The sequence below is a fragment of the Ruditapes philippinarum genome, unplaced genomic scaffold (genome assembly GCF_026571515.1).
Source record: "Ruditapes philippinarum isolate M1 unplaced genomic scaffold, ASM2657151v2 ctg3453_1_1_1_1, whole genome shotgun sequence".
Classification (NCBI taxonomy): Eukaryota; Metazoa; Mollusca; class Bivalvia; order Venerida; family Veneridae; genus Ruditapes; species Ruditapes philippinarum.
Genome location: NW_026860602.1, coordinates 1 through 137,744, shown reverse-complemented (window position 1 = coordinate 137,744; position 137,744 = coordinate 1). Strand labels below are relative to the sequence as shown.

The following is a 137,744-nucleotide window of genomic DNA, read 5'->3' as shown; positions in this document are numbered from 1 at the left end:
CACAAGGAGAAGGATCTAGGGAGGTAAATACGAGTGGCCATTGATTGAGATACGAATGCAGCGCGCTTCGGCTTCTTGTTTTATATACCGACAAAGAAAATCCGGATAGTGGTTCACCAATCTGGTTCATTATAACACTCTCATATCCCATCACGTCATCTTTTTTCCCACACTTGACCCCGCAACAGCTCTTATTATATGCACTTTTTCATATTCTGTCGCTAACACGTACACTTTCATATTTTTTGCGAACAGTCGTGAGCTGTCATGCATATGTGTCTGAAGGTCAAATTTACATAAAAAAATTATCGCGAATTCCACATAATTCATTTTTATTGCCAGTGAATATTATAATATGTCTGATAAGATAACATCATTTAATGATTTCTTGCAAATATCGCATCTATGTTCTTTCTCGCAAGTATAAGTTGACATTTGTGTTTTGAGTACTTTGTCGACTAATGATTTATCGTATATATTTCCACGTGGTCACATCAGTATGAATGATGATCGACTTACGAATAACTCACATTTCTCTTTCTGTAGCTTGTAACATGTGTTTGAAGGTCATTTCTTATACAAATATCGCAAATTATCATCCATATTTTATCTCTATAGTGTGTATTAACATAATGTGTGATTAAACTACTTCTTTAAAAAATAAATTGTCACTCAATTCATATTTATGCTTTTGTCACTATAAATGTGCATTTTTAATTTGTAATTATTTTGTTTGTTCGATCTAAGCACCTCGATGAGAAAAACTTAATTGCACAAATCACATTTTTGTTCTCTTTTACCAGTATTTTTGCCATACATGTATATGTGTGATGAAACTATCTCGAGTAGAAAACGTTATAAACACATTTCACAATTGTGCTATTCTCGCAAGCACATTTCGCCATGTATGTGAGATAAGATAACTGCAATGTCACAGATGTCCTTTATTCATTTGCATCGCTAGAGTGTATTTTCATATGTGTCTTCAGTGTTCTTCGTTGAGAAAATGCTTTATCACAAATTTCGCTTTTATGTTTCTTACCACCAGTGTGTATTGTCATATGCTGATTCAAAGTAATTAATTCATATAGAAAATGATTTATCACACATTCACATATATGATTCTTCTCGCAAGTGTGTATTATCATATGAGTGATCAAATTACTTCGTTGATAAAATGGTTTATCACATATTTCACATCTTTGATTCTTCTTGCCAGTGTGTATTGTCATATGCCTGTTAAAATGACTTCGTATAGAAAATGCTTTAACACAAACTTTACATTTATGATTTTCCTCGCCAGTGTGTATTTTCATACGCTGGTTCAAATCACTTCGTAGAGAAAATGCTTTATCACACATATGACATTCATGGTTCTTCACGCCAGTATGTATTTTCATATGCGTGATCAAATTTCCTCGTTGAAAAAAATGCTTTATCACACATTTTCCTACATGTATATAATTTTTCTTGCCAGTGTGTATTTTCATGTGTGATCAAATTACTTCGTAGAGAAAATGCTTAATCACACACTTCACATTTATGACTTTTCTCGCCAGTGTGTATTGTCATATATGCCTGATCAAAGTAATTCTTTGAGAAAATGATTTATCACACATTTTGCATCAATGATTCTTCTCGCCAGTATGTAATTTCAATATGCGTGAACAAATGTCCTCGCATGAAAAATGCTTTATCACATCACGGATTTATATGTAATATAAATCCGTGATCACACATACCACATATGATTTTTCTCGCCTGTGTATTTGCCATATGTATATGTTCAGAGAACTTCGTTGAATAAATGTTTTTTTTCACAAACATCCCATCTATGTGTCATTTTGCATCAGCTGAGCGTCTTATTTCTTTGAAAACTTCTTGAAAGTGTTTCTTTACTTTCCAGCTTGTGTCAGCTTGTACTTCATTGATAGAGATAAGACCCTGAATTAAAGTAATAATAGACAACATATATTTCCGTTGAACATTTCACCTATATTAATGAGTTTTAACAAATTAAAATTTTGCAGACATTCAGTGTCATAAAATTCGCACAAAATCTATATTTACAACGCCTGTAACATTATAGCAATTAACGTTTAATATATACCATTTAGTAGTTCTTTTGCGAAAGCATAAAACATGGTATTACACGACTGTCCATATAATTTGATGTGGCTTCATAGATCTTTAACATTAGTCTCTTTTGTGGTCATTGATGTTCGAATGAATTAATCTAAATATCTCGTCTTCCATTATCCGACCTAAAGTTAAAGAAAATCTAAAATAAAAGTTTTAACAAATAATACCTTAACGTTTACAATTCTTATAGTGTTGACTCTGTCATTTAAAAGGAGTATAATAACATATATAGCTGAAATTTAGCTGACGTAGTTGATATACCCATATAAAGTATTTCACGTTTTGGCATGTAAATACGAAAGCAATGTCAAGACTGTAGAAATGTTAATGATGTGTAGAAAAACATTAAAGTTACATTTTTTTAATGTAAATTTATACTTATTTATTTATTTATACTAATTGTAATTGCAACAGGCTATATTGGCGAGAAATAATTAAAAGCATATATAATGTAATATGAACATTATAATGAGTTTTCATATCATCATTTATTGATGGATTAACCAGCTGTTCCTTCTTAACTCAAGAATTACCATTTATCTTTCATAGAAAAAGATACTTTGAATTTGCACATTAACTAATAATTAGAATCAAATAAATTTAAAAAAAAATAATAAGATGAAAATGCTTCACAATATACAGTGATACAAACATGAGGCAACTTTAGCAGTGTCACTGTAAACCATGTGAACTGTATTCTTTCCAAGTAATGACATTCAAATAAAAAATTTATACCGCGCAATAATAACTATTTTTGTAGTAGTAATTTATTCTTTTATTCCATTAGCCAATATTCGCATGATGTCATTACAATAGTGTTATGATCGGCGAACAATGACACGCAAAAATGTACCTAAAATATAAATAATTGGAAAATTTCGAAAATGAATATTAGTAACATAAATACATGCAAATACACACACACACATTATGTACATACGTACATTAACATCTTACGGATGCAATGCGCATACCATATTGATATTTTCATATAACTACAGTGTATACATGTATTTGATCAATTAAATCCATCTAAGTCGACCTCCAAATTGAGGTAGACAAAAATCAAGACCAATATTATAGATATATCGTAAGAACTTCATAATTATTTCACTTATATAATTCCATTAAAGTAATATCATACTTCAGTCACATTTAATAAGAATGTAATCTTAAAATAGATCGTTAGTTAAAAGGAACAACAACATAGTTGTATCTACGCATTACCTTCCATACAACACATAATTTTGCTTTTCAAAAGCTATTAATACATAAATTCCAAATTTCCTAACAATTTTCACACCTTCTAATGTTAACAATTCAATCTTCTATGTATATATTTTCCTTAAACCAATTCAAGAATAAAATGATTTTCGTTTTCTAACATATTACATATGAATAAGGGTCAGATCGGCCCGAAAACGTACTCGGCCCTCGAGTCAGCTCGGCCCTATTCCAACTCGGCACGGGCTACTCGGCCCATAATTATATATTACTGGTAATGATTACTTTTATTACGTTTGATATGTTTTCATCATAACTTTCATGGTTTAACATTTTCACACTAACAGACCTCTACTCAAGGATATTGAAAAATTTTATTGATGAAAGTACCAATTTGTATGTGAATTTGTAGAGAAGGAAATAATTTACAATTTATACGCATGTTTTGCTACTCCAGATTTTTTGTAAAAAATATCATTAAAAAACATTGGTCGTATTAAAGAACAAACATTATTAAATACAATTACATTTATTGTCACAAAAATTCAATCTAAAAACTCTATCTATTGATCAATATTTTACATATATTGCCTTTATATCTGTACTTAACCCATTACTTCATGAGCATTTTGTGAAAAATGGCTGTTTTCATTGAAAAGTCTCCCGTTACAAGTTCAAATTGCTATAATACTATAAAAACTGCTTCAACACTAATCAAACTTGGCACAAATGTTGACTGGACCATTGCCCTTGCAACAACATGCTCAGGCTTAAATTTTCTGTTACCATGGCAACGAGGGGACATCTCAAAATTGCCAAAAATCACTATTTTGCGTTGATTTTTTCCATCATAATTGATTTCAAAGTGCTGCAACTTCTCAATGGATTGAGATAGAGTCAAATGCTTTTCAGCGTTGGTTACACGTTACCTTATGATCAATCTGGGGTCATTTATAGCCTCTCACAATCCAAAATTTTCTTGGCGATGAGGGGGACTCCGCCCCCCATTTCAAACCCCCCAAAGAGAAGGGGGCACATCCCCCTTCTGGCAACCCCCTGATGTATCTTTTGGTTGGGGGGCCGTGCCGAAAAAGTGGTCACTTTTTTAACAACATTTCTCAAACAAAAACAAGTGTTAAGGGCCTAAATAATTCATTTTTTCACCATTTGAGACCACAAAAAGGGGGGGGGGTGAAAAGGGCGTTAAAAGGCGTGTATATGAAGTAATGGGTTAACAGAAAATGATGAAAATACTTGAAATTACTCTAAATTGCGTTTTTCCATGTTTAAACATGGCCTGTCATATAAATTTGAAGAAAAATTGTTGTTTTGTAAATGTTTTTATTTTTTTCATTAACAAAGATAATTACAAACAATACGTACAGGTACACTGCCAACTTTTTTCAATTTCTGTTTGTAAGTTATCATATTTCTGAAAAAAATTATAGTAATTTTCTCCTTCAAATTTTAATTAACTAAACAATCTAAACAATCTATATCATAATATGTGTTTTTTAATAGAGAGCCGAGTTGATCTGTGTCGAGTTGACCCGTGCTGAATTGGTATAGGGCCCGAGTTGACCCTTTACCTTACAGATAGTACATTTTACTTTGAAATTCGATTTGTTTTATAAATGGCCTAGTTCATCTACCTGCTTCTATTTGCAATCTGTGAGAAGACGCTTTTAATCTTATCAATGAAAAACAGAACTTTTTACTGTAATGTGATCTAGATATTCTTGAAACTTGAAACGTATCACGCCTTCACTTGGTTTGTTTGTTTATTTTGGGACACATCGACACAGTATAGGTCATATCGCGACGTTCCAGCTTTGATGGAGGAATACCTCAGGTGCCCTTCCGTGCATCATTTCAGGCACGAACGGAACGGGCACCTGAGTAGAACCACCGACGTTCCGTTAGCTAGCTGGACAGCTTCCTCACATGAAAGAATCCAAAGTACCTGTCGGGATTGAACAGACAGCGGTGAGGGGCAAGTGCTTTGAAGTCAACGACCTTAACCACTCGGCCACGGACGCCCATAGCCTTCAGTTGGAACAAGACTTGTGTTAATCATAGCCTGAGCCATATCTATGTTTTACATTTATTCTAGTATGTTACAATGATTATGGTGTAACAGCATATAGGGTCAGGAAGTACACATTTGATACAATGAAAAAAAAATGTGATAAGGATGAAGCATTTCATTCATCACTTTTATGGGGTGACATATGTTTTTTATCGAAAAAAAAAACGTTTGGAAAGAAAATGTGGCAAACGATTTATATATACCCTGATGTATATGCTAGTACACTTATTCAGAATGTTATTTTCTACTATAAAGCAACATTTTAACAAAATCTGTCGGCTAAGTAGGAAAGAAAATCAGCATTAAAGTATCGATTTGAGTTAACGCGGATACAAATTAAGGCACGATATATAAACCCTCAAATTTAGATTACAACTGAGGAGAAAATACTTACTAAAAATAAAAATTCAAAAGGAAGTAGATTAAATATGAACTTAACTTAATCACATTGTAAATTTATTTATTTCCTTTTAATTAGTTTGTTGTAAATAAAACCTCAAAATGAAGGTCAAAGCAGTTTAATTTTTTTACAGTCCAGTTACTTTTACACCCGTGAAGAAATATGCTCCCTTAACTCATGGCCTCATGATGGCCAATTTCATGTTGGGACAAGTTTTGTATCAGACGGACAGACAGACGGACAGTGCACAACTAGACTTGGTACTGATCATTCCTCTAAAGTTTGGATAAAACTGCACCAGTAGTTTATGAGGAGTAGTCCAGACAAGCTTTCGTGTATCTGGCAACACACAGAAAAAAAACACCTTTTTATCAAAGGGCCATAACTCGGCCAAAAATCATTCAACCGGAAAAACCCGTGCAATATGCACAAGGACTTGAGCTACAGATCAATCCTGTAAAATTTCATTGAAATTGCATTAGTGGTATAAGAGAAGTAGTCCGGACAAACTTTAAAAATAAAAATTATTAAAGGGTCATAACTCTTACAAAAATCACTTAAGCGGAAAATGCTGACAATATGCACAACTAGACTTGGTACTGATCATTCCTGTAAAGTTTGGATAAAATTGCACCAGTAGTTTATGAGGAGTAGTCCGGAGAATATTTTTTGTATCTGGCAACACACAGAAAAAAACACCTTTTTATCAAAGGGCCATAACTCGGCCAAAAATCATTCAACCGGAAACCCATGCAATATGCGCAAGGAATTGAGCTACATATCAATCCTGAAAAGTTTCATTGAAATTGCATAAGTGGTATAAGAGAAGTAGTCCGGACAAACTTTAAAAATAAAAATTATTAAAGGGCCATAACTCTTACAAAAATCATTGAACCGGATAATGCTGACAATATGCACAACTAGACTTGGTACTGATCATTCCTGTAAAGTTTGGAGGAAATTGCACCATTAGTATATGAGGAGCAGTCCGGACAAGTTTTATGACAGACGGACGGACAGACAGACAGACGACGGAGAAGTGATCCCTATATGTCGCCACTACTCCGTAGAACCGACAAAAAAACTTCCTATAGGCTAGAGGTGTTCCAGCGAGGTCAAATGAGGTTTAAACTAGAATTAACTGTGTCCAAAGGACACGGATGCCCCCACTGACAACATATATATCGAGGGTTAAGCGCAAGACTGTAGTAACTACCATTTTTTCGAAAATGACTTTTTGAATTTCCATTTTATTTGGTATTTTTCATCATGTGTAATTTTTGTTTGTTTTTATTTTACTTCATTTCATAACAATTTTATAAATACTCTACTGTATTAATCAAAAGATAAAAATATTTTTCTGCAAAACTGTTGTAACTGGAGCTACTACAGTTTTGCACTTAAAATGAAATGACATTTTTCTTTCATTTCAATGCAAAACTGTAGTAACTGTGTAGTTACTACAGTCTTGCACTAAAATAATAAATAATTTGCCCTGAACTTTTCATGTAAGACTGCAGTAACTCACAAGGCAATACATTATGATATCATCAATGATCACATTTCAAGAAGTTGACACTACAGATGTACATGCATGAATCATTCTACATTTTTTGTCTGTGTATTTCAAAGATTTTGCTAAAAATGGAAAAGAATATGGAATTTTCAGTTGAAATCTTAGATGTACACTGTTTCATTGGTTTTAACAGTAAAATATGTAAACCCTTCATTTATATTTATACATTTATAAAATGAAGAAAATAAATAACTAATCTTTTTGTTTACTGTATCAGCAAGTTAGCAATACTTTACTGTTGACAAGTATTGTTTGGCAATATTGACCTGAGACTCATTAATTTTAAAGTTTCTGTAATTTATAACGATTAAGTTATTGTTTCTAATGATAGGATTAGTTGTTGATACTTTATTTAATATTGACGTCCTGATGGCCTGGTGTTAACGTTAAGTCGCAAGTTGAAACTTTCCAACTTTTTTTCAGATTTCTTTAATTATTTTTCAAATTATATGCAGCATTAATCGATGAATCATTTCTTTAATTTCTTATGTCTTTTCTTTAAAAATAATCATACCTTTGGTTTTCAGATATGTATTTCTAAAGTTTCAAAATTTCAATTTGTACAGTCATGCAGTGGTTGATTAAGCATGCACAAGAACTTAGTAGTAGTTTCTCAAAATGTAATAAGAGAAAAAAATATTTTAAAAAAGTTGTTTCATAAAGATTCAAACCTACAACCTATACTTTGAAACTAAGAGTTTTAACCCCTTTTCACCTAGGCTAGCTAAGGCAACTGTTGTGTCGGAAACTTTAAGTTATACATTCTGTAACATAAACCATGTATACTGTTGTGCCAAACTTGACAATCTGTATGATTATACTTTGAAATCCGACAATTTCCGACTAAAGGTCATTGAATATTAAAATGTCTCAGGTCAATACAGTACAAACTGCCATAGTATGTGACCCACTGTATTCAGTGAGTTCCTGACTTATACGACCCTGTTTGAATCTGCCCAAAAATTTCTGCTGTTCAGTTGCACTGTTTTAAGCGACTTGCTGTGTTATGTGACTTAGCGACAATGATTTGTACTGTTCAGAAGGTACACTTTGATTAATGCTTCCAAAGGATCACTTTGTTTCCAGATTTTTTTTATATAATAGAATATAGACTGAATGTGATAAATAACCCTAGGCACTATTCGAGGATTATATTTATGCCAGCAAGGCTATCTCACAGTGTGTAAACGAAATCACTGTATCATTTATTGCAAGTCTATATAATTCAATGTGTATGTTGTGTATATTATTAGTTATACAAGTTGCTGCCAGATAAACAGGATAATATTAAGCCTGAAAATGGGGCGTCCGTGGCCGAGTGGTTAAGGTCATTGACTTCAAACCACTTGTCCCTCACTGCTGTGGGTTTGAATCCCGACATCAACTTTGGATTCTTTCATGGGAGGAAGCTATCCAGCTAGCTTATGGAACATCGGTGGTTCTACTCAGGTGCCCGTTCGTGCCTGAAATAATGCATGAAATAGGGCACCTGAGGTCTTCCTTCACCAGTAAAGCTGGAACGTAGCCAAATGACCTATACTGTGTCGGTGAGACGTAAAACCAAAACAAACAAATATTAAGCCTGCATGAGATAAATATGACCCGATAGGTCAGTCGAGGCTAAATTATCCTATGTATACGGTCAGCAACATATATAACAAATTAATAACAATGCCAATTGTTATTGAGGACGGACAAGTTCATAAGAAAATCCAGAAATTCATGTACATTGTATATTAAAAGTCATCATAATACGGTGTATCTTTCAACTCTTTCTTTTGAAGTATTATAATGGCATTTGAATAGAGAAATATGAGATAAAAAATAATACCTAATAACAAATTTGAAGAAGTTAATTGGCTACAATTTTGAAATAGGTTGTTTTTGTTTGTGCACTTTGGTTCATCATGGTATATTTTGCATCATATTACAGTGTTAAGACCATTACAAATTTATGAAATGTATTAATTTTGCATTATTATAATCTCTCATATATTCTGTCATCAGCTTGTTTCACTTTATACTGAAGCTTGTTAGAAAAATGATGATGTAACTTAAGAGACAACTTCAAGCAAACTATGTAGACTTTCGTGCAGTACAAAAAAAATCCAGTTACTTCCATAAAATAGTTTTTTAATAACAGACTGCTTTTAGCGGATATGCATACAAACTCAGTTTAACTGGTACAAAATTAAATATATTGTTGATGTCTAAATAAAGTCTTCTTAATGTTTTCCCTAAACTGTTATACATTTTCATGTTGTACAATTTCCATAACATTGTTTGTTAAATAACATAAACATATAAATGTTTCTGTTTAAAAAAACTGATGAAGTAAGAGAATTTCAAATTTGTTTTTAAACTAGAACTGCCACTGTCATGGCGTGAATATCCCCGCATACCACTTTGTCAGAATCAAAAGTTGCCATTTAGAGCTCATGGACAACCTCCCTGCCAAATCTGAGTTACTTAGCATGTGCATTGCTAAGTTATGTATTCTACGTGCTTCAAATGTGAAAAAGTCAAAATCAATACACTGCGGACAGGTATTCATTCAACAATATGGGTCATCTTCTAGTCATAAACAACCTCAATACCAAATATGAGGACTGTTGACTAAAGCATTCTTAAGCAATTGAGAGGAATTTTTTTTAGTCAAGGTCCCTGTGACCTTTGACCCAGTGGTCTCAAAATCAATAGGGTCATATACTTATCATGACTAACCTCAATGCCAAATATTAAGACTGTGGGTCAAAGGAATCTTAAGTAATTTAACCTCAATGCCAAATATTAAGACTGTGGGTCAAAGGAATCTTAAGTAATTGGGAAGACAAGCTTTTTTAGTCAAGGCCCCTGTGACCTTGACCTTTGACCCATGCAGTGACCTCAAAATCAAAAGGGATTATTTTCTAATCATAACTAACCTCCATGCCACATATGAAGACTGGTGGTCAAAGAAATCTTAAGTTATTCGGCGGACAAGGAAAAACCGACAAACGGCCGGACAGGGAAACGTCCGGATGGACCGACAAGCTGATTCCAGTATACCCCCCCTTACACCTTCGTTCTGCAGGAATGTACAAATCATTTTTTTAGTGAGTATAAAATGGCAACAGTAATTTCTTATTTCAGAAGAAATTGGATTTTTGAAATAAAAAAATTTAAAAAAATGTTTTATTGACATCACAATTAATATTAATTATGAAAAAACATCCCCTTACAAACAAGTGGTTGGAAGATTAAAGGTAACTTTGAACACTATCATTTATCTTATTTCAAGTATTATTAATTGAGTTACTTCAGTGTTGCAATTAATATTGTAAATAGATGCCCTCATTTGTGCATGTTATACTACAGTAAGTCTAGTTACCACTGTCTTGCACTCAGAATAATTTTCAAAATATACCATTTGAGCGCAAGAGTGTAGTTACTTGGCACAAGAAAGAATATTAGATTAACATTTTTTTGTTAATTCATTTGCTTTCTTCTACAATTCCTGTTCATATTCTAAAAAATCTTAACAAATGATAGAATAACATTTAAAACAGAATGTTTTTTGCCTCTCTTGTAAAATTCACAAATATACAGTTACTACAGTCTTGGCTAAACCCTCGATATGGTATATAGTAAAAAAATCAACAAAGAGCCATAATTCTGTTAAATTTGGTCGCAGCAAAAATTCCTTCCTTTACTACCATCTACACATTAAGGTTGTTCATCCCTGGAAGTTTAAGCAAAATATGCCATACGGTATAGGAGTTGCGTTCACAATTTTTTTTATGGTATATAGTGAAAAAAGCAACAAAGGGCCATTATTCTGTTAAATTTGGTTGCAGCAAAAATTCCTTCTTTAACTACCAAATTCACATTAAGGTTGCTCATCCCTGGAAGTTTAAGCAAAATCTGCCATCCGGTTTAAGAGGAGTTGCATTCACAAAATTTCTATATGGTTTATCATAGTGAAAAAATCAACAAAGGGCCATAATTCTGTTAAATTTGGTTGCAGCAAAAATTCCTTCCTTTACTACCATCTACACATTAAGGTTGTTCATCCCTGGAAGTTTAAGCAAAATTTGCCATCAGATTTCGGGACGGACGGACGGAAGAACGGACAAGTGCAACGCTATAATGCTCCCACTTTGTGGGGCATAAAAACTAAATACGTGTAAGTTAGTTTTTATTAACTGAAAATTTTCCACATGTCTGATAAGACTAAATCAAGGAAAAAACGCTATATAACACATTTCACAATTGTGTTTCTCTCCCCCAGCACGTTTTGCCACATATATGTGAGAAAAGATCACTGCAATGAGAACATACATTATCACAAATGTCCTTAATTTCTTCATATTTGAGATAAGATAACTGCAATGAGAAAATACATCATCACAGATGTCCTTTATTTATTCATTTTCCTCGCTAGTGTGTATTTTCATCTGTGTCTTCAGTGTTCTTCGTTGAGAAAATGCTTTATCACAAATTTCACTATAACGTTTCTTACCCCCAGTGTGTATTGTCATATGCCGATTCAAAGCACTTCGTATAGAAAATGCTTTATCACACATTTCACATATATGATTCTTCTCGCCAGTGTGTATTGTCATATGTCTGATCAAACTACTTTGTAGAGAAAATGTTTTATCACACATTTTACATATATGATTCTTCTCGCCAGTGTGTATTGTCATATGCCGGTTCAAATATCTTCGTTGAGAAAATGCTTTATCACAGATTTTACATATATGATTCTTCTCACCAGTGTGTATTGTCATATGCCGGTTCAAAGCACTTCGCTGAGAAAATGCTTTATCACACACTATACATTTATGATTCTTCTCGCCAGTGTGTACTTTCATATGCGTGATCAAATTACTTCGTAGAGAAAATGCTTTATCACACATTTTACATATATGATCCTTCTCGCCAGTGTGTACTTTCATATGCGTGATCAAATTACTTCGTAGAGAAAATGCTTTATCACACACTTCACATATATGACTTTTCTCACCAGTGTGTATTTTCATGTGCCTGATCAAAGTAAATCGATGAGAAAATGCTTTATCACACTTTTTGCATTCATAATTCTTCTCGCCAGTATGTATTTCCATATGCCTGATCAAACTTCTTCGTTGAAAAAATGCTTTATCACACATTCCACATATATGAGTTTTCTCGCCAGTGTGTTTTGACATATGTGTGTTCAGAGAACTTTGTTGAATAAATGTTTTTTCACAAACATCACATCTATGTGTCATTGTGCATCAGCTTATTTCTTTGAACACGACTTTTTGATAGTTTCCCAGAAGGTGTTTCTTTAATTTCCAGCTTGTGTAACCTTGTACTTCCTTGATAGAGAACCCTGAATTAAAGTAATAATAGACAAGATATATTTCCGTCGTACAATTCACCTATATTAATGAGTTTTAACTAAATAAACAATTAAAACTTTTGCAGACAGTGTTAAATTTTTTTTCTCAAAATGCTATATTTACAACGCCTGTAACATTATAGAAATGTGTTACACATACCCTTAGTGCTTTTACGAAAGCATAAAGCATGGTATTACACCGCTGACGCTTAAAATAATAATCTTAGAATATTTATTTATTCATACTTTCTATTTGTCACTTTCCTATACATACATTTGTTATAGTCATATATACAAATATTTACATAAAACATGCATAAGACCATTTTATCTAAGACTTTCAAGACAGTGAAGAGTCTGAGACCTATTTAATAAATGAAAATCATATTCAGGACCTATTACATTTAAGGCCAAAATAAAAAATATGATTGGTTCAGGGAACCCGACCGACCCTAGTTTTTTAACGCCGACCCTAAACTTTTTTTTTGATTTTCGGTATGAAAATTTTTGGGTACGAAAACTACAATTGTAAAAATTTTGTTTTACGATGCCTGTTGAAATAGCCGATAAGTAACAATCTTAAAATAATAAAAAAATATTTAATTTTATATGATCAAAATCAACAACAAGTAGAATTGTGAATGTTCATGCAGGAAACAGACAAATTTTCAATTGTCACATATCTTCGCGATGCCGCTTTTTATGATTAAAAAATCGGAACCAAAAGGAAGATTAGTTTTATTAAAATGTGTGTAATAACACTTAAAATATAGTTTAGGAATTAAATTTACTAAAGATATTGTTTACATTAGTTGAGATGGAGCCATTACCAGTATGCGTTTGTAACATACAATGAATATTTTCCTTTTTAAGGGAGGGGGTGTAAGAAAACATAATGGTCTGATGATGTATGTTTTTGAAATAATATTTCAAATCTTTTCAATCACTTTTATGGTACAGTGTTTTCCATTTGGGGCATTTTACTATTTTCCTGAATAAGCTTTTTCTCTGTTAAAACTCTGATTCCCAACCCCTTTATAGTAACTCTGCTATACATCATATTTGTCAACTGCATATAAGTGCAGCAAATATGGCTTTACATATTCAATGTGATCTGGAACTCCTACTTTTCTGTGCTTGGGAGTCCCCAAGACTCCTTCTTTGTGTGAACCCTGCAACTGTTGGCACCAGTTGCACAAATTTATAGATCTATAGACTTGCGGCGCCCCCTGAAGACCATTTGAATAAGTTTATTTATAATATTAAAATTATATATAGCTGTGTTATGTTGGTCCCCGGAATAGTGCATATCAGCTGCTCTAACCTTATAATACAGCATTATTATAAACTTGTTACAGAGGTGACCCTTGATCTTTTAATTGTCAGTCCTGTCAGATGCAGGTTAGCATAGTACAGCGGTGATTCAAAGGGAAAGGGTACATAATAAGCAGAATAGAAAGCAGATTAGTATGAATACAGGTGCTACATGGTTAAATGACTACATACAAGAAATAAACAACACAATATCACATGCTGATAGTTTATTACAAATTGGTGTTTGCATTGATTGATTACAATCTTTGTTTAAGTATGTTAAGCAAGCAACACATCTATATACTGATAAGACATAATTTCTCCAAACCAAAAAAAAAAAATCCCTACCCTCCTAATCTTTTGGACCAATGTTTCCTGAACCAGACATATTTTTTTATTTGGCCTTAAGAGTTGAATCAAACAGTACAATTACAATGTATATAACCAGAATATTAAAAGTTTGAGAACCATCGCTAATCGAAAAATAGAAACTGCCGTAAGAAATCGAAAGTCTAACGCCAGTATTCTATTATATTTGATAAAATCAAAGCACTGAATGTACTGATGGGGAGGCTAAGACTTATAGTTTCTTTTCTTTTTGCTTAAAATGTGCTGTTAAATAAGAAGATATGCACATTGCGCCATAAATCGTTCAGCCATTCATATATATGGTTAATATGGTTGACTATTCATTTTGTTAATATTCCAGAACATTGTTTTGAGGTCTACATTCAGATTGTTAATCATGCAAATTTTGAAAAACCTAAAAATCATTTATAAATGACATACCAGCAGGTATGGCGACTGTTCATTATAAGATCATAATACCATTTTACAACTGACGGTTCCTTATCAAAATATTCTAGGACTGTTCATCATAAATACTTTATGTCATTTTAATATCATTGAATGATAATAAGAACTGCAAGTTAAGCAACATTTTAATTGAACATAAAAATTATACATATTTACAAGTACCATAATTGAGATCAATAAGACACTGTTTGTGATGAGTATTAATATTCATGCTCTACGGACAGAAAGTTGTCTTCTTCCGAAGCAAATCTCGAATAAAATCACGTTTCAGAAAATTATTCCCATTTCAATATCGTCGCTGACTTTGACGGCTTCGGATAATATTAAAGCTAAATATTTCTTGAAAAACTACATATCTGCAAAGCTTATTCAAAATTGAATCAACCTAAGTGAAAATTTATCAGGAAGTTATATCTTCTTTTTTTACCGCCAACACTCAACCAACTTATGGTAGTTAATCGATAGATTTTAAACCTCACTAGCTTGAAATATATACATGTACTGCGTAAAATCTGTTGTTAACACGGTATGCGGTTATTACGTAGTGTTTTCCTTGTCGACCATTTCCCGCAATAGATGAGAACATCGAAGCGTCAGTGTTATGAATGGTGTTATAAATAGCGTGTTTTGGAGGTTTTTGTTGAAACTTCTCCAAATCCCTCCAGAGGTATGCACGTAGCGGAGAAAGCACACGGCAGGTCAATGTCAAGTCATCTCAAGTACCAGAGGTGATTGGTTGACCTATCATAACTTACTCTGGAGGTTTGGCGCTAATGAATGCCGTTTTTATTGTCGTCAGCCAGGAAGTTGATGCCTTGACAGTAATGTCGTCTCCTTTACCACTAACAAACGAAGAATGGGCTACCAAGAAGATTCTGCTGGAAAAAGACGTCCCCGATGCTATAATCTCAGACATATGGTTATTCCGGTGCTGAGAATAAATGAACTTAAAACACACACTCTTGTTGAAAACAAAACAAATAAAAACAACAACATATTTTCTGTAGTAATTTTTCAAGTGTTGTAAAATGAAAACGAAATTCGTCATATGCCGCCAATTATTTTTAGAACACAAACATATAAGTTCTTTTTAACTTCAGTGCGCGCAAATATCGTTTTCAAATTAAAATTTCGTAAGATATGTTGATGAATTTCCGATGCTCGACTGTAAGTCATTCGTATATATATATGCGTGTTTTTGTTTCAATTTTTAAAGCTTCTTATTCTTTAATATTTTTATGTATCTCATAATCTGTATTGAAAATTTTATTACACATGGACTATCAAATTATGATTCGTTGCCCTAGAATTGAATAAACTTTCTAATTACACAATACGGGGTCATTCATTTGATTGAAGACTGATCTTTGCGTCTTTCTCTGAAATAATTATTTCTTTGTTAAAACACATTTGACCACATATTTCTGTCATTTAACTGTTCACTTTACTTCCGATTATTGTTGTACCGAAATACATGTTTCTATTTGTGTTTTCTATTTGAATCTATAATCAGTTTAATGGGATCACCACCGGGTAAACGACTACTAGGTACTTTGGTCATGTTTTTTACCCCAAATATTTGAATGTTTCTATTGGGATTAAAATGAGCGTAGATAACTAAACTACTGATTGTATAAATCCCTGACCTGTCCAATTCTAATTATGAGATTAGTGGATAATTATTAAGACTTTCACTACAAAATATTCCTAAACAAAAGAGCACATGTTTAAATTTATTCCTTTACAAATACAAGATCAGAGTAGGGATCTGTCAATTGCCAGACATATTTTTAAAAGATACTTTTATGTTAAAAGTTTAATTAATGAATTATGTAAGATGAAAATATAAGAATTGCTTTTTTTTATTTTGCTAATATTAAATGTAATCTTGTGGTGAAATTTTGTCGGAGGGTCCTTACGGATTTTGTAGTTAAATAGTGTTTTTTCGGCGATACATGGTTTAAGAATATAATTTTTTCATACTATATGTTCATCACCATTAGTGAATTTTTAGTTAAATGTATGCAAAATATTTACTAACAGCTATATGATATAGCGGTTTATGAGCGTTTTCCGCGTACAGCCTCCTAAGGTGTACTAATAAGTTAGTTTTCCTTTGTTATCACGCAAGCATGATCCATGTCTCTGATGTAATCGACAGTTTACCATTATTTGTCTTTAAAAAAATATTAAGGACTATTAATGGTTTATAACAACAAAAGAACATGCATGATATTGAGACTACGGTGTGGCAACGTTCTAGTTAATGGCCCGTCATAAACAGTTGGTCGCTGCGTAGTAATTGGAAAATTGTTATCAAAAATAATAAAGAATATTTGCCACCTATTTAAAGCATTTACCTATAAATTTTCATTTATGCTTTTTGTTTAAAAAATATTGATAAAGTTATTATATAGAAGGGTTTTCATACCAGAACTATTTATTACCAACGAACGTATTCCTAAACCTGATTACCGCGGCAGTATGACGTCACAGAGTAGTGATTTTGAAAATTAACAAATAAAAATCAAGAATTTTTCAGAGAATTATTATCTTTACAAATTGCAGATATGAAATAAAAGAATGAAAATATTTTCATATTGTAAATGTCTGTGATGAGTGACCAGTCAGCTTAGAAAAAATCAAGGTACTATTTTTTGACCTGATTACCGCGGCAGTAAGATTTGACAGATGGTATTAACATTGGGGAGGCATAGCCTCCCCAATTATCCATGTACGAAAATGCCTACCCTGTCTACACCCTGATTTGACATGGGATAAGACATTTATTCCCAGCCGGGTTTTTTTTAAGGTATTCAGTTGACTATAGAGAAGACAGAAATATATTTCTAGATTTTTTAGTATACAATAATTAGTGTTTTCAGGGTGGATTCCACGAAATATTTAAATGAGCTAGAAAAAATACCACCCTGAAATGGAAAACCAGGGCAGAATTTTCACTCACACAGATTTATTGTATCTAAAAATAGATTTACTTCTGGTTAAATTTAGAGCAATTTCAGGGTGGGATTAATTTGAAATATTTAAATCAGCCATCATTCACCCTGATTTCTGTTTAACCTTTTACCCCATGAGCATATTGTGAAAAATGGCCGTTTTCATTGAAAAGCCTCCTGTTAAAAGTTCAAACTGCTATAAAACTATGAAAAATGCCTCAATACTAATGAAACTTGACACGTATGTTAACTGAACCATAACCTCTGTAACAACATGATCAATCTTAAATTTCCTGTCACCATGGCAATGTCTCAAAATTGCGAAAAAAATCACTATTTTGCATTGTTCTTTTTTTCATCAAAACAGATTTCAAAGTGCTGCAACTCCTTAATGCAATGAGATAGAGTTAAAGGCTTTTCAGTGTTGGTTTCATTTTGATGGGGGGCTGCGCTGAAAATAATGTCACTTTTTTAACAATATTTCTCAAACGAAAAACAGTGTTTGTGGCCTACATTGTAAATAGGGCATTTTTTCACTGTTTGGGGCCTCAAAAGGAGGGGGGGAAAAGCCGCCAAAACACGCTTATATAAGAGAAAAGGTTAAAAATTCAGGCCAGACTTTTTTTCCTCCTATAAATCAATCCCGCCCCAAAATTTAGCAAATCCCACTCTGAAATTAAAACTAAAAATCAACCTACATTCCTGTTCATTTTAAAACCAGCACCTGAACATATTCTTAAAATTTCATAATATTCTGAGCATTATGTGTATTTTAGAACAATAGGTGATCACAAGTTGCCCATAACAAACAAATTAATTTGATGAGCTTAACGCTGAATTGGGCATCTTCACAAAACATTGGCGACTATTTTCTTGTAAACTTTTTATCAATAATATTTGGCAAAATGATAAGAAATTAAGAATTTTGTTTCACTTATCTGCATTTGATTTTCATACAATTAAATACATTTCAAAAGTCATTCTTGTTTGATATTTCCACTAGATAGCTGTCAGCTTTAATATATATTTCCACTCTACGTATAGTATCTCACTAAGCACTTGTTGTAGCACAGTTAATCTGCAAAATACATGAAAGCAGTGTAGGAATATGCTATAGACAACTTTCAATTTATATATTAATCTAAAAGAAAAAGTAACACCTTAAAATAGATCTCTTAAATAGTCAGGCAGAAATTTGTCCATACACTGTGTAGTTTTAAAGGTATAATATTGCATTAATTGCAATCAAAACTTCAAAAGAACATATTATTGATGAAATTATTTTACAGAAGCAACAGTATTGTAAACATAATTTACAGAATTACTGAAGCCATTAATTCTATAAAATTTGCAAGGATGAAATACTTGATTAAAATTGAACCTCATTTTGATAGAAAATGAAAAATTAAATATTAATTACCAGCTATTTCTTTCTTTGTATTATGTATAAAACCTTTTTTTCCTTTACGCAACAGAACTACAGTAACACCATTTTCTTCTTCTTCATCCGGTCACCTCAAAACATTTGGCTTCAACTTAAATTTTGGATGTAGAAAAAAACAAATATGCAATCATTTCATAAATTTTATAACATATAAGACATCACTTTTGTTTTTAAAATGGAATGATCAGAATTAGAATGTATAGTTTATTTTAATTACATTTTTATACTGAGAAATTAAGAAGGTTTTTCCCAACATATTTTAAATAAAACACTGGTTTCCTGAAAACGTATTTAATATCTTTTCAAAATATACTGAGTTTATAAAATGCATAATTATATAAAAAAAAATATTAAGAACTGTAATTAAATTATAACTTACCATTTATCTGTTACAATTGGCTACTAATTTCCCTCCATCTTTTTTTTTCAAAATGAATAACTGTTACAGAGTTTAACACATCTAATGTTCCTTGTTATATACATGTATATGTTTAAGTTTCACAATAAAATTCCCAAGAAAATTCTGTATACCTGGGGTAGTTGAATTCTTAAATTTCATTTTCTATATAATTATCAAAACTCATTTATGCATTTATATATAATTGTAAGTTGATTTATTTGAATTGAAATCACAACTTAAACCTCTTATCTTTTTCTTATTTTTTTATGTAAAATTTATTGAAAATTCAGGGTACATGTCTATATCACCCTAATTTTGCCAACTCAAAACAGGCCTGAATCGGACCTGATTTTCAAAAAAGCCATGCTAATTTTTCGTACAGGTCAGAGCATTTAAAATATATCTTTCAAAAAACTTGCAAGAGAAAATTTAAAATTGTCTCTGGGATACATTTAAAGCCTTTTTACATTACGATTTTTCCATAGTAACTATTGTTGAGTTTCGCGCATGCGCATTCTGTGTAGGGCAAGAATGCTATAACGATGACTATAATTTATATATCATATTTAATAGATTTGATTTTAAGTTAAGCACCCAGAAAAGAGTAATTTTGGGATGACTTAAAGTATTTAGTGCTTTAAATGTTCTGTCAAACAGATAGTGAAACCGGTCCCGGATTGGTTGTTTATTTCTACATGTAGCTAGTTTACAATCTCATAAAACCCGATGTACCATGACGTTGTTAATCACGTAAAATTATGAAAATAAGTAACTTTTATATCTACCACTCTCATCAATGTTTATTGATTTTTGTGATGTGACAAATAGTGTGACGTGCATTAACACGCATAATGAGGAAGCAAATGATAAAACTGTGTTGTACGTTTCACTGTCCCATCTTAATTTCTCAATATTTTGAAAAATTATGCAAATGTATTTATTTATATAACTGAAAGATTTTGTTTGGCATCAATCAAGGGGTTGTTGTTGTAGTTGTAATTGTCTGCGTAACGAAGGGCCGAAACGTCTCGTGAAGGCGGGCCGAAACGTCTCGTGAAAGCGGGCCAAAACGTCACGCAGGGATCGATTTTTGCACAGGGGTCGATTTGGTTTGTGGCCGAAACGTCCCTTTTCCGTTTGATCACTTCAATAAATAACTACAATAATTTTTGTACTCATCAACAAATAACAGCATGTTCTTATAAGTTATAGTATTGTTTTCAATGAAACATTATATATAAATAAAACCTTTTTACCTGATTTATTCTATTGAAAGAAATTGTAACACAATGATATTTTGGCAGGTTTAATGACGATCATTTATCAAAGGGGAGTAACTATGAGTATCAATTCAATATAATACAAATCTGGAACCAAGAAAAATTCAACAACGGTTTTATTCTGTATTTCAGTTTAATCTTGAGGGTAATAATGAAAAAATCTACATAGTTACGTAAGGGCCCCTAGCACCGGCTTGAGCGGTACTCACGTTTTCTTTCTTTCTTTCTTTCTTCTTTCATTCTGTCTCATTTCTATATTTCATTCATTCGTCAGCGTTTGTACGTTCAGAACCACTACCACAGCTTTCAGAGAGCGGTTCTCAATCTTTCTTACTTTATTTCATTCTCTCTTTCTTTCCATTCAATTTAATTCCATTCCATTCCTTTCTTTCTTTCTTTCTTTCTTTCTTACTTCTTTCTTTCATTCTCATTTTTTAACATTTCATTCATTCATTCATTCATTCATATGGACGTTCAAAAGTTCTAAAATTGCGATAAAAATAGTAAATTCAGATGAAGAAAGTACACGTTGAAGCGATTAATAATTTTATTTTAAACATTGGCATGCATACATGTACATGTACTGAGAAAGAAGTAGTTTTTATCTTTATATTCTTATTTTGATCTAGATATTTCTCGAAATAAAACAAAAGGATAGCTGCCCTAGCATGTTTTAATTATTTAATGCTGATTTATTGCACTTTTTAGAATTGATGCATTTAACAAAATTCAACTTTCCTTTTCCAGATGAGAATTCTTTGTTTAGGAAATAGATATCAATTCTGACTGCATTGTTGTAGAATAATGCACGGTTTGAGTTCAAATGCGTAGTAATATTATCACGAAGGCCGATAGGCCTGAGTGATTAATTACAAAGCATTTGAACGAAAAACGTGCATTATTATACAACAATGCATGAAGAATATATATCTATTTCCATTCTAACACGTCAAGAAAAAAATATAATTATTATTATAAAGTTGGACTTTATGTTTGGTGGATAAATTTGTTTTCGCCTCAGAGTTTCCAATAGAAACGTTCTTTAAAGGCTGTTCCAGTGGGTTGAAAAAACTGTCGTTAAATCTACCGTGTGTAGAAACATTTTGAGAATAACGAATTTTGAAAACGTTGATCAATCTTTGTTTGTTTATTTTATTTTACTCTATAATTTTTCAAGCGAAATACAAATTATTAAAAGTGAAATAAGTGTAAAACTTAACTCGTTTGCGACATTAAAATAGCGTTCTTGATTTGATTGTTGTGCACGTGCTGTTTGGCGCTACATTGTGACGTCACGTTCGGATTCATTTTCTTAGTTAAGCCATTTTCTTTCATTCTAGATAGCTTTCACAACAAAATTCGACAAAAAAAGTTTTTATTTATCAGATTTTTTAAACAAAATGGCGTCCTCAAAATGAAAATACACAGGGAGGTAATAAGAACGGCGAGTGCATTGTTGAAGAATAATGCACGCTTCGGGCCTTCTTTGTTTATATAGAAAAAAAATCCGATAGTGTTAGAATTGTCAATATACAATTATATCACATAGGTCATGTTTTTTCCCCTTGACGAAAGTCTTATTATATGACTTTTTATATTATGTCTTTTTCTAGGATTGCTTGTCTGGTAGAATTCCAGATTTAATAGAAAGTGAGCATGCAGATTTAACAGAAATTGGGCATGCAAATTTAATAGAAAGTGAGCATGCAGATTTAATAGAAAGTGAGCATGCATTGGTGAAAAAATGTGTGAAATGTTTCAGGTTAAGTTCAGATATACATGTAGATATTTAATTCTTATCAGTGTGAATTGTCATGGTTTTTTTTTTTACTTAAAGCGCTTAATTATATATTTCACACTTGTATTTTTCAAATCAATCTCAATTGTCATAAAATATTTATGACAACTTCGACAACACAGAGTCTTTTCAAGTATAACGTACACTTTCATATTTTTTGCGAACAGTCGTGAGTTGTCATGCATATGTGTCTGAAGGTCAAATTTACATAAAAAAATTATCGCGAATTCCACTTCATTTTTATTGCCTGTGAATATTATAATATGTCTGATAAGATAACATCATTTAATGATTTCATGCAAATATCGCATCTATGTTCCTTCCCGCAAGTATAAGTTGACATTTGTGTTTTGAGTACTTTTGTCGACTAATGATTGATCGTATATATTTTCTCGTGGTCACATCAGTATGAATGATGACTTATGAATAACGTACATTTCTCTTTCGATGGCTTGTAACATGTGTTTGAAGGTCATTTCTTATACAAATATCGCAAATTATCATCCATATTTTATCTCTATAGTGTGTATTAACATAATGTGTGATTAAACTACTTCTTTAAAAAATAAATTGTCATTCAATTCATATTTATGATTTAGCACTATAAATGTGCATTTTTAATTTGTAATTATTTTGTTTGTTCGATCTAAGCACCTCGATGAGAAAAACTTGCACAAATCCCAATTATGTTATCTTTTACCAGCATTTTTGCCATACATGTATATGTGTGATGAAACTATCTCGAGTAGAAAACGCTATATAACACATTTCACAATTGTGTTACTCTCGCTAGCACGTTTTGCCATATATGTGAGATAAGATAACTGAAATGAGAAAATACCTTATCACAGATGTCCTTTATTAATTTGCCTCACAAGTGTGTTTTCTTTTTTCATCTGTGTCTTCAGTGTTCGTTGAGAAAATGCATTATCACAAATTTCACTTTAACGTTTCTTACCACCAGTGTGTATTGTCATATGTTAACGTTGTTTCAAAGTACTTTGTAGAGAAAATGATTTATCACACATTTCACATCTATGATTCTTCTCGCCAGTGTGTATTATCATATAAGTGATCAAATGACTTCGTTGATAAAATGGTTTATCACATATTTAACGTATATGATTTTTCTTGCCAGTGTGTATTGTCATATGCCTGTTTAAATGACTTCGTACAGAAAATGTTATATCACACACTTTACATTTATGATTCTTCTTGCCAGTGTGTACTGTCATATGCGCGATCAAATGACTTCGTAGAGAAAATGCTTTATCACACACTGTGCATTCATGGTTCTTCTCGCCAGTGTGTATTGTCATATGCGAGATCAAATGACTTCGTAAAAAGAACGCTTTAATTATCACACACTTTGCATTCATGGTTCTTCTCGCCAGTTTGTATTGTCATATGCTTGTTCAAAATACTTCGTTGAGAAAATACTTTATCACATACACGGATTTTACATTTATGATTCTTCTCGCCAGTGTGAATTGTCAAGTCGCGGGCTTAGCGCAAAACGGTTGTAACTCAATTTAAGCAAATTTTACAGGAGCATGAAAAAACTTTTTAAAACTTTTGTTAATGAATAAAAATGCTTTAATTAAGGAAAATATATACATTTTAGTTAAGGAATTAGAAACAAAATAATAAAAAAGAAGCAAATTATTTTTGAAAAAAAGATATTTGAATAAGTTCAAGTTACAACCGTTTTACAAATAAAATTTTGATAATTTATTACATATTTTTTTGTGCAAAAGGGTAGTATCTCAAGTTACAACTGTTTTCTGCACAAATTTTGAGCAAATTTAATTATTTTCTTTGTGCAAAATGGAAGTATCTCAAACTCATATCTTTTTTATAGGATTTAATAATTGGATAAAATAAAACATTACTTCTAAATCACATAAAATATATGTAGCCATTATTAAATAAGATTATAAAATAAGTGCAAGTCATGCTTTGAATTATGAAAATAATGAAATTAAGAATAATCAGTGATAAGTTTGAAGAGAATGAATGTCCTCAATAGAGAATAATATAGCCTGTACCACTTTATTTAAAAATATATTAAGGGATAAGCTAAAATTATTTTTGATGGTTAATTATAAATTTATGCTATTCTATAGAATGGTATAAATGCTATCTTAGACACATGTACATGTATTTCAAAATCAAAAGTAAGGTTTAGCCACCCTTTCAGCTGCTGGGCATTTAATCCTTACCCCAATTGATATTATAAAATTATGTACTTCAATTTTAGCAAAATCATCAAAGTCTTTTAGATTTCAAAATGTTTTAAGGATAATTATGCTGGCTCTGATCTTTACTGGTTGCATGATAGAATGTGAGGCACCATTAGCAGGTTTAAAGTTTAAGCTGTAACATTTGAAAAATATTTGTTTGGAAATATGACAGAGACACCATAACAACTGTGAATACAAGGTCCTCATAATGTGTCTTGACTTAAAGCTACAGTCTCACTGACATCCCGGGAGGGCCCCAGTAGACGTCCGGGATGATCCGGGAACGACCGGGCATCCACCGGAACAACCGTATTACATCCGTAACTCTGCAGGCAACATTTGGGATGATCCAGGAACATCCGGCATTCGACCCCGGATGGAATAAAATATTTAATATCACTGGGATGATCCGGGAAGTAAAGCTTTGCATGCTTCATCCTAAGCTCTGCCAGGAACTACCTGGGTTACACCGGGGAAGCACAGTACCTCTGCCTGTACAAATTGGGGATGATCTGGGGTATGATATAGCCAGTAGAGCTACGGTAGAGCCCCGGTGAATACTGGCAAAGGCCGGTGAATGCCGGCAGAGTCCCGGAGGATGATGATGGAGCTACGGTTGATCCTGGTAGAGCCCAGTCAAAGCCCAGTTCATTTCAAAAGAATCACGACAATTTGCGATGATATCACTTGTTTGTATTAAAACTCTTCCCATTTCCCTTCTATCCAGTCTTGCATAAGGATTTTTCAGAAAATCATCATGAATTACTGTTCTGGAAGAATAGATATTATATTAAATAAAAATTATGTATCAATGTTATCATTTTTGCATGTTTTTCAATCGACCAGTCTTCTGCCTGGATTGTCCTGGGCTCTGCCGGGCTCTGCCTGGATCGACCGGGGCTCTGCCTGGGTCAACAGGGGGTCTTCCGGGAACGACCGGGGAAGCACCGGCATGAATCGTAGCTTCACCTGGGCACTGCCTTGATGGTCCGGAGCGCATCCTGGTTGGTTAGTTGGGAATTACTGTAGTGCTGCCGGGGTTAGTGTGACCGCAACAATAATTTCACCCAGGATTGTCCTGGATCATCCCGGTATCTTAACGTGTGAGACCACAGGTTAAAATTGATGGGTGCTGATAAATCAATTTCTACTTGTTATACCTTTCAATTTCAGTTATAATATCAATTACATGTACTTTATCCTTCTAGGAAGTTCATAAAATCTTAGAATACCTTTAAATTACCTCAGCCCACATTAAATTTGCAGATGTTGTACATTCTATATCCAAAAAAAAATTTCTTTTACTTCTGGGCATATTTTGGTTGGTAATATTGTCCAACAATATTGTCCTTGATCTTCATTAACTTTCATAAAGGTCATTAAATAAACACTTGTATCAAACGAATATATTGATATATTTGTTATCTTCACATGTCAGTAAGGTGAGGTATATTTGTATATATGCCGGACTACTGATCTGAAGGTCTCTGGTTTGATTCCTATAACCAACACCACGTTAGGAAGTCACACTTCTTGTGTTTTTTGTTGTTTTTTTTTATTAATTATTGCAAGAATTCAATTAATTTGAAATTGTTTTAATACATCTACTTTTAGGATAACTTTTGAGTAGTGTGGTGTTTCCTTTTGTTTTATCAAAATGTTTTCGTAAGTACTCAGACATACGACGTTGGACAATCGCAAGTTTTTCTCTAGAACGCATATTTTTCAATGGTTTCTTGGTGACATTATGCAAACATATATGCTTTAGCGCATACACGCTACAGATATAGTTAATATAAAAGTACACAGATAGTATACACAAAAAAAAAATGATTTGCACGAGTTATTAAAGAAGGGCAACTTTAAAATTATAAGAAATAAAGTAGCTGAACCAGGATTCGAATCTACGAGTTTATAATGTCTATAATGTCTTGAACCAATGTCTTACTGCTTGCGCTTAGAGGAATTCTTAATTAAGATCATTTAACAACTGGTTATATTATTAGTTTTAATGATTGTTGACAGGTTATATGGCCCTTTATAAACGGTTGTTTGTAAATATAATATTGTAATATTGCAAACAGCCATTTATATACAGCCAACGAATTTATACTACAGCAAGTATCATTTTTTAGAGAAAAACTACAGCAGCCGTGTATATAAAACTATATAAACGTCACGATAATCCAATGAAAAGTGACGTTACAAAAATTCAGTATTATAAACATTCATAAAGATTTAAAAGTAGATAAAAAGATTACGAATTTACTGGCTATAGGGTCAAATGAAGAGTGCATGGTCAATATTGTTGGAAAAAAACATACCCCTGTCTGTCTGTTAGTGAACAATTTGTTTATAAAAATAAACTGCTGAATGTCTGTAATGGATTTGCCCTGCTTTGTATTTGGAAAAGTCAATCAAATCAATCAATCAATATACCAGTACTAAAATTGAGCTGTCCACAGTACAGAACCTGAACTGAGTGCACAGGTGTTCAGGATGGCCTCGGTCTATACTTGTGGCAAGAACTGATCATTTTCTGTTCCAAAATGTCAAGGGTTAATTTAAACTTCATAGAGTGTCATAACAAACTAATTCCGGAATTAAAACCGCATGTTTATAATATTTAAACATGGTCCTCTTCAAATTTGGTCTTACCCTGAATTTGTGATATAGAGTTTAATATGGACTTCTTTTAGGCAAATTATACATTGTATGTGGAAAGAAGCTTTTAAAAGGCTTCATATTATAAATTCTTAAGCAATGTTTTTGAAATTTCCACGTTTCAAGGCAGTGTCATTCTATGATTCATTTTTAAGTACATGTATGTCATTTGCTTCAATGGTTTGTTTTGGGATTTTAACAATGGCCTTGGTTCCTGCCACTTTGTTAATTCCCTTCTCAGTTTTTGCTCATTGTATTTCAAAGTGTGTCATTTGTCTGTATAATTGGAGATTACACCCCCCACCCCCACTCCTCCCTTCAATTTGGTCCCATATCCCCTCCCGTTCTTTTATCTTTAATTATACTTTTATGATATACTATAGTTATTTTATAAGCAATTCACAATAATAATATCGTTTTAGAGAATGTAAGATGCTTGTAACATGAAGAAAATGGTGATAAATGTAATATAATTTGTCATAAAAGTAGCAAAATGTAATCAAAGCACTGGCAGTATTGACTTCCACAAAGAATACTAATTCACTGTAACTGTACTTCTTTCAAAATTGCAAAAAATGAAAAAGATTGTTCTGATCGAATAACTTTCTTGATAAGAACACTAAAATTTAGAAGCTTTTGAGAAATAAAAATAAACGCATCTCTGAAGCGGTAATGGTCTGAGCTAGGTGGCCTTGACATACCTTCCATGAACAGACTTTGTGCCTACAACAATTTCAGTTTTGCTACTTTGAGCATAAACTGAAAATATCCTGAATAAGATCTATTGCATTAATTTAGTTGGGTTTTTTACCAATATTTAAGGTTTATTTAGATATATCAAAACAAAAAATCTTTTCTACTGTCTCTATATCCTCCTTTTCATGTGATGATTCAAATAAGACAAACATAATGCTAATTTACTTCCATTGCACTATCAGAATTTTGAGTGCAAAAAGGTTGTAACTTGAGATACAACCATTTTGAGCTGAAAATTAAGAGCAATTTGAGATACAACCTTTTGACAAATATTAATCTAACTTGTTAATTTTCAGAATCCATTTAAAATACTTACTGAGGATATGCATAACCACAAAATACATTGAAAATGTCAAAAATGTTATTTTGTGGAAAAAAGTGAGTTACAACCGTTTTGCGCTAAGCCCACGAAGTGCTTGTTTAAATAACTTTGTAGAGAAAATGCTTTATCACACATAAATTATGACATTCATGCATGGTTCTTCACGCCAGAATTAATCTAAATATCTCGTCTTCCATTATCCGATCAATGTTAGAGAAAATCTCAATTAAAAGTTTTAACAAATAATACCTTAACGTTTACAATTCTTATAGTGTTGACTCTGTCATTTAAAAGGAGTATACATGTAATAACATTTAGCTGAAATTTAGCTGACGTAGTTGATATACCCATATAAAGTATTTCACGTTTTGGCATGTAAATACGAAAGCAATGTCAAGACTGTAAAAATGTTAAGGATGTGTAGACAAACATTAAAGTTACATTTGTTTAATGTAAATTTATACATTGTACTTATTTATTTATTTATACTTATTGTAATTGCAAAAGGGTTTATTGGCGAGAAATCAATAAAAGCATATACAATGTAATATGAACATTATAATGAGTTTTCATATCATCATTTATTGATGGATTAACCAGCTGTTCCTTCTTAACTCAAGAATTACCATTTATCTTTCATAGAAGAAGATATTTTGAATTTGCACATTAACTAATAATTAGAATTGTATAAATTTAAAAAAATAAATAAATAATAAGATTACATCATTCGTGATGAAAACGCTTCACGATATAAAGTGATACAAATATGAGGCAACTTTAGCCAAGTTTCCAAGTAATGACATTCAAATAAAAATTTTATACCGTGCAATAATAACTATTTATGTAGTAGTAATTTATTCTGTTATTCTATTAGCCAATATTCCCATGATGGCATCTATGTTTTTGTCGCCATTGTGTGTTGTCATATGCCTGATCAAATGGCCTCGTTGAAAAAAAATTTATCACATATTTTACGATAATGATTCTTCTTGCCATTGTGTACACAATTGTGTATTATTTCATATACCTGCTCAAAGTACTTCGTACAGAATATGTTTTAACACACATTCTACATTATTTATTTTTCTCGCCAGTGTGTATTTTCATATGCCTGGTCAAATTCCTTCGTAAAGAAAAATAGCTTTTTTACACATTTTACATATATGATTCCTCACACCAGTGTGTATTGTCATATGTTTGTCTAAATCACTTCGTTGTGAAAATGCTTTATCACAAACTCTACATTGATGATTCTTCTCGCCAGTGTGTATTTTTATATGCCTGGTCAAAGAACTTCGTTGAGAAAATGCTTTATCACATATTGTACATTTATGATTTTTCTCGTCAGAGTGTATTTTCATATGCTTGGTCAAATTACTTCGTAGGGAAAATGTTTTATCACACACTTTACATTGATGATTCTTCTCGCCAGTGTGTATTGTCATATGCGCGATCAAATGACTTCGTAGAGAAAATGCTTTATCACACACTTCACATTTATGATTCTTCTCGCCAGTGTGTATTTTCAAATGCGCGATCAAATTACTGTGGTGAGAAAATGCTTTATAACACACTTTACATTGATGATTCTTCTCGCCAGTGTGTATTGCCATATGCTTGTTCAAATTACTTTGTTGATAAAATGTTTTATAACACATTTTACATTTAACATTTTTCTCGCCTGTGTGTATTTGCATTCGTGTCTTCATAGAACTTCGTTGAATAAATGTTTTTTCACAAACATCAAAGATATTTGTCATTTTGCATCAGCTGAATGTCTTATTTCTTTGACTACGACTTCTTGATAGTTTCCCGCAAACTGTGTCTTTAGTTTCCAGCTTGTCAGCTTGTGTTTCCTTGATAAAGAAAAGACCCTGAAATAAAGTAATAATTGACAATATATTTTCCTCTTTGAAATCACCCAAATTTTTGAATTTTAACAATTTTTAACTTTTGCAGGCCTTCAGTGTCATAAAGTTTGCTCAAAATACTTTTTATACAAGCAGCTGTAACTTTATAGAAATGTTTAACACATGTCATACCTGTAATGATATTGCGATAGCATAAATAGAGGATATTGAATTAGTGTCTACAGATGTAATACTAAATTTATTGAACGAGTTGAATAACGCGGTGCGGAATTAAATAAAACCATTTAATAACAAGCAATTATCATAGTATTGCAAGCAATCCATAAGTCCCCTACCGGTAAGAGCCCAAGCAACATTCTGAAGGGCCATTGGCCATTCACTTATGTTTCTATTTTAAGTGATCACAGTGAACAGTTTTTATGTACAGACAGACAGACAAACTGAAGGACACTCTAAAGTTATTTTTTAAACATCCCTGTTATCAAAATATAACATTTTTAAAGCAAAATTTAAAAAAAAGGAGATAACGATGTCATACATGATGTGAGTGTAACAAAGAACAATTAGTAATGAAGGTATGAATATTGAATGTTTATTTTGAATTTGAAGTAAATGAAAGTTAAAAGAACGAATAGGAAAAATAAAAAGTTTAAGGAGGAGATCATTCTGGAAATATGGATGCTAGATTTATAAACCTTGTCATATTATTATGATGTGGGAGTTTGAAGAAAATCCTATCATAATTGAAGAAAATTACCAATTTCTCAAAAAAAAGTCAAGTTCAAAAGGGGCATAATTCTGGAAATAGTTTTGCTAGAGTATTGAACACTAACAAATGTTGAGTGATAATAAGAAACATTTATATGAAGTTTGAAGTAGATGCATTCAGAAAAAAAGAAGTTATTAAAAAAACAATGTTTTTTCATGAAAATTTTAAGTTCCAGGGAGGTAATTCTGATAAATTTTGTGCTAGAGTTGTAAACTTTGTCACATATGATGTGGTTGGTGACTAGCAACTTATATTTAAAGTTTGAAGAAAATACCTTAAGAAATAAAGAACTTATAGTGAAAAAACTGAAAAACTAGAATCAGAAATCTTGAAATTCAGTCTATTTGTTGCCATAGCAACCAGAATTTTCAATACAGGAAGATAAGAAAAGAATGTGCATAATTTCCATACTGCCATCTACCAATATGTCAAGTTTCATAAAAATATTTTCAGTAATTTTTGCGTTATCACTGGATCCAGGTTATGTGTAAAATTTGCCATATTTTCAGTCTATTTGTTGCCATAGCAACCAGAATTTTCAGCATAGGAAAAAAAGAAAAAGACGTGCATAATTTCCATACTGCCATCTATCCATATATCATGTTTCATAAAAATATTTTCAGTGCTTTTTGCGGTATCGCAGGATCCAGGTTATGTGTAAAATTTGCTATATTTTCAGTCTATTTGTTGCCATAGCAACCAGAATTTTCAACATATGAAGAAAAGAAAAAGACGTGCATAATCTCCACACTGCCATCTATCCATATATCAAGTTTCATTAAAATATTTTCAGTACTTTTTGCGTTATCGCGGGATCCAGTTTTGTGGACGGACGGACTGACGGACGGACAGACGGACGGACAGACAGACGGACGGAGGGTAAACCTAAAGTCCCCTCCGGTAAACCGGTAGGGGACTAAAAAGAATATTACCCAAGTGTAATAGCACTTTGAGCGCTGAACATTCACATAGCGTTATTTAAAGCGCGCTAATGCTATATAGTGACACTAGAGGCGCATCAATGAAAAATGACTCGTTTCAACTGTAAACAGTTCTCTTTCTGAATGTAATAAATAGAATATTTTATTTACTTTTACCCGTGAAGTATGGTGCAATATAAGTCAAAACTATTTCATATTTTTTAAAACTAAATATGAAATATAAATATGCAAGTGGGCGGAGTCAAAACTCATTTATTTTAAGGGTTTGTTTGAAAAACCTGATAAATACAAAACAACCTTAATTCTGTTGAATTTTTGCTTTGAAAACTATCTAGAATGATAGAAAATGGTCAAACTAATTTACTGATTCCCATGCACGGTACGGATGTTTTATGCCAAATATCAAGAGGCTGTGGTAAGTAGTTGCTGACTAAACTATTTCAAGCCTACACAATATACCTGTACAATGTTTGCACCTGTGCAACCCGACCAATAAAATATAGTACATGTTGTTTATGCAAGTGTTAATGTAACTTGAGTTCAATTAAAGCTCTGCTTTGTAATTGGAAAATAATTATTAATCTTTAACCTTAGTCTCGTTTGTGTTCATTGATGTTCGAGTAAATTAATCTAAATATCTCACCTTCAATTATCCGACCAATGTAAGCAAAAATCTGAAATAAAAGTTTTAACAAATATTACCTTCGATCACAAATCCTACAGTGTCAACTCAGTCATTTAAAAGGAGTGTTATAACCTAGCTACAGCTGAAATGACTTAATGATGTAGTTGGTATACCCATATAAAGTATTTCACGGCATGTATAAATTCGAAAGCAATGTCAATACTGTTGAAATGATAATGATGTGTACACAACATTAGTTTGTTCTTTTATACAGTTTCCTTAAATCACGGTCTTCTATTATTAGAATGAAAATGTTAATTAGGAGGTCTCATATAATTGCCTCCGCGGTTCAATTAAGTCAAGTGATAATGCGAACAATTACGGCATTCTATTGACACCAGGAAGTATACTGTTGTGTTAATATCTATGGTTAAAATATTAAATCAACTAAGATAATTGCCAGGATAATGATATTCAATTAGCTTAAAATAATAATCTTAGAATATCTATTTCTTCATGCTTTATTTTTGTTTCATTCGTGCACATACATATTTTATACTATATAAAACACGGATACGACCATTCTACAGTATTTAAGAATTTCAAGAGACATATGAGCTGCGCCATGACAAAACCAACATATAGTGGGTTTGCAACCAGCAAGGATCCAGACCAGCCTGCGCATCCAAGCAGTCTGATCAAGATCCATGCTGTTCGCTTACCAACTCTATTACAAGAAGAGAAACTAATAGCGAACAGCATGGATTCTGATCAGACTGCGCGGATGCGCAGGCTGGTCTGGATCCATGCTGGTCGCAAACGCATAACGTTGGTTTTGTCGTGACGCGGCTCATATTACATTAATGAAAAACATATTCAAAACCTCTTACATTGAGACTAAAAAAAATAGTAAAGTTACAATGTATATAAACAGAATATTAAAATTTACGTCACCATCGCTTATAAAATCAAAGTGCTGCAGCACTGAATGCGACGGACATGCAACCGGAGAGACACCAAGGCTTCTTTTAGAAAAAAAACAAAATAAAAACAAAACACAAAATATATAACAGAGAAAATTTGTTCCATACAAGTTCGAGATTTGTAGAGCAATATATTTTGTGTCCCAAATTGATATACAGTGGAGCCTTGCTAATCCGAACCCTTCTAATCCGGAATCCTTTCTTATCCGAACGAAGTGTCCGGTCCCGATTTTATTCGTTCGATTTTCAATGGTAAAAAACCTTTCGGATCCGGAACCTGTCTACTCCGAATTCCGGACGATTTGTTCAATTTTTGTTCTTATTTTACTCTAAAATTTACCTCTCAGATCCGAACAGATTTTGCCAAATGTCACACCTTCATTCAAAATAACAAATAATCGATCGCACATCTTGCATGTGTAAACATACACCAAACTGATAAGTGTTATTTCGCTTGATTAATGGGTGAAACGTACGATCTGCGAAGGTGTGAAAATTACACTTAGCTTGCCTTGATATCTTCTATAATTGCTTAATTGATTGCTTTTCGTCAGCTTCTATAAATATTTTGATATAATGCAATAGAAATATCTTTTAATCCCTTGTATTGGATTCAATGATACGTGATTAAGTAATGAAAATTAATGGAAACTGTCAGTGAGTTCGGATAGTCACTGAATCGGATAAGAGTAAACAACAATTGACAAATGCTGGTACGAATATCTAATAATGTCTCGGCCTCCTGTTTAACATCGTTGGTTAACTTACCCTTGTGGACATAATATTTTTGCTTATTTTTTATTTTTATTTCTTTATTTTTGTATTCACATGTATTAAAATGAACGATAAGAGACTGCAAAAATAAAATATTTAAATCGCAACTTTAAATGCATTCCCGTTTTCTTTCCTTAAACTTTTTTTGCAAATAAAATGAAAAAAAAACATGTAAAAACCTTCTAATTCGGAAACCTTTCTAATCCGGAAACCTTTCTAATCCGAACTTTTCTTCTGGTCCTGACGAGTTCGGATTAGACAGGTTCCACTGTAATTCAGATTTTCTACTTTCAAGCACTTAAATACAGAATGAAATTTATGCCTTAAAACTCTGGTCAAACTTGTAAATCAGTGTCCTTATCGATTTATTCTAAGAAATGATATGTAAATAGAAAAAAAAAACTATCAACGAAATATTTCTAGAATAAATCCAGGCAAATAAACTTCAAACATAATACATTGTACATTTGAGAATGCTATTTAGAATTGCTTCGTGTTATATCATAGTGGGCATACAGACAATAAAATATAAGTCATTTGTATTTTTATTTCTCTTGGATATGTCTCATTAAAAAAAATTGGTTAAAATCATCAGCAATTAATAGTGTATTTCTTAGATTTTTTTATTTACAAGGTAAAGATGTAGAGGCCAGAGCACATCGTTTTATTTTAATTTAAATGTCGCTTAAGCACTACAGTGTTTAGTTGTCCTTTTCAACTTCACACTTAATTCCATTTTCAACTTGTTTGCTTCTTACAATTGTATAGCATTTCTAAAACTATTGCATTACAATCCGCTGGTTGTACTTCCTAATCGCCTGTCCAAAAATCAGAACAGGTAAAGCAGAATCTATTTTTAGAATATCGAAGGTTAACTCATATCATGACCTAGTAAAATATGTAAACAAACCACAAGAATCGGAAGTAGAACTGATATTATAACTTCCTTACCATGATTTCAAGACTACATGGCGGTAAAGTGTCTTACATGCATTTTCAAAAATAGATATTTATACTAGCCATTGAACTGTATCTAATATATTAATAACTGCTGAATATTCAGCTAAACCCGCGGTATGAGTCACGAAAATAGTTCTTCTTTTATTAATGCGCGAGTTATCCTAGAGTCACGAAAAACTTTTGATTTGTTAATAATAATGTTTTGTATAATGTAGAAATATTTATTTCCTACTAATAATGTCTTGGAACTCAGAGGTTACACTTTATTGTAGTATAATTTGCTGTCCTACTTTTTCGACAGCGGTAAATCGTTTCAGCAGTAATTTGCATATTGCGCAATAATACTACGGGACTACAACGTTTTTATCAATAATATACGTTCATATTTTAACTTGGATAACTTAATTTGAAATTGAAAAGGCTAAATATGGAAGACATTAAGATATCCAGACAAAGTATGGGAGTTTTGAAGGATCAAATTCATGTACTATTTCTTGGGCTGTTAATTGGTTTAGGACACATTGCGCGAGTGTAGCCAACGAAATCCCATGTGTAGATGACTTAGCTCTGAACGCGCCTGAGGGCGCGTCCGTCGCAAAAATAGAAACTGCCGAAAGAAATTGATAATCTATAACGCCCGTATAAAATATTTCAAAAGATCGTTCATCACCCAAGATTATAGAGCTATATTTAAGTTCAATCTTTTTGCAAAGACTTATAAGTTACATTTTTATGTAAATTAATGTTTATTGTAATAGCAAAATGGTATATTGATGAAAAATCAATAAAAGCATGTACAGTGTAATAATTATGATCATTATAATTAAGAAATAATATTTGCCAAACAGTGATTTTTATCGCAATAACATCACGGTTTGGAGTTCGGATGCGAGGAATCATATTACGAGGGCGTAGCCCGAGTGATATTAATTGATGCGCATCCGAGCTTTTGTCCGCCTTGTCACTTTTGGACGGGAAGGCTTTTGTCCTACACTTAGTTTTGTAGTATGTCATTGTTTGAAAATCATAAGTTTATAATGGATCCTTAGAAGCATTAAATACATTTTAAATCAAAGGGCCGCAATCTCTGTGGTATTTTCTGATTTTTGAAATCTAAATCGTACTGTATATCTGTATGTATTTTCCTGTATAAGTTTATTTTCATATACTATATAATTCATCTTACAGCTAGGGCACCGAGTTGAAGCGACTGCGTTTAGATTTTTTACTATAACAGTTTGATTTTGATCAATACAAACGGATTTTTGTATGACTAGAGTTGCATAAAAATCATTTATGTTCATTTTATTATGACAGCCACACTTTATCCTTGCATAACGTGGCTTCTTCCTTAAAAAGACACTTACAAAAAAGTAGTTGCCTCGACTGTGATTTGAACCCCAGACCTTTCATACCCTAAATTAACGAGCGCATTACCCCTGCCCCACGAGAAAATCAAACGAAATATGCTGAATAAAATAATTCTATATTTAGAATTTCCATTTCGGGTTTGAAATTCTTATAAATTTCGAGGTATTTTGTTCACGATAAACCTGTTAAATAATTTAGCGAAAATCTTCTCGCCAAAACAGTACGACTGCTCGACAGTCTGATTTATTTGTGTACTACGCTCTGAAGTATTCGCTAAAAATAGCATTTTGATTGATTAAAATGATATATTCATCCGCGTAATTTGTGATTGTGCATTTATTGACAATTCTATACGGCCATTCTCAATAAAATAAAGCATTTGATGTTGAAAAATATTTAAATTTTGATGTTGTTATTAATTGTGTCATTTTTTATCGCTGAAGTAAAAGTTTAGGGACTTTGCAAGTTTACCAACAAGAAACTACAATATAATAGGATGACATTTATTTCGGTAATGATACTGTTTTTCCTCGGTAAAGTAGATTTCGGATCTAATAATGTAACATATTGGCTGTATATAGATAACAAATGATTGTAAAATATATCAAAACCTGTAAATTCCCTATCTAGAGGGACTTTTAACCCAGGAAAATCCAAGGAAGTTGGGTAACTTAATTGTGTCACAAGGTTAGAAAAATGTGCAGCCTGACCGGGACTCGAACCCGGGACCCTCGGAATACCGTACCGCGGCTCTACCGACTGAGATATCCGGCCGCTTACACATCTTCTCCCCTAAATAGTGAACAGTTCTGGACCGTAACATACTCCACTGCTATATTGAAATTCGTCCTCGAATTTCACAGAGTTACAGAGCACTGTAAATTAAACTCTGCGGTCCCCCGTTGGGCGCCAAATGTCACAGGGTTAGAAAAATGTGCAGCCTACCGACTGAGCTATCCGGCCGCTAACACATCTTCTCCCCTAAGTAGTGAACAGTTCTGAACCGTGACACTTGCTAATTTTCAGTTAATTTCTTCAAAGCTAAATATTCGTAGAAAGCAAAGAGTCAATTTTGAAAATGAATATTTTATGTCTTCATTCAAAGGATAGATATGAGAGGTCGAATGCATACACAAATGTTGTATTTAGCATTTTTTTCTTCAAAACATTCAACTTTCTGCTGGTACATCAACATATTATTAACATATCTTTCCTTTTGAAAGACACTTTTGTATCTTCTTACATCTAATACAAGGTAACCGTTACTAACAGGCATGCTAATCCTAATTTTTACCAATAATGAAGTTCATATGTACACGCAACAATGACTAATTGCACATGTTTTGTCTATTCTGCAACTTATTTTTCTGAAACACAATTTCAAAGTTGAAAATTCTAGGTGGCGACAGTAACGAATGTTACATTTTAGGGCATTAATGGTACTTGTAAAAGAAAAATAACAGATAGAAATGTAAAACTGAGAGAGTCCCATTTAGACAAAGTGGCAGCCACCTTTCAAACGACATTTTTACCTCAAGAAAAAACTTCGTATAGAAGCTACCAAGTGGACCATCAAATGCTGTGTTTTATTGAGAACGAGCTTATAATCCAACCTACTTTTAATGCGTTGTAACTTGTTGGATACTTGTAACAAAATAAAAATATTTCTTTCTTTTACATGCTGTTTTGAGAACTACTTGTTGTTAGGTTTGTCGTGAAATTCTGTGCCAGAGATTGAATGCCAGAACAGAACTCATCAGTGACAAATCTATTCCTCATCGATCTCCCCCTTTTTCTTGGAGTGGAAACAATTACACAGCTGGATTCTTAAAAAAGCAAATGACACGTATATAATTACTTGAAATGGTTTAAAACTAGGCTTTTGCATAGAATTTAAGCTACAAAATTTAAATTCCATGAAAGAAATGATTATTAATTGTTACTGATGAAAATGTTTTTTGGTTTTTTTTGTGTGCAAAACTGAGAATGAACACTTCTTTTGGGAATGTCATTTGTATAGATATCAGATATAATTGAACATGTCGTATCATTCATTGTAAACCTTTACATAGATTGCAAATTCTTTTATTTCGGAAAATCTTTAGATTTTTTTTCTTTTTTTTTTGGAAATTTATAATATACTTTACCGATTGATAGATGTTAACTAATCTTCGCATTTATTTTTACGAGATCACACGTAAAATATATACGAAATTCACTATAAAATAATTTTTGAGAATCTTGTATAAGTTTAATTCAATTTTGATTAAGAAAAAAATTAAGTAAGTTTTTTCTGTAATTACATTTTACATTTGATTTTTTTTTTTTTAATTTTCTTTGCAAATATTTTTGACTTCCAAACAACACGTACATGTTGTCATTTGTTGTACTCTTGATAAATGTGCTACTTAATTTTTTATTCTTCCATTGACTGGCAAACTAGTGCAGGGAAATATTTTTTTTTTGCATTTCTATTGTTTCTAAAGGAATTAGTAATGTTTACATTACATTTATAAGTGTTCAATGTGTTACGTTGATATATGTAATTACAATTAGAAGTACTTAAAAATAAAAAGTTTTCTTTTCTTTCTTCTGCCTTTGAATACATATTAATTTCGAGTTGACAAAAATATATGAAAATTAAAACGTGAGGCTACATGGACTAGAGATATTTTTAACTAAATAGATTCATGTAAAATAAACAGTCTTAAAACAGAGGGCATATAGATAACATTGGATCCGACAGCGATTTTTAAAAGTATTTGATGGTCACATTATACAAACCTTTGAAGTTCCTCAGTTACATATTTTAAGTCCATAGACCCTATCACTATTCACATATACAATGTATTAAGATATTCGGACAATTAACTTAAATTTATATGTCAAACAGCTGGCTTGTAAATGCTTTTCCAGTTTAATTTAAAGTTCCGTCATAAGTTCAAAACTTGAGTAAGTTTCTATAGTAATTAATCCCATCTGTTTATTGGTTCTTCACGGTCTATCCGCTGTTGACGTTCGCATTAGGTATCTATGTATTTTCCCCAACAGCATAATGTGTTACAACATCATTTTAGCTAATTATTCTCCCCAGTGTGTATCCTCATATCATGTGACTTCAGTGAACTTTGGCGCAAAAACGTTAAATATCACACACTTCACATCTAGGATTCTTATCATCAGTGTGTATTGTCATGTGTTATAAGATTACTTCGTTGAGAAAACACTTTACCACAAACTTCAAACTCATGTTCTTTTCTCGCCAGTGTGTATTGTCATATGTCTGATAAGCATAAACTTCACATTTACGTTTCTTTTTCTCGCCAGTGTGTATTGTCGTATGTCTGATAAGACTATCTCGTCTAAAAAATGCTTTGTCACAGACTTCTCACAAATGTTCCTTCTTGCCAGTGTGTATTATCATATGAGAGATCGATAGGCTTACTTCGTACAAAGATAAGACTTCCTCGTGTACTTGGGCTTTGTGACATAGTTTTTGACTGGAGAGGATCTATATTCAAACCTTACCTTAAAACTCATTTTTTTTACCAATTTTCAGGAAATCTTGACTGAAACAATAATCCTAAGTGTGTTTTCAATGTTTTTTTCATATTTGGGCTGTGTTACCTGTACATGTAGTAGTTTTTGACACCGGATGACCAATATTCAAACTTGACCTACATTGAAGAAAAGACAAAAATAGTTTTTCTTACCAACTTTCAGGATATTTCGATCAAACAGTACCAGGAGTGTTAACAATGTTTTTTCAATATTCAGTCTGTGTGACCTAGTTTTTGACCCAAGGTGACCCATATTTGTGGTAAGAAATCATAAAAATAATTCCTCTGACCAATTTTTAGAACAAGGTTTCTATTAAGCACAAACATCAATGTTCATGACCAAAATTTTGTTACAATTTATGGTGGTAAAGATTACCATACAAGAGAAAAGTATGACATAAATGATCATATCAACATTTTAACAATACATTCCAGAAGTTACAGATATAATAGCTGTTAACAAATTCATAAATACAAACTATAATATAGGACATACATTACATATGTTAATTTTTAGTGCATACACGTAGTCTTAATCTCAGTTTGTGTAGAGAATTTTGCAAAGAAAGAAAAAGAAAATCATCATAAAAAGGTTCTTTACATAATTTATATACATGAAATAGCATATAATAATATTAACGTTACTACAATTCATTTTTTAATTGTACATTTCCACATGTGCAATTAGCTAGATCGATATATATATATTTGGCAAGTATGTTTTTGTACAGCTAATTTTCAACATTTCACTTGATAAATTACTGAAATATTGTAATATTTTGGCAGATACTCCATTTTATGTTCGGCATTCGGTCACCAGTTTCCGAAGACCTTCTTCTGTATTGATCGATTATTGTCAACTATATTCCTGATACAAACGTTTATTTATTTATTCTCCCCCCCCCCCACCTCAACAATGTTGAAAATAGTTAAATATCTTTATATCATTAAAAATGTTCCCCGCAGGAAACCATTTTACTTGTGATTTCTCTTACAAGCATATTTTGCCATTATGATGTGTGATTACACTACATGTACATATGTCATGTAGAAAATGCTTTATAATTATTCAACATTTGTGTTTCTTCTCGCCAACATGTTTTGCAATATATAAGACATTATGAGGAAACAAGCAAATTCGTTGAATTTATATCCCCCGCCGAGTACTGGTTATTATTTACACAACAACTGAAGACATAAGGCTTTATTTATATATTAATCATGGCATAAACTGTAATATTCTTTGAACTTGAAGCCAAGAAGAATTTTTAAGTTTTCACTATATACATATAAGGAAAATCTATGACCCCCTGGAGTGGGGCCAATTTTGACCCAAGCGCTAAAATTTGAACAATTTTGGTAGAGGACCTATAGGTTATATCATATACCAAATATCAAAGCTCTAGGCCTTGTACTTTCAGACAAGATTTTTTAATTTTGCATTTTTTAAACTCCTTTTCTGGCCCGGTGACCTACTTATGCAACAGACCGGAACCATTTGATCAACTTTGGCAGGGGACCACCCTAGGATCATTCCTGTAAAGTTTGGTTGCTGTGCAGTCATTTGTTTCTGAGGAGATGTTGTTTAAAGAAATTGCTGACGACGCACGACGACGGACGGTGGGGGATCACAATAGCTCACATAGATGTAAAAAACATCTTAATCTCCAGACTTCATTGCCATTTTCAAGGCATCAAGAAGGGATCTCACAATTTTCAAATATTTTTAAATTGTTATTGTAACAAATCATTTTAATTCTTCTTTAATAAAAACTAGAAATCTGTCCATAGGACACGGGTGCCCCCACCGCGCCACTGTTCTGTCAATCTTATGACTCTAGGTCAAATATTTTTTGAAAACTAAAAATCTTTTTACTAAGTAAAGGGCAAGAACTTTACAAATACTGAATAAATCCCCAAGCAAACCCCAAGTTGAAAATTGCAAATTTATACTACTGTAATTCAAGGGCAATAACTCTAACAAAACTGAAAAAAATCCACATGCAAAGTCCCAGGTTCATAGCATCACAGTGAGGTGAATCATTATTCCTGTAATTTAGTGATGTTGATCATTATTCCTCTAAAGTTGGTCGATTCTAACTCAAGCACTCAAGGATCAAATAACAACATAATGAAACAGTTTTTACTAAGTCAAGGGAAATAACTCTACAAATACTGGATAAATCCACAAGCGAACCCCAGGAACAAACTAAATATGCTGAGCAACTTTCCAATAAGGTTTAATGACCCTATGTCAAATCCTTTTTGAGTTACATGCGACACATGTTGAAAATTGCAAACATTTTCTAAGTCAAGGGCAATAACTCTAAAAATACAAAATAAATCCAGACGAAAATACCCAGGTGCACAACTACACATGCTGATCAACATTCCTGTAAAGTATCATGACTCTAGGTCAAATACTTTTCGAGTTACATGCGACACAAGTTGAAAATTACAAAATTTTACTAAGTCAAGGGCAATAACTCTAAAAATGCTAAAAATATCCAGACGAAAATACCCAGGTGCACAACTACACATACTGATCAACATTCCTGTAAAGTTTCATGACTCTAGGTCAAACACTTTTTGAGTTACATGCGACACAAGTTGAAAATTACAAAATTTTACTAAGTCAAGGGCAATAACTCTTAAAATACTAAAAATATCCAGACGAAAATACCCAGGTGCACAACTTCACATGCTTATCAACATTCCCATAAAGTTTCGTTGAATTCCAACCATTAGTTGCAGAGAACTACTCCGGAAACGAAATTCGGACAAAATTTTACTGAGTCAAGGGCAGTAACTCTAAAAATACTAAAAAATATCCAGACGAAAATACCCAGGTGCACAACTTCACATGCTGATCAACATTCCCATAAAGTTTCGTTGATTCCAGCCATTAGTTGCAGAGAACTACTCCGGAAACGAAATTCGGACGGACGGATGGACGGACGGACAGAAAGACGGACGGAAAGACGGACGGACAACGCCAAAACTATATCCCACTCCCTATTCCATCGGCCGGGGATAATAAATCAACACAGACTTCATTATTTATTTCTTTTCACCAGTGTGTATGAACACATGTGCCTTCAGTGAACTTGGTTGACAAAATTGCTAAATATTTCACACTTCACATTTATGATTCTGCTCACAAGTGTGGTTTTTAATATCAAGTGTGTATTTTCATATGCTTGATCAAATTACTACTTTGGGAAAATGCTTTATCACAGACTTTACATTTATGTTTCTTCTCACCGGTGTGTATTGTAATATGTGTGATAAGAGTACTTCGTGCAGAAAACACTTTACCGCACATTTCACATTGATGTTTCTTCTGGTCAGTGTGTATTGTCATGTGTGTCATCAGTGAGTTTCGTATAGAAAATGTTTTATCACATACTTCACATCTATGATTCTTCTCACCAGTGTGTATTGTCATATGTCTGATAAGAGTACATCGTTTAGAAAATGCTTTATAACACACTTCACATTTATGATTTTTCTCACCAGTGTGTATTTTCATATGCACCTTAAGATTACCTCTTGCAGAAAATGCTTTATCACACACTTCACATTTATGTTTCTTTTCACCAGTGTGTATTGTCATATGCCTGGTAAGATCCTTTCCTTCAAAAAACGATTCATCACACACTTTACATTTCTTCTCGCCAGTGTGTATTGTAATATGTTTGATAAGAGTACTTTGTGCAGAAAACACTTTACCGCACACTTCACATTGATGTTTCTTCTCGCCAGTGTGAATTGTCATGTGTGTCATCAGTGAGTTTCGTAAAGAAAATGTTTTATCACATACTTCACATTTATGATTCTTCTCGCCAGTGTGTATTGTCATATGTCTGATAAGAGTACATCGCTTAGAAAATGCCTTCAAACACACTTCACATTTATGATTCTTCTCACCAGTGTGTATTTTCATATGCGCAGTAAGATTAAATTTTACAGAAAATGCTTTATCACACACTTCACATTGATGTTTCTTCTCGCCAGTGTGAACTGTCATGTGTGTCATCAGTGATTTTCGGTAAGAAAATGTTTTATCACATATTTCACATATATGATTCTTCTCGCCAGTATGTATTGTCATATGATTGATCAAATTACTTCGTTGAGAAAATGCTTTATCACACAGTTTACATTTATGATTCTTCTTGCCAGTGTGTATTTTCATATGCTTGTTCAAATAACTTCGTAGAGAAAATGCTTCATCACACATTTCACATCTGTGATTTTTTTCGCCATGGTGTATTTTCATATGCCTGATCAAAGTATTTCGTTGAGAAAATGCTTTATCACATATGTCACATCTATGATTCTTCTTGCCAGTGTGTATTGTCATATGTCTGATAAGAGTACATCGTTTAGAAAATGCCTTAAAACACACTTCACATTTATGATTCTTCTCACCAGTGTGTATTTTCATATGCGCAGTAAGATTACCTTTTACATCACACATGTCACATTGATGTTTCTTCTCGCCAGTGTGAACTGTCATGTGTGTCATCAGTGATTTTCGGTAAGAAAATGTTTTATCACATACTTCACATCTATGATTCTTCTCACCAGTGTGTATTGTCATATGCGTGGTAAGATTACCTCTTACAGAAAATGCTTCATCACAAACTTCACATTTATGTTTCTTCTCACCAGTGTGTATTGTCATATGCTTAGTAAGATCCTTTCCTTCGAAAAACGATTTATAACACACTACACATTTATGATTCTTCTTGCCAGTGTGTATTGTCATATGTCTGATAAGTTCACTTCCTTTAGAAAATGTTTTATCACATACTTCACATTGATGAGTCTTCTCACCGATGTGTATCCTTATGTGTGCATTCAAACAGCTACGGTGCGAATATGTTTTATCACACATGTCACATCTATGTTTCTTGTGGCCAGTGTGCATTGTCATATGCATGATCAAATAACTTGTTGAGAAATGCTTTATCACACATATATAACAATGATTCTTTTCGCTGGTATGTATTTTTATTTATATGTTTGTTCAGAGAACTTTTTTTGACAAAATGTTTTATCACAAACAGCACATCTGCTTGTCATTTTACATCGACTGAGCATCTTAATTCTTTAAACATCACTTCTATGAGATGATAATTTCTTACAAAGTGAGTCTATACTGCATTTCTTGTCCGTTCAAATTTCCTTCCTAAAATTTAAATTAATACTTCATCACATATTTCAGTACAATAATTCACCACATATTAACAAATTTTAACATTTTAAACTTTTATAGAAACTCGGGGTCTTGAAGTTTTCTTTTAATGTACAATTTACTGATATGGGAACATTTATCTGTAAACTTAAATCATAATACTGATGAAATACCGTAACAAAAAATAACATGTTTCTTGTTAAACTTTTGGTTATGTACCTTATCAGTAAAGCAGAATGATAGAGATATATAGTGTTTGCATATTAGACAGGATTTTCAAGTGTTTTTATTGACTTTTTATAGTACTTAACTAAACAATCTCATCTTATACACGTGCTTTGAAATGAAGCCAATATGACACCTTTAATTATTGAACTGCTATCATGATATATATGTAACAATTTGAAAGATGAATTACAATGAAAGCAACCTGGGTTGCCTGGTTCACACTCACAGACTGACAGTCAAACAGTCTATCTAATCATCAAACCGGATGGTTCCCCCTTTTTGGAATCAAACTTGGGTATTTAAATGCACAAACAAGTCCATTTTACATTAGGAAAACAGGTCTGACATAATCAAATAATGAGTCTACTACAGTATATATGGCCAAAAGATGTTTTGTTAGGGTGTGTGTGTTTGGTTTGTTTACCATCCCAACAACATGAACCATATGGGCGAGGATATATTTCATTTAAAACGTACTATATTTATATGGGAACCAGTGTTAATTAAACTATAGTTTTATTGGTACATGTGTTTATGTGTGTGCCATAATTCCTATCACAAGTTCGTATATGAATACGTAACACGTCACCTTAACCTACCTTAATATATACCTGACCATAATGTTCTTTTAGTTTGGTTCAAAAACATATTGTTGCACTTAAGTTATATTGGAGAGGTATGGTACAGGCAAGTTTCATAAGCGCACAGTAACAAAAATAGTGGCTAAGGTTGAGTGAGGTTGTCAATTAATATAAACAACTTTTGATTGCAAACACACTGCCAAACATCCAGTACATAAAATCTTGGAGAAAGTTTCTGGTTTCACCTACATCAGAATAAGGTGAAATTGAAAATTAAATACCAAATATGATTTAGTCAGACTAAGAAACAAAGTATAATTATGACAAGAGCTGTCGGAAGGACAGCACGCTCGACTATTCTAAGTGCTTGATAGTAAAAGAGCCTTGATAATGTTAAATTTTTTAAGTTCACAAAAGGGCTAATTTTTTTTTATAAATTCAAGTTATAGGCCTTAAAGAGAGAGTCTAATTATACAGTATTGGCTTGACTATTCGGAAGGTAATGTCACAAGGGTGTTTTATTGAGTATAATAATACTAATTACCTATGAATACATAAATTTGACAGAAAAGGTACAAAGGCTTGTTATTAAGATGTTTTATTAAGTAAATCACAGCTTTATTATTATTAATGCTTAAATTGTCCCAAAAAAGGCACAAACCCTTCAGTAGTTATTGAGATAACAGCTTACAAGCAAAACTTTACCATGAATTTCTAAGTTAAAAAAGGGGAGAAAAATCAGCCTAAATGCAAGATAGAATTATGGATCTTTGTCAGTGAACTACAATTATGACTCTAAATGCATATGTGAAGTTTTAAATAAATATCTTTAATAGTTATTGAGATATGTAAAACTTGCATGTAAACATTAACCAAGAGACTAAGTAGAAAAGGGGATATGAATCAGCCTTAATGCAAGATAGAGTTATGGAACTTGGTCAGTGACATACAATTATGACCGGCTCCAATTATGACCCTACGTGCATGTGTAAAGTTTCAAGTAAATATCTTTGAAGACCTTTAACCAAAATTTCTAAGTTCCAAAGGGGCATAATTCTGTCAATATTGTAGGCAGAGTTATCCAACTTGTCAATCTGATGTACCTTGTTACAATAAATAAGTATTGTAAGATTCAATTGAATATCTCAAGCAATAATTGAGATATTTGACTTTACAAAAAACTTAAACCAAAATTTTTAAGTTAAAAAGGGGCATAATTCTGTCAATATTGTAGGCAGAGTTATCCAACTTGTCAATCTGATGTACCTTGTTACTATAAATAAGTTTTGTAAGTTTCAATTGAATATCTCAAGCAATAATTGAGATATTTGACTTTACAAAAAACTTTAACCAAAATTTCTAAGTTAAAAAGGGGCATAATTCTGTCAATATTGTAGGCAGAGTTATCCAACTTGTCAATCTGATGTACCTTGTTACTATAAATAAGTTTTGTAAGTTTCAATTGAATATCTCAAGCAATAATTGAGATATTTGACTTTACAAAAAACTTTAACCAAAATTTCTAAGTTAAAAAGGGGCATAATTCTGTCAATATTGTAGGCAGAGTTATCCAACTTGTCAATCTGATGTACCTTGTTCCTATAAATAAGTATGGTAAGTTTCAATTGAATATCTCAAGCAATAATTGAGATATTTGACTTTACAAAAAACTTTAACCAAAATTTCTAAGTTAAAAAGGGGCATAATTCTGTCAATATTGTAGGCAGAGTTATCCAACTTGTCAATCTGATGTACCTTGTTACTATAAATAACTATTGTAAGTTTCAATTGAATATCACAAGTAATAATTGAGATATTTGACTTTACAAAAAACTTTAACCAACGCAGACGCCGACGCGGACGCGGACGCCGACGCCGGGGCGACTACAATAGCTCTCATATTCTTCGAATAGTCGAGCTAAAAATGGGCCAATTGTTTACATACTCCACCCACCACTTGTATTCTGAAAATAACAGGGCATGAACATTTTCTCCAGATTTAGATGTTCAAAGCTAAACATGATTTCAGAACAAAATCCGACATACCCTACCTATTCCCGCAGAGCAAACAATTTTTGCCACCGCTGTCATAGACAAACATGTTCTGAACACTTCAATAATGCAGTAAACTAATAGTAAAAAAAAAACAGAATCCCTAAAAGAAAGCCCAACACGGCAAGATTGAGCCTGTAAAACTACAATAAAGGTTTGTACTCATCAAGTCAAGTCAAGTAAATTTTATTTTTAAGTCAGATACATTAACAATAAACATATTTAGCTCTGATGAGCTTTTTACACCGACTACTTTAATATAATACACATGTTTAAGATATGATAAATGAGGAAAATGGTTATAATAAATAAGACAAATAGCATTGCATTAACAAATAAGAGTAGACAAGCAGCATTGTACTAGCATTCATCAGTAGCATACAAAAGTAAGAAGTAATACAAATTAAGATCTAATAAAAAATATCCATTAATAATTAAGATACATACTAAAGATACACATCACAGCCTATAAAAACACACAAACATTTAAGCAGAGAAACATCAAGCATACATATACACAATAAAATGCATAGACAAACCAACTTCTAAAAAAGAGCAAATCATATATAAATAAATAAAGCATGGTTAGGACTAAGCAATAGAATGACAAGGTTAAAATATGCATAATGAACATCAACCCTGACATTAACATACACACAAACATTCAAGTTATACATGTAAACTATACTGGGACATAAGATAACTTAGTTATCTTATGTCCCAGATGTATATAAAAGATGATACATAGCACATAAAAAAATAGAAATAAATCTATCACAATAAAAGCAACTGACATAAAGTAATTAAAACAAGCACAGTGATGAAACAAATACATAGCAAAAGTATCTAAAAACTTGAAACATCCAGCATTTCACTGCCAATTTTTTTTTTTTTTATGATGTACATGCATTATGTGATACTACATGATGTACAGGAGCAGTTATCCCCTTGCCAAGTATTTATCAATGATCTAAAATGGTTAAAAGATGAAGTTTGTCTAAAATTATCTGGAAGTTGATTCCAAAGTTTGGCAGCGGCATACCGGAAAGATTTCTTACCATATCTGTCAGTTCTTGGTAAAGGTACCTTAACAATATTCACGGTGTCAAGGGTATACGCATCATTTTTCCGCGCACCGTCGATAATTTATCATCCTGCGCGCAGCACCATATCATTTTAGACAAAACAAACACTTAAACATAACATGCATGATGGAAAACGACCTGAAAGTCACATTTTTGAAGTAAGTGTATTCATAAATGTGTGTCTACGGAATATTATGATCATTGAAGCTTATGACTTTACCTAGTTTTTATCAAAGACTTGTACGATTTCTTTGTTTTAATGAAACAGCTAGTGCGTGCTTGGGGAAAATGATCATTTGGAAAACTTTTAAAAGGAGAAAATTATGTTGTCAATCAAAATATTTATTTGATATAACTGTAAGCATCAAAGATATGTATACAAAATATATTGCATACGAATTTAAGCTGTTTAATTTCTTAAAAAAGTCATAAAAGCGTGACAACTGACCAAGTTCTTGGTAACGTATCATGGGTCCGCACCGACAACCTTAGTGCAAATTGCTGACTTATTTAATTATGCATGTAAAGAAGCAAGTTTATAGTGAAAATGTTATATATATTTAACACAAATATGCATATATAATTGTTACCATTTCATACATACATGAGATAGTGCTTACGGAGAGTTTCTAACAAAAAATTCAAGCTTCATACTCAATCCGTGCAATTTAATATTTGTCGATTATCATGTAAATGATAATGATTATAAATACAACATTGTTTGAGTAAATACATTGGTAGAGAAAGGAATCGAAGCCGATACTTCTAGACTGAAACGGCGGACTTGGAATTCTGGCATCGCATGTCGAGGTGTCATGTTTCCTTGAGCAGGAATCTTAAATTGTTGTGGTTAAAGTTATCTATAAGTTTTATAATAGACTATCAATAACTGAAACTACAAGGAGAAATACAAGCATGCCGACACAAATATATAATGGATACAGTACAAGTTTTCCTTTAAAAGTGTCTCCTTACAGACATAAGAAGACAATTTTGAAAAAAATACGAATAACTGTATCTGACTTATACGCCGTTTTATTGTAAAGAACCAATAAATTAATAAACACATTGAATTATAAATAGATCTATGTATATTCGCGTTGAAAATATAAAACTATAGAAAAAATTTGCATGGCCTTTAAGCTTTGGGCACTGAAAGGTGTAGGTAAATTGTATTTGTACGGAACTAAATTCATGCACTTAGTCAATCGGACATAATTCACTTTCATTTATGATAAACAACTTTCATTTATGATAAACAATGTTAAAATGGCTGTCATCAATTAACAGAATGTCAAATTTACTAAAATTGATTATGTCTGTCAACCTTGAAATCGTCTCTAACTTGTTTTGCGTCAATGTTGTATGGATTACATTTTGGACCCCAAATTTAGTATGTTTTCTTATTCACATGCTTACCTTAACGCAATGCGCAGCCGTTTATAACAGTTGCAGTTGATTTTTGTGTGTGTCAGGCCGGTGAGTACAGTAAATGTCATGTTAATGTTGTTTTTATAGAATGTCAGACGATACACAAAAAAAACTAAGTATTGTACCATCTTCCAACCAACAACTGTTGGTTTCGTCAATGCTAAAATCAACAGTTACTTTGGTCCTGGGAATGGCCATCCAATTTCTCGATAAACTGGATATTCTCATGAGATGCGCACTACTTTCCATCGGTTTCTATAGTGTTCTGTTTGAGGCAGTTAAAAAATCGCCAGTTAAGATTGACTTAAATCTCTTGTTTTAGCTCAACTATTCGACAAATTCGATGTTGAATGGTGCGAAAAGTATTTTGTATGAATGTAAAATCTTACTACTTTATCTATAAAAATACAGAAAGGCAGACAAAATTTTAAGAAAAAATCGAGCATGTCAATAGCAGTCCTTTAATTGTCCCAAGAAGGACACCGTATATTTTAACTGAACTAAATCCACGTGGAGAGTAAAGGTAATTTTAAAGTGTCTTCTTACTTTTGTGGCTGATTTGGGACACATTTGTGCGTCGTATTGGCGCTAGCCTAACGGCGCGCTGTAGTATTTTCGTCTTGTCCTGTCGCTAACGATGCACGCCAAACTGTGCGTTGTCTTGCGGGGTGTTGTCGCGATGTCATATTGTCGCTCGGTTTAAATCGAAGGATTGGTTTAACATAAGCCAAGGGACAGGGCGACATCGCGTCAACACGCCGCATGACAGCGCGCCGTTTGGCGTACATCGTTAGCGACAGGACAAGACGAAAATCCGACAACGCGCTGTTTGGCTAGTGCTTCGCTAGAGATAGGACGACAATACAAGGGCACGACAACGCGTTATTTGGGGTTTTGTCCTGTTGTCGCTTAAGCAACAAGAAGAAAAGGTGCTATCGACAACGCAACGCGCAATGTGCCAAATCAGCCACCATATTTACAGACGTAAGAAGACACTTTTTGAATAGCTCTGCTGGTGGGGGGTTATAGTTGTATAATAAATAATACAGGGAGGATAACTCAAGCACATTATGGTGACTGATTTGGTACGCTTTTGCGCGTGTAGTTGGCGCTAGCGACAACACGACAAAGCGCCAAACGGCACCTTGTCCTTCTTTCGTCTTATCGCTGTCGTCTTGTGGTCCTGTCTCTAGCGCGGCACGCCAAACTGTGCGTTGTCGTGCGGCGCGATGTCGCCCTGTCGCTAGCTTATAAGCCAATCCTTCAAATTGAACCGAGTGACAATGTGACATCGCGACAACACGCCGCACGACAACGCGCCATGCTAGAGACAGGACGACAAGAGAGCGCGACAACGCACCGTTTGGTGCTTTGTCGTATTGTAGCTAGCGACAAAACAAAAAGGCAATAACGAATTAGGTTGCGTCATCGCTATCAACAACGCAACGCGCAAAGTACCGAATCAGCCACCATTCATAGTTACCACCTTTCATAAAGTAACATGCGTAAGTTACGTGCCCAGTCAATTGTAACTAAAATTCAAATGTAAAAAAGAAATACTATTTAAGAAATACAATTTTTGTTTGAGCTTTGACTTGCTTGTGTGTTGTATTAACAAATTTGAGAGTAAAATTTCAATTACTGATATCTGCAAATATTATGCAATTCCCGAGTCCAAAGAAAAGTTCAAATTCACAACATTCATAAAATGCAATTGCTACGAAAGCATAGAATTTTAAGAAGAAATTATCTGTAAAAAAGAAACTTTAGAGGTCCAGACTGCTTCCAGGCCCAGGTAATCCACTGCCCCCCCCCCCAAAAAAAAACACACCAAATAAACCCAAAAAACAAACGGTTAAACACATTTTAAAGTACATGTATGCTCAAAAAGAAGCGGTGCCATGGTTCTGCATGATGCGGTACCAATTTTGTTTTATCAAAGTTTTCTTGATTTTACAACATTATTTTGCATTATTTGTATAAAATTTATATGTTATCAGCTCGGGTCAATGCTTTTTGTGATCATTTGACATATGATACTTATTCCGACAACTTTACTTTTGGAAAAGGATGAAATAATGTTCGCTGTAAGAACACAATTGTTTCACATGTATAAAACAGGGCTGCCAACAGCAAATAGCAAAATCAGAGGAAAATATGCCGGGGGTCAAGGGGGCTGTGTAAGCCCCCTTTGCAGGTCCAGGGCAGAGCCGTGGAAGGGGCCCCGGGGGCAAAGCCCCTGGAAGCTCCTGGATTCTGATGATTTGGTATACCCTAAAATCAATTTCCTGGACTCTAAATTTGACTTCCTTGGTTGCCTTTAAAGCCATTCAGAGACACTTTAGTTGGACTTCAGGTTTTCATCAGCCCTCAAAACAAATATCCGACATTTTGACGCATTTTGACAACAGAAAAGAGCGACAATGTAAACTGTAATTTGATTGGTTATTCTAAAATAGAATGCCGGAAAAGACTCAATTTGACCAATGAGAAAAGCGCTTATAGACGTACCATAGGCGGCTAGCGTAACGATTAAAGCCGAAGCGTGCCGGTTTTTGGGTACTGTATAAAATATGACGAATGAATTTAATGTCTTTGTCGAATTTACATCGATCTAAAAAATGACCCAGGAGCTCACGAAATCCACGGATTTCCGTGAATCCGCGGAAAATGGGCAGCCCTGATAAAACTGTTTTCATTAGTTTCAGGTTATGATAGACAAATATTGTTGCAAAATGTTTTGCACACATAGATGAATCATTCAAAACTTCTGTGATGTATGCAAAATCTCTATCTAAAATCAATTTAAGTAAGAAATTTTCGCTTTTTTTTAATTTACCTCTTGCACTTTTCAGAAGATTACGTAAGAATGATACGGTGTTGCGTGCAGGATGATAAATTATCGGCGTTACGCGGAAAAATGATGCGTATACCCTTGACACCGTGATATAAGTGTGTCTAAAATTATAGTTAGAATGTTTAAGATGTAGTAGATCATTTAAATAAACAGGAGACATATTATTTAGAATTTTGTATGTTTCTAAAGCAATTGCTCTTAATCTTCTAACTTTCAAAGAAATAAGGCCGGACTTCTCAAGAAGTTGATCATACTGTTTTTATCATCATAAATAAATCTTAAAGCTCTTTCCTGATTTTTTTCTATTTTCCTAGTGTTTGATTCATTTGTAAAATGCCAAGTAAAAGGACAATAATTAAAGTTTGACATAACAAAAAGAGTAGTATATTGTGAGTCTGCTAGCTTAACCTATTAAGATGTTTACCAATTCTCTTTAGTACATTCAGTTGTTTAGAGGCTTTTCTACAAATATTTGACACATGTGAATTAAAACTAAGTCTGCACCAAGCAGCTTTACTTCATCATCACATGATATTTCTATATTTTTGAATTTGAAATTAATTTTCTGTTGGTGGGTTTTCTTCCCATGTGGCGGCACGAAATACCCAAATATACCCAAATACACCCAAATATACCCAAATATAGCAATATTCATTTATTTTGTATAAAATACAGATTATATTGGGAAAATGAATTAATATTTATAACAAAGTATGACTTAGGCGGCTATAACATTCATTCATTCCGTTGAAATGGGCAGTTCAGATGTTGCAAGAAAATAATCTTGTGACATTGGCTTATTTAGGTTATGAATATACTGGCAATATATGATAAAGATATGAAAAAATTTATTGTTTACATTTTTTTGGGGGGTATAACTTTGTTCAAATTTCATACAAGTGTCCATCGTATTATATCTTTTTTTTAAATTTAATATAGCTTTAATGGAGTATACTGGTTGGGGACCACCAAAACCGGACAACCATCAAACCCGGACGGCCCCGAAAATGCTCAATATCGTATTTTCTTTGTTCATTTGTTGTCGGTCACTTTTTTATCAACAATAAATGCATGTTTCTTCTGTACTGTATTTGGGTAGATTCTATATTTTGGTGATAGCAAAGTGTATATTTGGGTATGTTTGATTTTATCTTAGTGAACGTTTATATTGAAATTCATTTTAAAAACAGCACTTTTTGTTATTAGACATTTATTTTTAGTATGTTTGGACATCATTTTTAGAATATTAGGACAATATTTGTGTTTATTTGGGCAATATTTGGGTATTTCGTGCTGCCCTTGAAGGGCTTCCCAAGCGGTACAGATGGATACCGAAAATAAGTTATTTTCGCGAAAATAAGATCGCGCCTACGAAAATAAGATTTATTTTTGAAATAGTGCATTTATCTGTTGAAATAATTATGTAAAATATATATTTATGCATTCATTGAATGATTTTACTACTACATGTACGAAAATAAGATCCAATTGATGATCTATACGAAAATAAGATCTGCAAACAATTAAAATCCGTATACATGAATTGATATTTGTATGAAAATAAGATCTAATTGAAAATCTGATCTATTCCAAATTCTTGCTATAAAATCACTGTTTGACGTTCTATATTTAGACATGTGACGTAATCATTAAACATGTGACGTAACCACTATGAAATCCGTAGCGCTATCAATAAGTAGGGAAACAAATCAGCTGCAGGCGCAATTTTGCTTAATATCAGGTCCGGCAGCACTTATTTGTTGATGTCGTGTTAGAATCGAAATAATATCCAAATCGGTGATTTTATCGCTTGATAACATCACTGTTTGTCGTTCAGATGCTCATCATTATATAACTCGGGCTATGCCCTGAGGTGATATAATTCCTCGCATCCTAACTGCAAACAGTGATGTTATTGAGCGATAAAATCACAGTTTGGGATATGTTATTTCTTAAATAAGATATATATAATCTGTATGAAAATTATGTTTTTGACTAAGATTTTTACAAATATTTTTATAAGATCTGTGAATATGAAATTTGCATGAAAATAAAATCCTTACGAAAATAAGATCTATACGAAAATAATACAACAAATGTATTAGTATGAACATAATATCTGTTTCAGAATGATACGAAAACGAGATCAAAATCTGTAAACAAAGAGATATTTATATGAAAATAAGATATCAATATGGAAATGATTTTTACCAATATAAAAGATAATTGAAAATACGTGTAGATTCTAATATGAAAATAATATCTAAGTATATTTAGTTAAAGAAAAGTATATAACTTTATTGCTTTAAGTGCTTTAATTAGATAATGCATAAACAAGATATTTCTATTTGAGAGAAGAAAAAAAATGACACAACGTATGACACGCGCACATGACTGTCGGCAGCAATCAATGCGCTAATACGATGATTGGATTTATCATTATTGGATTTTCGCACTTATAGTAATTGACACACACTTATTAAAGCCCATCATTAAAGGTGTTTATTGGCGATTTATCATAGTCACCAATCATTTTCATATAGATATCTTATTTTTTACAGATTTTTTTACAGATTTTGTTATCAAACATGAGCTGTCGGTAGGACAGCAACGCTCGACTATTCTTAGTGCTTGATAGTAAAAAAAATGCTTGATAGAGTTACCTCCTCCTGTTTACAGGTTGGGGTCATGATGGTAAACAAGTGTGCAAAGTTTCAAAGCCATATGTCAATGGACTTTGAAAATATTTGAACTATTACAAAAACTTTAACGTAAATTCTAAATCGAAAAAGGGGCATAATTCTGTCAAAATGCTTGATAGAGTTACCTCCACCTGTTTCCAGGTTGGGGTCATGATGGTGAACAAGTGTGCAAAGTTTCAAAGCCATATGTCAATGGACTTTAAAAATATTTGAACTATTATAAAAACTTTAACGTAAATTCTAAGTCGAAAAAGGGGCATAATTCTGTCAAAATGCTTGATAGAGTTACCTCCTCCTGTTTACAGGTTGGGGTCATGATGGTGAACAAGTGTGCAAAGTTTCAAAGCCATATGTCAATGGACTTTGAAAATATTTGAACTATTACAAAAACTTTAACGTAAATTCTAAGTCGAAAAAGGGGCATAATTCTGTCAAAATGCTTAATAGAGTTACCTCCTCCTGTTTACAGGTTGGGGTCATGATGGTGAACAAGTGTGCAAAGTTTCAAAGCCATATGTCAATGGACTTTGAAAATATTTGAACTATTACAAAAACTTTAACGTAAATTCTAAGTCGAAAAAGGGGCATAATTCTGTCAAAATGCTTGATAGAGTTACCTCCTCCTGTCTACAGGTTGGGGTCATGATGGTGAACAAGTGTGCAAAGTTTCAAAGCCATATGTCTATGGACTTTGAAAATATTTGAACTATTACAAAAACTTTAACATAAGTGGTTACGCCGACGCCGACGCTCGGGTGACTGCAATAGCTCTACTTATTCTTATCGAATAGTCGAGCTAAAAATATATTTTTACACAGATCTTATTTTCGTTATAAAGACATTATTTTCATATATAAACAGATTTTTTTTCCGTAAAAATCTTAGTAAAAAACAGACATTATTTCATACAGATCTTATTTTCATATAGATCTTACACTTCAGACCATCACTATCTCTTGATCATTCCACTTCTTTTTCGCATATTTTCAATAGGATCTTATTTTCGTACATATACATGTAGTATTTCCATACAGATCATATTCTCAATTACTAGTATTTTTGTACGAATATCAATTCATACAGGTTTTGACTTTTAATTTTTTACAGATCTAATTTCTTACAGTCATGTAGTACTTTCATAAATATATAATATTTTCATACAGGTATTAAATATTTACATAAAGATCTTATATTTTGGTATATACCTTTTTTCGTATGAACATTTTTTCATACAGCTTTTATTTCCTTACAGATTTTATTTTCGTAGAGTACTGTTATGATTTTATTTTCGTACGGTACATATTCTTATATAGATCAAGATCTTATTTTCGTAGTCGTTGTTTCAGGTTATTTTGGCAATAGTTCTTTTTTATTTGGATACTTTTCTCTACAAACATTTCTTGTCTTATAAGAGAACATTTCATTCTTAAAACTTATTTGCAAAATCAGTGAAGTTAATACTATTTTAATATAAGTTATGAACCATGTAAATCATATATATATTTTCTTAGATACCCTCTTGTTCATGCGTTCTTACAATACCAAATTTGAAATATTTACCATATTTGCCGCACAAACGTCTAATATTACAAAACATTTTGCTCTTTATTATTTCATTCAAACAAATCATTTAATAACAGCAAAAATAGTTTTTGATACATTATATTCAAAAATAAATTTTATTTTTGCGGACCCGATCGTATTTCCGATTTACACGGCAATTCAAGCTATTTTCATACGATAGTATTTTCGGCTCAAACTTCACATTTTTAAATATATTTTTAGTTCTGAAATTTATTATTTTATTCATACAAATCAATTATTAAGAAACAAAAAATACGTTTTTAATACATTATATCAAAAAGAAATCTTATTGTCGTAGACCCGATCTTATTTTCGCTTTACGCGGCAATTTGAGCTATTTTCATACGATAAAACTTCACTTTTTTTGATATTTTTATTTGGTTCTGAAATTTTAATTTGCAGTTAAATCATTCAATGAATGCATATATATATATTTTACATAATTATTTCAACAGATAAATGCACTATTTAAAAAATAGACCTTATTTTCGTAGCCGCGATCTTATTTTCGCGAAAATAGCTTATTTTCGGTATCCATCTATACCCCTTCCCAAGGGCTATTGCCTGAAGTGAAAGCCTTCAATGAAGGCTTCATTTGATTTTTTGAGAACCATCAAAGTTAAACTATCTTTTTCTAGTGTGTTACTCATTGACAAGTAACAAAATGTTTCTATTCAAAGTCTTACATTAAATAAAACTAAACATATAAATATTTAACATTTTACCTGATATTTTATTGAAACAATATTTGTAAAACTGAAGGGTCAATGACGATCAATTATCAAAGGGGAGCAACTATGGGGGGATACTAAATCGACGGTCTCCACAAAATCGACGGTCTCTGACGGTCTCCAAAGACAGTCGAAGACCGTCGACTGTAGGAGACCGTCGATTAGTAGGTTATTACACAAATCGACGGTCTCGCGATGAATTGATAAGAATAATTTAAAAATTATTTATAATCGGTCAATTAACATTTTCCTTTTTCGACGATACTTTATTTATGTTAATATTTAATGATATTAATGGGAATGAAATGAATAGATAAAAAGGGAAAAGAAACAAAAATAGGAAATAGGATATTGTTATGCAGAAAATTAGATAAACGAATTGACAATGAAATATATTGAAATATAAAAATGCTATTATATTTATTAATAAATATCAATGTCTAATATTTTTTATCTATATTATTATTAGTAATAAGTAGTAGTAGTATAATCTCGATGTCTTAGCTTTTTAATATATACACATAAATTTGTGAGTTTATGCTGATTTGTGTATATTCTAAAGACCGTCAATAGGGAGAGAAGACCCCAGGTGCCCCTCCGGGCATTATTTCAGGCACGAGCGGGCACCTAGGTAGAACCACCGACCTTCCGTAAGCTCAAGCTTGCAGTATTTATATTAATAAACAACATTGATCTATGATATTTCCAAAGTCTGATGCATAATCATATGAAAGTAAGATAATAAACTTTACGATCGCTTAAAAAACTTCATATTGTTCTTATGTTCTAAGGAAATTGGTGGACTTCGCAGGCATCTTAGTGTGAAACTGATAACGATCGCTGATTAGCTTATCACTATGACCCCTGCCAGCTTGATTGACAGGCGGCGAAATGTCTATTTTCTTCACATTAGCTTTGCCTTGGAGTATATTTCTTGTTTGTATATAAATGCATTTTGTATATTTCCTAAACCATTATTTTTGCCTTTTTCATTTATCAATTCAACAAGTTTGATTATTTTAAACATCGCTTTCTTTTCATTCAGGAAAAGGAAAGCCCTTATATTAATTGCTTTTTATGTTTTAATTTTTTTATTTCCAGACAGAAGTTGACGATTTTTTCCATTCTAATAAATTTCTTTAATTATATTTTTGTTACTTTTCTAACTTTTTATGTGATTGTTTTTAAAATACATTTTCTCACTTTTTTTTTCTTTTAATAAAGTTAGGTTGAGCCATGAGCTAGAGTTCCTTCCCATGGTGTGGCATGGATATTATATTTCGCAAACAGTCAAATCCGTTATTTACTTTATTCACATCTAGATCTACCCTTTTGCGAAATGTAATAACTAAACGCTCTCAACAATCTAGATGAAATTATTCGATTTTCCACGTAGAAAACAAAAACACTTTAAGTTAACGATTATTTTATTGTTAGAAAAAATGCGTATCTACCTATTTCGCAATTCCAATTACAAAGTGTATGTAATAAATCTCGTATAATAACCTATTAATCAACGGTTCTATCGTCGACGGACTTTTGTTGTAAATATCTTTACGTATATTTAGTCAAAAATGTATTTATTTCATTAAGACAATATATTGATCATTGTTCAATTACAACTGAACTAACACAACATCTAAATTCTAATAATATATTAATAATCATTAAAACAATTCATTTTTTTTTTCATTATTACTGTATTTTTTGCATTAAAAATACCCGTTAATCATTCTAAACTATTGACATTAATCACTGAAAATAAAAGTGTTATTGCCTATTTGTCATTCTGTCTTTCAAATTTAATTACGTATATTATCTGTAGACCGTCGATTTGTGTAATAAGTCTCCTACAACTGACGGTCTTCGACGGTCTTTGAAGACCAGGGACCGTCGAAGACCGGAGATCGTCCATTAGTATCCCCCGCAACTATGTGTAATCATTACAAGTACTGTATATACCGGAATACGGTATTTAGTGTGGTGCTCCATCTCAGTACACAGTTTGAACAGTTTATTGAAAATGCTGGGCCTCATAGAGGCATCAGTCACATATACAATAATATATACATATAGTATGACATATAAAGAGATATCCACGAAATATGCCTTTTTTTTTTTTTTTTTTTTTTTTTTTAACAGCAGACATTCCACTCTCAAGACGGTTCACACCATATTTTCCCAAAATGAATTTAGATACTTTTGATTAAATAAACTTTATTAATAAAAGTTAAAATGGTATTTTGATTGATAAATGACCATACATAAATTAAATTTACTTAAAATTGTACTCTAAATTCATATATCATATCTTTTAAAAGTTCAATTAAATAATTCATACTTGGTTGTGTCTGTACAATGTATTTGATATTTTTATGTTGAACACCAACCCTTTAAGTAATTTTTCTTTCCTTAAAAGGAAGTAATGCAGTTTACATTATTTTTCCTTAATAAAACTATTCTTGAATACCAATACTGACTTTCAGTAAAATAGATAAAAATGTATTTTTTTAAATGTCCCGATTTACAGTTAAAAATGAGTTTTTCTTACTTTTAAGGAAAATTGTAAATATTTGAAGGCATTTACTTAGCATCATATACTTACGTAGCAAATTGATTATTATTGAATAAACTTAAATGTATTCTATTTTGATAAAAAAAAAACTTTTCCCCATAACATGTATTAATTTTGTTACTCAGATATATATTATGCTGTATATGGTGATGCACTGAAATAAAAGTTCTGTTCTGTTTCTGTTCTGTCATAACATATATCTTGCATGCCTGTGTAGCTCTTGGCATTATAATTACAAACAAAACTTAATTGTTTGACTATTATATAATTCTATATAAACTTATTTGTTTTACCATCATATATCAGTCTATATATATAAGCTACAAAAATAGTAACCTCAGGTTTATAGAGGACCATATAGAGATGCTTAATGCAAAATACGCAATCTCTGGGCCAGAAGACTTTTAGGCATTTTTACTATTAAAGTCTAAGTTAAACAAGAAATGTCGAACGACATATATGCCCACCCCCCCCCCACCCCCTTTTGTAGCCTTTGACTCACATTATTGGTAATTTTGTTAGTGAAACTTGCCATAAATGGGTACATGAAAGTGTTCAATTTTGGAAGAGAGATAAATAATGAAGACTTTATGATAAATAATTTTTAAGATAATGAGACATTTAAGGCCCCTGTGACCTAGAGCTTTGAACTAGTGACCCAAAATCAATAGGGTCATCTAATAGTTATGACAAATCAATACTAGAAATATAAAGACATTGTGATAAATAGCTTTCAAGCTAATCAGCGGAAACCATAATTACATTCAAGAACCCTGTGACTTTGATGTAATGACCACAAAATCAATAAGGGGCACTTACTAATTATGACCAATCAGTACGCGTAATATGAAGACAATGGGATAAATAGTTTTTAAGATAATAAGCGGAAACCATTCTGAAATTTAAGGCCCCTGTGACCTTAACCTTTTATCTTTAGACTCCAAAAGCAATACAGATCATCTGTTGCTTATGACTTATCAATATGTGAAATATGAAGACTTTATGTTGATTATCTTTCAAGATAATGAGCAGAAATCCTTTACCATTCAAAGATCCTGTGACCTTGACCTTTGACCTGGTGACCCCAAAATAAATAGGGGTCATGTACTAGCTACGACCAATCAATATGTGAAAAATGAAGACTTTGTGATAAACAACCCAAGATAATAAGCGGAAATCATATTTCCATTCAATGCCCCTGTGACCTTGACCTTTGACCTAGTGACCCAAAAAAATAGGGGTCATCTGCTGGTTATGACCAATCAATATGTGAAATATGAAGACTTTGTGATGAATTGTAACCAAGATAATGAGTAGAAATCACTCTGACAATTAAGTCCCTGTGACCTTGACCTTTGACCTAGTGTACCCAAAATTTATAGGCGTCATCTACTAGTTATGACCAATCAATATGTCTAATCTGTAGACTTTATTATGAATACTTTTCATGATAATAAGCAGAAACCATTTTGACATTTACTTCCCCTGTGACCTTCACCTTTGACCTAGTGACCCCAAAATCAAGAGGGATCATCTACTTGTTATGATCAATCTTTATTTGAAATACTAGTATGACGATTTTGTGCTGAATACTCTTCAAGATAATCGGCGGAAACCATTTTGACATTTACGGCCCTGTGACCTTGTGACCCCAAAATCAATAGGGTCATCTACTAGTTATGACCAATCACTATGTGAAATATGAGAGTTTGTGATGAATAGTTTTCAAGATAATCAACGGAAACCATATGTGGTCTACCGACGGACAGACCAACAGACAGACCAACATGAGCGAAACAATATACCCCCATCTTCTTTGAAGGGGTGGGGCATAATAAGTGACCTCTTCTCCCTAGCGGGCCACTTTTTGTCTAACATGACATGACATTTATAACTTTTGTAGAGGACCTGTCCACTTCGATTTTTAAATGCATGTTGTCTTTCTTGTTTTTGTGTGTATACATTAAAAATATAGACTATGAAATACTTAGTTAAATCTTTCTCTTACATGTTTTACTTTCTCTGTGTATATACTTACATGTATGTCGATTTTATTCCGATAAAAATCATCGTTTCTTCTTTTTCAGCTTTTACTACTTGTAAATATATTTTGATATAGATAATAAAAATAATATTTTTTTTGTATTTTACAGGATTCACTTATTTGTGATATGTAATTTGTGTCAATTCTAATTCATTATTTGTTGTTTTTTTTCAGGTTTTACACTTATACATGTATATATTTTTATGATGATTTTCTTTTGTAATTATGTAATGCTGTTTATGTGAATATTACTATTATACTAAAGGAAATAATAAACAATAGGTTTACATTCTAATCAATGAAAATGTGTAATAAACCCAAGATAATTGACCTTTTTCGAAAACCTAACTACTCCGTTTTCCGGTACATTACATGTACAGAATGTACCAGAAAACGGCGTTTAGCTAGGTTTTCGAATTCTTCAATTGACGTGCCAATAGGGAACGATCTGAGATAAGCATCGTATACGTCACTGATAAGAGACCTGTTCTAAAAATAGCCACATATCGATAACTTTCGGACAAGGAAACTGGTTATCTACATGTAGATTATACAACATGTTATGGTTACGAATACTTTTATTCACATTTCTCTCAATGGAAATGATGTTCCTGGATTTAAACTTGCGTAAAGCATGATTGAGATGGTTTAAAACCATCAGGAAAATAAAGATGATATGGTGAAAAAGAAATAACTTTCGGCTGCATGTCAATTTGAGAAAAATGCCGGCGCTTGGCAATTTGTTTTTGTTTCACTGTTTATCAAATTAGAAATGGTGATATGATATGGTATGATTTTCCTATCACCACAACGTCATGTGATATGGCCCCTGTGAGAGATGCTTGTAGTATCCAGGAGGTCAATTGCAAGTTAGTTCCAGTAGAGTACAGGTCTACATGACATATGAAAAGTGATTTTACGGTATTTGTTATTCGAACTAGTTGAATTTAAGACGTTGCGTTTCTAAAAATCTAATTCTACAAAATCTAATGAAAACTTTAAAAATTATAAAAAGGGATATTTAGATTGAATTGTAAAGAGAAAAAAAATAATTTAAGACTGATATAATGACAGTTTTAACATGGCGCAGGAATTAAGGTATCCTGCAAAGACTGGGATTGGAACTCAGTTTGGAAAAAATGGAGGTGGCAGTTAATTAGGCTCCCAGACTATAACTGGAAGCGATGACTTCTTTTTCAAAGTCCACTACCACAGCTAGTGGCGATGATACCAGAGAGTCTGGCACTAGTGGTAGGCCATTAAGCCATGTACAATGAATAATTCTGACACTGCAAAAATAGCTAGAATTCTCAACAATCATGACTTTTCAAAGGCAACAGCCTGAAATGCTGAAAAACTTGGTTTCTGAATTAACATCAATGAAACAGACAATGTACCAGAATCTGGGAACATGGCGGATGATGCAAGTGAAAATGAAGAGCATGATGGAATTTCCCCAGAAAGTAACTCTGTTGACCAGCCAAAAAGTGACCCGAGTCAAGGTCAAAAGGGTGAAGAAAACAACAAGTGCTCCATTTTGATAAACTCTACATATGTGAAAACACTACACATGTGATAAGACAACCGCATTGATAATATACAATATTACATACTTCCTTCAATTATTTCTTGTCACCAGTGTGTATTCTCATACTAGAGTATGTGTCTTCTGTGAATTTTATTCTGGTCTGTATCGGCAGCCGATGTCAAGATCCTTATAACACATATAATTGATCAAATTATACATATAAAGTACACTTACAAAAAATTATAAATTTTTTAATACGTTAATTAATAACTTTAGATACAATGTCACATCGACATATTTTTGAAGAAAAAAAATATACAAAAATGTAGTGAGAACTTTTGTGTAATCGATCTGCTAAGACACAAACGCATATTTTAATTATGTTGTGCTGATTTATTTCACTTTAAGTATTTATGCAATAAACAAATCCACCTTTTCCCCTGATGAGAATTCTTGTTTTGTCAAACTTGCATTTGAAAAAAAAAAAAAAACATTTTATCACATATTTTTACCCCTCACTTTTTTTCGTAATGTTTATTTCCCATAGGCCTCTGGAAGTTATTCTTACTGTTAATGCAAGTGTACCACGTGACTAAGAATGTTATACTGTTACATAGGTAACAGTATTCTGTATATAAATAACACATGGGTTTGTGGGTAAAAGTAATAATATCCCGAGGAAAATACTGTTACCCGAGGCGTAGTATTTTTACGAGGGATGATATTTTTACTGTTACACACACCCTCGGCGTACATGCAGTATTTTCCTCGGGATGATATTTTTACTGTTACCCACAAACCCATGTGTTATTTATACACTAATAATTTATGGTTTTTTTTTAATTTTTGTTTAATGTCTCATTTTATGTCTTTTTCTAAGACCGCTTATCTGATAAAAATATGACTTATTACAAAATGAGCATGTACATAATACCCAACTGGTGGGAATATGTGTGAAATGTTTCAGGTTACTTGATGCTCTAGATCTTTCTCAACGGTGTGAATTGTCATGTGTTTTGTCTAAAACATGCTTTATTTCATATTTCGCACATATATTTTGTCTCACAAATGTGAATTTTTCCATTATATTTTAGGTACTGAAAACAAATCTTTAGCTCATCAATCTCTATATTATTGGCATATAATATGTATGACAACTGACCGACAAAACAGTGTCTTTTCACATATCACACATTTATATTATTTCACACACTAGTGAGTTGTCATATGTGAGTGAAGGTCAAATAAACATAAAAGGTATTTTATCTAAAATTCTGCTTCTAAGTTTTAAATTTACTAAAACGAAGTCGGGGGGGGGGGGGAGACTTTCATCCGCAACCAATTGTATTAAGATCATATCCAAAATAATATTTAATTGTGTATCTTGACATTATTTAAAGAATATATGGAAATAACACAACACTTGCGAACAAGGGAACATTTACTGCAATCAGCAATGAAACCACATGGAAAAATATTAGTCAATGGAAAAAATTAAGCATGCATAACACTAGTGCTGGCATTCTAAGCATCTTATAACCACATAGTACCAGAGCCGCTGCTCCTTTTAAAGCATTTGTTAAAGAGGTACCTTTATATACATAATTGAAAGTACATGTACAGGGTGCTGGAGCAATGCACAAACTTTTGCAAGTTATTATAATAAAACAATATTATCTCGTTCAAACATATTTTAAGAGAAGATATTGGAAAATGAGTGATGCCTTTTATTTACACAATAATGTTAATAATTCAGCCATTTGTATAGTGTTGTCTGTAATAAACATACACATTACATCAAAATATGTTATACAATCAGTGATTTTACTACTTATATAACAGACTCCGAAAAAAGGCCTCTTCCCAATTGAATTTTTCTTTATAAGCATGCAGTTTTCCCAAAAATCTGAACTTAAACAAGCTTTTTTACTTCCCAAATCAGCAATTTTAGCGATAATTTTTCCCAAAATCAAAAGGCTAAGGCCTCTTCCCAATTAAGTGAGAAAAAACACTGACAATAGAGAAGAATTATAGATTTATTGTACAACTTCAATATTTAATCAGGAATCCGCTCTTAAAATCTGTGGTGTCTATAAGGTAGATTATGTTACTTATCTGTAAGTATGTTGATCATGATTTCATCAGCACAAATCTCCCTTTGAGCTCACCCACCTACCCACCCTTCCTGTTCAGATTAATTCCTGCTTAAATAACTTATGATTTCTTGCACACAAGAAATCATTCTAAAGTATAACCAAGCTTGTGTGTTGATGCAGTGTAGGCAATCTGAGTGAGCCCAAAGAAAGACTTTTGCTGGATGAAATTATTTTAACCTTCAACTCACAGGTAAGTCTCGCTAAATCTATCATGTTTTGTAGAACTTGTAACCATACATATTTCAATACACTAAATATTGTCATTTATGACAGATAGACATGTAGACACCAACTAGGCACATTTGGTTAATCTACATGTATTGTCAATAATTCTTATATGTTATACATGTAATTTTCCACTATCTAATCATTGCCAACCACCTAAGATAAACACTACATATGTGATAAGATAACTGCATTGAGAACATACATTATCATAGACTTTCTTTATTTATTTCTTAACACCAGTTTGTATTCTCATATGTGTCTTTATTGAAAATTATTGAGAAAATGTTTTATCACAATTATGATTTTTCTCGCATGTGTGTATTTTCATGTGTGAGATAAGATGATCTCGCCTAGAAAACGTTTTATCACACAATTTGCATCAATGATTCTTCTCACCAGTATGTATTGTCATATGCCTGATAAGATTACTTTGTGTAGAAAATGCTTTATCACACACTTCACATTTATGTTTCTTCTCACCAGTATGTATTGTCATATGTCTGATAAGATTACTTTGTGTAGAAAATGCTTTATCACACACTTCACATTTATGTTTCTTCTCGCCAGTATGGATTCTCATATGCCTGATAAGATTACTTCGATCAGAGAATGATTTATCACACACTTCACATTTATAATTCTTCTCGCCAGTATGGATTCTCATATGCCTGATCAGATCACTTTGTGTAGAAAATGCTTTATCACACACTTCACATTTATGTTTCTTCTCGTGGGTGTGTGTTCTCATATGACTGATAAGATTACTTTGATCAGAAAATGTTTCATCACACACTTCACATTTATATTTCTTCTCGCCAGTATGTATTCTCATATGCCTGATAAGATAACTTCCTGTAGAAAATGCTTTATCACACACTTCACATTTATATATCTCTTCGCCAGTATGTATTCTCATATGCCTGATAAGATTACTTCGTGTAGAAAATGCTTTATCACACACTTCACATTTATATATCTCTTCGCCAGTATGTATTCTCATATGCCTGATAAGATTACTTCGTGTAGAAAATGCTTTATCACACAATTCACATTTATGTTTCTTCGCGCCAGTGTGTATTCTCATATGACTGATAAGATCACTTCGTGTAGAAAATGCTTTATCACACACTTCACATTTATATTTCTTCTCGCCAGTATGTATTCTCATATGCCTAATAAGATTACTTCGTGTAGAAAATGCTTTATCACACAATTCACATTTATGTTTCTTCGCGCCAGTGTGTATTCTCATATGACTGATAAGATTACTTCGTGTAGAAAACGCTTTATTACACACTTCACATATATGATTCTTCTCGCCAGAGTGAATTGTCATATGCCTGATAAGATCATGTCGTGTAGAAAATATTTTATCACATACTTCACATTGCTGGTTCTTCTCACCAGTGTGAATTCTCATATGGGCATTCAAAGAACTTCGATACGAATATGTTTTATCACACACATAACATCTGTGTATCTTGTCGCCAGTGTGTATTGTTATATGTGTGATCAAAAAACTTTGTTGAGAAAATGCTTCATTACTCATTTTACATCAATGATTCTTCTTGATGGTATGTATCTTTATTTATATGTTTGTTCAGAGAACTTCAATGAGAAAATGTTTCATCACAAACAGCACATCTATTTGTCATTTTACATCGACTGAGCATCTTATTTCTTTCAACATCACTTCTATGAGATAATAAATTTCTTACAAAGTGAGTCTATACTGCATTTCTTGTCCGTTTGAATTTCCTTCCTAAAAGTAAGACACTGAATTTAAATTAATACTTCATCACATATTTCACAAGAATTATTCACCTAATATTTACGAATTTTAACGTTTGAAACTTCTATAGAAAACTCAGGGTCTTAAAGTTTTCTTTCAATGTACAATTTACTGATATGGGGACATTCATCCTACTTAGTAAATGCATGTGAAACTGTAAACTTTAATCATAATATTGATGAAAAAACAAAAACTAACATGTTTCTTGTCAATTTTTTTGGTTATGTACTGTATCAGTAAAGCAAAATGAAAAAGATATTTAGTGTTTGCATATCAAATCTTTATATAGGTACTAATTTAGACTAACAAGATATGTTTGTAAAATATGTATGCCCCTTCCCCCATTGGCAGACAATTAGTTATGTGGTCAGCTAATGACTGACTTGACTTAGTGACCAAAAAATCAATAGGGCTTATCTACTGGCCATGAATACTCACTAGGTATTTGTGTTAGGTTGGTTCAAAAAGAAATTGTTGTACTTATATTGTATAGGTATGGTACAGACAAGTTTCGTCATCGCACAGTTACTAAATTCGTGGCTATAAGGTTGATAGAGGTTGTCAATACCCATTATATAATACTTTAATTGTCTTACACCATATGAAACGTTTCCCTAAAATTATTCAAATAATGAGTCTACTAAGGCTAAAAGAAAAATGTTTTGTTAGGGTCACCTTATCCTACCTAAATATATGCCTTGTAGAGGTATAGTACGGACAAGTTTCATCGGCGCACAATAACAAAAATAGTGGCTTAGGTTGAGTGAGGATGTCAATGATTATGAACACAGCTTTTGGTTGCAAACAAACTGCAAAACATTCAATGCATAAAATCTTGGGATAAATTTTCTTGTTGCACCTATTTCGGAATAAGGTATAATTAAAAATTGAATACAAAATATGATTCGGTCAGGCTTGTAGTAGAAGGAGCCTACACAAAGTATAATTACGACAATGGGCCAATTTATCAAGTACCCCACCCACCACTTGTATTCTGTATATAACAGGGCATGATTTTTTTTTCCGGATTTAGATGTTCAAAGCTTAACATAATTTAAGAATAAAATCCGACCTGCCCTACCTATTCCCGACGATAAAGTTACCCTAACAAAACAATTTTTGACACTACTGTTATAGATAAACATATTCTGAACACTTCATGCACAGGACCCCGAAATTCTATCCAAAACAGAAAAATAACGATTTAAAAAGAATCCCCTATATATACTATAAAAAAACACGTGTTTTATAGTATATATAGGGGACTTTTTAAATCGTTATTTTTCTGTTTTGGATAGAATTTCGGGGTCCTGTGCTTCATATGCAGTAATAAACTAAAACTACAATAAATATTTGTACTCATGGATAAGTAACAAATTTTTTCTATTCAAAGTCTTACATTAAATTAAAGTAAATGTATAAATATTTTATTATTTAACATTTTTACCTGATATTCTATTGAAATAATTGTAAAACGATTATTTCTTTATGAACGGTCAATGACGATCAATTATCAAAGGGGAGTAACTATGTGTTATCATTACAGAACAGAACAGAACAGAAACTTTATTACTTGATATAAGCATAAATAGCTCATCACCATATTAAATATACAAATACAACATATAATACATAAATGACACATGACATGAATATATATAATTACAAAATAATGGTTTATGTGATGTGAGAATGTTTAATTTGAGATACGAAATTACTTAAAAAGCACATGAATACATGTATATAATACACAAGAATTGGCCTATCTTTACCAAACATTATCAATTTAAGCTACAATACACTTTCTTTTATGTGAATACAAAAAAACAAACTGTGACAAATGAAGGGGGATAACTTAGGTAACTTTACATAACCAGTATTTTAACATTTACTTCCCCTTAATAATTCATGATCAATATTAATAGAATTCATTTCTATATGAATCAAAGGGCTGCAGCTCTATGGTATTTTCTGATCTTTGCAATCTAAATCATACTGACTATCTGTATGTACTTCCCTGTATAAGTTTATTGTTATATACTATAATTTTTCTTACGCAGCGACAGCGTTTTGATTTTCTTCTATAACAGTTTGATATTTACATATGGAATTTTGCATGAAAAAAAAAAATAGAATTGCCTCGACTAGGATTTGAACCATAGGCCTCTCACACCCTCAACGAGACCGCTTACCTCTGCACCACGGCGAAGTTATACATATGAACCTTGAATAAAAACGAATACATTATGTAATTCTAAATTGAGAATTTCCATTTCGTGTTTGTAATCCTTATTAATTTCGAGGTATTTTGTTCACGATAAACGTGTTGTTTAACACTGATGAAAATAATTTATCGAAAATCTTCTCGCCAAAACAGTCCGACATGTATAAATTCCACTACTCGACAGTCAGATTTATTTGTGTACTACGCTCTGGAGTATTCGGTAATCGGCATAGCTGAAATAAATTTCCTTTTAAAAGGAAAGGCTTGCACAGTTGTGCCTTCATCCCAACCATTTAAAATTGTTTTTTTTTTGTTTCAATTTATTATCACATTTTTTTTTTTGAATTACGGTATTTGTATATCATAAAGGGTTTATTTAGTTCTCTTATCTCTATTGTATAAAACTAATAAAGAAAATGATCAATCGTAAAAATACTAACGTGATACTGAAGTCTGAAGGAAAACAAGTGTGCACATTTCATTTCCCCTTTTTCGCAGCGAAATCATTCCTTTGCTTTATAGACAAGTAAATGCACTAATTAAGAAGCATGTCCCAGCAAACATGCATATATGGGACCCATATGGGCTATATCTAGGCAAGCCCATATGGGTATGCCCATATTGGACCTATATGGGACCAATATGGGCAAGTCCATTTGGGTACGCCCATATTGGACCCATATGGGTCCCATATTACAGCACTATAAGGAAAAACGACTTTTCGTTTATTAATTTCTTTAGAACTTGTTTACTTTGAGCTATAGTGTGACCACCTTTGCATAAATTGCTATTATCTTTTATAAAAATCGTAGCATTAACATATATACAAGCCATACTATCAACTATGTAGACGATGCGCTATGTGGCAAGGTTAATGATATGCATGGGCTATTTTTAGATTACCTCACCAGTTCAGTAGATCTAAATATAACTCGATCATGCAGGACCACCCTTTGAAGACGGAATACTACTACCATTCTCTAATGTATAAAACTGATACAGACAAAAAACAATTATAAAAGAAACTAACTTTTGCGTCTTGAAAAACAATTGAAACGGAACAATTTCGTTTATAATTTATTACGGTAATCAAGTAAAAATAGAAATCCTATTTATATAAACAAACTGGGATTATCGAAGTAACTAAAATAGCTTAGATTTCCGTTATATTACTTAGTATGACGGAATCGCCCGAATTGTCACGATTGCAATCGGAACTACATCGGCTATTATCATTAATCCGAAGAGTGACGGAAAAGGCCGAAAGGTTGCGATTGGCACGATTGCAGCTGGTTACCCGTTCAATCATGCACCAACAGATGTAAGCAGGAAACCACCTAACCGGAACAAGTTTTCCATATGAAATGGCTTGCAGCCGTGGCTGCAAGCCAAAAAGCATTTTCATTGATTAAAATGATATTCATGATAATCCGAAGCTTTACGGAAATAGCCGAACATTTTTCATTGGGTACAAAAGATTTTCATCCGCGAAATTTGTGATTGTAACCTCATATTTCTATTGATTAATCTAAACTTTTAATGCACTGTAATTCGTTAAATGCCTACATTAAAAATCATTCTTTCTTTTAAATTGCTGGTTTTTAAGCAGTTTTGAGTGAGAACTACTTTGCATTGTTAGGACTGTTAGGAAATTTTGTGTTAGACCGTGGATGTTAGCTATGTATTTACTTATCTTACGATCAGAAAATACAAAAATGAATACATTTACTGATTTTGTACGTTTTTTTTTATACGAGAACAGATACTCGTATATATAAAGAAAAGAAAACCCACACAAAACATACCAATACCCAAAACAACTAACACTTGACTTAATTATAAGGATTAGTTTTGTCAAAACATTTTATCATGGTATTTATATTCGGTTATGTGTTGAAGTTAATTTGAGAAGATACAAATATTAATAAATAAATAAAAAAAAATATGTGTATATATACATTTCATATTCACATATAACTTTACAAATCTACATGATGGATATACAATGCGCATTTAACAGTTACAATGATACTTTTTTCATTTTTTTTAAACAACAGAAAAAAACGAGAAAGAGGGTAAATTTAAGCTTACATGTCAGTATATTATAACAAATTTAACTATCCCTCAATTTAAAAGCTTTATCACGTACAGAATATAACTAAATTTTTCAGATTTTTCTTGCGACCAGTTTGCATTAATGAAATGAATTTAAACATACTTGTGTTGCAATAATAGTATCTTGGAATATATTGCTTTCTAAACTCAGAATATATCGGACATTTAAGGATAAAGTGATTCATCTTCTATATCATTCATATAATATAAAGTGCACTTTCGTTCATTCCTTGGTACATTATTATGTCTTCCTAACTCGATATTAAGTTTGTGTGAGGAGAGTCTTATTTTTGCTAAAACATTTCTATATTTTACATTTTCAATATATTTTATATATATCGATTGTTCAAATGTAATCTTATATTCCCTATATACATTTAACAATGATGAAGATTGAATACCATCATTCCAACAACTTAAAATATAAATATCCCGTAATCTATTCCTAAAAATAGGTACAAATAGTTTTATATTAACAGAATCGGGATATAACCAGACTTCATTAAATCCTGCTGACTGAAGAATTAATGTTTTTAACTTTTGAAGCCCAGTTTGTTGAACAATTTACCACATCAACATCATATATCTGTCTACACAATATTGTTCTCAATATACAATTATCTTTTTTACTTGTATTTAACTTAAGAAAATATTTAATCATACGAATATGCCTTTCAATGTAAAGAGGAAATCACCCCAATTCTGCATATAATGCCAAAGTATTTGTCGACTGTTAAACATTTAAAATAAACCTACAAAAATTTTTATGTACTCGTTCCAAAACTTCTGCATTCATACAGGTACACAAACGTTTCACTCTCATGGTGGTTCACATCCTACTTTAATTGTGGCAGGAATGACTTTTATATCTTTAATAAATTTTCATTTTAGACTAAATATGGTAGTTAATTAGTTCACAGATTTATTTCACTACGGTACTAAATTACATGTTGAAATCATACACGCATCTTTATACTATTAGTACACAGTAAGTTTACTATCTAGGGTTAATCAATAAGTATTGTACTTCATTTTACAGTTGATGAGATTACTTTTTATTTTGTGAATTACTTGTAACTTAATTAATAAAATTTAGATTAAAAATTAGATTATTAATAAGAAAATAAATATAGAATTATTGAACCATAATCTTGTTATTTTGTACATTCTGTTTAAAAACATTTTAACAAAATAATCTGGGTAAAAACAGGAGGTTATCCTGTTACATGATGCCAAAAACGAATTTGATACTTTTGATTTAATAAACTTTATTAATAAAAAGTTATATGTTATTTTGATTTAAAAATTGCCATAACATTAATTGAATTGACCTAATATGGTTATTAATATGTGCACTCTAAGCAGGTATGTATATTAATATACGTACCTGATCTAAGTTTATAAATCATATCTTTTGAAAGTTCAATTAGACAATTCATACTTGGTTCGGCTTATGTTACCTCTTATATACCTCTATATATGTTGGAACACAAACCTTTTAAGTAATTTATCTTGTTTAAATAAAGTAAGGCATTTCACATCATTTTTCTTCAACAAAACTATCCACGAATATCAAAACTGATTTTCAGAGAAGTTGATAAAATGTAGACATGATTTTACAATTTAATGAGTAGGAAAATTAATTTGCAAATATTTGAAGATATTCACTTAGCATCATATACTTACTAAGCAAATTTATTATTATTGAATAAACTTTATTGTAATGTATTTTATAAAAACGCTTTTCAACATTATATGTACATGTATTTGTAACTCAGATATTATGCTGTATACGATGATGCACTACGTACAATTCAAAGATCTCTTCTGTTTCAGTTCTGTCGAAATAAATACATAAAGTATCTTACATGTGTGTCTCTTGGCTATATACAATTTGACACAAAACTTAACTGTTTGACTATTATATCATTCTATATAAACTTAATTGTTTTACCAATTATTTCAGTCTATATAAACTAAGTAACCTCAGGTTTGAAGGGGGCGGTAGTCCCCCTCATCGCCAAGAAAATTTTGGACTTGTGAGAGGCTAAAAATGACCCAAGATCGATCATAATGTCACAGGGTAAGAAAATGTGCAGCCTGACCAGGACTCGAACCCGGTCCTTCGGAATACCGTTCCGTGGCTCTACCGACTGAGCTATCCGGCCGCTTACACATCTTCTCCCGTAAATAGTGAACAGTTCTGAACCGTGACATACTCCCCTGCTATATTGAAATTCGTCCTCGAATTTCACAGAGTTACAGAGCATTGTAAATTAAACTCTGAGCTATATCAGTCACGGTCCCCCGTTGGGCGCCAATTGTCGCAGTCCAAAAGATAAGGGGGTTTCTTATGGACGCTGTGGGTTAAAGTACTTGGGACCTGGCCAGAAGGTCTGTAAATACAAAAATTATGCGCTTTCAAATAATTTTATTAGCATTCAAAAATCGCGGCTCTCGCCATCAAAATCTTTCAAAATAGTGCAAAATACAAAATATCAATGAAAATGATGAATGACAAAAGGGAAAGAATGAATAAGAGCATCAAAACAATCTACCAATTTACATGTAAATACACAAATTATGCGCTTTCAAATAATTTTAATAGCATTCAAAAATCGCGGCTCTCGCCATCAAAATCTTCAAAATAGTGCGCATGCGTAGTGTAGTGAATCAATTAAGTAGAAAGTTAGATAGAGATGCCCGTAATTGTGGTGAGTATATGATCAATATGGGGATGAATGAAAAGTATGATGAAAATTAAAGCTATAGGACATTTAGGACAAGCAATAACACATATAAACATGTACGTATATGAACCTGTGACAATAAGGTAACGTGTAACCAACGCTGAAATGCATTTGACTCTATCTCAATCCATTGAGAAGTTGCAACACTTTGACATGAATTTTGATGGAAAAAATTAATGCAAAATAGTGATTTTCACAGCCATTTTTCACAAAATGCTCATGAAGTAATGGGTTAAACAGTTAGTTCCCAGCTAGATATTCTGGTCTGTATCGGCAGCCTGTGTTAAGATCCTTACATAAAATAAAAGTATTAACACATTGGTCAATATACATATAAAGTACACTTACAAAAATTTATAAAAAAATTTAATACGTTATCAAATTACTTTGAATACAATGTCACACAGACATATGTTTGGAAGAAATACTAAGTTGTGGGGTATTATCAAACATTAAAAAGTAGTAAGAAGTTGCGTGTAATCAATCGACTATGAAACAAACAAACTTAATGTCATATTCTATATCTTAAGAATATTTTAATTATGTTGTGCTGATGTATTGCACTTTTAGAATTTATGCACAAAATCCATCTTTCATTTCCATGATGAGAATTCTTGTTAATTCAAACTTGCATTTGAGAAAAAACTTTTTTATCACATACTAGTACTTTATGGGTTTTTTATTTGTTTGGGTCGTCAAACCAAACAATTAAATAATGGTAGCGAAATTTCAGACTCTGAAGCTTTTAATTGCAAATGCCGAAAGTAGTCCCTTTATATGTAAACTAACGCCGAAAAATTCAGGGGAGATCACTGCGTAAAGATCGTCAAGTGACAGGCGCATTAAATTTCAAGCAAAATTATTCCCGAATGGTCGAAGATTTCTAATATTGTTTTATTCTTTAAAGATATACATGCTTATAGTAAGCTCCATGATTATTTACATCTGTGTTAAACAACAGTGAGCGTCGTTACAAACCTTAATTTAGAATAATATGGTTTTCTTCAGGCTTTTAACATATAAATTCACCCTGGCCGAGGGATTAGCGCGATCGCTTAGGAAGCGAGAGGTCTGGAGTTCAAATCCCAGTTAAGGCAACTCTTTTTTTTCAAATTGTTTAAGTCAAATAAACATTGAATTGAATATCAGTGTTGCAATTAGTCTTATAGCCAACTGACTACAATTAAAACGCTGGAAAGCATTGGTGGCACTATACAAAAACAAATTGGTCTATAATCTTACAACCTTCACCTTTCTGACATTTTAGCGCCTTCTGTGCTTTGATTTTTAACTCTTGTTTTATGTCTTTCTAGAATCGATTGTCTGATAAAAATAAGATTTATTACAAACTAAGCATGCACATAATTTCCTAATGGTGGGAAAATGTGTGAAATGTTTCAGGTTACTTGATGCAACAAATTTCAGATCTAGATCTTTGTCATCGGTGTGAATTGTAATGTGTTTTCACTACAAAATGCTTTACTACATATGTCACACTTAAATAATTTTCTCACAAATGTGAATTTCATTTTTCACATGCTATTTTAGGTGACGGAAAACAGAAATCATTATATTTCATACCAATACTTTTTTTACTCATCCATCACAATTGTCATATATTATGTGACAACTGATCAACAAAAAAGCGTCTTAATTCTCACCTATTACACATTTATGTATCTTTTCACACACTAGTGAGTTGTCATATGTGTGTGAAGGTCAAATATACATAAAAGTTATTTTATCTCAAATTCTTCTTTGAATTTTAAATTTACTTAAATAAAGTCTGAGGGATTTTCACACACAACCATTTGCATTAGATCATATCCAAATAATACTAAATTGTATATCGTGACAATTTTTAAAGAATATATGGAAAGAAGACAACACTTGCGTACGGGGACATTTACCGATATCAGCAATTAAACCATTTGATTGATTAAGCAAGACTTACCTGTAAGTAGGTTGATCATAATTTCACTCAGCACAAATCTCCCTTAGGGCTCACACGCCTAACCAACCATTCCGTTTGATTTGATTCCTGCTTAAAAACCTTAAGATTTCTTGCATGAATAAAACATTCTAAAGTATGTATGACCAAGCTTGTGTGTTGATGCAGTGTCGGTAATCTGAGTGAGCCCTAAGGGAGTTTTTTGCTGGAAGAAATTATGATCGACCTACTTACAGGTAAGTCTTGCTTAATTAATAAATAGCATCTAACAGTTTCGAAATTGCTGAATTATTAACATAATTGTGCAAATAAAGGGCTTACAGGTAAGTCTCACTAAATCAATCAATTATTGTAGAACTTATAATATTCATATTTCACAACACCAACTATTGTCAGTTATGATAGATCTGTAGACACCAACTAGGCACATTTGGTTAATCTATTGTCATTCATTTTTATACATTATAATATTCTAGTATCTAATCATTGCCAACCACCTATGATAAACACTACATATGTGATAAAATAACCACATTGACAATATACATTATCACAGCCTTCCTTTATTTATTTCTCATTGAAAGTGTGTATTCTCATATGTGTCTTCAGTGAATTTTATTGAGAAAATGTTTTATTAAACTTATGATTCTTCTCGCCAGTGTGTGTTTTCATGTGTGAGATAAGATGACCTTGTCTAGAAAATGCTTTATCACACAATTTGCATCTATGATTCTTCTCACTAATGTGAATAATCATATGTTCAATTAGATGATGTCGTCAAAAAATGCTCTATAACATACTTCACATTTATAATTCTTCTCACCAGTGTTTATTCTCATATGCGCGATAAGATTACTTCTTGCAAAAATGCTCACCAGTGTGTATTCTCATATGTGTGATAAGATTACTTCTTGCAAAAAATCTTTATTACACACTTCACATTTATGTTTCTTCTCACCCATGTGTATTCTCATATGTGCCATAAGATTACTTCCTTCAAAAAATACTTTATAACATACTTCACATTTTTGATTTTTATCAGAAATGTGTATTTTGATATGTGTCATAAGATTGACTCGTGTACAAAAAGCTTTATCACACAATCCTCATTTATGATTCTTCTCGCCAGTGTGTATTCTCATATGTGTCAACAGAGAACCCTGTAGAGAAAAGGTTTTATCACATACTTTACATTTTTGTTTCATCTCGCCAGTGTGTTTTGTCATATGTCTTACAAGAATACTTTGTTGAGAAAATGTTTTATAACACATTTTACATTGATGATTATTCTCCCCAGTATGTATTCTCATGTGCGCATTCAAAGAACTTTGCTGTGAATATGTTTTATCACACACATCACATTCATGATTCTTCTTGCCGGTGTGAATTCTCATATGTTCGATTAAATGATGTTGTCTAGAAAATGCTTTATCACACACTTCACATTTATGTTTTTTCTCACCAGTGTGTACCATCATATGCCTGACAAGTTTACTTCGTTCAAAAAATGCTTTATAACACACTCCACATTTATGATTTTTCTCACCAGTGTGTAATCTCATATGTCTATTCAGTGAACTTTGGTAAGAAAATATTATATCACACAATTCACATTTATGTTTCTTCTCACCAGTGTGTATTCTCATATGCCTGATACGTTTATATTGTTCAGAAAATGTTTTATAACACACTTCACATTCATGATTCTTCTCGCCAGTGTGTATTCTCATATGTCTCGTCAGTGAACTTCGGTAAGAAAATGTTTTATCACATACTTCACATTTATGACTCTTCTGGCCGGTGTGTATTGTCATATGCCTAATAAGTTTACTTCGTACAAAAAATGCTTTATAACACACTTCACATTTATAACACATTTCACATTGATGAGTCTTCTCTCCAGCGTGTATTCTCATATGTGCATTTAAAGGACTATGTTGCGAACTACTTTCTATGTCACATCTCTGTATCTTGCCGCCAGTGTTCATTTTCGAATCATGTGCCTGATCAAATTATTTTGTTGGGAAAATGCTTTGTCACACATTTTACCTTGATGATTTTTCAAACCAGTATGTATCTTATATAATTATGTGTCTGTTCAGAGAACTTGTTAGGGAAAATGTTTTATCACAAACAAAACATCTATTTGTCTTTTTACATCAGCTGACCTTCTTATTTCTTTGAACATCACTTCTTTGGGGTGATAATTTCTTTTACAGTGAGTCTTTACTGTCTTTCTTGTCAGCATGGATTAAATTTCTTTCTAAAAGTAAGAACTGAATTTAAATTAATAAGTCATCACATATATCACTTGAATAATTTACAAAATATTTTCGATTTTTAATATTTTAAACTTCTACAGCCACTAAGGTTCCTTAAGTTTGCTTTCAATGTAAAAAAATTATGTACTGATTAGGGAATATTCATCTTTCTAAGTAAAGGCATATGAAACTGTAAACTTAAATCATGATATTTATGTAATTCATGTATAGGTTGGGGTCATGATGGTAAAAGGTGTGCAAAGTTTCAAAGCCATATGTCAATGGACTTTGAAAATATTTGAGGTGTAAGGTACCGGCGCTAGGGGGCATGGGGGATGTTGCACGTATTCATTATCCCTCATGCACATATTCAATCAAACCAAGTCAGCAATTCTCTTGTAATTTTGTTGTGATTAATGCTTCAGAGGGATCATTTTGTTTCCAGATTTTTAATTTTTACAAAAACTTTAACATAAATTCTAAATCGAAGGAGGGGCATAATTCTGTCAAAATGCTTGTTAGAGTTACCTCCTGTCTACCTGTTGGGGTCATGATGGTAAAAAGGTATGCAAAGTTTCAAAGCCATATGTCAATGGAGTTTGAAAATATTTGAGGTGTTTGAGCAAAATAAAATGTTGTTCTAGAAGATTTTATTCTGTTTATGTACATTATGCATGTGTATTAGCTAGGTAACATAGACATTCTATGTTACATCTTTTTAAGGGGGGGGGGGGGAGGATCAACTATATAAAAATGCCATTATTAGTGGAACCAATATAGTTTTACTGATGGTAAATTTTATTTAAAATATTTCATAAGATATAGGTTTGCTGGTACGAAACCCAGGTAATCCTCGCATGTATCAGTGCTATACAAAATTAATGTACACTGGGCATGTAAAAGAACCAAGGGATCTATTCAATAAGAGCTAGGGACTTGTTCCCAGATTCCCTTGTATCTCATAGCTGTCTCTAGAGTCTGCTGAGGTAAGGACCCTACTGGAAATAAGTGCTTGCACTTTCGTAGGTTATTCTTGATTGCCCGGTCTAAAGAAAATCAATCAATTAATCAATCAATCAGATTCATACAGTACCCTTTAGTGTTTCCATTTATTTTTAGTAAAAATATAGTATTATCATTATTAAGACAGTTTATGTAGAGCTTCAAAATTGCTGCGAATAAGAATTTTGCAAAACGAACTTATGAAGGAGATGATAAAACTTTGGAGTGTATACTGTATACAGAGTAATTAAAACGGCAACGTCTTACATTGAATATTATATGACAACCAACCATCCAGTATTTATAATCTTGTAGGTATTTTCTGGTTCCACCTATTTCAGAATAAGGTATAATTGAATAAATTGAATAACAAGTACGATTTAATTACGCTAGTGGGACTCTACAGTACAAAACAATGTATACTTATGAAAATGTTTACGTACCCCACCCACCACTTGTCTTCTGTATATAACAGGGCATGAACATTTTCTCCGGATTTAGATGTTAAAAGTTAAACATGATTTAAGAACAAATCCGACCTACCCTACCTATTGTCAAAGAGCAATTTACCCTAAGAAAACATTTTGACACCACGTGTTAGACCCCTATACATTCGATCACTGATAGATCGTTAAACAGTTTTCTGGTCAATAATAAACTAAATCTACAATAAATGTTTGTACTCATGGACAAATAACAAAATATTTCTATTCAAAGTCTTACATTAAATAAAACTAAATATATATATTAAAATAAACATGTTTACCTGATATTTTATTGAAACAATTTATAAAACGACTTTTTTTTTAAGGGTCAATGACGATCACTTATCAAAGGGGAGTAACTATGTGTAATCCTTACAGGTACACTGACATCTCACTCTTAAGAAGGTTCACACCATATTTTTATGCCATAATGAATTTGATACTTTTGATTACATTAACTTTATTGAATTGACCTAAAATGGTTATTAATCTTTTAAAGGTTCAATTAAATAATTCATTCTTGGTTAGGCGTATATTTGATCTCTGTTTGTTGGAACACCAACCTTTTTTAAGTAATTTATCTATTGTTTAAATAATGTAAGGCGTTTCAAATTATTTTTCTTTAATAAAACTATATATCCATGAATATCAATACTGATTTTCAGAGTTGATAATAAGATAACAATAAGGTCAAGTCCCGATTTATAATTTAATGAGGACCACTGCTAAGCAATGCTTTATGGAAATAATCTAAGCTCATTTTGCAGTTATGAATGGAGTTTTCATTTCAAAAGCTACTAAAAAAACGTGCTAAATAAAAATATTATGTTTCGCATTTTTTTTCCGAAATATGATTTATAAATATATGTTATACGCAAGAAAAGGAATCAAACACCGGCTGTCGTAACAAACCGCAGTAGCTAGTTTTTGTGCAAGTGGGTAATGGAAACAACTCAATATATAGAGCCTCGTTACCGCTGTACATAAACAGTTATTCTCAAGCTAGATATTCCAGTCTGTACCAGCAGCCTGTGCATGTAAGATCCTTATATAATAGTATTAACACGTTGATCAATATACATATAAAATACACTTACAGAAATTTATGATATTTATAATACGTTATTAAATTACTTTGAATACATTATGTCACACAGGCATATGTATGGGAAAAATACTAAATTGTTGGGTATTGTCAGCTGTTGTTAAAAAGCAGTGAGAAGTTGCATGTTATCGATCAGCCAAGAAACAAACTGACCTTTTTGCAACCATAATGTCATATTCTGCTGTTTGTTCAAGCACGGATTTATATTACATATAAATCCGTGGTTCAAGTATTCAAAATCATGCAATAAAGAAAGTAAATTCAGACAAAAACACAGTGTAACATGTCAATTATTAATTTTATTTTTAGCTTTGACATACTGAGAAATAAATTGTTGTATTCTTAATATTCTTATTTATATTTGAATACATGTATTTCCTATAAAAACAAAAGGAGGCTTGTGCGGCTAATTATAAACTCTTTAGCATATTTTAATTATGTTGTGCTGATTTATTGCACTTCTAGTTTATGGTTTATTTCACATATATGTAAGTGATCACATCAGTTTTAATTGTCTTCTGACCATTTTGTGAGCAATCTCTAAAGTGTGTATTAACAACAACAACACCAACAAAATCCTTTCATTTAGTCAATGAACTCAATTAAATGACAAAAGACATTGCAAAGAATTATTATTATACTATTTTAACACATGTGGATAAAAGTGATATAAGTACTGTAAAAAGAATAGAGTCCTCGCAAAAACTGTACATTTAACCCTGCCCCATAAATGGGCCTATAAGCTTTTTTCTGGGAAATATACCTGTACTTATATACATATATGGACATAACATATTAAATTTGTTTAATTGAAATACTGTACTCAATTTTCAAATTTTAATGATAATACAGTTTTACATGATAATATTTAATATGTGGAAAAAAGTGATCCCTCACATCTTAAGCACTAAAATCAGCAAAATTACATGAAAATTACAGACTCAGTTTGATTACGTCTGTACATGGTAAAGTATTATATGCACACACATAATTATCTATACTGTGATATATCGGATTGTGATGACAAAAAATACATAGATCAAGCACCTATAACAGAAATATGCAAAGACACCAAATATTTCATAAAACACACTTCTTCTAAAGTAATATACTTTCACAATCAATTTTACACATTTTCAGGGATAGTTATGAATAAAATTATAAGACAAGTTTCTCATTGTTTGATTTTCTGATGAAGACATCATTATTTAGTGTAACACCATAAGCTCACAGATAACACATTATTACAAGTAGAAAATTCAATAACAATATGAGTTTTATCTTCAACTTGGTATATATATCGCAAAAAATGCTAAACTTTTGATCAGCAGTTTTACCTACATAGGGACCTGTTCCAATCCTATGAGGACCAAGAGGGCCCTAGAACGCTCACCTGACCAATCGAACTCATCTGAGCTGAATTACTGAGACAAGCATCCTGACAAAGTTTGATGTCAATTGCATAAAAAAAGTGACCACTAGAGTGTTAATATTTTTTTTTTTTCATATTTGGGCAGTGTCACCTAGTTTTTGATCCCAGGTGATGCATATTTCAACTTGACCTAGAAAATATCAAAACAAACTTTCTGACCAATTTCCAGGATATCTGGATCAAAACAGTACAGCTAGATTATTTGCTATTCCTTTCATTATCATTCTGTTTACATAAATATTGACAAATAGGGGTTTCAATAATTCTTAAACAAAAGCATATTATTTATCGCCTAAATCTTTAATCACCAAAATAATTACTCATTTTAACAGTTCAGCGTATTAGAATGGTGGTTGAGTGTTGGCTTCCTCAATGTATAAGACCATGGTTCGATTTCTGGAAAAGGCACTTTTTCTTTTCTTATATTTTTTGTTGTTTATATTTTTTGTTTCAAAGATCTTGATTTTAGTTCCTCGTGAATTTAGTTCATACAATACTTCCGGTATTTGAGGACATTTAGTTTTACAAACATTCCCTTCTGACCGGTTAAGTTACAGGCAACCCGCACAGTCGTGAACGGGGATTAGAGTGATAAGGGAGGATTGGAAGATATTTGAATATAGAAATATACAATTGAGCCGAAATTGTAAAAAAATTGTAGCAAATTGAATTCAGAGCTTTAAATAGCATTAAATTGACAAACTATTAAAGTAAAGTGTCTGACCAGAACAAGCAGACAATATCTGATCTCCTCTTGGTATTGAAGGTTCCCATAAAGTTTCGTTAAATTCCAGCCAGTAGTTGCAGAGAAGTAGCGCGGAAACGATTTTTACTCCATATGCATACTACATATTACATAACTAATCAAGGGCCATAACTCTGAGTTTAAGTGTCTGACCTGAACAAGCCGACGATATGCACATTTCCTCTTGGTATTGAAGGTTCCCATAAAGTTTCGTTGAATTCTAGCCAGTAGTTGCAGAGAACTAGTCCGGAAGCGAAATTCGGATGGACGGAAGGACGGACCGACAACGCCAAAACTATATTCCCCTCCAGATTCCATCAGCGGGGGATAATAAATCTTGCAAGTGTGTATTATCATAATTATGCTGGATTAGATAATACCTTCTCTAGAAAATGCTCTAAAACACACTTTACATTGTATATACATTATATGCTTCTTCTGCCAGTGTGTATTGTCATATGCCTGATACATTACTTGTTCAGAAAATGCTTTATATCACAATTCACATTCATGATTCCTCTCCCAAGTGTGTAATGTCATGTGGCTGATCAGTTAACTTCGTTCAGAAAACTTCACATTTATGATTATTATCGCCTGTGTGTATTTTCATGTGAGTGATTAAAATAACCTTGTCTAGAAAAGGTAATATCACAGACTTCACACTTATGATTCTTCTCGCCGGTGTGTATTGTTATATGCCTGATAAGATTTCTTCGATCAGAAAAGGCTTGATCACACAATTCACATTTATGTTTCTTATCGCCTGTGTGTATTTTCATGTGTGTGAAAAGATTTCCTTGTCTAAAAAAGACTTTATCACACACTTCAAATTTAACATACTTTTCGCCGGTGTGAATTCTCATATGCTTGATAAGATTACTTTTTGAAGAAAATGCTTTATCACATCCTTCAAATTCATGATTTTTCTTGCAATGACTCTTCTCGCCAGTGTGTAATATCATATGATTGATCATATGACATTGTTCAGAAAAGGCTTAATCACACAATTCACATTCATGTTTCTTCTCGCCAGTATGTATTGTCATATGCCTGACAAGATTACTTTGGTCAGAAAATGCTTTATCACACACTTCACATTTATGCTTCTTCTCGCCAGTGTGTATTCTCAAATGTGTGATAAGATTGCCTCGTGTAGAAAAAGCTTTATCACACACTCCACATTTATGAGTCTTCTCGCCAGTGTGTATTCTTATATGTCTCGTCAGTGAACATCGACTAGAAAATGTTTTATCACAAATTTCACAACGATGATTCTTCTCGCCAGTGTGTATTGCCATGTGATTTTTCAGAGTATGTTGTTGAGAAAATGTTTTATCACACACTTCACAATTGTGTTTCTTCTCGCCAGTGTGTATTCTCATATGTCTCCTCTGTGAACTTTGGCAAGAAAATGTTTTATCACATATTTCACATTTATGATTTATCTCGCCAGTGTGTATTGTCATATGCCTGATAAGTTTACTTCGTACAAAAAATGCTTTATAACACACTTCACATTTATAACACATTTTACATTGATGAGTCTTCTCGCCAGTGTGTATTCTCATATGAGCATTTAAAGGACTATCTTGCAAACTACATGTACTTTCCATGTCAAATCTCTGTATCTTGTCACCAGTGTGCATTGTCATATGAGCGATCGAATTACTTTGTTGAGAAAATGCTTTGTCACACATTTTACCTTGATGATTTTTCAAACTAGTATGTATTTTATATATGTGAGAACTTTTTAGGGAAAATGTTTTATCACAAACAGAACATCTATTTGTCTTCTTACATCGGCTGAGCTTCTTTTTTCTTTGAATATCACTTCTTTGGGATGATAATTTCTTTCACAGTGTGTCTTTACTGTCTTTCTTGTCAGTATGGATTTCTTTCTAAAAGTAAGAACTGAATTTAAAATAATAAGTCATCACATATATCACTTGAATAATTTACAAAATATTTTCGATTTTTAATATTTTAAACTTCTACAGCCACTCAGGTTCTTAAAGTTTGCTTTCAATGCACATGTGTGTACAATATTTATGTACTGATTAGGGGATATTCATCTTTCTAAGTAAAGGCATGTGAAACTGTAAACTTAAATCATAATATTTATGTAATTCATGTATAGTAAGTAAGTAAGTAAGTAAGTAAGTAAGTAACGACTTTATTTAATGAGGCTAGCACATTCGGTTTCCCGATCTTCCATGTGGGCCTCAGCATATACATACAATGTAACATAACAACATATAAATACAATGTGACATAAATTATATACAACATTATATAGTCAACATTTACAAAACATCATTTAAGAAATAAACTGTTAATTTTTTTTTTTTTTTTTACACTTTGTGGCATTTTCAAAAACTTCAATATTGAAAAATACAACTAATGTTAAAAAACAACACAGTTAGTCATCCTGGTATCATATTTAGAAAGCTATGTACACAATAAAAATGGAAAAATGACATATATAAAAAAATGGAAAAATGACATATATAATTTAAATGGAAAATTGCCAATGAATATAGTTGGCTTGAAATTTTTTCAAAGTTTCAGAATTTCTAACATGTATTGGAATGTCATTCCATATTGTAGGCCCAGAGTAATTAGGTTGGGGTCATGATGGTGAAAAGGTGTGCAAAGTTTCAAAGCCATATGTCAATGGACTTTGAAAATATTTGCGGTGTAAGGTGCCGGTGCTAGGGGGCATGGGGGATGTTGCACGTACAGTGTATTCATTATCTTCATGTACAGATTCAATCAAACCAAGTCAGCAATTCTCTTGTAATTTTGTTGTGATTAATGCTGCCGAGGGATCACTTTGTTTCCAGATTATTTTTTTTTACAAAAACTTTAACATAAATTCTAAATCGAAGGAGGGGCATAATTCTGTCAAAATGCTTGTTACAGTTACCTCCTCCTGTCTACATGTTGGGGTCATAATGGTGAAAAGGTGTACAAAGTTTCAAAGCCATATGTCAATGGACTTTTTAAAATATTTGAGGTGTTACTAAAACTTTAATGTAAATTCTCATCGAAAATTTAGGGACATAATTCTGTCAAAATATTTAAGGTGTTACAAAAACTTTAAATTGGTTACGGCGACCCAGACAGTGACACCGACACCAATGCTTGGGTGACTAGGATAGCTCAACTTATTCGTATCGAATAGTCAAGCTAAAAAGTACATGTATACTCTCAACATGCTTGTATGAAATAAATATGGTAATTTATTGACCTAAAAGCGAATGGTGCATGCACAAAATCATTGCTAAACAGATAAAACCCTTCTTAAAATACTGAAATAGCAAAATAATATTTTGTTCTCGAACATTTTATTCTGTTTATGTACATTATGCATGTGTATAAGCTAGGTAACAGAGACATTTTATGTTACAATTTTTTTGGGAATCAACCATATAATAATGCCATTATTAATGGAACCAATACAGTAGTTTTACTGTTGGTAAATTTTATTAAAATATTTCATAAGATATAGATTTATACAGTACCCTTTAGTGTTTAGTAAAAATATAGTATTATCATTATTAAGACAGTTAATGTAGAGCTTCAAAATTGCTGAGAGTTTTGCAACAGGAACTTATGAAAGAGATGATAAAACTTTGGAGTGTATATATTATTTTTTATTACGCTCACTCACCAAAATTTGAATTTTACACATCAATATTCGGCTCGTCACACAAATCATGGAAATTCCATCATGTTCTAAACATAGAATAACCCTTACTTATGGGGCCTCAAATGGGGTACCGAAATTATCCATTATTTTGTATGAAGAGAAGTAGTTAATTCCCGTACATAAAATCTAACCCATTATAATTATATAATTTTATTATATCGGACCTTTTTTCATTTACAATTGTTGAACAGACCATTATCTAAGAGATAAATAGATGTAATTCAGGAAGTAGAGCGTAGACTAAACGCGGGTATCTATTACCCGGTACCGTTACCCCAACGCATTCACAAGCAATAGCATGCTTGTATGCATATTTTACGCATCAAAGCCATAAAATTATTTTATATAGTAATTATGGTCAAAATTCTGATAATTAAACAAGTTTCCATCACATTGCCTACTTATCTGTAAACAGGTGGTATTAGTGGAAAACCCTTTAACAAGCCTCACGTGTAAGTATTTTTGCGCATGCGCGCATGGACGGAATCCCCCGGAGAAAACAAGGTCACGTTTTGATGACGCACAGGTGAAAGTGATTTAAAATGAGACTTTTTATACGTACTGCCGAACTGACACTTAGATTTTGTCTTGTTTATGTATCTGCTTGATTTGAAATGAATTTTTGAAGAATGCAAGTAAAAATCAAGCGTTTAAATGAAAAATACGGGTACTGCTTCTGTACGGGAACTGCTCGCATGCCAGTACAGAGTAATTAAAACGGCAACGTCTTACGTTGTATATGACTACCAACCATCCCGTATTTATAATCTTGTAGGAATTTTCTGTTTCCACCTATTTCAGAATAAGGTACAGTTGAATAAATTGAATAACAAGTACGATTTAGTCACGCTAGAAGGACTACAGTACACAAACAATGTATACTTATGAAAATGGGCCACATTTTTACGTACCCCACCCACCACTTGTCTTCTGTATATAACAGGGCATGAACATTTTCTCTGGACTTAGATGTTAAAAGCTAAACATGATTTTAGAACAAAATCCGACCTATCCTACCTATTCCCAAAGAGCAATTTACCCTAAGAAAACAATTTTTGACACCACTGTTATGCATACTGTAAACATGTTCTGAACACTTCAGTAATAAACTAAAACTACAATAAGTGTTTGTACTCATGGATAAATAACAAAATGTTTCTTTTCGAAGTCTTATATTAAATTAAACTAAAAATATATATACATTAAACCTTTTTTACCTGATATTCTGTTGATATATGTATTTTTTGTTTTGTTTAAGGATCAATGACGATCAATTATCAAAGGGGAGTAACTACGTATGTGTAAAGACCCGTGTTTCATTATAGGTAGGTACACAGACGTTTCACTCTCGAGATGGTTCACACCCGATTTTAATGCCAAATCCATGGAGCTAAATATAAGATTGTTTATATATCTGTGCCAGAACAAATTTGATACTTTTGATTTAGTGAACTTTATTAATAAAAATTTAAATGGTATTTTGACTAAAAAATGGCCATAACATTAATTAAATTGACCTAACATGGTTATTAATATGTGCACTCTAAGTTTATAAATCATATCTTTTGAAAGTTCATTTAAATAATTTATACTTGGTTGGGTGTATATTTGATCTCTTTATGTTGGAACACAAACATTTTAAGTAATTTATCTATTGTTTAAACAAAGTAAGGCATTTCACATTATTTTTTCTCAATAAAACTATCCATGAATATCAATACTGATTTTCAGAGAACTTGATAAGATTGGATAACAATGTAGAATCATGTCCCGATTTACAATTTTATAAGTTGTTCTTACTTTTGAGGAAAATTGCAAATAATTGAAGACATTTACTTAAGCATCATATACTTAACCTAGAAAATTGATTATTATTGTATTTATATAATTGAATAAACTTTACTGTTTTCTATTTTAACAACAAAAAGCTTCTCCTCATAATTAACATGCATTAATTTTGTTACTCATGTATTTTGCACTTCGTACAAATCAAAGTTCTCTTCTGTTTCTGTTCTGTCGAAAGAAACACATTTATCTTACACGTGTAGCTCTTCGCATTATATAATGTCACACAAAACTTAATTGTTTGACTATTATGTCATTCTATATAAACTTAATTCTTTTACCATTATATCAGTCTAACACAAGGAGATGGCCTCCATTCAAAATACCCTGGAAGCTCTGGCCTTGAAGTACAGATTTTTTAGGCATTTTTACTATAAAAGTCTAAGTTGAATTAGTGACCCCTCTCCTCCCGGGCGGGCCTTTTATAGAGGACCACTATATACAATGCTATATGGGAAACATCTAAGCTCATTTTGACTTTAATGAAGTTGTAAATCCATAGGCTACTAGAAAAACATGCTAAATCAAAATATTACTTTTCGTGATTTATTTCTGAAAAATGATTTATATGTTATATGCAAGAAAAAAAATCAAACACTGGCTGCTATAATTAACCGCAATAAGATCAAGCTCTGGGTAACCGTGTAATGAAAACAACTCGGAAACGCCTTGTTTACCGCTGTAAACAGTTACTCCCGAGCTAGATATTCTGGTCTGTATCGGCAGCCGATGTCAAGATCCTTACATAATATAACAGTATTAACACATTGATCAATATACATAAAAAGTACACTTACAAAAATTTATAAAATTTTTAATACATTATTAAATTAGTTTGAATACAATGCCACACAGACATATTTTGGAAAAAAATACTAAGTTGTAGGGTGTTATCAAACATTAACAAGAGCCACCACCTGGCGGGGGCAACGCTCAACTTTTTACTTTCTCTAAAAGCAAACAAAGAAATGTTTTAACAAAATCTTAACGTTTTCTTTTTATAAAATTAATCGGTCTCTCTTGTCACATTAGTTTTGTCTATATATTTTGAATAGAAACACGCAATTTTATAAATAGAAAATTCTATAAAAAGAAACACACAATTCTATAAATAGAAACACGCAATTCTATAAATAGTAAATTCTATAAATAGATACACATGGTGGTGTCACGTGGTTGACACATGGTGTCACATGGTAGTGTCATGTGGTGGTGTCACGTGGTGGTGTCACATGGTGGAGTCACATAGTAGAATCATGTGGTGGAGTCACATGGCGGAGTCATGTGGTGGAGTCATGCGGTGGTGTCACGTGGTAGAGTCACGTTATAGAGTCACCTGGTAGATCAGTCACGTGGTGGTGTCACGTGGTGGAGTCACATGGCGGAGTCACGTGGTGGTGTCATGTGGTAGAGTCACGCGGTGGTGTCATGTGGTGAAGTCTTGTGGTGGAGCCACGTGGTTGTGTCACGTGCGTGGTAGAGTGACGTGGTTGAGTCTTGTTGTACAGTCACCTGGTAGAGTCACGTGGTAGATCAGTCACGTGGTGGTGTCATGTGTTGGTGTCACATGGTGAAGTATCGTGGTGGAGCCATGTGGTGGTGTCACGTGGTAGAGTCTTGTCGTAAAGTCACCTGGTAGGGTCACGTTGTAGTCACGTGGTAGATCTGTCACGTGGTGGTGTCTTGTCGTAAAGTCACCTGGTAGGGTCACGTTGTAGTCACGTGGTGGTGTCACGTGGTGGTGTCACATGGTGAAGTCTCGTGGTGGAGCCATGTGGTGGTGTCACGTGGTAGAGTCCCGTGGTAGAGTCTTGTCATAAAGTCACCTGGTAGGGTCACGTTGTAGTCACGTGGTAGATCCGTCACGTGGTGGTGTCACATGGTGGAGTCACGTCTTAGAGTCACGTTGTAGAGTCACATTGTAGAGTCACGGGGTAGATCTGTCACGTGGTAGATCCGTCACGTGTTGGAGTCACGTGGTGGAGTCACATGGTGAAGTCACATGGTGAAGTCATGTGGTGGTCATGTTGTGGAGTCACATGGAGGAGTCACGTGGTGGTGTCACGTGGTAGAGTAACGTGGTAGTCACTTGGTAGAGTCACATGGTGGTGTCATGTGGTTGTGTCACATGGTTGTGTCACATGGTGGAGTCACGTGTTGGAGTCATATGGTGGAGTCACATGGTGGAGACACGTGGTGGAGTCACGTGGTGGTGTAACGTGGTAAAGTCATGTGGTGGAGTCACGTTGTGGAGTCACATGGTGGAGTCACGTGGTGGAGTCACGTGGTGAAGTCACGTGGTGGAGTCAAGTGATGGTGTCAACTGGAAGTGTCACATGGTGGTGTCACATGATGGTGTCACATGGTGGTGTCACTTGGTGGTGTCACGTTGTGGAGTCACATGGTGGAGTGACGTGTTGGAGTCACATGTTGGTGTCACGTGTTGGTGTCACGTGGTAGAGTCACATGTAGAGTCACATGGTGGTGTCACGTGGTGAAGTCACATGGTGAAGTCATGTGGTGGATTCATGTGGTGGTGTCATATGGTGGAGTCATGTGGTGTCACATGGTGGTGTCACATGGTGGAGGTGACAGGTGGTGGTAACACGTGTTGTTGTTGTTGTTGATGATGATGATATATATACATTGTATATATATATATATATATATACACACACACACACACACACCAATAAATATATATGGTCATTTAATGCACAAATCTGAGAAAATTCAGTAATTTAACTTTCAAGGTCAAGGTCATTAAAGAGCCCAAGTGTTTGATAAACAACAAGGTCTTGTCCTTAAGTATGTCTGTTATAATATGAAGTTGATCCCTTCAATAATAGCAAAGTTACAGCCAGTTACAGCCAAAACAATGAAAATTTCAATAATTTGAACTTCAAAGTCAAGGTCATTAATGAGTGAAGGTCAAGATCTGTCTGGTTATTTTTAAGGGATATCCTGTTCAAGTTTGAAGACAATCCATTCAAAAATAACAAAGTTACAGCCAATAACAGCATGAACAAGCAAAATTTGGACATTTAACCTTGAAGGTCAAGGTCATTTATGGATGAAGGTCAAGGTTAGTGTGGTCTACTGAAAGGTCTTGTCCCAAGGGTTGTTGTGGCCAAGTATGAAGACAATACACCGAGAAATAACAAGAAACATGGCAATGCCATGAAACCAGGTTTTCAATTATCACCATTGTAGATAAATATGTTGTATTTGAAATACAAATACAAGCAACAAACAATGTAACTATGTGCAATGTAAAACATGAATAATGTAGGAGGAATTGTCACAGAGGAAGTGTTCACTATAATTATATTCTGTATAAGGAAAAAAAACAAAGGGCCATAATTAAATAAAAAATTATTCAATCACAAAACCCCGACAATATGCGCCAGGGCACTGGATAAAAAAGCTACTGTGAAAGTTTGAACAAAATCCATTGAGAAATGTACGAGTTCAACATAGAAGAATTTTTTCACTATATATTCTGTATAAGGAAAAATAACAAAGGGCCATAATTAGGTCAAATATTATCCAATCACAAAACCCCGATAATGTGCGCCAGGGCACTTGATGACAAAGCTTCTGTGAAAGTTTGGTCAAAATCTGTTGAGAAATGTAGGAGAAGTTGCGCATGGTAAAAATTGTTCACTATATAATCTGTATACTTAGGAAAAAAAACAAAGGGCCATAATTAGGTCAAATATTATACAATCACAAAACCCTGACAATATGCCCTAAGGCACTTGATGACAAAGCTTCTGTGAAAGTTTGGTCAAATTCCCTTTGAGAAATGTAGGAGGAGTTGCGCACAGAAAATCGTTCACTATATATCCTATATTGGGAATAACAAAGGGCCATAATTAGGTCAAATATTATCCAATCACAAAACCTGGACAATATGCGCCAGGGCACTTAATGACAAAGCCTCTGTGAAAGTTTGGTCAAAATCCATTGAGAAATGTAGGAACAGTTGGGCACAGAAGAAGTTATTCACTATATATTCTATATAAGGAAAAAAAACAAAGGGCCATAATTAGGTCAAATATTATCCAATCACAAAACCCCGACAATATGCGCCAGGGCACTTGATGACAAAGCCTCTGTGAAAGTTTGGTCAAAATCAATTGAGAAATGTAGGAACAGTTGGGCACAGAAGAAGTTATTCACTATATATTCTATATAAGGAAAAAAAAAACAAAGGGCCATAATAAGGTCAAATATTATCCAATCACAAAACCCCGACAATATGCGCCAGGTCACTTGATGACAAAGCTTCTGTGAAAGTTTGGTCAAAATCCGTTGAAAAATGTAGGAGGAGTTGCGCACAGAAGAAATTGTTTACGCCTGCCCGCCCGCCCGCCCATCCGCCCGCCGACATACCTCAATCTAATAACCAGTTTTTTCCTTCGGAAAACCTGGTTAAATGACAAAGCCTCTGTGAAAGTTTGGTCAAAATCCATTGAGAAATGTAGGAACAGTTGGGCACAGAAGAAGTTATTCACTATATATTCTATATAAGGAAAAAAAACAAAGGGCCATAATTAGGTCAAATATTATCCAATCACAAAACCCCGACAATATGCGCCAGGGCACTTGATGACAAAGCCTCTGTGAAAGTTTGGTCAAAATCCATTGAGACATGTAGGAACAGTTGGGCACAGAAGAAGTTATTCACTATATATTCTATATAAGGAAAAAAAACAAAGGGCCATAATTAGGTCAAATATTATCCAATCACAAAACCCCGACAATATGCGCCAGGTCACTTGATGACAAAGCTTCTGTGAAAGTTTGGTCAAAATCCGTTGAAAAATGTAGGAGGAGTTGCGCACAGAAGAAATTGTTTACGCCTGCCCGCCCGCCCATCCGCCCGCCGACATACCTCAATCTAATAACCAGTTTTTTCCTTCGGAAAACCTGGTTAAAAAAGTTATGATCCAGGTACAAGTTTGCAGACAGGAACGGCAACGCGACTATAGCAATACCTCTATTTTTTTTTTCAAAAAAAAAAGTCGAGCTAAAAAGTAGTGAGAATTTTTGTGTAATCGATCAGTTAAGACACAAACAAGTAATGTCACATTCTAAACCTTTAAAAAGCATATTATAATTATGCTGTGCTGATTTATTGCACTTTTAGAATTTATGCAATAAACAAATCCACCTTTCTCTCCCTGATGAGAATTCTTGTTTTGTCAAATTTGCATTTGGAAAAAAAAATTTATCACATACAATGTAGTAGTAATCTGTTTTTTAACTCTTGTTGAACATCTTATTTCATGTCTCCCTTCCTTGTCTGATAAAAATATGATTTATTACAAAATGAGCATGCACATAATACCCCATTGGTGAATGTTTTATGTTACTTGATGCTCTAGATCTTTAATCTCATCGGTGTGAATGTCATGTGTTTTGTCTAAAACATGCTTTATTACATATTTCACACATATATATTGCTTCACAAATGTGAATTTTCCCATTATCTTTTAGGCACTGAAAAGAAAAAATCATAATATTTCACACCAATATTTTTGTTCATCAATCTAGCTTGTTATATAATATGAATGACAACTGACCGATAAAACAGCACCTTCACACATATTACATGTTTATATTTTTTCACACACTAGTGAGTTGTCATGACATATATGTATATGTGTGAAGGTCAAATATACATAAAAGATATTTTATCTCAAATTCTACTTTTAAGTTTTAAATTTACTTAAACACAGTCGGAGGGATTTTCACATGCAACCATTTGTACTTAGATCATATCCATATAATACTTAATTGTGTACTGTGACAATTTCAAAAGAATATATGGAAAGAACACAACAATTGTATGCTTATGGGATCTGAGTGAGCCCTAAGTTTTTTGCTGGAAGAAATTATGATCAACCTTCAACTAGGTAAGCTCGCTAAATCAATCAATTATTGTAGAACTTGTAACCATACATATTTCACTACACCAACTTTTGTCATTTATGATAGATAGATCTGTAGACAACAAAGGCACATTTTGTAAATCTATTGTCATTCATTTTTATAGGTTATAATATTCCAGTATCTAATCATTGCCAACCACCTAAGATAAACACTACATATCATATAACCGCATTGAGAAAATACAATATAACAGACTTCTTTTACTTATTTCTTATCACAAATGTGTATTTTCATATCTGTCCTCAGTGAATGTTATTGAGAAAATGTTTGATCACACTTATGATTATTCTCGACTGTGTGTATTTTCATGTGCGAGATAAGATGACTTCGCCTTGAAAACGCTTTATCACACAATTTGCATCTATGATTCTTCTCACCAGTGTGAATTATCATATGCTCAATTAAATGGTGTCGTCTAGAAAATGCTTTATCACACACTTCACATTTATGATTCTTCTCACCAGTGTGTATTCTTATAATTATTATGTACTTTAAGACTACTTCGGCATGAAAAAGCTTTATAGCACACTTCACATTTATGATTCTTCTCACCAGTGTGTATTCTCATATGCGCGATAAGATTTACTCGTGTAGAAAACGCTTTATCACACAAGCCACATTTATGATTCTTCTCGCCAGTGTGTATTCTCATATGTGTCAACAGAGAACTCCGTAGAGAAAATGTTTTATTACAAACTTCACATTTATGATTCTTCTCACCAGTGTGTATTGTCATATGTTTCACAAGAATACTTTGTTTAGAAAATGCTTTGTAACACATTTGACATTGATGAATATTCTCGCCAGTATGTATTCTCATGTGTGCATTCAAAGAACTTTGGTGCGAATATGTTTTATCACACACTTCACATCTATATTTCTTGTCACCAATGTGTACTGTCATATGCTTGTTCAAAGAACTTCGTTGAGAAAATGGTTTACACACATTTCACATCTATGTTTCTTCTCCCCATTGAGTATTGTCATATGCTGGTTAAAATCACCTTGTTGAGAAAATGCTTTATCACACATTTTTTTAAATTTTCCCGCAAGTGTCTATTGTCATATGTGTGTTCAGAGTACTTTGTTGAGTTAATGTTTTATCTCATTTCATCTCATTATATTGACCACCACTTCTTGATATCTGTCTTTATTGCCCTGAATTAAAATAATAATTAGTAACATAGTTCCCTTATACAAGTCACCTTACTTTAATAAATTTTCTTTTTTTACTTTGGCAGGCACTCGGTCATAAAATATTATTTTTACAAACGGTTTTAACTTTATAGAAATGCTTTTACCCATGGAGCTTTTGCGACTGCATAGAACATATTCTAAATTACGCTATCGGAGATTCCTCTTATATAAAAAAAGAAGGCTGGAAGCGTGATATATTCCACAACAATGCACTCGCAGATCTTATTTCCTCCCTCTGTATTTTAAAACCGACATATTGACAAAATGCGATAGTTTAAAAAACAACTTTTGTTAAATTTTGTTCTGAAAACTAGGCCTCATCAAATTACTTTGTTGAAAAATGCTTTGCAACACATTTTACCTTTATGATTCTTCTCCTGAGCGTGTACTTTTATTTGTATGTAAGAGGAATGTCTTTTAACACAACTTCTTTGAATGATAATTTCTTGTCAGCTTGAATTTCCTTGCTGAAAGTAAATCATTGAATTTAAATTAATAATTAATCACATAATTCACTTGTGTAATTCACCTAATATTTAGGAATTTTAACATTCTAAACTTTTTCAGACACTGGGGTTATTAATGTATGCATTCAATGTACACTGTACTGATATGTGGATATTTCTTACTAAGTAAATGCATGTTGAACTGTGCACTTAAATCATAATATCTTTATAATAACCAATACTAATATAATATATAACATTTAATATATGTTTAATAATTATATATAACACGTATATGGGTTATTTCAGGCAGGTGGTGAATCTGTGGGTGGGTCTCAAATTTCACAATTAAAAGGAAAACTGTGCTTTTAAAGGTCAAATCTTTTTGAAATATCATTTTCACATAGTTAAGGAAAATAAATTAACATAACTTTTTTATTGTTAAGGACAAAAAAAAACATTTGGTAAGGGTCACCATAGCCTATCTAAATATATGCCTGACTGTAATGTTCTTCTTGGTTGGTTCAGAAAGAAATTGCTGCACTTGTATTGAACACTGATTCTCATAAGAATTGTGAAATTGACAGATCAAAAGTCGAAAAAATCGATCTTCTTAATAGGGCCTAATTTCGAAGATTTCGAAAAGTAAAACCCTTAAATGAGACAATTGTGAAATTTTTTGAACATCAACCAAATACTTTGCGAGTACCACTCTCTGAAAGAAGCAACCCTAGTTGTAAAATGTATCCTATTGTAATGTACGCTACTACCAGTTTATTAATTAAAGCATTCCAAATTTCATAAGAAATATTAAACATATCCACTTCAGAGAACTTTATTTTTGCCATGTATTCATTACATTTATAAAATAACAAAATATTTCACTATGAAACGCTTGAAATATTTTTTTCTTGAGCTTGCAAAGTTATCGCAATAAAACGCAATTCTACAAAAGTACGTTTATTTAAAATGCGGAATTTTTGATGATTGATTTCAATTATATGATTCCATTTATTTGTTCTTATGTTTTGTTTAAACCTTACTTCAATAATGATAACGTGACGAAAAAAAACTTTGCAAACAAAATACATGACTAAATTTTTTTGGTAGAGTCTTTTTGACAGAACATCAATTGTCTCGGACATTACGTAATCCAGTAAAAATATTCCTTGTGGGTAATAGTAATAGTTATTATTATTATCATTTTATTATACAATCATTTTTTAAAGATTAAACTTAATATTATTAAGTGTGTTCATTTAAGCTTGAGTTAATAGCATGGGTAAATAATATTGCACAAACGAATTAGATTACGAGTATAACTATGTATCCGGCATACACAAGAAGTTATATACCGGTACCTGACCTATATTGATATCAATGTCATAAACATATTTACTGAGATCGTGGGCATATATGCAGCGTACAGAATAACAATACATATATTACAAATCATGCCTTTGATATTATTAAGGCTACATCAAATTTTAAGATTTAAACAGAACATTTCAAATAGGGCATCTTACTAGCCAATATTGAGATAAAATGTATTTTAATTGTAAATTATTATGTGCTTCCTATGTAGTTTAAAATATTTCATTTACAAAGACCCATCATTGTATTTTCCTCTTCTACACTTGTAAGTGCAATTGCTACTTATTTCTAATACAGATTTCACCATACATGACTGTAGAGATGAAGAAAAACTTTCAAGATCTGCGTGTAATGTTCGATACTAATATTGTAATGTTTGATACATCGTTCTTATATGTTGTAGATGCTATCATGTGTATAATATTGTAGATGATATATTTTAAACATGTCAGCAACTATGTTAATAGTATCTGATAATATTTTCAGTTATTATATGTATGTTTATAATAGTAGGTTTTTTACTAACACGATGAAACGTTATTGGGGTTTGAAACTGATTAAGATGATAATCAACAATATTGTCTCATATATATTTACGCATTTAAATTACAAACACCTATTTACTTTATTTAAACAATATATAATTATGGAATATTTTCTCAAAACAAAAGCAAAATCGCTGAAAACATTAACAAATGTATAGATTGCCATCAGAATAATTCAGTAATGTTCGATACGAAATGTAGTGAACATTACAATACCTATTATGAAAGGCATATCACTTAATATCTATATCTAAACAATTTCAGTAAGAAAACCTTGCATACAGATTCTGGCTTTAAAAGAAAATAAATATTAAACGTATCACATCTTTGTTTTTGTAGTTACTAGAATCTGATATTCAGTTACTAGATTCTAAAGTCTTACTTATACAAAATTAAGAATATTTGATTATAACTGTAAAAATACAAGGGATGTATACATTTATGCTGCATCTATGATTAAGTATAACACAAAAATGACTAGTTTAAGTCTTTGTTAATTGAAAATTAAGTATACTAAAGCCATGTTACATTTTTATTGTATTGAACATTACAGTCGCGTACATTACAGACATATGTGTGTATAGATATATTAAAAGATTCGTGGGCACAATTCTTTCAGATTTGGTTATTATATATCCCTCCAAATGTAAATCATTTATTAAAAATTCCTTAATTGGGAAATAGTGCGTAGAACGTCCTAATTTTTAAGTAGCGAACATTACATGCTTAAGTCATCATCTGGCACAGGCTGTCAAAGTAATAGAATATCGCTTAATTCTTAGAATTTATCATAAGAAAGATAAGTCTGGCTATAGTAGCATAAGTATTTAATTGTAAATAAACATATAAACGACTTCGATTACTAAGTTTTTTCAGTTGTGTGCGGCACTTAATTTACAAGTCGCGTACATTACCGATGCCAGTAAATTTTGGCGACAGTTCTAGAACATTCTACATATGAGAAAGATCAGTCTTTTCAAGTGGGTCAAGCTTCGAAAAACAGATAAGAAGACATACATACTCCTGCACAAATTAATTTTTTGACGAAATTGTATAGGTTTTTGGGGTTACACTAGCTCAAACACGAATAGTCCAAAATGGCGACAGTCTCGAACATTACATTTCCAATAGCTTCCCTCATAAAATTTTGGTATCGAATGTGTTATCAATGAAGTCTATGGATAAAAAAATTCCCTTATATACTTTTTGCACGTTAGCTATCAAATAGCAAGTTTTTCTGAATCAAGTATGTTCAGAGTGTGCAGCGACATCAATTTCACAATTCGTGTGAGAATAAGTGTGAAGAGCTATGGTACAGACAAGTTTTATCTGCACAAAAGTAACAAAAATAGTGGTAAGAGTTGAGTCAGGTTGTCAATGATTATAAATCAGCTTTTGATTGCAAACACACTGTCGAACATCCAGTACATAAAATCTTGAAGAAATTTTCTGGTTTCACCTATATCAGAATAAGGTAAAATTGAAAATTGGATACCAAATACGATTTAGTCAGGCTAAGAAACAAACTTATATTATGAAAACGAGCCATTTTTATGTACCCCCTCAACCTTCAAGTACCCCATTGCAGACCTGGAATGGAAGTCACTACAAGAATGTCGCAAGGAGGCCAGACTGATCATGCTCTACAAAGTCATCAACAACAAGGTCGCTCTAGACAACTCACAACTCATACCCTCCAACTCCACATCTACAAGACAGGGATTTTTTAAGGATTTTGGGAACATGACCAATACCCATGGAATTGGGAATTTTATCAGTGTTTTGTTAAGAATTGGAAAAAAAATGCATAACTGAAATTTTACAATGATTAAATGGATGCAAACAATAAATGTCTAGGATGGCTTCTTCAAACATTTTAAGGACTATTACAGTGAAGGAGCCCTGATTTTCAAAGATTTTAGAATTTTTATTCAATATTTTTATTTTGTAACTTTGAATTGGGAATTTTTTCCTGTGAATTGGGAAAATAATATACTATTTACAATTGGGAATATGACCCAATAAAGTCTATAAAATAATTTTAAAAAATCCCTGCAAGAAATTCACATAACCTATCCTACAAGATTCCCAACTGCCGTACACAATACCGTCAACAACCCTTCTTCCAGACTGGAACAGCCTACCTCCGGATGCATTGCTATGGCAGCCGGTACAGTTGAGTCATTCCGTACTCATATGTCCCAACTCTATATCTAAAGCACACTCTTGTCTGCACTGTATATATTCCTCACTATTTTTACTCTTTCTTTCCCTCTTGCGCATTCACCTGGCAGTAAACTTCAGTTAGATGAAGGTGGCCAGTATATACAAAATGTAGTCGAAGAAGAAGTAGCAGAAGAACCACTTGTCCTCTGTACATAACCGGCCATGAACATTTTCTACAGAGTTACTGTAAATGTTCAAAGGTCTTGATATGGTAAACATGATTTTAGAATAAAATCCGACCTACATGTACCCTAACAATGAAAACTACAATAAAATGTACTCATGGACAAATAACAAAGTGTTTCTTTTCAAAGTCTTACATGAAATAAAACTAAATACATAAATATTAAACATTTTTACCTGATATTTTATTGAAACAATATTTGTATTTCGAAGGGGTCAATGACGATCATTTATATAAGGGGAGTAACTATGTGTAATCATTTCAGGTACATAGAGATTTCATTCTCAAGACGGTTCATGCCCCATTTTTAGGGTATTTTCGGTATCCATCTATACCGCCCATTTTTATGCAAAAATGAATTTGATACTTTTGATAAAATAAACTTTATTAATTAAAAACATTAATCAAGTTGACCTAACATGGTTATTTACATATGTGCCACATTTTGTAGATCTATATGGGACATCACATTTTTAACTTTTGTAGAGGACCACGTTTATATGCAATGCTATATGGAAATCATCTAAGTTCATTTTGCTGTTATGAACGCACTAAAACAACATGCTAAATAAAAACAAGAGGGCCATGATGGCCCTGAAGTCGCTCACCTGTATATAGGCCCCTGGGGCGGGGCCAATTTTGACCACACACACTTGGTAGACATCCATTAGAACATGTTTCATGCTAAATATCTCAGCTCTAGCTCTTTGGGTTCTTTAAAAGAAGATTTATAAGTTTTTACTATATATATGTATATAGGGAAAATCAATGACCCCTGGGGCAGGGCCAATTTTGACCCAAGGGCTTTTATTTGAACAAACTTGGTAGACACCCATTAGAACATGTTTCATGCTAAATATCTCAGCTCTAGCTCTTTGGGTTATTTAAAAGAAGATTTTTTAAGTTTTTACTATATGCATATAGGGAAAATCAAAGACCCCCTAGGGCGGGGCCAATTTTGACCCCAGGGCTTTTATTTGAACAAACTTGGTAGACACTCACTAGAAGATATTTCATGCCAAATATCTAAGCTCTAGCCCCTTTGGATTTTTAGAAGAAGATATTTAAAGTTTTTTCTTTTGGTTGCCACTGCAACCAGAGTTCTGCATGGAAAGGAATTCTTTGAACACATTTGTTAAGGCTTCACACAAGGAACATCCCTGTGAAGTTTCATTATGATCTGCCTTATGGTTTCAGAGGAGATGACGTTTTAAAAGTGTGAACGGACAACGGACGGCGTATGACGGACGAAGAGTGCTCCTATAATAGCTCACCCTGAGCATATGCTCAGGTGAGCCAACAAGAACATGGCAATGCCACGAAACCAGGTTTTCAGATAGATCTGTTGTAGTTGAAATACATATACAACCAACAAACAATGTAACTATGTGCCTTGTAAATCATAAATAATGATTTTTTAAGCTACTGTAACCTTGACCCTAGGGGCAGGGGGAGCCATCCCAAGTGAAGTCTTTATTAAAAATTGCTTTTAAGTAACACTAACTTTCATAAAAATATATAGAGGATATTCAAGTTTTTTCTATAAATACATGATTTATTTTCATCGAGTGGTATGAAAATAAATATTTCATGAGTGGCGGTAGCCACGAGTGAAATATGGTAATTTTCATGCCACAAGATGAAAATAAATCATGTATTTATAGAAAAAACTTGAATTTTCTGTTTATTATATACAATAAAACATTTTTCTCTTTTTTGACATTACAATTTGAAAGACTTTCCCTTAAATTTTGTGCACTGGCAGAATTTAAAAGAAAGTAGTCCGGCAAGACACCAGTGAAAATACGGAAAATATGTTTCACTGCAGTGAAAAATAAATTTTTACAGTGAAAATACGGAAAATGAAAATACGCATTTTATTTCATCAATATTTCTCAATATTTCATTTATAAGTATGTAATAAATATTAATATCTTATCATTGACCTGACACCTACTTTCTATTTTTAGTAACAGTGTCCTGACTGGAAACAGATTTTCTATTTTTAGCAACAATGACTTTGACCTTGACTCTACACGACTCAAAAGCAGGCAGATGAGCTGGCAGACGTGCATCAACCTAGATTGTTTCTGTTTTATAACTATTTCAAATAAAGTTTGCTTAAATGTTGTATTTGTGATTAAAGGATATATTACAATTATAGTGATGATAACTAGAACTGCCACTGTCATGGCGTGAATACCCCCACATACCACTTTGTCAGAATCAACAGTGGCCATTTAGAGCTCAAGGACAACGTCCCTGCCAAATCTAAGTTTACTAAGCCAGATCATTTCTAATTAAGTAATGTATTCTACATGCTTCAAAAGTGAAAATGTCAAAATCAATACACTGCCGACAGGCATTCTTAAGCAATTGAGGGGAAAAGTTTTTTTAGTCGACCTTTGACCCAGTGACCTCAAAATCAATAGGATCACCTTACGGTCATGATCAACCTCCATGCCAAATATGAAGACTGTGGTTCAAAGGAATCTTAAGTTATTGGGCGGACAAGCTTTTTATAGTCAAGGTCCCTGTGACCTTGACCTTTGACCCAGTGTCCTAAAAATCAAAAGGGGTCATCTACTAATCATGACTAACCTCCATGCCAAATATGAAGACTGTGGGTCATAGATTTCTTAATTTATTGGGCGGACAAACTTTTTAAAGAGGTCCCTGTGACCTTGACCTTTGACCCGGTGACCTCTTAATCAATAGGTGTCATCTTCTAATCATGACTAACCTCCACGCCAAATATGAAGACTGTGGGTCCAAGGAATCTTAAGTTATTTGGCGGAAATGCTTTTGATAGTCAAGGTCCCTGTGACTTTGACCTTTGACCTGAAAATCAATAGGGGTCATCTACTAATCATGACTATACTCCATGCCAAATATGAAGACTGTGGGTCAAAGGAATCTTACGTTATTGGGCGGACAAGCTTTTTGCAGTCAAGGCTGCTGTGATCTTGACCTTTGACCTGCTGACCTCAAAATCAATAGGGGTCATCTACTAATCATGACTACATCCATACCAAATATGAAGACTTTGAGACGCAGGAATCTGAAGTTATTTTCCGGACAAGCTTTTTGAAGTCAACACCCCTGTGACCTTGACCTTTAACCTGGTGACCTCAAAATCAATAGGAGTCATCTACTCATCATGACTATACTCCATGCCAAATATAAAGACTGTGTGTTAAAGGAATCTTAAGTTATTGGGCGGACAAGCTTTTGAAGTCAAGGCCCCTGTGACCTTGACCTTAAACCTGGTGGCCTCAAAATCAATAGGGGTCATGTACTCGTCATAACTAACCTCCATACCAAATATGTAGAATGTGGGTCAAAGGAATCTTAAGTTGACAAGCTTTTTATATATATATTGTTCCCCGATATATTTCTTTCCCATTATATTTTAGGATTGATGTATATTTGTTGTCGTTGTTGAAGTGTAAGTCGTAGAACAGAAGCTTGCACATTCAGTGTTGTTTTTGTAGTGCATGGTAATCGTTGTTTTAGCTCTGATCGTATGCATTGGAAGATCGAAAAGCCGTATTCATGCTTAAAGGGCAATGAAAAAAAAATCAACAAACCTTCAGTATTATACAATGTTTATTATATTTAGTCATAATGCAATGTATATTATATTAAGTCATATGTGTTTCAGGGTCAAATTTGCATCATTATTTTTCCTATCCAGTTTGTATTATCATATTTCTGGTAAGATAACATCGTTCAATTTATGATTTCTTGCAAATGTTGCATCTATGTTCCTTCTCCTGAGAATAAATTCACATATGTGTTTTGAGTACTTCTGTCGGCTGATAACTGATCATATTTTTCACATAATTATGTAAGTCATCACATCAGTGTGAATTGTCTAATGAAGACTTTGGTGAACAAACTCTTTATTGCATAAAACAAATTTATATACAATGTACCTTATAATTTATAATAATTATGTTTATTGCATAAAATAAATTTACATACAATGTAACTTATAATTTATGATAATTATGTGTGTGAAGGTCAAATGTACAAGTTGTACACTAAACTCTGATCGTAAATTAAAGTTCATGCTTATAAACCTCTACAATGTGTATCAACATATTGTGTGATTAAACCACTTGTTTCAAAAAAAATCAATGGTCACAAAATTCACATGTTTCTTCAAAGGACCTTGATGAACAAGCATTTGATAGTATTGCGGGCAATACAGTAGTCCCCTACCGGTCCCTCAAAAAGTTCTTTAATTGTCATACACTCCTGTGTATTGCCATTTATAATGAATTTGAGGATGAAGTCTGTATTTGAAAATATCGACCACAAAACATAATAAAATAAGTTTCATAAAAATATTTTCAGTACTTTTTGAGTTATCACTGGATCCAGTTTATGTGTTAAATTTGCCATATTTTCAGACTATTTGTTGCCATAGCAACCAGAATTTTCAACATAGGAAGAAAAAAAAAAGACGTGCATAATCTCCATACTGCCATCTATCCATATATCAAGTTTCATAAAAATATTTCCAGTACTTTTTGCGTTATCACTGGATCCAGTTTATGTGTAAAATTTGCCATATTTTCAGCCTATTTGTTGCCATAGCAACCAGAATTTTCAACATAGGAAGAAAAGAAAAAGACGTGCATAATCTCAAGACTGCCATCTACCCATATGTAAAGTTTCATAAAAATATTTCCAGTACTTTTTGCGTTATCACTGGATCCAGTTTATGTGTAAAATTTGCCATATTTTCAGCCTATTTGTTGCCATAGCAACCAGAATTTTCAACATAGGAAGAAAAGAAAAAGACGTGCATAATCTCCATACTGCCATTTATCCATATACCAAGTTTCATAAAAATATTTTCAGTACTTTTCAAGTTATCGCGGGATCCAGTTTTGCGGACGGACGGACTGACGGACTGACAGACAGACGGACGGACAGACGGACGGACAGACAGACAGACGGACGGAGGGTAAACCTAAAGTCCCCTCCGGTAAACCGGTAGGGGACTAAAAAGCCTATATCACACCAATCACATATACTTTGTCATGTTCAACCATTTGTCCTTTCTTTCAATAGTCGTTCGTGTTTTATCAAATGTCTTTCACAGTGTTAATCTCACTAGTGAGTTATATCATATGTTTGTTAAAAGAACCATGATGAGAAAAGCTTAATCACACAAATCACAATTATGTTTTGTCTTGCCAGCATGTTTTTCCATACATATGATAAGACTACTTTAATGCTTTACAACCAATTTTACATTTGTGTAATGTTTCACCAATATTTTTTGCCATATGTGTGAAAGGACAACCTAGTGTAGAAAACGCTATTTAACACATTTCACTTTTGTGTCTTTTCTGGCCAGCATGTTTTGCAATATATGTAATAAGATAACCGCAATGAGAGGATATAATTTACATACTCTATCTATTTCTTCTCAACAGTGTGTATGATCCTATGTCTTTTCATTGATCTTTGTAGAAAAAATGCTTTCTCACACACTTCACACTTATATTTCTTCTCCACAGTGTGTGCTACAGTCATGTGTGTGAGAAGATTACTCCATGTAGTAAAGGTTTTAACACACTCTTCACACTTATGGGTGTTCTCGCCAGTGTGTATTATCATATGACTGATCAAATTATTTCGTAGAGAAAATGCTTTATCACACACTTTACATATATAATTCTTCTCACCAGTGTGTATTGTCATATGACTGCTAAGATAACTTTTTCTAGAAAATGGTTTATTACACACCTCACACTTATGTTTCTTATCCCCAGTGTGTTTTGTCATATGTATTTTCAGTGTACTTCCGCGAGAAAATGCTTTATTACACACTTCACATTGATATCTTTTTTCGCCAGTGTGAATTGTCATATGTCTGATAAGATTGTCTCGTCTAGAAAACGCTTTATCACAGACTTCACATTTATGATTTTTCTCAGCAGTATGTGTTGCCATATGTTTAAAAACATAATGTTGATGAGAAAATGCTTTATCACATATTTCACATCTTTGATTCTTCTCACCAGTGTGTATTGTCATATGTCTGATAAGATCACGTTGTTTAGAAAATGCCTTATCACACATTTTACAGACATAATTTTCACGCCAGTATGTATTGTCATGTGTGCGTTCAGAGAACTTTGTTGAGTAAATGTTTTATCACAAACATCAGTACTATGTGTAGTTTTACATAGGCCAAGGGTCGCATTTTCTGGAACACAAATTCTTGATAATACCTTACAAAGTGTGTCTTGACTGTCCGTCTTGTCTGCTTGTATTTCCTTGATAGAAAAAAGACCCTGAAGTAAAGTAACAATTAATAAATACATCTTTCACTTGTACAATTCACCTATATTTATGAATTTAACATTTTTAACTTTTAAGCATGACACCCCTCCTCTAGTACATAAACAAGAGCTGTCGGTAGGACAGCAACGCTCGACTATTCTTAGTGCTTGATAGTAAGAAAAATGCTTGATACAGTTACCTCCTCCTGTTTAAAGGTTGGGGTTATGATGGTGAACAAGTGTGCAAAGTTTCAAAGCCATATGTCAATGAACTTTGAAAATATTTGTGGTATTACAAAAACTTTAACATAAATTCTAAGTCGAAAAAGGGGCATAATTCTGTCAAAATGCTTGATACAGTTACCTCCTCCTGTCTACAAGTTGGGGTCATGATGGTGAACAAGTGTGCAAAGTTTCAAAGCCATATGTCAATGGACTTTGAAAATATTTGAGGTATTACAAAAACTTTAACGTAAATTCTAAGTCGAAAAAGGGGCATAATTCTGTCAAAATGCTTGATAGAGTTACCTCCTCCTGTCTACAGGTTGGGGTCATGATGGTGAACAAGTGTGCAAAGTTTCAAAGCCATATGTCAATGGACTTTGAAAATATTTGAACTATTACAAAAACTTTAACATAAGTGGTTACACCGACGCAGACGCCAACGCTGACGCCGAAGCTCGGGTGACTGCAATAGCTCTACTTATTCTTATCAAATAGTCGAGCTAAAAATCACAATGTACCAAATCAATGTTCAAGTCATCCTTGGTAACCCATGCCCACTTGGTACATATATATACTTCATTCGATTAATGAATGTAGTTCAGCGGAATCAGTACCAGTGGATTCCAACTATAGGTTCAAGTAAATTATCTTCCTAAAACTGATATTGGTACAGTCATGGACTGTGTGTTAAATTATTAAAATACATATATGTTCATATATCTTACTGCCTTGCTATATATGCAAGTGTTGTATAAGGAACTTGACTCCAATATAAGATCTTTGCTGTTCTTCAATTAGAAAAAAAATCATATATATTTGCCTTAAACTTAGTCTTGTTTGCGTTAATTGCTGTTCAAATGAATATAGCTCTATTCTGTTTTCAATTATTTGACCAATGTCAAGGAGAATCTACAATAAAATTTTAACAAATATTACCTATAAAAATATTGAAGCTTTGTCTCTGTTACTTAATAGAAGTAATTCACTATGCCTAGCTGATATTAGAAAAAGAGTTGAAGCAGCATGCCTCCAGGTTCTTGATAATTTTCATGAAAATTTGAAAATGTATTCAACAGAATGATATTGTGAAGTTTACAAAAGAATGCAATTTACACATTATCAATGACAGAAACTATGTAAATTACCATAAAAAGATCAAAATATGCAAAAAAGCATTTACTGTGTTAGTAATGCAGTAGAAATATAGTTACAAATACAGAAAAATTGGTCAATAAAGCTGCAAGCCTCCAGAAGAACCAAAATATTTCAAGAAAATGAAAATTGAGAAAAATGTACTAATATCTCAAGAAAGGTAAAATCAATCAAGATCAATGTTAAAGTTTACATGTTATTTGCGATTTAAGACTGATTTTGCAGTATTTTATCACCATATTTCTACTGCGTTACTTTTGCAGTAAGGGCATTTTTGCAAATTTTGACCTCTTTTTGGTTATTTGCATGGATTGTACTTGCAATATGTAAATAACTTTATTTGTTCACCTCACAATATTTTACTGTCAAATACATGATTAAAATTTTCATAAAATTTAACATGAATCTGGAGGCGTGCTGCTTGTAAACTTGTTAAGTTGTAAATTATTACTATAATTTTGAAGCTTTATACATAACTAAAATCTTAGTACATTTTCTTAGATTTGATTTTATCGAAATATTTTTGCTCATCTGGAGGTGCGCAGCTTTGACAATATTTCTCTATTTGGTATATCCATATAAAAGTATAACATGTTTAAGCATGTTAATTCTAAAGCAATGCCACAGCTGCGTTGTTTACAGAACATAAGTTGTTCTTTTATCCAGTTTCTTTAAATAGTGGAATTCTATTGATTTACATATGATACTAATGTTAATTAAGAAGTCCGAAAAATACCTCGTGAAGTGACAATGGAAACAATTATGACATTTTTTTACAAGTATTTAGCAAAAAAATATGCTAAATTCAGGGATTTTTTCCAGTATTTTGGAAACATGACCCATACCCATGCAATTGGGAATTTCAGCAGTGCTTTGTTAAAAATTGGAAAAAATGCAGGACTGCAATTTTGCAGTGATTAAATAGATGCAAACAATTACTGTATATGATGGCATCTTCAAACATTTAAGCACTATTACAGTGAAGAAGCCCTTATTTGTAAAGATTTTAGAATTTTTATTCAATATTTTTATGTTGTAACTTTCAATTGGAAATTTTTTCGTGTGGATTGGGAAAATAATATATTATTTTCAATTTGGAATATGACCGAATAACGGCTATAAAATAAGCCCAAAAATTTCCCTGAAATGTATAGCGGACCCTTGATCTAGACAGTGTTAATTTATGTAAAACACAATGATTGAAAAGAAGAAAATATCATGCTTGTGGGCCCAATTTCATCTGGCAAACTGCAGTAAAAGATTATAAATTCAACTGCTCTTTTTGTACACTGTATATATGAATCAGGGAAGCAGAATGAATCTTATAAATGATTGCAATTTTTGTATAAAAAATATCTCTTACTCCAGCGTTTTTTCCCAGGATTTTGGGAACATACCACTAGCATTGGGAATTTAAGCGATGTTTTTAAATTGTTAAAAATTGCCTGTCAGACTTAAATTTTGCAAAGAATCACTGTCAAGGATGGCATTTTCAGGCATTTAAGCACCATGACACTCTTATTTTCAAAAACTTAAGAATTTTATTTCAATATTTTTATTTTATAACTTGCAATTGGGAATTTTTTCTTGTGGATCGGAAGAATAATAATTTATACTACTTTCAATTGAAAATAATTATGATCGAATATTGGCTATAAAATATGCTAAAAAAACTTCTGTACTCACTGACTGTTGTGAACCAACTGGTGTAATTACTGTAATTACACAGGTCTGTAATCTTTAGCCACTAGCTCCACAACTTAACTGTTACACAAGTCTGATACCAATATCACAACAACTAAAGTCCTATCAAGTCCTGTAAATATGACAATATCAATGCATAATAATTCACAATATGATTAAATAAGCACAATCACATGTGTCTCTTAATAAATCACTGTTGACATATTTTAAATAAATGCACTACAAAAGTGTTACTATTTCTGATGAACTAAAAATGTATAAAGATGTTCCATTGATCCTCAATTACTTGGTTGATGTAATTGTCTAATGGTTTTCTTCTTCCCCGTGTTCCAATGCAGTACCAGAATGATGAAATAAGTCACTTGAAACAATAAATGGTTCAACTACATGTATCCCAGTCAATGAATATAACACTAGAAATAAAAATATTTCCAGGATCAAACCTGGGACCTCAGGAGTGACAGCTAGTGGGGTAACCAACTGAGCAATGTACGTAAATTCTATGTTATAAATAAGAAACCAAAAGTTCACAGTAAAGGGTCAACTCAGCCCTATGCATACTCAGCATGGGTCAACTCAGCTCGGATCAACTTGGCCCTCTATTAGAAATCTTTAAGGATATAGATTGTTTAGTCAATCAACTTTTAAGTAGTAATAAAATTACTATAAAACTGTAAAAGTAATTAAGAGGTTTGATCAATAACAATCACAATAGAAACTGAAAAAGTCAACATATTATTTGAAATTATCTAAACAAATTGTTACTTAAAAGAGATATCAAGACAAAATGTTTTAAAATTAATCCATGATTGAATTTTGTGTCAGTAAATGTAATTATATACAAGAACTGTCGGAGGACAGTATTGGCTCCACTATTCAAAAAGTTGTCACAAAGGTGTTTTATTGAGTATAGTAATGCAGCTAATGCTTATTACGTATGAATACATAAAAATACTTTTCGGTCAATGACTGAAAAGGTACAAAGGCTTGTTATTAAGATGTTTTATCAAGTAAATCACTGCTTATAATACTATTATGAATGCATAAAATTGTCCCAAAAAAGGCACAAACCCTTCAGAAGTTATGGAGATAACAGCTTACAAGCAAAACTACTTTTCGGTCAATGACAGAAAAGGTATAATACAAAGGCTTGTTATTAACCCTAAACCTAACCCTGCAATGAGAGAATTAATTGAATGATTAAATTATGATTTTGTAATTGAATGAGGCTAAAAAAGTTTTGTTTGTTTGTTCGTTTGTTTCATTTTTATGCCTTTTCGCAACATTTCTTCAGTCATATAGGAGGGTACTCTCCTAACCATAGTTCCTGGAGAGTTACTAGACTACCTTCCTCCACGCTAAACTACCAAAGCATCATTAGGGGATCGAACCCACACCAGAGAGGTAACTGGATTAATAGTCATTGACTCTAACCCCTCTGCCATGGAGGCTAAAATAGTAGCAATCTAAAGGAACAGAACATTAACTTTATTAAACTAAAGATACATATAGTACATGAACACTGAAACAGATTTGTATCTGCTTATTATCAACAAAATTTTTTTTTTTTAATTTGAATGATAAAAAGCAAGCCGCAGAACAATACATGAAACAAACATTTATCATTGTTTATTATCAACAACTATTAAATTAATAGTAAGTGACGAGTTTCAGCTATGCAAAACAACACATAACAGATAAAAATTTATACTTGTACTAACAAACAATACAATGTTAACAGATTCTTTTATAAACAAGATTTTTTTACATTAAAAAAAGACAGATTTTCAATCAGAATGTTACAATAATAATTCAAAATATCATCAAAAAATTATAACAAATTATAAGTAATAAATCTTTAATATTACTAGCTGCTTAGCAATAAGCTATAAACGATTAATTTTTTACACCTTGAAAAAACAATATCAATGTTTGTGTGTCATCAATCAATCAATCAATATACTACACTTTTTAACGATTTTAAGTATAAAAATCCTTTAATACTTTGATAAGACTGTGATATAACAGGGGCCGATTTTAGCACATGGGTCGATTTGGTTTGGGGCCGAAACGTCCTGTTTGCCTTTGTCTTACAACTAACGTTATTAGATCTATTCAAAATTATAATGAGTATTTACTGAACTGTTTTACAAATAATGTTTGTACTCATAGTCAAATAAGAAAATATTTTAATTATTCATAGTAATTAAACCCTTTTTACCCGATGGGCCAACGGCGTTCATTTATCAAAGGGGAGTAACTATGTGTTATCATTACAGGTAGACATCGTTTCACTCCAAGACGATTCACACCAAGATGTTTCATGATTACTCCCTTTTTTAATACCAAAATTAATTTTACACTATTGATTAAATAAACATTATTTAATGGTATATTGATTAATTAATGACCATAAATCTAATTAAACTGACCAAATGGTCATTAATCTGGGCACTTCAAGATTGTATCCTTTAAAAGTTCATTAAAAATTTTATACTTAGTTGGACGTCACACTTAGTAAAAATATGACACCGATTACATTACCATGTTGATCATGTTGAGCAATTGTTTCATTATACAATTATTGTAATATCTCTTTTAATATGTTTTTTTCTGCATCTTTTGTGAAAAATGTTTTCTTTTTCTTTACCTTTTTTGTGTTTTATCTGCTATTTTAACACTACTTCTATTTTTTATCATATTTTTATTATTTGTATAAATATGAATGTTAATAACATTCAATTGTCATATAATATTGGACGTCATTTATAATTCTAAAATTAACAGGAAGACGTCAGTAAATTATGAGAGTGTATATTTCACATATGTATATATATAAAGTGATCACATCAGTGTGAATGACGGCTTTGATCAACAAGCTTTTATTGCATAATTCAAATAATGTATATTTTTTAAGAGTTGTAATATGTGTTTGAAGGTCAAATTTACATAACACAATTATCGTAAATTAAACAACCATATATATATATATAGTTTATCCCTACAGTGTTTATCAACATATGTGTGAGGAAACTACTACTTTTGAAAAACAAAATGAATGGTCACCTACATGTAATTTATACTTATGTTTTTATCACTAGTGAGTAATGTCATATGTTTGTTTAAAGAACCTTGCTGAGAAAAGCTTAATCACACAAATCACAATTATGTTGTTTTTATCAGCATGTTTTACCATGTCTGTGTATATGTTACTACCTTGTGTAGAGAACACTTTATTACACATTTCACATTTGTATTATCTTCTTATCATCATGTTTTGTCAAACATGTGATAAGATAACCGCATTTCTTCTCACCAGTGTGTATACTCATATGTGTGGATTGTGTCTTCAGTAAAATTTCTTTAGAAAATGCTTTATCTACGTTCCTTATCGCCAGAGTGTATTGTCAAACATGTATGTGTGATAAGATTACCTTGTGTAGAAAGCTCTTTATCACATAATTCACATTTATACTTCTGCTCCCCCAACATGTATTACAACATGGGGATATATTATAAACAGATACAATATAAACAAACTTCCGTTAGCTTTTAATCAGCTGGTGAATAGTATTTTGATTAAAAATAGCATGAGGATTTAATGACAAAGACTTAGATGTTTATCGATGTAATGTTTTTTCAAAGAACCTTGATAAGAAAGGTTTAATCACACACTTCACATCTCTGTTTTGTCTCACCAACATATTTTGCAATATATTTCACAGCATCACTTTATTCATTTTTTTTCTCGCCAGTGTGTAGTCTCATATGTGTCTTCAGTGATCTTCAGCAAAAAAACGCTTTATTACACACTTCACACTTCTGTTTCGTCTCACCAGTGTGTATTGCCATATGTCTGATAAGACTATCTCATTTAAAAAATGCTTTATACACAAACGTCACACTTATGGTTTTTTCTCACCAGTGTGTATCGTCATATGTCTGATAAGATGAGTTTGTTGTGAAAACGCTTTATCACACACTTCACACTTATAGTTTTTCTCACCAGTGTGTATTGCCATATGTCTGATAAGATGAGTTTTTTGAGAAAATGCTTTATCACACACTTCACACTTATAGTTTTTCTCACCAGTGTGTATCACCATATGCCTGATAAGATGCGTTTTTTGAGAAAATGTCTTCTTACACACTTCACATTTATGTTTCTTATCGCCAGTGTGTATTGTCATATGTGTGATAAGACTACTCGGTCCAGAAAAAGTTTTATCACAATAGTCACACTTCTGTTTCTTCTCACCAGTGTGAATCGCCATATGTCTGATAAGATAAGTCTGTTGTGAAAACGCTTTATCACACACTTCACACTTATGGTTTTTCTCACCAGTGTGTATCACCATATGTCTGATAAGATGAGTTTTTTGAGAAAAAGTTTTATCACAAACTTCACACTTATATTTCTTATCACCAGTGTGTATTGTCATATGTCTGATAAGACTAGTCTGTCTAGAAAACGCTGTATCACAATAGTCGCACTTATGGTTCTTCTCACCTGTGTGTATTGCCATATGTGTAATAAGATTAACTGGTTTAGAAAATGTTTTTAAACACATTTCACATTTATGATTCTTCTCACCAGTGTGTATTATCATATGTGTCTTCAGTGAGCTTCGTTGTGAAAATGTTTTATCACACACTTCACATTTATGCTTCTTATCACCAGTGTGTATTGTCATATGTCTGATGAGATTACATCGTTTAGAAAAAGCTTTACAACACACTTCACACTTATTTTTTTGCTCTCTAGTGTGTATTGTCATATGACTAATAAGATTACCTCGTTGAGAAAATGCTTTATCACACACATCACATTTATGATTCTTCTCACCAGTGTGTATTGTCATATGTCTGATAAGATCACTTTGGTCAGAAAATGCTTTATCACACACTTCACATTTGTAATTCTTTTCACCAGTGTGTATTTTCATATGCCTGATAAGATTATATCGTTCAGGAAATGCTTTATCACAAAAGTTACATTTCTGATTCTTCTTGCCAGTGTGTATTGTCATATGCCTGATTAGATTACATCGGTTAGAAAATGTTTTTTTACACAGTTCACACTTAGTTTTTTTTCTTGCCATTGTGTATTGTCATATGACAAGACTACCTCTAGTAGAAAACGCCTTATCGCAGACTTCACATTTATAATTTTTCTCGCCAGAATGTATATTCATTTGTGTATTCAGAGAACTTCGTTTATAAAATGGTTGACTGCAAACATCATTGCTATGTGTTATTTCACAAAGAACGAGCATCTCAATATTTTGTTGAACACTGCCTTTTTCTGATTGAGATGATGACTTCTCACAAAGTGGGTATTTACTGTCCATTTCATCAGCTTGTAGTTCCTTCCCAGAAGTAAGACCCTGAATTAAAGGTTATAATTTATCACACATTTCACTTGCGTAACTCATCTAAGTAGCTAATATTTATGAATTTTACCATTTTGAAACTTGTACAGACACCTTCATTTATTTATGTTTCCAAATATTATATTTTAAAATTCTAAGTTGAATAAAACGTTAATTTTTCAATTATTTACTTCTCGGTTATATAATACACTCATGGTCTATCTTTTAATTGAAAATGATCAATATATTAATCTATCATTACACTTTATCTTTGTGTTTTTTGTATGCTTTATTTCTTTCTCTCTTTTTTTTGTTCATTTGCTTGAGCAATTGACAGCAAATATATCAAAACTGTTAAACAAACATAAATATCTTACTGCTTAAAAATTCTCACTGGTCAGCATACCAAACACAGACTATGGAAAGCCATCTGGCAATGTAGGGTTCGAACGACAAAACGACAAAATGTGACAGCTTCATTGGACCTGAAAAGAGAACATAGACATTGTGATCAAGAATGTAGCTTGTTGGCAGTACAATGTAAAGTATTTCATGAATTTTTGTTCCATTAACACCAACAACAGGCATACATTTTTGTATTTAGTTACAATGTTTATATGCCAATATCATGTGATTGAGGATAGAGAAATTAACTGGCCTATTATATAATTTATGCAATAACCATAATAAATTAAACAAAAGTCCCTCACCCGTATATAGCCCCCCCCCCCCCTCCGGCGGGGCCAATTTAAACCCAGGGGCTTTGATTTCAACAAACTTGGTAGACACCCATTAGAACATGTTTCTTGCTAAATATCTCAGCTCTAGCTCTTTGAGTTTTTTTAAAAGAAGATTTTAAGTTTTACTACACACATATAGGGAAAAACAATGACCTCTTCTCCCCCCCCCCCCAGGGTTTTATTTGAACAAACTTGGAAGACACTCACGCGATGGTGTTTCATGATTAGTATCTAAACTCTAGCTCTTTGGGTTTTTTAAAAAAAGATTTTTTAAGTTTTTACTATGCATATATAAGAGGAAAATCAATGACCCGATTTTATAAGTTTTTACATTATGCATGTAGGCAAAATCATGTAGGGCGGGGCCAATTTTGAACCCAGGGATTTTATTTGAATGAACTTGGTTACAGACACCCATAAGAAGATGTTCCATGCTAAATATTTCAGCTCTAGCTCTTTGGGTACTTTAAGAGAAGATTTTTTAAGTTTTTACTATATGCATATAGTGAAAATCAATTACCCCCCTGGGGCAGGGCCAATTTTGACCCCAGGGCTTTTATTTGAACAAACTTGGTAAACACCAGGCTTCGCGAAAGTTGTCGGACCGTCGGTCCGATATTTTTTTTCGGAGTTCCGGACCTTATGTCCGGTACGAATACCGGGATATATCCAAGACCGATCAAGACCGAGTTTTCTCCCTTGAATAAAAAAAATGTAAAACGAGTTTTGATTCGCCGTTTCATTATAAGTGTCCGATACATACGACTGTCAATAACCAAAATGTCGGTGTTACTACATTATTACGCTGGCGCTACGCCCGGCAAAAACGTAAACTATCCAATGAAGAAAAAAAAGCGAAACAAAAGGAATACGAGTCCAGGCGCCCGCCGAGAAAATTTGTGGGTAAATGGAAAAATGGCCGCTTTGATCATGAATGTTTTGATTTCCAAACAGAGTCCATCCACAGGTGCTTGAAACAAACTTTTTAAAGTTTTATATGGGCTATAATTACTATATATCTTTAAATACATATATAGACTGGTTATGTAAAATATTTGAATATGTGACTAGCGCCTGTGAGTCCATCAATCTGGATAAACTAATGTTTTATTTAAGGGAATAAAATTGTGTTGCAAATCTTAAAAGTTGTTATGTCTTTAAAAAAAACACCAAGGTATTACCATATACATATATATTTGGGGGAAAAAATTCGGTCAGACAAAAGTTCTTTCGGTCAGACAAGAATTGAAAGTTTGTCTGACCGAATGTCAGGCAAATTTTTCAGCAGTTTCGCGAAGCCTGAAACACTCACTAGAAGATGTTTTATGCCAAATATCTATGCTCTAGATGTTTGGATTTTTTAAAAGTAGGCATCTAAAGTTTTTTCTTTAGGTTGCCATGGCAACCAGAGTTTTGCATGGAATTAAATTCATTGAACAATTTTTAAAGATGACCACCAAAGAACATTCCTGTGAAGTTTGGATGAAATTGGCTCAGCGGTTTATGAGATGTTGTTTAAAGTAAAAGTTAACGGACGGCAGACGGACGATGGCCAGACACTGGACGAAAAGCTATCACAAAAGCTCACCATTTCACTTTGATATAGGTGAGCTAAAAAAACAGATTGGGGCATTTATTAGGTAATTTACGGTTACTATTTTGTAGTCTCTTAGAATTTTTACGGTACAATACCAAAATGACATATAGCTACGATCCTGTTCAATCCTGGGGAAAAAATACCTTTAAAATATCAACATACTATTCATGATATTATTCTAATATTCATGACTAATTTGTTTGTTTGTTTGATTGGGTTCTACATCGCACCAACACAGTATAGGTCATATGGCGGCGTTCCAGCTTTAATGGTGGAGGAAGACCTCAGGTGCCCGTCCTTACATTATTTCAGGCACGAAAGGGCACCTGAGTAGAACCACCAACATTCCATAAGCTAGTTGGATAGAGGTTACGTACCACTTACATATTTTGAAGTATACATACCATGGATAAATATTTTCATTTAATTTCTATGAAATACATACAGAGTATAATGAACAAGAACTGTCGGAGGACAGTAACGCTTGACTATTCGTAAAGTTGTCACAACCCGTACGAAAAAGATAGCAGGATTCCGCCTAATATAAGCAGGAAAACGCTTAAAATTTCCGTGTATATAAGATTTTCCTGCTAATTTAAGACGGACACGGAATTTTGTAAAAAATCCTGCTAAGCAATTTCATATCCCGCCTAAGGCTTAGGCGGAAAATATGGGATGAGCAATAATTTAGACGGGTTTTAGGACTTAGAATTTTGTCAGTTATTGTTAACAGGAATTATGTACTTAGATTTTCTTGTTAACCAGAAATTGAACTTAGAAAATTTTACTAGACAGATTTCTGAATTTGGAGAAATTTCTGCAGATGACAGGTATATAATAAATCGATTATTAAGTGATCAACAATTATTTTGCTGCTTTTATTCATTGTTAATTTTCAAAACTAAAATATTGTTTGTACAAACATAAACATACATAATCATTAATTGATAAAAAAACTCCACAACAAAACTAAAACTTAGAACATATTATATAATGATGTTGTGATGACTTTTGCATAGAATATATTTCACTTTGTTAAATTTGGGTATGAACTAAACTCATATATTAAGCTTTTTAATGTAATATAATTAAATGAGTAATATCCCTGAAAATTTCTTATCAACAGGATAAATAAATAAATACTGCCTCTAGTAACCACTCTACTATGATTTAACACCACAGACCTGATAACACACAGGTCAGATCGTAAATTCTGCTACAGTCCAGACTGTTCCATGCGATTTATTTGGGGGGAAGCAACAGTTACTTTGTACATTTTATATGATGAGTCTGTTAAGAAGGACTTTGCAAAGTTTTTTTTAAAGATATTTATTATGAATTTTGGATTCTTTTTCCATTTATTTTCTGGTATTTTTATATAATTGTGAAAATAAAACGATGGGTTGGATTATCCCTGTTTACCATCATATCATGGACTTGTCCATAATTTGAAATCTAGGAAATATGGGTCAGCAGAAGCTTAGACAGTGGAAATAAAGCAAATAACAAAGGATTTTATTGATAGTTAAAAATTGTGGTGATAATATATAAGCAATTTTTGAGATAATATTTTGTTTAAAGTGTAAGGATTGAATATTTTTGAATTTTTCAAAGAAAAAAAAATAAGACTTAGCCTTGTGAATGAAAATGACAATAATCTGGATATGCTCAGTTGTAAATGAATTTTGAATGCTACATTATGACCTTGGATAAGAAGATATTATACCAATATCATAAAAATTCAGGTAAGTAACTTTTGGATACATTTAAACAATAAAAATATATTTCAAATAAATTAAATAATTTTGCATTAAGTTTGAGAGTAAATTTGTAACACTAAGTTTGGTTGTAATGAATTATAGTTTAAATGCATGTATAATTATAACTGCATACAATGACAAGAAACAATAATATAAGATATTAGTGGTGGCAGTGTTTTACTGATGACTGTTTGTGTTTCAGGATATGTCTCAAGCTGGTGTAAAAAGAATGGGAGGGGAGGAGTCACGGACAAGGATATTAACGATACCATAAGTTAAAGCAGATCAGTTATGCTTGGAATAAAAATGAAAACAACTGGCTGAACAAAAAACATTTACAGTGAAATAAAATGAAATAATTTGCCATGGATTAAAACAATACAATAGCAGTGCAATAAAAAATATAACTCGTGTTTCTGTTTTTTGTGTGACTCTTTTACGTACTGTACATGCACCCTAATGTAGAAAACATTATGGTAAAGCTCACAAAAATAACTTAAAAGCTTTGTAATTGTGATCACCTATTGTCTGTCTGCAATTTTGGATTCCAATTATTCTTATGCAGCTAAAAAATAATGTTGTATCCATCCATAATTCAGCTTTATTAGTGTACTATCACAAAATTGAATAACTTCATTTCCTTAGGCGGATTTTTTGCTAGTATTCCTTAGGAAGAATTTTCTCCTGCTAGTGATTTTCTAAGTAGGTATTTTTTTCCTGGTTAAAATATTTTAGGCGGAATTTTTTCCGGCTAAGAATTTTCCTAAGGCGGAATTTTCTCCTGCTAGTGCTTTCTTTAAGCTGAATTTTTTCCTGGTTAAATTTTCTAAGGAGGATTTTTTTCCTGCTACCCTAACTGTTTTCCTCCTAAGAAAATTTGCATATTTCGCAGCGTATTCCTGCTTATAGGAGGAATCTGTGATATGTAAACCTGAAATGCCTTAGACGGATTACGCCTAGTAGCTAGGCGGAATTTCTGCTTTTTTCAGGGCGGAAGTTTTCGTATGGGATTAGTGTGTTTCATTGAGTATAATAATGCTTACCAATATAAATACATAAAATTGTCCGAAAAGGTACAAAGGCTTGTTATTAAGATGTTTTATCGAATTAATCACTGCTTTATTATCATGAATGCATAAAATTGTTCCAAAAAAGGCACAAACCCTTCAGTTAAGTTATGGAGATACCAGCTTACAAGCAAAAACTTTACCTAGATTTTTCTAAGCCGAAAAAGGTGCATAATTATGCAAAAAATAAAAACAAATCAGAGTTATGGGACTTATGCCAATCATGTTAGATAATCACAGAGAACAAGTGTGTGAAGTTTCAATCCATTCCCTTCAGTAGTTATGGAGATACCAGCTTGCACGCAAAAACTTAACCAAGAATTTCTTAGTCATAAAAGGGATATAATTATGCAAAAAAGCAAATCAGAGTTATGGGACTTATGCCAATCATGTTAGATAATCACAGTGAACAAGTGTGTGAAGTTTCAACCCATTCCCTTCAGTATTTATGGAGATACCAGCTTGCATGCAAAAACTTAACCAAGAATTTCTAAGTCATAAAAGGGGCATAATTATGAAAAAAAAAAATTAAAACAAATCAGAGTTATGGGACTTAATATGCCAATCATGTTAGATAATCACAGAGAACAAGTGTGTGAAGTTTCAATTCATTCCCTTCAGTATTTATGGAGATACCAGCTTGCACGCAAAAACTTAACCAAAAATTTCTAAGTCGAAAAAGGGTCATAATTATGCAAAAAAGTATATCAGAGTTATGGGACTTGTGCCAATTATGTAAGATAATCACATTGAACAAGTGTGTGAAGTTTCAATTCATTCCTTTCAGTAGTTATGGAGATACCAGCTTGCACGCACAAATTTAACCAAGAAATTCAAAGTCGAAAAAGATTCATAATTATGCAAAAAAGCAAATCAGAGTTATGGGACTTATGCCAATCATGTTAGATAATCACAGAGAACAAGTGTGTGAAGTTTCAATCCATTCCCTTCAGTAGTAATGGAGATGCCAACTTGCACGCAAAAACTTAACCAAGAATTTCTAAGTCGAAAAAGGGGCATAATTATGCAAAAAAGTATGTCAGAGTTATGGGACTTGTGCCAATCATGTAAGATAATCACAGTGAACAAGTGTGTGAAGTTTCAATCCATTCCCTTCAGTAGTTATGGAGATACCAGGTTACACGCAAAAACTTAACCACAGGGATGCCAACGCTGACACCGACGCCGACATATGGGTTACTGCATTAGCTCGATTATTCTGCAAATAGTCGAGCTAAAAACTATTACAAAGATATCTATTGTTGTGGTTTTTTTTGTAAGTCTAATTATTTATTGAAATATTAATAAAAGGTATAGTCTGATTTTATTGACCTGTCAATTGTGAATACATTATAGCACTCATTTAAATATTCGATCCCACTTCGGTTGTGTCCGTTTATTTTACGAGAATTAATATTGGGTATATATAACTAAGTTTGGAAAACTGCCACTAGCTCAATAAGGGTTCTCGTAACATCCGTAATAGCGCAGTCGGTTAAGTGATTACCTAATGCATGAGAGGTCCAAGGTTTGATCCCTTCTTCTGACATTCTTTTTAGACTTATTCTTTCTTTATTTTTAAGTTTATTTTAATGAAAATGGTCAAACGCTTGCAAAATTGTCTACACGGATATGAAACAACTAAAAAACACTGAATTGTCACATTTTGTATTGTATTTACGGCACTGACATTACATTTATTGATTTTAATCCGAATGAATTTTCAGTATTAATTATTAAACAATGTTAAATACAAAAGTATAGTATTTACAAAAAAGTGCAAAACATATTAAAAACGGAACAACCACAACTTCAAAAATGTTGAAAATAGTTACAAATAAGACAAAAACCTGGACTCTGTCTCGATCTTAAAACACGTTGGACATTCAGATAAACTATACCTGTAGTGCTATAACGGTCAGTGTATCTAGATGAGTTTAATCACATCTTACTGCGTACCTCTCACGGAATTTACCGAACATTTATCGAATATTAATACATTCTGTGCATTGACCGTATAATCAGTATGGCTTTGACAGGTTAATAAAATCAAACAATAACTACTTAATACATATAATAGTTCTAGTGCACTTCAAAGTGCACTTATGAAGTGCACTTCAAAGTGCACATTGAAGTGCACTAGAAGTGCACATCTAGTGCACACCAAGTGCACTTTGTGTAACCTTTAGTGTAATTTAAACAATTTTGTTGTTATCTCTTAATTTTATTATCCCTTTATTTACTATTTCTATACTGGTTTCCTAGCAGTTTCCGTCCCCTAGCAGTTTTCCTGCCGTTTATCATTTTCTTCCAGTTACAGTAACAATTTATTTTTACCAGTAAGGCATCCACATTACTTCATCAATCAGAGAGACATTTGTTTTCTATGCTAAACAGCATTTAAAATAGTACAAAGATTTATATGTTTTGAAGTTTTGCCTGTTATTTAAAGTTACATAAGAGAACTTTCGACTTTAAAAAATAAGCAACACCTGGGGAATTCTAGTTTGAATATCCATGCGCAATAAGTAAGACCAACTTTTAGGTAAATCAATACTTTGGAACTAAAAATATTATTGCAAATGAAACAGAAAAGGTTGGGAAGTTCTGTTTGTCTGATAAAACCATCTTAACATTGCTTTATGGTACTGAATTATATTCAAAATAAAAAAGGTCCGGAAAACTGCTATGAATTTTTTAATAAAGGTGAAAAAGGTGTTACTTTTCAGGCCTATATTTAATTTAAAAAGTAAAATGAAAGTGCAACATTAAACACATGGCAATGCTGGACAGGTACTGGTCGGGGACCATCAACCGGACACTTTTTTAACATTTTTCCGTACAGATTTCATAATTTTTAACCTAGGGACCTAAAAATTTGACACAGTTCAGCTAGGTTCTTCTCCTAACTAACAAACTAGTTTGTTTATTTCTGATTGTATTCACTATTGACACATATATCTGAGGCTCCACAAGTAGGGTATAAAAATTACCTAAATTGTCTACACTACAGTACCATGTGTTTGGACAGATATGTACATGATGTGATATAATTCAGGTAAAACCTTGGGTGTTTTAATTTTTTATTTTTAACATGTTATTCAATATTTCAGCAACAAATGCTTTAGTTTTGAATATTCTATTGTTTACTCTGCAAATGATTATAGCTGGTATATGAGGTCAGGCATTGCTTTCTTGACTAGATATGTCCTAAAAACACAATTCTTTTTCACCCCTAGACCATGCTATTTGAAAGACCCGTTTCCTAGTTCCTACACTGTTACACAAATAATTAAAAGCTTCGATAAAAAATTATAATAAATGTTTGTGCTCATAGTCAAATAACAAAATGTTTTAATTATTCATAGTCTACTCTTGTATTGAATGAAATTAAACCTTTACATATTAAAACGTTTTACCTGATATTCTACTAAATTAATTTGCATGGTCAATGGCGTTCATTTATCAAAGGGGAGTAACTATGTGTAATCATTGCACCAATAATAAAGTCAAATTGGTTCGTCGTTGTTTAACTTTTAAAATATTTGTTGATGTGACTCACTGTTTCACATATAACATATCCAAGATCTAGGCCATGTAATTTTAAAGAAGATTTTTTAGGCATTTTTACTAAACAAGTTAAAATCCCCGAGCGAGGACACTTTTGGTCTGTTATAACTTTTGTAGAGCTCCACAATTAAGGCAATGCTACATGCAAAATATCTAAGCTATTAATGGCATTGTTATATCAGAGAAGAGTTTGAGACATTTCCATAATACAAGTCTACATGTATGTATTTGAAAAGAAGTGACTGCCACTTTTGTATTTCCCTGCACCGTAGACTTTTCTGAAAAGCTTAAATGTTATAAATAAAAACCTGGGACATATTATAATCATAATTATTATGTCCCAGATTTAACTGTACAGTTTTCAACGATTTTGTTCGCATCGAATACTAAAGGTAAATCAGGCCATTTTAATTGCCGTCTTTTGCAGTTTTTTATTTTATTTTTCTTTCATTGTGTGATATTTACATGTAGCATTTATAATAAACGTGAACATGAATAAAAGTTATTCCTAGACCATACACCGAATATTTCACTACCTTAACAAAATTGAAGCTTATTAAAAAATTGAACACACATTCTATAGACACGTCAATAGAAAATAAGGGATGGGGCATCCGGGACTGTGTGGTTAACATGGGTTAAGCTGATTGACTGCAATTAAACTCCTTGCCCCCCACCTCCGTGGGTTCGAATCACGACAGGGACTTTGAACTTTTTCATGTGAAGAAGTTATCAAGCTTGTTTAGGGAACGTGTACACATGGTTCTACTGTATATGGCGCCCGTTACAAGTGTCTAAAATAATTAATACACGGAGGGGCACCTAAGCCGAGGTCTTCCTCCACCAATAAAGTTGGTAACTATCATAAGACCTAATAATGTGTTGGTGCAATAGAAAACATGATGACATTAAAGTAAAATACATAACATTGCATATCCAATCAATGTTTGCATTTTGAAGGAAGTCTGAACTCGATCATATTATTGACTGAAAGTCTTGAACAAACTTGTTGAAAAGATTACTCATCACGAAAATGTTTTTTTTTTAATATACACTCATTTCAATGGTAAGCGAAGTAGGAGTTCCAGATTTTTTACGTGTTTTATTTTAATATTAATAAGAATAATAAATCACAACAAAAATGCCAAAGAAATATATAATAACATATCTAAGGAGATTGGTACGTTTACACAAAAGTGTTGCTTTTTATTCTATCTTCTTGCAATAAATAATTGATACGAATCCATGTATATAGTATTCCCGGCAGATCTTTAATTTCTTATCCCTTTACCAGCAAGTTCCTTTGAGAGAGAAAAGTGCTGTGACATTTAAAGTTGACCAAAGTGAAACTAATAGAATGCATCATTTGGTGAGATAGATGATTGGGAAATCCCAATCTGAAGGTGATTGGTTCCATCGGGAACAAGCCTTGACGAGTTCCCGATTGAACCGATTGCCCGAGTGTTGCGATTTTATCAATCTAACCCAACAGTTGATTTCTTTTCTCACTTTCCTGGAAACATAAGAAGCAAAATAAAAAAGAGGGCGTAAAATCTTTTCAGTAACATTTATTTTGATGATTGCTTTGTATTGATTAGGCTATTGGGTAAGAAGCACATTCAAGAAAATTGTTAGTAAATATGCTGTTATGTTTATTTAGAAATAAATTGTGAACTATATTTGCTGCCCAGAATCAATATTGTACTGGAATATTTCTTGAGTTATTCATAGAAACAGAAATGATTTGCTTGATATATTGTTTTGATTGAAAGTGGGGTTTGATGTGTACCTCCTTTTCACCGGTTTAGAAAGTCTGAATAGACGGGGCTATATCCGACTTCTAAATACACCATAAGATACCGGTTGCATTATCGTCAATATAATTTATTTTCATCAACAGAATAAATCATTGACATACGTACAAATGCAATAAGAAGGATAGCATTATTGATACGAGTTTCGAATTGATATATAGATTCTCTAGTACAGTAACTTTTATTATTATCCCATCTTTAACACTAGTGAGAATCAGTGATCAATATGGTTTATCACATAATATAGTTATATACACTGTACATCATTCTGTGCAAATATAAAATATTGACAAATACATGCTTTTAGGCTTGCTTAGCCATTGCAAATCTCGATCGTTATCTTCAAGTGCTTCGTGATTACTCGATATATATAAATAGAAAAAAAAAATAATTCCATTTATTTTTTAGTACTATATATATATGTGGTATTGTAATTCATGTGAATGCACTTTTGAATTGCGATGATTACACACAGTTTTACACTATGCGCAACTCTCTTTGAACATTGTTTTTGGATTTGATTTGTAAATGATTCTTAAAAATACAAATAAATATGATAATGAAAAACGTACTATAGAATCGATTGTTAACATTTCTGTACCAACGCTTCAAAGAAATTTTATGAAAAACTCAAACCATATAGTGAATTTGCAACACACATAGTGTATTAAAAATTGGGTTGAGCTCATGCTCTTCATTCTAGTAGAAATTGTGATACATTTTTAGGAGTTTCCTTTTTTAAGAGATTACTTTTTTAGGAGAATCGATCAAATTAAAACGCATTAATTGCACTTGCTGAACCACTTTTAAACATGATGAAGGCAGATAATCGTGTGCTTTTAACAGAAATATATAATTTTCTTAGAGCATTGTTCTTTTGATAATGTTTTGTTTTCCTTAGATAATAGTGCCTTTAATCAATGTTGAAAGAAGTACATATCGTTAGTCTCTGAGCACAGATTGTATATTAGGATTCTCTGTCAAAATGTATTGTAAATACAGAGAAACATAATCTCTGTTGAGTTATAGTTCCATCTTTGTCTTTGTTTCCGGTATGACAACGTTGCAAAATGTCCGATGTGCAAACATATTTAGCTATTAATTAAGCGCTATATTCCGATTTATGGCAATCACGACTTGAATAAATCATATAAGATAGAGACTAAACAATATTTAATCCCTGAAATATGTGTTTCTTATATTCTACAGACGCAGTCAGAAAACCCCGTAACATCATGCAGCAGTGATTTACTGGTAAAAGCAATACCGTACGTACTGGTGTTATTTATTATCATCGTTCGTGATTAGTGAATTTATCATCAAGCACAATACAAATTACTATTGAACATGAAATAGGCCATAATATATTATGTATTAATTTCCGTATCATTTATACAGATTGTAATTGCATTTAATATTTCATTAATAAAGTTTTGATTTAAGAATAATCATTTACATGGCATTACAAATGTATACAGAAAGAAGCCACATTAACCATAAAATATGTTTGTCACAGATATATATATATCAGACATTTATGATATAATATGACTGACATGCTAAATGGTGATGGATTTTATATCACATGAACAAGGACGAAAACTTTGACAGAAATTGGCTGAAACTTGTGGTGCGTTTGGTAGAAACATGTAAGAATATCATTTGCCAATTCTTATAAATTGTATAAGTTGAACCAGCTAGAATATCAACTAACATTTAATCATTCGTTAAATTATATAAAAATTATAATGTTAAATTATATAAAAATTATAATGTGCCGAAAATATCGCCACCGACAAACAAATTAATTACAAATATCAATGGGTCATATGTTTTATGCAATAAATATATTGAATTGAATACGCATGTGGTGCGTTCAGATCGAGTAAACACAACAGCTTTGGTTTCTTTGCTTGACGTCAAATAATCTAGAACATCAGGGAATTTTGATATGTTATAACGTCTGAAGAGGCCAATTACTTTTAGGTATCACATGCTTAAAAGATTTTCTCATTTCCCAAAAATGTATCACTTTTCAGTCTGAGAGGATTCTCTTACACATTTTAGATAGTATTTTTACATAAGTGCGCCTTTGTTTCCAAATGTCGGAGGAATTTGAAGTAGATAGACATATCCTTTATTGAAAGTCTGGTATAAAAAGTATCTTGTGATGCATCAATACCGATAAGAACCCAGTATATGACAATATTTCTCTATCAGAGGCAATTGAAGCTGTTATACAGACATATCTAAATCTATTTCAATATTAATTCAATTTCATTTTTTGAATATTATATTATATCTTCTATTAATTTTTGTAACATCAATGTCCTGTACATAATTTGGAGATCAGAATAACTGATTTAGAGGCATTGTCCTGGACAAATGCGATATATCGACAATATAAACTGGTTAATATAACAATTAATGGTTACTTTAAATAGTGTATCAATAAATTGTTTATGATTTGCTTCCATGAATTGTTATTATTACTCTCAACATTTGTATGCATCTTTTTTTCCTAATCGATATAAGTACCATACGTTACGAATCGAAAATTTATTTACTTGAACACCATATTGTTCTGTCTACGTCTCGGTCAACCGATTTTAGTTTTTGTTTGTTTGTTTGTGTCATTTTACGCCTTTTTCCAACAGTATTTCAGTCATATAGGCGGGTAGTTTCCTAACCATCGTTCCTGGAGAGTTACACCAGTACTTGACTACCTTCCTCCGCGCTAAACTACCAAAGCATCTCCCGGGGATCGAACCCACGCCAGAGAGGTAATTGGATTAGAAGTCATCGACTCTAACCACTCGACCACGGAGGCGGTTAACCGATTTTAGAATAATGTACAAAATGACATAGCAGTTGCATGTTAGCCAGAGTCTTGGACATCAATGTGACATTGCTAATATTTGAAGAAAAAAAATGAACGTCTTTAGTATAACTTATTATATCTAGAAGAGAATAAAAGTTTCTGTTTGAGCTCATTAGGTTCCATACTGTACATAATACCTCGTGCTGACGAAGGCAGACTTCTAATGAGTTATTATAATGAGATTTATTAGGACTACTTTTTGTACTTGTTGAACCATTTAAAAACGGAAGAAGATCGATAGTTAACTTGCTATTTATGTAAAAGAATCAATTATGTAGTATGTAATTCAATTAAAGATGCTAAAACGCCTTAAATCAATATTCGGATAGACCTTTCGTGAGTGATCCGTTTGAAAATGATTTTTGTTTTTGTTTTGATGTAACTCTGATTATATTGGTCTGGAATTTTGTAAATTTAAAGAGAGCCAGTGTCTTATGACAATTTAATCTCATGAACAGCCTACAAGATAAGGATTGGTATGTTTCACGATACTTATTTTTGTGTTGAATATGTTGATTATCGAGTTGATAATCGAGTAGCACTTCCAAGATAATAAAATAATGGCGGGAAATGAATATTTTTTTATATTTTTTTTCCCAATATTCATGAATTAAACCGACTAGGGTATTGAAGGGGTGTATGAAACAGAATATTTGTGATCCGTCCTGCGATAAACAAACACAATGTCCGATTTTTTCCGTAGTCTATATAAATGTAGATAGACATTTTGAAGATTTTTGTAATTTTATCTTCAAATTACCTTAAAAAAGTAAATCCATGTGGAAATTTGTTATAACAGACATACTCTATTACGAGTACATGTATTTATCCCAATGAAGAGAGACTTGGATGTACATATATTAATTTTGTATTTCGAGTGTTTTTTTAAGCCATACCGTATCAAATCATTCATTCATTCATTCATTTATTTTGAAGTGATCCTTGTATAAAAGTTAGCAGTTACTTTTTGGAATTAATAGAAACTGTCCAATGGTACATAACTTACTAAACATGTCCTTTTAGGTGGAGGGGAGACAACTTTTCATTTTTTATAAGGAAAATATTCTCCTACGAATAATTCCCCATTTGCATCATTTTACAATTAATTACACTCTTCTGTAGGTAATTTATGATGAAGACAGTATTGCCACTGCTTCTTCATTTGCTTTATTTTGTATATTAACGATTTAGATGGTTTATAATAGAACTAGATCTGATGCGAACATCAAATTTGCAAAAAAAGAGAAAACGATTTTATCAAAACTTATAAGCGTACATGTACATTTTCTCAAATTATTATTACAGCAAAACTCTCCCAGTAATACTTGTCCATTATACTAATTTATCAAATTTCCTGAATTGTTAGAATGATTTTGGAAACTAATGCTTTACATGTAAATAATAACCTTCAACAATTCGTGCCTGTTGATAATTGTAAGATTGATGAAACTGTCTCGCAAAAAGAGAGTTAAATCATCATTAGCCGAATGGCGATGTTTATTTCAAGCCTCAATCATTATCTACATACATGTACATATGTATCTAAATTAGCTAAATATGTTTTGCATATTAAATAATAAAAGAAGAATATTTCTTAATAAATAAATAATTTCTTATAAAAGAATTGCAAACTGCAGGTAAAAAGACAGACATGGCAGTGCCATGTAGGAGTGTCATAAAACATTGAGTTACCTGACTGCAGGTGCGACCTCCGCGGTAGTAAAATCACCCTTACATGCTAAGCACTTTGCATCTAGACACAGCATCTATATTACAGTATCTTTATATCTAAATATCTATCTGTCGTTCACTAATGTCAAAAAAATGGTATAAAAAGGATATTTTGTAACATTTGTTTTTAAGAAGTAAAAGAATGGCAAACTGCACACGTTGCAGTGCCGTATAGGAGCGTCATAAATCATTGAGTTACCCCAACTTCCCAAATTTGAACCTAAGTTACTAGAGAAGCAGGCAGAAACAACGTAAACCCTACGGCACTCACAGACTACCCAATGAGAGTCGTCTGCGGGCCAATTTTGATTGGTGCTCGATCGTGCGGCGAGGCAGCGAGAGCTCCGGTGTCAGAAACGTGTGGAGGGACAGCTACTCTGGACAGATCAGCCGAGAGTCAGCGATCGATGTTCAGATGTGTCAACCGGGACACACGCTCCGATTTAAAATGTCGTAACGATGGCTATATATACTGTCATGTAATAGTACAGAAAATACAAAGGCACTAATAATACATTATTATGGATAATATATTAAACATGTTTTAAAATTCAAATGAATAATTTATCCAAATAGTGTCATGTTCATACCCTTTAAAATAAACTACTTTTAAATATTTTTAAAGAAATAAATTGTGCACTCAAATTTACTTAGACAGCTTTAAACTTTACTTAAATATTTACATTATCACTTAAAGGGAGCTAAACTCTTCAGGCATATTTCGTGTAACAAGCATTTAGTGGTGTTACTCAATAACTCAGTGGGTTTTGCAATTGAATGATATTACAACTGCTCCGTATATCACAAAGATGCAGACTACCACTACTAAAAATCGAACATTTTAATTTTGCACTCAAAAATATTGTATTTCAATCAGTTGTGATCATTTATGACAAGTGTTTATTATCTTATCATTGATGTAAAATATCCAAAACTAAAACAAAGAAAAACTTTTGCGGCATAAGAAACAAATACTAAATCAATTATATTAGAATATAAACGGGAAGCGAATGGGTACATATATTTTGAGTACGAATAGTTGTGTTGTTGCTGCGGCGGTGCAGATTCGTGTCCGCTGCACTTACTTTACTGATAATATCGTTAGCTTGATAAAAAGTAAACAAGTGCAAAGTTTCTACAAAACAAAAGTGGAAATTGCAATCATTCGGCTGTGTCAGAATATAATTTCGAAATGAAACGTTTCGTTGTCGCATTACCTAGTGTACTGGGTAGAAATGCACCAAAATCAAAGTTGCTAAAGAATGAAAAAAGTGTCAGAACTTTGCAAGTGGGGAGAACGTTATCTGACGGTTTCACAGACCATTCCACGACACCTTTTCCAGAGTTTGACACGTTTGCCACTCACGATGAGCTTTACCAGTTTAGTCTGAACTCGCCAGACTTTTTCTGGGGCACACTGGCAAGATCTCGTATTAATTGGTATAGAGATTTTGGAAGGGTTAAAGACTGTGATCTTACAAGAGGTCACATCAGGTGGTTCCTTGATGGAGAGTTAAATGTATCAGGTAATTGCCTGCGTTATTTATTTTGAATAATATGAAATTAGGCAAAGCCTATGAACGGGGAAGTCGGTAAAAAATCCTTTCATTTTTTCTGTTTTAAAGGTGTCATTCGGTATTATATATACCCGCTTCCGTTTTCACTCGGAACACTCGACGATTATTATTAATCCGAAAAGTTGAGATTTGTTCCATTATCAGAATACACCGCCTTTTATCATTGAGTTACATTGTAAATGGCGGCGTCTTACTAGAACTGACACTGAAAATTTCATTAATAGGTATAGAATTCTATATATTTTTTAATTGTTTTTTATTTGATTTTCTTTTAAATATACACGTGTAGTCTATAGCCGGGCAAGCCAAAGCCCGTAATATTAAAAAGACAAAGCCTCAAAGCGAGCTCGATGTACTTTTAACGTGAAATAGTAATATGAAATTAGGCAAAGCCTATGAGTATGAACGGGGAAGTCGTTTAAAAAATTGCTTTCTTTCTTTCCGTTTTAAAATTGTCATTCGGTATTACATGCACCGCTTCCGTTTTCACTCGGAACACTCGACGTTTATTATTTATCCGAAAAGTTGAGATTTGTTCCGTTATCGGAATACCCCGCCTTTTATCATTGAGTTACATTGTAAATGGCGGCGCCAGACTAGAACTGACACTGAAAATTTCATTGATAGGTATAGAATTCTATATATTTTTTAATTGTTTTTTATTTGATTTTCTTTTAAATATACACGTGTAGTCTATAGCCGGGCAAGCCAAAGCCCGGACCCGCTTCGCGGGCCCGGTCTTTGACTTCCCCGTATAATTTGATGTTCAGACCTAATGAAATGAGTTGAAGCAGAGAAAAAAAGTACAAACACATATCAGATAAAAACATGATTCAAAATTAAGTTATCAGTCATATGTCATGATATGAATCATGATAAGGGTGCATGAACAAGGAAGTGTGCAGTCAAATGAATATATTAATTTATCATACAAAGTTTATTTAGAAGATAACATTTTAAAGCTATATTTAATAGATTTTACTGACATGTACATGCAGTGTTTTTTTTCACTTTTGGGGGAAGGGGGTCGGTGCCCATTGGAGGGGGAAAAATGCAATAGGAGGGGGATTTTTATACGGATCTTAAATATTGATGTGTCACATGATAAACTTGTTGGGATACCAGGAGTAGCTCCCCTTACCTATATGAAAAACCTTGCTTAACAGTAAGTCTTACAGGTATAAAATAAAGCATTTTTCGGCAGTTAGTTGCAAAAAAATGATATTTATTGCAGGCAAACTTTGGCTGCCATATTATAGGGGGAAATTTCAGCTTTGAGAGGGGAAAAAAACATACTATTTTGAGTGGGGAATGGGGAGAATTTCGCCGAATATTTTGGCGAAAAAAAACACTGACATGTATACAGTACAGCTTTTGAAAGGCACCAATTGTTATTTATTGGCTGCAGGCTGTGCCCATACATGTATTCAAAGTGATGGCAATGAAGTTTATACTTAGTTATTAATCATGCAGCCTTTTACATGAATATTAACTTTTTTATTTTGACAAATTTTCTTTCAACTGTTAAAATAATTTGTATAAATCTGAACTGTCAATAGACCCGCCAGTATATAGATACTGAAATAACCGTGACATAATATGTAGAGGGGGCTTTACTGGATAGATGTTACTGGAATCAGTTTGTTACATTTGCCAGTCAGTTTGTCCGTCCATCCATCCATCCCAATAGTTTCCACTCTTTAAATTCTGTACCTTTTCAAAAGATTTTCTTCAAACTTGGATAAAACTTTCACTCCAACAAGATGATGTGCAGAAAAACTCTATGCCACCTCTGTCTCAGATCAAGGTCACATTTGAAGTCATAGGCCAAATATCAAACACTTTTTAAAACCTATACCCCAGGAAGGATTTTTTTTAAACTTGGCTTAAATGTTGACCTTTATAAGGTGATGTACAGAATCCATGCCACTGCTATGTCTGCTATTTCAATTCTATACCCTTTGAAGGATTTTCTTCAACTGAACAAGGTGGTCTGCAGAACCTTGCCACTTCTTGCAGACTTGAAGGTCAAATGTCAGACTATTTTTGTCTGCTCTATGAATCCTATACCAGTTAAAGGATTTTCTTTAAACTTGCCTCAACAAGGTGATGTGCAGAATCCACACCACCCTTGTGCAAACTCATGGCCAAGGTCACACTTAAGGGCCAAATTTGAACATTGTGTCTGCACTAAAAATTCTATACTTTTTAAATGAGTTTAATAATTTAGGGCCTTTTTACCCTTCTTTGCTTTAGCCGGTATCCGGCTACTTCCCCAAGCCAAATTACTACCTTTTTTCCCCAAAAAACAGTCTAAAATTCCCCTTCTGACAAACATTTCCCCTTTAAAAGAAAAGACAAACTGAAGAATAAAACTTGTAAACAAACTTTCTTGTTTAAAAATAGATCGTTGTTTTTGTCCAATGAAAGCTAAAAAATCAATTACCCGCTGATACCTTGATTTAATACAATTGATGTTAACTCACCGCCTCGGTCTGAGTTTGTAACTTTCTAAAAACAGCACTGGAAAACCCTGCTGCCTTATTTTTAAGTGCACATGTGATTTTTAACGACAATATGGCGACCGATTTACGATGTCGCTAATGTAAACAATGTCACAGAACAAGAAAATACAATTGAGTGACGTTTGTGATTGTTTATAAAAAATTGGATGAATTGATGACCTTGTAAGTGCAACAGAATCCAATAGCAAGCCCATGTGTTCGAGTAGCACAACATGCCCAACTGTCGGAAATAGCGAGCCTAGCACAACAGTGCCAGTAATACAGTCGGAACTGATAATAATGTACCCTCTGAATCAAACCAGGAACCCTCGCATGACCTACGTAAAATTCTATAATTGGGAAATATGAGTTAATATAAAGGGACAATAAATTGATCTGTAAAAAATGTCTTTAACTCATGTTGGACAGAAAACTTAGTGCTATTGTAAACCTTACATGTGATTGGAGGAAGATATGCAAATAGATTATGATATTCCCCCGAACTGTGTGAAAATATGATATTTTCCCCAAAATTGTGAAAATCGCTCATTTTTTCCACCACAAAAAGGGCTAGGGCGCCTTCCCCAAAACTAGTGAAAAGGCCCTGTAATTTAACCAAAATGTATCCTTAATAAATAATGATAAATTGTATCATAGTTTGGGGACCTTTCTGTTGAAAATGTGTCATAGTTTAATCGTATACATATACATGCACAGTGCGTTAAACTGAAGTGCAGGTATTAGTTACCCGCACTTTTAAA

At 32.5% G+C, this 137,744-nt stretch overlaps 6 protein-coding genes and 1 long non-coding RNA gene across 7 annotated transcripts; 1 reads left to right on the top strand and 6 right to left on the bottom strand.

Moving 5' to 3' along the window:
* Positions 1 to 41,232: 41,232 nt before the first annotated feature.
* LOC132712751 (zinc finger protein 208-like) lies at positions 41,233 to 70,970 on the bottom strand. Its single transcript, XM_060695179.1, is given in 3 exon segments — positions 41,233 to 45,668; positions 67,983 to 69,394; positions 70,872 to 70,970. Coding segments are annotated over 2 exon segments (3,042 nt in total). The 5' UTR covers positions 69,182 to 69,394; positions 70,872 to 70,970; the 3' UTR covers positions 41,233 to 43,825.
* An 8,037-nt stretch (positions 70,971 to 79,007) lies between these two features.
* On the bottom strand, positions 79,008 to 80,736 carry LOC132712753 (zinc finger protein 83-like). Its single transcript, XM_060695182.1, has one exon. It carries the CDS (start codon positions 80,450 to 80,452, stop codon positions 79,571 to 79,573), a length of 882 nt encoding a protein of 293 aa, XP_060551165.1. The 5' UTR covers positions 80,453 to 80,736; the 3' UTR covers positions 79,008 to 79,570.
* A 5,753-nt stretch (positions 80,737 to 86,489) lies between these two features.
* LOC132712756 (protein krueppel-like) lies at positions 86,490 to 86,876 on the bottom strand. Its single transcript, XM_060695184.1, has one exon. It carries the CDS (start codon positions 86,874 to 86,876, stop codon positions 86,490 to 86,492), a length of 387 nt encoding a protein of 128 aa, XP_060551167.1.
* A 10,625-nt stretch (positions 86,877 to 97,501) lies between these two features.
* LOC132712755 (uncharacterized) lies at positions 97,502 to 103,203 on the bottom strand. The gene is made up of 3 exons (XR_009623346.1): positions 103,161 to 103,203; positions 98,571 to 98,676; positions 97,502 to 98,170 (listed from the first exon to the last, which is right to left on the bottom strand). It is a non-coding gene; the product is annotated as an uncharacterized LOC132712755 (long non-coding RNA).
* A 3,388-nt stretch (positions 103,204 to 106,591) lies between these two features.
* LOC132712754 (zinc finger protein 525-like) lies at positions 106,592 to 110,018 on the bottom strand. The gene has a single exon (XM_060695183.1). It carries the CDS (start codon positions 109,084 to 109,086, stop codon positions 108,421 to 108,423), a length of 666 nt encoding a protein of 221 aa, XP_060551166.1. The 5' UTR covers positions 109,087 to 110,018; the 3' UTR covers positions 106,592 to 108,420.
* A 5,883-nt stretch (positions 110,019 to 115,901) lies between these two features.
* On the bottom strand, positions 115,902 to 126,386 carry LOC132712752 (zinc finger protein 271-like). Its single transcript, XM_060695181.1, has 3 exons — positions 126,326 to 126,386; positions 118,120 to 118,227; positions 115,902 to 117,757 (listed from the first exon to the last, which is right to left on the bottom strand). Exon 3 carries the CDS (start codon positions 117,470 to 117,472, stop codon positions 116,276 to 116,278), a length of 1,197 nt encoding a protein of 398 aa, XP_060551164.1. The 5' UTR covers positions 117,473 to 117,757; positions 118,120 to 118,227; positions 126,326 to 126,386; the 3' UTR covers positions 115,902 to 116,275.
* A 7,573-nt stretch (positions 126,387 to 133,959) lies between these two features.
* On the top strand, positions 133,960 to 134,428 carry LOC132712757 (uncharacterized; the record flags this gene model as incomplete). Its single annotated transcript, XM_060695185.1, is given in 1 exon segment — positions 133,960 to 134,428. A coding segment is annotated over 1 exon segment (334 nt), but the record flags the coding sequence as incomplete, so codon positions are not given.
* Between the last annotated feature and the right edge of the window lie 3,316 nt (positions 134,429 to 137,744).

Coding starts and splice junctions, on each gene's coding strand:
- LOC132712753 (XM_060695182.1), bottom strand. CDS start 80,452: ATGAACACTGGCGGCAAGATACAGAGATGTGACATAGAAAGTAGTTCG.
- LOC132712756 (XM_060695184.1), bottom strand. CDS start 86,876: ATGAGAATACACACTGGCGAGAAGAAACACAATTGTGAAGTGTGTGAT.
- LOC132712754 (XM_060695183.1), bottom strand. CDS start 109,086: ATGTGTGATAAGGCATTTTCTAAACAACGTGATCTTATCAGACATATG.
- LOC132712752 (XM_060695181.1), bottom strand. CDS start 117,472: ATGGCAAGAAAAAAAACTAAGTGTGAACTGTGTAAAAAAACATTTTCT.